Genomic DNA, 144,179 nt, shown 5'->3' on the forward strand with positions numbered 1-144,179 from the left:
CTGAACAAGCATGCAGATCAGGAGTTTGACTGGTATTACTGCATGCTTGTTTCAAGTGGGCGATTCACTCACTAAAAGCATGAAAGAGCAGGACTGGCAGGCAACTGGTATTTAAAAGGAAATAAATATGGCAGCCTTTATATCCCTTTCACTTCAGGTGTCCTTTAAGACAGCAACCATGTTACAATTCAACCAAATCATATTTTCCAGCTCCAATAAAAATGATTGATTGTATAGAAACAAATTGAATGGATTTTGTTATTGATTCATGTGCTGGATTGGTTGATTTTCAGGCCTTTTCACAGTAGGACGTTGCATTTTGATGCGATGTTAAAGTTGCAACGCAAATTACAACGCAATGCCCCAAGAAAGTCACAACGCAACTTAATGCCCCGTTACGGTCGCATACAGGCAATGAAAAGTATGTTTCCAAGTTATTACTGAGCATGTTCGAACAGTCCAACGCAGCTAATAACGTGTATAACGCACTGCATGCAGTACTTTCACTTAACGTGTAGCGTTAGTCACAACGCAACATGTGCACTGTGAATGGGGCATTGATTTTTCATTGCAGTGAGTTATTCTGCGTTAAATGTTGATTTAACGTGTGACTTTAACGTCCCACTGTGAAAGAGGCCTCAAACAATGCAATCAAGAAAATGTATTGAATGTAAAAGATTGCAGAATACCAGCCTGCTTTCCACAACAGAAAGCATGAAGTAAACAGACATGTTGATGAATCCTATGATAGAGAATATTATATATATATATATATATATATATATATATATATATATATATATATATATATATATATATATATATATATATATATATATATATATATATGAGAGAGATATGCTGTTCATACATATCCACTTGTAATGGATCCGATGTGTTTGGTACAGTGAGCGGAACGCATTTTTGTGCTGATAATTTCAAGACACACTATAATAGTAATGATATGTATGACATTTTCAATGCAACGGACTCACCGGAGACTCTAGAAGCAAGTGTTTCATGCTGTGTAGGGTCCAGCGCATCCACGGTCAAGGTGTGTGGTTCAAATCCAGTGTAGTAGAACCCGAGCCTAACCGTCACTGCTATAGTGAAGATGAATTGCAAAGTTTGTATGCAGACAACTGAATTGGATTGGTTTACTTACGGGTTTCATACAAAATTTGTACAAAATTCACCTGTTCAAAAAATGCGTGTTTTATTTTAACCTATGTTTTCTGGTCTGATCCTACGTTGAATTACCATGTCACATACTCAGAACTTCCTATCTGGTCTAAAAGATAAGCAACAGCTTAACCACCTTTAAACAAAAACATTTTTGTTACAGCTGATACAAATCCTGCAAGTAAGTCTACTTCCTGCTTGCTGACTGTTTTATTTGCATAGATAAAAGCACTGATTTATTAACCTTTGACATTAAGGGGGGAAAAAAAAAGAAAAAAGGCCTCCAGGAAGTTCTTAAAGCATAACTGTCAGGCATAAAGTCAAAAAACAATTCTTTATTTTTATTTGGTAAACAAGTAATAGGGATGCTAACCAGGCAATTTAAAAATCACTCTTACTTTTCTTCTCCTTAAAGATCATTCCCCAGTTTCCCTGGCTCTAATTTGGTACATCTGCCGCACAAAGGAAGTTGCAGGGCATGCTGGGTTTTCTTATTTTCTTCTTTACTTTCCCCTCAGACCTAACTAATGCAGCCTGATTTGCTGAAGCCTCTTTCCCTCCTGATTTCCCCTCCCACACCTCTGTTCCTCTCTGATTGGCCAATATTTCTCATGCAGAGAAGCTGAAACCAGCTCTGCAGTCACTATTGCAGAGCTGGGTGGGACTGTCTGAAGACTGGGAGGAGGGTGGGCAAAGCACAGACAGAGAAAGGGAGGAAATATCAGGATTGGCTTCAAGAAGGATTTTCTTTTTTGTACTATAGAAAAATCACTACAATCAAAATGTGGACAATGCAATACATATGTTATGCAAGTAGACAAATACTTTCTCTACTTACATGTGGTTTTTTTCTGAGATATTATGGCTGACAGCTCCTCTTTAATATGACTAGTACTACCATACATGTACCCATGCTTCTCTCACTTAATGTCATAGTACAGGTACCCTTTAAGGCCCACACATTTACCCAGTCTACCCTAGCTGCAGGTAGAACGCATTTCAACTTCCCCATGATCCTCCAGATGAAACAGAACCATGTAAAGTAAAAAGTTTATTAACATACAAACAACAGTAGGGCAACCAGATTATCTTGTATAGGGAAAATTAACACAATTTATAAATATGCTGTAAAATCTTCAGTGAGGTGTAAAAGGTACACAGGTGGTAAAAGACAAGGAAGAAGTAGAAATACAATAATATCAGGTGAATGGCTGGTAAACTTGGAATGTACTGTTGAAATGGCTGTCTATTATTTGTAGTCCTATAATGTGAAGAAAACAAATGTATAATACTTTACTGCTGAAAGGCAAGGTTAGGTAAAATAGGAGTTTTACAAAACCAAAAAAAAGAAAGCCTTGTTAGTACGTGAGCTTCAGGAGCCTTGCATACATATTTATCAGCTACCTAAAACTCAGTTCATCTTTACAATCTATTACAATCTATTGGTATCAGCAGGAATTAAATGAAATCAGAGAAAACAGCAATGCAAAATTGTGAGTGCAAATACTAGGCCATTGCTTTTCAAAGTGTGAACAGGGCCTGTCCGTGTTTGACATGTTTTGTGCTTGTTTTCTTAAAGAGACACTGAAGCGAGAAAAAAAAATTCTGATATAATGATTTGTATGTGTATTACCGCTAAGAAACAAAACATTTGGAGCAGAGACATAAAAGTCTAATATGGTTTCCAGTACAGGAAGTGTTGAGACGCCTGGTTTAGAGGGACACAGCGTGACCAAGTGTCCAGCCGGACGCGAAACGGCCGTCGCCGACCCCTATCTTACCTTGGCACCCACTCAACCACCGCCATCACGGAATGTATGTATATACATATGCTTAATCTTTATGCACTAAGTGACATCACCCCTGTATCTATATAGCATGTATCTGAAGCAATAAATCAAGTCATTTCAGACATATGGTGCACGCTGCTGCTTCTTTGATACAGAATTGTTGCAAGATCCTTTCTTTCTTTGATTTCATGCGGAGCACACGTTTGTGACAATTTGTTTACATGCTGAGGGAAATGTGAGAACGGTGAATGTACATTGGCCCAACCATTTCTACCCATACCAATCCTCCATGCTTGGAATTGCAAGGGAGTGCCACACCATACTGCTTCTTTGAAACCAAGAGTTAACACTAGACTCCAGTTATCTATGCAAAAGAGCCACTGCGCTCCACCACTTTCAAAGTCACAGAGAGCTCTGTCTTCTGAAGCTTGTTATCTTAACTGTCAGTCACTGTGTGTTTTTTTTTTCCTGCAGAGGACAGTTTAAAAGTTCACTAGCCTGCTCTTTAAAATCATTTAGAATGCTGAGGAGTGTGTAAACTGCAAATATTAGAGAATGATGCAATGTTGTAAAAAACAAAAAAAAGGATCTTTGCTACTAATGTTCTAGTAATTATCCGTACTACACAAACAATTCATTATATTATAATTTTTTTTCTGCTTCAGTGTCTCTTTAACGCTTCTTCCCGTGCTGAATGCGCTTTGCTGAATGATCGCTGTATCAAATCTAATGCGTTTCTGTTAAACACTATTCTATCCAAATCAATTGCTACGAAAACAAATATTAAAACATTCACATGTGCAAGCCATAACTGATTTGACCTAACCCATTTCTTCTTTTCCAGGTAATACTTGTAAATTCAAAGTCATGCAACAATTGTTCACAATGAAGCATCTTTTGCCTCATAATCTTGAGTTTTCTGCCACTGGTCCAACATTACGTGAATGGCTAAGAGTTGTAGTGCCACTGCCTGCCAGCCACACCAATAGGACAGCCTGCAGGTGGCTGTTGTATGGGGCTTGAGCAGCGCTATCCCCAGTTCATCATTATCTGAGCATGCAGCCAGTGCCTGCCAGACATGTCCTGCATGGAGAAATCTGCATGGGCAGTTGCTTTCATCAGATGCCAAGCAATTGCAAACTAGGCAAGTTGGGGTGGGGAGAGGTGGGGATGTTATGGGGAAACTCAGTAGTGCAGCATAATTTGCGTTTTCTCATTGTCAACTACTGTGTAAAAATGTGCACATTTAAATGAAGACCAACTTGCATAGTGTCCGAAAATGACATGCCAAAGAAACGTTTGTGGTTCCCACACAGATAAGTGTGAACCTTCTCTAAGTGGTGTAAAGTGGTAAAATGGTTGCGGTTTCTTGATAGACTTCTGATTGGGCAGTCATGATCATGTGCTGGATCGTGCACAGATGCATAGTGGATGGTCCCCTTTAGCCTAACAAACGTCTTCCAAGTCATAACAAACCCAACTTTGTTCAAAATGTGCTCAGCTCTGGAAACTCTAAATATAAACATTACGCAACACCTGTCATTCATCACAGTAAGAGGAACAGGATCTGCAGGAAGTAGCTATTCCAGTAAGCGGCTCCTGGGAATTCCACCTGAAGGTGTTGGTAAAGTAGGTTTGTGTTCAAACCATTACCATAGTTTTAAAGTGTGGCATCCCCCAGATGTATGCTTTTTCCTTGGTCAGAGTCTTATTACACATAAAAGCCATTGAATAAATGTTAGGTCTAGTTTACATGGACAGCTGAGTGACAACTGAAGTGAGAGGGATAAGGAGGCTGCCATATTTCTTTCCTTTTAAACAATACCAGTTGCCTGGCAGCCCTGCTGATCTGTGTGGCTGCATTAGTGTCTGAATTACACCAGAAACAAGCATGCAGCTCATCGTGGCAGATCTGACAATGTCCATAACACCTGATCTGCATATGCTTGTTCGGGGTCTATGGCTAAAAGTATTAGAGGCAGAGGGTTGGCAGGATAGTCAGGCAACTGGTATTGCTTACAAGGAAATAAATATGGCAGCTTTTGTATCCCTCTTGTGTCTGTTGTCCTTTAAGAAGGCTTTAACCATGAGTAGTTTAAAGGGAACCTTAACTGAGAGGAATATGGATGTTTCCTTTTAAACAATACCAGTTGCCTGGCTATCCTGCTGACCTCTTTGGCTGCTGTATTGGCTGAATAATACACCTGAAACAAGCATGCACCTTATCCAGTCTGACTTCAGTCAGAGCACCTGATCTGCATGCTTGTTGAGGGGCTGTGGCTAAAAGTATTAGAGACACAGGATCAGCAGGAGAGTCGGGCAACTGGTATTTTAAAAAGGAAAACTCCATATCCTTCTCAGTTTAGGTTCCCTTTAACACCCTCTAGGATGTTCACTATATCAGCCTATGGAAGGTGCTTGACTCTTGTTCACATATGCATTTGCAGGGGCACATTATGTTACTTGTGCTATCTGATGACCAGAGTGTGGTCTTCCCAGGGCAGGGAAGTTTCCGGAAGCCAGGCCTGATTAAAAATTATAGCTACTGTAAGGCCCAACAATTGAGTTTCCTATAACTGAAGTCAATAGAGAGATAGCACCCAAAAATGTCCTGCTGGCTCCTGCATTGGACAGACTAGAGCCTCAACTCTATATTAATATGAGCAGATATAGTTCCCGTCAACCACTAACAGCAGGGAGACACTGCATTTTAGAGGCAAGTTCAATCGCTAAAATATGTTTGTGTAAACAAAACCTTAAGAAGCTAAAAATGTGACGATAGCATGTGCAGCTCCCATGGTTGACTTTTGACACTTTCAAAGAGATATGTAAATTGCATTTGCTGGTGTTGAACAAATTATGCTCAGTACTCATTACAATAACTATCATAGTAGAACAGTGATGGAGACTTGGTAAACCGACAAAGAGCCAACAGAGCTGCAACCTGTCAGTCAAAACCAGCTAAGATGGAGGTAATCAGTTTTTACACAATGCCTAAAGCACCAGCAAGAGCAACGAGCCACCAGCTTCATCTTACAAGAACAATGACATCAGCCAGTTCTTCACACTCATTCTGTGTTGCTGTATAGAACAGGAAGCATGATCATTAGGTCAGGTGAGGGCTGGTGGCGATGTAACAAATCTAGTTCAGGCTTCGGGCCTGTGATCTGAAAATGGTGGGATCTTCACGTAAGCGCCTGCTGTGAATGAACCTAAGCAACACACAGGTGTGGTCCATTAGCAAGGGTATTCCTCAAGCCCAGTCATCGGGAGTTACATGCCATAAAATGATAATTGCACACACGGAAACTAACGTCTTTTTTTCATGTAGTTCTAGTCTTGTGCTCTTGCCCGCTGACCCCAGTGCATGCTGTGCTTTTAATTGGTCACGCGTGTTCCTGAATATGTTCCTCAGTGGTAACTTCCAGTCCATTCTTCTTCAGAAGCGTCTGTTTCTGTAATCCTTTTAATTTGAACAGAAGATCTTGAATGAATTCCTGTAAATTAAAGGGGGATAAAAAAAAAAAAAAAAATCTTTGAGTGGCTTGTTGACAAGAATCCCCATACAGGGGTTTTACTGGATCATTCCACAAGTTAAATTTAAACACTTGACTTGACAAGAGCAGTAAACTACCCAAGTTCTCTGATGCTCTCTAGTACTCTGAAGTTGAGCTCTCTGGGCTTGGGCTCCAAGGCCTGCACATATACCATGGGGGGAGCCACACATCTTCCCTGTGTTCTCTTGCTCTCCTCATTCCAGCATCGTCACCCTCATTGGCAGCACTGTACTGCACATGCATGAGCACGCTTGCGCACGTGCAATACGGAGCTGCCTGTCTTCAGAAGCACTCCGGTACACGAGTCCTGCCGAAGCAGCAAATTAAATAGGGGGTGACTGTGCTGGAACAAGGGGCACAAGTGGGGACAGAGAAGGCTCTATAGCAGGGGTAGGGAACCTATGGCTCAGGAGCCAGATGTGGCTCTTGATGGCTACATCTGGCTCACAGACAAATCAGTAGGGGTTGATTCACTAAACTACACTGCTCAAGCAGCGCAAGTAACATTTTCAAAGTGGGCACGCTACTGCTGTAGCATGCACTATTAGCTTACTTACGCTCCCCCCCAAAACGAATGACCCCTCCAATTGTCCCACCCTGGATTCTGTCAAGTCCAGTGACTTTGTAGGACAAGATCCTTGCACTTCCATTGGCCCAATAGACTGTCTGTCACTTGACAGGCAGCCAGTTGGGCCAAAGTGTGGGGATCTCGTCCTACAAAGTAAATCAACCCCCAAGTCAGCTAGCTAATGGTACAAGCTGTTAGTAGGTATTTCTCCTGTCTGGTTCTCGGGGAAATTGCTGATGATGCTGAAACCCGAGAGAAGCTGAAGACGTGTCTGACACTTCCACTGCCCAGAGGATCAACTGTATAAACATCGCCATGGCAACAGGGCCGTGAGCCCTCTGCTGCGCATGCGCACTATGCCAGTTTGAAACATATTGTATGGCTCTCACAAAATTACATTTTCAACTATGTGGCGTTTATGGCTCTCAGCCAAAAAGTTCCTGACCCCCTGGTCTATAGGATCCAGAGCCTTCCCTGTCCATAGGTAAGTATCTAACTTTTTTGCCTTTACTTTCACTTTGTTTCTCCACTTTTTCTGGCATCTCTAATAGTGTAATGGTCAGTGTACCTAGACTACCTCTTCTGGGCCTAGTGCTATAGTGACTAATATATAGAATGCACCAGAAGAAACAGCAACAGGCACTACAGTCGCTAGTGCACAAAAAGACAATGTATTTACATTTCTGGAGGACCAGGTTTGGTGATTTTTCACATATGTACTGCAGGCTCAGAACATTGAGATAACATTCATATGGATAGTAGCAAAGAAAAGACAGTTTGGCACTTGCAGCTAACGTGTCATTAAAAAAAGCTTTAATTAGTCCGGCTTAAAAATTACAAAACATTCAGCATGTCTCTATTAAGTTTAGATCCTACCCGATCCTGAAAGCAGCTGTGGGGTGAGGAGGGAGCGGTTGTATGCCTGACGATCGTTTCGCTCGATTGAGCGTCCCTCAGAGACTCAATGACTTTAGGTCACTGACCCAGAACATGTATACAGATGAGGTTTCCAGACTCAAACGGCTGCATAAGCAAGTAAAAATGGCTCCATATTCATTCAAGTTCAGGTACTCTTTAATGCCAAACCGCTAAAAGACTTTAAAATGAGTCTGAAGCCAATCTGTAAAAAACAAAACAAAAACCAACCCCAGACAGATCCTTACCTAATGAGAGGAAAGGGCCCTATAGAGTCCTCCCATTCCTCTCATGGTCCACTGTTTTATTTTTTGTTTTTAAAGAGACACTGAAGCGAAAAAATATATATGATATAATGAATTGGTTGTGTACTATGAATAATTGCTAGAAGATTAGCAGCAAAGAAAATATTCTCATATTTTTATTTTCAGGTATACAGTGTTTTTTCTAACATTGCATCATTCTATAATATGTGCAGATTACGCAACACTTAGCATTCAAAATGATTCTTTCAGAGCAGTCTGAACTAATGACCTCTCCTCTGGCAGAGAAAAAGTAAATAGTTCACTTACAGTTGAGATAATAAAAGTCAGAAAACAGCCCTCTCCAAGACTTTGAAAGTGGTGAGTTTAATGGCTTTTTTGTATAGAGACAACAACTGGAGTTTCTTAACTCTTCCTGTACTGGAAACAATTACCGTAGACTGATGTATCTGATCTTAATGTTTTATTTCTTAGCTGTACTACACATACAAATCATAATATCATAATTATTTTTTTTTTCGCTTCAGTGTCTCTTTAACAGATTTGCTTCACACTCCCTTTAAGCAAGTTTATAAAAAAAATAAGCACACACTGGCCCATTCACAACTCACTTTTTCTCCTATGTGATATTTTCACAACTTATCAATAAAATGCATTCAGGGCCGGCCTTAGGTTTCACAGCGCCCTGAGCGAAACCTGATTTTTGTGCCCCCCTTCATCCTATTCACGCATGCGCGCACAGGCCCATATGCAATTCACCTTTTCTCTGGAGATATCTCCTAGGAAGCCAGCGCCCTGAGTGAACGCTCTGGTCGCTCAGGTCAAAGGCCGGCTTATGCATTGAAGCCAATAGCAGGCAAGAAAATACTTAATTTTGAGAGTACTTTTCCAGCTACTGTTTTCGGTACTTTTTCAGTTGCAGTGTGCTGTAAAGTTATTTTAAATAGAAGATGGAACATCTCCAAGGAGAAAAGTTAGTTGAACAACGCCTCTGTTTGAAACAAGCAACAAAAAAAAAAAAACAAAAAAAAAAAAAAAGAAGAATGAGAGCCTCAGTGTCAACCCACCTCATGCTCATTGATAGACACATGAGTATTCAGAAAATGTTGTCGGTGGGGAAAACACGTTACATAAAGTAATTTAATTTCTATTGACTTCCTGCATAGTCATGTACTGCTGCACACATGACATTGCACAAGTATTGCAGAAATGTGTAACGGAGTGCATATTACACATTATTTATCATACAGGATAACAGAGTGACAAAAAGATTTTAAAAAAATTAGGTCAAAAAACAAAACAAAAAAACCCCAAAAACCGATTAAGAACTGTGGAATCAGCACTGGAACTCCCCGAAAGTCAGCTTGTTGCCACCACTGCGTGCAGGTGCAGTAGTGGCTTTCAGCTCAGTCGCTGGCAGAAATAGCTAAGCCCATTTGGGTCTACACTACTCCACACACTGCTCGTGCCTGCGCAGTAGAGCGGACCGGTTCAGACTGGGCTATTTCCACTGGGACCAGAGCAGGAAGCCTCTAGTGCAGTGTTCCCCAACCCTGTCCTCAAGGCCCACCTTTGTGGATATCCACAGGGGTAGTTAATCAGCCCTGCACTACCTCTGTGGATTTCCTGCAAAACATGTACTGTTGGTGGGCCATGAGGACAGGGTTGGGGAACACTGCGTGTAGTGTGCAGCAGCAACAAGTTGACTTTCTGGGGCTGCCAGCACTGGATCGTCTCTGCTGAGGACGACGGAGGAAGTCTCGTTAGGATCCAGAGTCTTCCCACTCCCAAGGGAAGCATCTGTTTTTTTCTTCAGGTTCACTTTAATACAAAAGATCTGCTAGGGGGGGTCTATAATCTGCAAGAATATCTAAGTCCTTCTCCATCAATGATTCAGTTAGGCATCTTTCTCATACGCGAGGCGGACTGCAGGCCATGAGCAACATTCGGGGACAATTAAAATGCTGTAACACTATACGCCATTGTTTCACATGCAGTTGTTACCCTACTACAACAGGTCACGTCAGTACATCCATGCTCACATGTGACTCCATGGGGGGCACCTCTTCACTCCCTGTACCAAGCACTAGCAAGCATCCTGCTGAGGCACAGGAGCAGCTGACAGGCAGTGAACTCACCACCTTCAGCCTCCTGCATGAAATAGGCCTCAAGCTGCCCAACATCAAGGGTACAGCTTTACTCCCAAACTCCAACACTGCATAAAACACATTCTGGCACTCAAGCAAATACAGAAATCAATGATAAAAGCTCGATAGTTAAGGCGTTTGAAAGAGGGAAGGGGTGATGTGAGAAATCTATATAGAGGAAGTCATAAAAGCGACAGATTATTTTAGGTGACCTTCTGGTGAAAGTGATGGGGAGGATGCTATATTTATTTCCTTTTATAACAATGCCAATTTTCTGGCGGTCCTGCAGATTCTATGCCTTTACAGCTTGAAGCGCATGATTCATCATGGGTCAGTGGCTCAGACAGCAGTTCATAGCACACACCTAAACCAAGCATGAAGTTAGTTTAGTCAGACAACGGAAGCCAATATGCAGGATAGCCAGACAATTGCCAACCTCCTTGGCTTTCCCTACAAGGTCATTTTATAAAAAACAAAACAAAACAAAACAAAGAAAACAGGAGTCCATTAGGTCTTCTAGTATCTAGTGAACAGGATCAACATCCCGAGTCCTAATGTGGCCACTAATGATACAGCTTGCCGAACGATGATTTACGAACTATTCCTCATATGAACAGTGGGATATGATCGTTTGGGCCACTAACTGACAAAAATTTCCAAACCAATCTGATCAGATTAATGAAACTGATCCAGCCAATCTGATTGGTTAGGAGATTTTTGTCCATTAGTTGTCCCAATCGATCATTTCCGATCATTCATACGAAGAATCGTTCGTAAACTAACATTCAGCAAATTGCATGGTTAGTGGCCACCCTAAAGGTGGCCACTAATGATCCAATTTCTAGCGAAAAATCGTTGAGCGAAATTCTGATCGGAAGTGAAATCGTTCACTATACAATCAATGAACCAATCTTTGCTTCCTAGCCATCACAACCAACAAGAAAATCCAAATTTTGGTTAGACGAAAATTCAATCGGACGTTTTTATAATCGTTCGTAATTGATTGTGCACATCAACAGAGATTATTTACAACCAATCTGATCAGAATTTCTGATCGTTCAAACGATTTTTCGCTAGAAATTGGACCATTAGTGACCACCTTAAGGGTTCTAACAATTTTTGAAATACCTCTTTAGACTTATGGCATTAGAATCTTTAGTGCAGTTTCCGGTTTGGTAAAAATGATGAAGCACAGCACTGCAGAAGCCACGTTCCTCATAGTCAGCCTTTTAGTGGCTGTACTGGTTAATTGTTCTTCGGGAATCTGATATTTTTCCAGCGCAACATCTTTGTCACGCTTAGGCCTCTCATATGCATGGTTGAACTGTGCGCATGTTGGGCAGTTCAGCCCTCTGTTGCCTCCACTGAGCGTCTTCAGACTGCAATTTAACACAGCCGATTAGCAATGTTTGAAACCCCACACGTGTCCGAATCTGATGGAAAGTGTGATTACCTGTCCCAAAAGACCATATCACGTCTGAGCGTGGCTGCCCTCAAATGTGACAGACGCCTTTCCACCACCCCATGCGAAGGACGTGCTGACAGGCGCCAAATTCACCACCTTCAGCCTCATGTTAAAAAAGCCTTACCATATTATACTTGAAAGCAATCTAGATTTTATCATTATTATACAACATAAACCACATTCTTGGAGGAACAGCAGTATGTAGAACACGCTATGACTAGATAATGTAAAAGCACAGTTAAAGAGACACTGCAGTAACATAGTAGAATGCACTAAATTATTCAGGAGACCCACTTTTACTTTAACCTCCTTAGCGGTATGGACGAGCTCAGCTCGTCCATTACCACCGGAGGGCGCCGCTCAGGCCCCGCTGGGCCGATTTTCGTAATTTTTTTTTCAAACACGCAGCAAGCACTTTGCTTGCTGAGTGTCTACTCTGATCGCCGCCGCCCACCACCGATGCGCCGCGAAAGAGGGCCCCCCCCGCCAGTGCGCAGCCTGGCCAATCAGTGCCAGGCAGCACTGTGGGGTGGATCGGAACTCCGGATGACGTCATCGCGATCGTCGCCATGGTGACGGGGGAAGCCCTCAATGGGCGAGTGCGCCGGCAGTGATCGGAGGGGTGGGAGGGATAGCACAGGGAGGGGGGCATCATGTAGCTAGCGCTAGGCTAGCTACATGATGGGGATAAAAAAAAATAAAATACTTCTGCGCATCCACCCTGGCGATATTAATAGAACGGCAGGGTGGTTAATAATCCTGGTTTCAGCATCAGACACTTCCTATATCTTAATATTGCTGTATACTGGTATGCAACCCCTCCCTCCCAGGGATGCTTAGCTTAGGCTGTTTAGCTATGCAGAATTCTCCTCCCATAGCACTCTGGGAGATCAGGTATATTTTCTACTGGCTTCAGGACTCTCAGTAAACAAACATTACATAGGAATGCACCAGTCAGGACTAAAGATATTGCCACCGGTAATAAATGTCAGAATGTACATCGGGCGAGGCAAGATTTTACAATGTGCAAACACTGACTAAATCATTTATAAATGAATAAATGAAAAAAAAAAAAAAAAGCAATTTTATTCAGAATGTTATTTTTCACTACAGTTCCCACTACAGGGGAACTGAAGTAAGAGGTATACGGAGGCTGCCATATTTATTTCCTTTTAAGCAATACCAGTTGCCTGGCAGCCCTGCTGGTCTATTTCTCTGCAGTAGTATCTGAATAACACCAGAAACAAGCATGCAGCTAGTCTTGTCAGATCTGACTTTAAAGTCTGAAACACCTTATCTGCTGCATGCTTGTTCAGGGGCTATGGCTAACAGTATTAGAGGCAGAGGATCAGCAGGGCTGCCAGGCAACTGGTATTGATTTAGGCTAGTTACACACCAGGACGTTGCGTTTAGAGGACGTTATAGGGCACATAACGTGCCCCTAACGCAACGCCTGGTGCTCTCTGGTGTGGACGTCGGAGTGAGCCGCGTTGTGCAGCTCACTCTGGAGTCCGTGATGCGTACTCTTGGACACATGCGGCATCACGTGGTCCCGCCCGGGAAATCGCCGCACAGAGCGGCCGCCCCAGGAAGTAAACACTGCATGTCACTGAGTGCAGTGAATATTAATTAGCCATGTGCCCGGCCGCTCTCCCCTCCTCCCCAACATGACTGAGCATGTGCAAGCAGTCTAACGCGGCTTAGAACGCACAGCATGCAGCACTTTGCTGCATTACAATGTAACGCAACGTGGGCAGTGTGAACAGCCCACTTGTGTTACATTGCTGTGCGATGGGGGAGCGTTACAGGCTGCACTAACGTGCGCCTGTAACGTCCCTGTGTGCAAGAAGCCTAAAAGGAAATAAATATGGCAGCCTTTGTTTACCTCTTACTTCAGTTCCCCTTTAATAGCATTACCTTTGAATGTTTTAGCTCCATTGTTAACGTCCTCATCTGTACCCACCTCTTGAAACAAACTTAAAAATTCTATCTGGAAATAATGTATTTAATGTTCTAAAACTGCAAAGCTAATCAATTTTTTTTTAAGGGCAAAAGGTTAAAATAAATCTTAAACCAAATTTTTATCACATACGGTAGCTCTAAATTCTGCTGACTGTGTGCGATTTTCTGCCTACACAGATTGTGAACAGGAAACATTTGTAATGAGGCAGCAAGGAGGGGTGTTCTGGCCTTAAACAGACCCTTTATCAGTGCCAGGTGGCGGAAACGACTAACCGTTAACACAGTACAGACATACTTCACAGGCAATTATGGAATCTGACACAAGCTGGTCATCCATCAGTATCCGTTCCCCCATACCTAAAGAGAATTGCAAATACCTTTTGTTTAAGAATTCCCATTTATACGCACAGATTCTAAGCAGAGACTGTCCTTAGGGCTCTTTCACATCAGAGCTTGCGTTGGAGAACGCTCAAAGCATACGTTTTGTTGTATGCCTTTTACTGCGTTTTGATATGCGTTGCACTGCAGTGAGTGTGCGTTTTTAATCCGTTTTCAATCCGTTACTGCACATAGAAAAACGCAGGTAATTTTTTTTTCTTTTAGTTGTCAACTTTCTACATTGTTCCTCTGTTGCATTCTGGGACTGATTGCCTGCGTTAACGGATTAAAAACGCGCATAGTGTGCGTTTTACATTGACTAACATTGTAACGCATAAAGCTAGCGTTGGCCAAAAAACTGCGCCTGGGTGCAGTGGAACGCAACGCACAAAAAGGCTGCGTTATATGTGAAAGCTAAAATGAAAGTCTATGGACTTTCATTTCACCTTGGGTAACGCAAACTTTATCCTTTGCGTTAAAACGCAGAAAATCTGCCCTAATGTGAAAGAGCCCTTAACCTTTTAGCAGCTACATAAATAAAACTTTAAAATGTATGCTTCCTATGCTTGTCTCAACGCAATGTAATGTATCACATGTACATATGCCAATGCCATGTGAATGGCAAATCATTCTGGGTATGACAATCATTGTACTTGGCAATTAAAGAGGGTTCGGATTTTGCTTAAATTGGACCTGAACTCTTGCACAGGACAGAAGGAAAACAGAGAAATGCACCCTGTATGTATTTAGAGAGTTTAGCCTGTTTAATTCCCCCTCATTTGTGTTTAATCACAAGATGTAATTTGATCTCTCCCCTTTGTCAAATGACTGCCATGGCAGAGATGGCAGATAAGCCCATTTGAAAGCGCAGGATGTTAATATGTCTGCTTCCATGAAAGCAGGAAGTAGATACACTGCAGATCTATTGCAGGATTTGTATCAGCTGTAACAAAGAAATGTTTTTTGATTAAAGGTTATTATGCTGTTGCGTATCTTTTAGAGCAAAGAGGAAGTTCTGAGTTCAGGTCTGATTTAAAGGAATACCATCGATAAAAGTATTTTTTTGTTTAATGCTGTATGTTAGGGCACACATTTCCACAAGTACTAGGAGCAATTTCCTTCCTCACACAGCTCTGCCTCTCTGCTGTAAAATCCTCCATACAAAAGTGTTGGGCTCTTATGCTGGACATACACGGCTTGATTTTGCTGCTCGCTCGATTCCGCAGGCGATTCTCTTATCTTCCACTCGTTTTTCTTATCTTTTTGCATTTTCCTCAATGCGGAATCGAACGGCGAAACAATCGGGCGGGAGATCGGACATGTCGGAAATTATCTATTGAGCCATCTAAATGGCTCGGAACCAAGCCGTGTATTCCCAGCATAAAAAGGGTTAGACAATGTTCCTGCACAGGGGGGTTGCTATCAACTCTGCAGTGTATCCTATATAATAATACCTAAGTGTCTCTGCGTTCCATGTCCCTGTGTGTGTCCTTTTGTTGCAGTGCGCATGTGCAGGGAAGGACGCAGAGAAATAGAGTGGCTTGCAGGGGAAGACGGGGCCAGGAGAGGTGGACGTACACTCGGCGGCGGGGGTGCGCACACGTGCGGCAGGTGTGCGTGCACATGCACGGTGACAGACCTAGCACGTTTTTAAACGGGCTAAGGTCACTAGTAGTTTAACCACTTAAGGACTGCAGTCATAAAACCCCTTAAGGACCAGACACTTTTTTTTCCTTTCAGACCACTGCAGCTTTAACTGTTTTTTGCTCGGTCATACAACCTACTATCTAAATGAATTTTACCTCCTTTTCTTGTCTCTAATACAGCTTTCTTTTGGTACGATTTGATTGCTGCTGTGATTTAGTTTTTATTATATTCATTTAAAAAAGACATGAATTTTGTCAAAAAAAATGATATTTTTTAACTTTCTGTGCTGACATTTTTCAAATAAAGTAAAATTTCTATATACATTTTTGTCCAAATTTATTGTGCTACATGTCTTTAATTAACCTATTGGGGACCGCCGCAGGTTGAATCAACGTCCGTCAGGTGGTGGTACCGTTCTGACCAGACGTTGATTCAATGTCCGCACTAAAGAACAGCTCCCAACGCGATCGAGCGCACCCGGAGGGGGAGATTAAGCGGTCATATGACAGCTGGCATCTCCCCCTAGTGATCAGCAGCCATCGCGTATGGCTGCTGATCACTATGATCGCCGTCGGATCGTAGTGATCACTTTGGCGGCGGCGGCAGGGGGGAAAAGAAGAGGATTCACTCACCTCCTTGCCGTTCCAGCGACGATTGGCGCCCCCCTCTGCTCTGGCCGGCATCTCTGCTCCGTCGGACGTCAGTGCCGGATCCCGGCTTGATGACGTCATCAAGCCGCGACCCGACCTGAGCGTCATTTGGAGCGGAGATGCCGGCTCATCGCTGGAGCCTGGAAGGTAAGTGATGGCTGCCAGCTACAGGGGGGACACTTGCCACCATGAGGGGGGGGGGAGGGGTGGGGACAGGACGGGACACTGCCCAGCCAGCCACAGAGCCCCCTCCACATCCCGCTGGTCCCGCCGGCCAATCAGCGGCCACCAGTGCAGTGCATATTAAGTAGCCATGTGCGCGGCTACTGTAGTGGCATCTCCCCGCCTCCTCTCCGCCCCCCACTGAGCATGTGCAAACAGTCTAACGCAGAACGCATAGCATGCTGCACTTTCACTACAACGTGCAGCGTTACATGTAACGCAACGTGGGCACTGTGAACAGCCAACTTGTGTTACATTGCTGTGCGTTGGTGGAGCGTTACAGCCTGTAACGTCCCACTGTGAAAGCAGCCTTAAGGTAGCAACTGAGCATGAAAGAGAGGGATGCTGAAAATAGAAGAGGAGGCTGCAAATGGAATAGGGAGGATGTAGCACCTGGAAGTGGGGAGCCATACTTTGAGGCCACCTATACAAATAGGGGTTGCACGATGGAATGGAGGAAAGAAACTGCCAAACATACAAAGGGGTGTGCCATTTATGGAAGGGGGCTGCTGCACATGGAAGGCAAGCCACAAGAAATCTGGCCTAGGGGAGGGAAAAGTATAAATACAGAAATGCGTTCAGCATGGGAACACTTACAACTAACAGACTGGATGTCTGCAGTGATTAAGCTCAAATTATTTGGGGAAAAAAAAAAAGCTCTCTGAAATTAGAGGGAATTTGTAAGACAAATTCCAAGGAAATGGAAGGGCTCAGCGACACTGAATGCCAGGGTGTTAGCACAACATTCCTCTTCAGCACTGCATGAATAACAGACATGGAAGAGGTGGGGGTCACTTAACCCCTTATAATAGCAGACAAACTTGGACACAGCATAGCCACCCAGGGATGTCCAGCTGGTCCCCTGAGCACTCAGAGTATCTGGGTTGTTCTGGCTTTGTCCATATCAGGAAAAAGCTAAAACTCCAGCATCATCTGTTATGCTGACCCATTCTAAGCAGCCCAGGACAATCTCTGCGGCATGTCGCATAGCAAACACAGCGAGAAATACAAAAACATAACACAAGGCTGTGACTGCTGTGTATGAACGCGCATATCTAAAAACTTGATAGATTTTTTGTCACGTAGTGTTATAAGAGAACTCATGACAAAGTTTTGTGCATCAGCATCCGTGAAAGGCAACAATGAAACAGAGGCGGTGGTAGAATTATTGATTTCTACAGCACAAATATCTTCCATGGCACGGACAACAGTCAATACAAAGAATATATACAGATATAATATACTGGGACCAAGAGCCTCATTTACCCAGTTCCAGGAAAGACACGTGATGCTTGCCATCACTAAGGCAAGGGACACGTTTTCAAAGCATGAGATTACCTATAACTGACAGACAGCTGCTCTCAGCTAGCTGTCGGCCAACACTGCAGATACACCCGCCGAAAAATGCTTCGGTTTTCCACAAACGTAAGTGTGACCCCTGCCTAAGTGATCACAACCACCCTTTATGCTCACTGCACATAAGTGAAAAACGTATGGGGAAACTCATCAGCTTTATAGGATCTATATGTTCCGTGTATCCCCATGCATGAGCCGCCCTGCACATAAGCCCAATGCCCCCAAATAGGCCAAAAACCATGACCCACTGACTAGCTGACCCCGAAAGCAGAACACGTGTTGAAGCGTGCCGATGAAAGCTTATCTATCGATCATCACGTCTCCCTGGCAGCCCTGGACTGGCCTCTAGAGTTTCAAACTATGTCATGTGACCTCAGTGAGCCTGGAGTTCTAGTGGCCAGTTTAGAAGTTGTCGGCTAGAAGTGTGGATGCAAGCTGGAGTGAGGACAGGAAGATATGCATTCACTACGCTCCATCATGCGCTGGGGGCTGCTCTTAGGAGTGCCAGCTCCTTATACTAGCTAGCCTAGTGCTAGCTAAAAGTTTTGCAGACATGCAATCTTTACATTAACCCTGGGGGACACAAAACCTCCTGAGCGACATAACGCTCAGGAGGTTAAGGACCAGAGACTGGTGGTATCTCAAAATGGCGCCTCCCGACGAATTGCCGAACATACCCGCCGCTCTCCCAATACTGCAGGCACCTCTGACAGAGCTGTGAGCTGGTCAGGAGCCGCTTTCATTGGCTCCTGACCCCGTCCATCAATGTAAGCCAATGGGATTGGCTCACAGTGATCATTTGGTCAGGAACCAATGAAACTGGCTCCTGACCGGCTCACAGAACTCTGCTATCATAGAAACGGCAGGGAGAGGGGCCTGTGGTGGGTGCAGAGTGGTTCGATCGTCTGTAGCTGTCAGAGCTGCGCAGCCACGTAGATTTCAACCAACGCGGTCCGCAAGTAGTTAAAGGAAGGAAAAAAAGGCGGGCACTGGCACTGAATTTGCATATGTTTTGTGGGGGAAAAAAAACGAACAGAAATGCACATAAATGTAGTAAAAACCATAGAAACGCACAAAGACTCATGGTTTTCCACACAGACAAGTGTTCTAACCTCTGCGAATGTATGTTTGCATTTTGGCTTGCAGAATAGTGTTTATGATTAGATCATGGCTTTAACCACTTCCCGACCGCCGTATTGACAATTGGCGGCCAGGAAGTGCACCCCGCAAGGACCGCCGTATTGACAATTGGCGGCGGTCCTTGTAGGGGCATGGGCGGAGCGATCGCGTCATCAGTGACGCGATCCTCCGCCTCCGCCTGGCGCCGCTCACCCGCCGCAACATCCCGCCGGCTATACGGAAGCGCCGGCGGGATGTTAACCCCGCGATCGCCGCATACAAAGTGTATAATACACTTTGTAATGTTTACAAAGTGTATTATACAGGCTGTCTCCTGCCCTGGTGGTCCCAGTGTCCGAGGGACCACCAGGGCAGGCTGCAGCCACCCTAGTCTGCACCAAGCACACTGATTTTCCCCCCCCCCCTGCCCCAGATCGCCCACAGCACCCATCAGACCCCCCCCTGCCCACCCCCCAGACCCCTGTTTGCACCCAACAACCCCCCTAATCACCCATCAATCACTCCCTGTCACTATCTGTCAACGCTATTTTTTTTTTATCCCCCACCCTGCTCCCTGCCCCCTCCTGATCACCCCCCACCCCTCAGATTCTCCCCAGACCCCCCCCCCCAGACCACCCCCCCTGTTTACTGTATGCATCTATCCCCCTGATCACCTGTCAATCACCCGTCAATCACCCCCTGTCACTGCCACCCATCAGCCAGCCCCTAACCTGCCCCTTGCGGGCAATCTGATCACCCCCCCACACCAATAGATCGCCCGCAGATCCGACATCAGATCACCTCCCAAATCCATTGTTTACATCTATTCTCTCCTCTAAACACCCACTAATTACCCATCAATCACCCATCAATCACCCCCTATCACCACCTGTCACTTTTACCTATCAGATCAGACCCTAATCTTCCCCTTGCGGGCACCCAATCACCCGCCCACACGCTCAGATTGCCCTCTGACCCCCCCTTATCAATTCACCAGTGCATTAATTACATCTGTTCTTCCCTGTAATAACCCACTGATCACCTGTCAATCACCTGCCAATCACCTATCACCCATCAATCACCCCCTGTCACTGCCACCCATCAATCAGCCCCTAACCTGCCCCTTGCGGGCAATCTGATCACCCACCCACACCATTAGATCGCCCGCAAACCCGCCGTCAGATTACCTCCCAAATGTATTGTTTACATCTGTTATCTTCTCTAAACACCCACTAATTACCCATCAATCACCCATCAATCACCCCCTATCACCACCTGTCACTGTTACAGATCAGACCCTAATCTGCCCCTTGCGGGCACCCAATCACCCGCCCACACGCTCAGATTGCCCTCAGACCCCCCACCCCCCTTATCAATTCGCCAGTGCAATATTTACATCTGTTCTCCCCTGTAATAACCCACTGATTACCTGTCAATCACCTATCAATCACCCCCTGTCACTGCCACCCATCAATCACCCCCTGTCACTGCCACCCATCAATCAGCCCCTAACCTGCCCCTTGCGGGCAAACTGATCACCCACCCACACCAATAGATCGCCCGCAGATCCGACATCAGATCACCACCCAAGCGCAGTGTTTCCATCTATTCTCTACCCTAAACACCCACTAATTACCCATCAATCACCCCCTGTCACTGCTACCTATCAGATTAGACCCCTATCTGCCCCTAGGGCACTCAATCACCCGCCCACACCCTCAGAATGCCCTCAGACCCCAGCCCTGATCACCTCGCCAGTGCATTGCTTGCATCTATTCCCCCCTCTAATCACACCTTGAGACACCCATCAATCACCTCCTGTCACCCCCTAGCACACCTACCCATCAGATCAGGCCCCAATTTGCCCCGTGTGGGCTCCTGATCACTCGGCCAATCCCTCAGATCCCCCTCAGACCCCCTTCCGATCACCTCCCCAGTGCATTGATTGCATCTATTTTCCCCTCTAACCACCCCCTGAGACACCCATCAATCACCTCCTGTCACCCCCCTAGCACTCCTATCCATCAGATCAGGCCCAATACAACCTGTCATCTAAAAGGCCACCCTGCTTATGACCTGCTTATGACCGGTTCCACAAAATTCGCCCCCTCATAGACTACCTGTCATCAAAATTTGCAGATGCTTATACCCCTGAACAGTCATTTTGAGACATTTGGTTTCCAGACTACTCACGGTTTTGGGCCTGTAAAATGCCAGGGCGGTATAGGAACCCCACAAGTGACCCCATTTTAGAAAAAAAAGACACCCCAAGGTATTCTGTTAGGTGTATGACGAGTTCATAGAAGATTTTATTTTTTGTCAAAAGTTAGCGGAAATTAATTTTTATTGGTTTTTTTTCACAAAGTGTCATTTTTCACTAACTTGTGACAAAAAATAAAATCTTCTATGAACTCGCCATACACCTAACGGAATACCTTGGGGTGTCTTCTTTCTAAAATGGGGTCACTTGTGGGGTTCCTATACTGCCCTGGCATTTTAGGGGCCCTAAACCGCGAGGAGTAGTCTAGAAAACAAATGCTTCAAAATGACCTGTGAATAGGACGTTGGGCCCCTTAGCGCACCTAGGCTGCAAAAAATTGTCACACATGTGGTACCGCCGTACTCAGGAAAAGTAGTATAATGTGTTTTGGGGTGTATTTTTACACATACCCATGCTGGATGGGAGAAATTTCTATGTAAATGGACAATTGTGTGTAAAAAAATCAAACAATTGTCATTTACAGAGATATTTCTCCCACTTAGCATGGGTATGTGTAAAAATACACCCCAAAACGCATTATACTACTTCTCCTGAGTACGGCGGTACCACATGTGTGGCACTTTTTTACACCCTAAGTACGCTAAGGGGCCCAAAGTCCAATGAGTACCTTTAGGATTTCACAGGTCATTTTGCGACATTTGGTTTCAAGACTACTCCTCACGGTTTAGGGCCCCTAAAATGCCAGGGCAGTATAGGAACCCCACAAATGACCCCATTCTAGAAAGAAGACACCCAAAGGTATTCCGTACGGAGTATGGTGAGTTCATAGAAGATTTTATTTTTTGTCACAAGTTAGCGGAAAATGACACTTTGTGAAAAAAAACGATTAAAATCAATTTCCGCTAACTTGTGACAAAAAAATAAAAACTTCTATGAACTCACCATACTCCTAACGGAATACCTTGGGGTGTCTTCTTTCTAAAATGGGGTCATTAGTGGGGTTCCTATACTGCCCTGGCATTTTAGGGGCCCTAAACCGTGAGGAGTAGTCTTGAAACAAAAATGACCTGTGAAATCCTAAAGGTACTCATTGGACTTTGGGCCCCTTAGTGCAGTTAGGGTGCAAAAAAGTGCCACACACGTGGTATCGCCGTACTCGGGAGAAGTAGTATAATGTGTTTTGGGGTGTATTTTTACACATACCCATGCTGGGTGGGAGAAATACCTCTGTAAATGACAATCTTTTGATTTTTTTACACACAATTGTCCATTTACAGAGGTATTTCTCCCACCCAGCATGGGTATGTGTAAAAATACACCCCAAAACACATTGTACTACTTCTCCCGAGTATGGCGATACCACATGTGTGGCACTTTTTTGCACCCTAACTGCGCTAAAGGGCCCAAAGTCCAATGAGTACCTTTAGAATTTCACAGGTCATTTTGAGAAATTTCGTTTCAAGACTACTCCTCACGGTTTAGGGCCCCTAAAATGCCAGGGCAGTATAGGAACCCCACAAATGACCCCATTTTAGAAAGAAGACACCCAAAGGTATTCCGTTAGGAGTATGGTGAGTTCATAGAAGATTTTATTTTTTTGTCAAAAGTTAGCGGAAATTGATTTTAATTGTGTTTTTTCACAAAGTGTCATTTTCCGCTAACTTTTGACAAAAAATAAAATCTTCTATGAACTCACCATACTCCTAACGGAATACCTTGGGGTGTCTTCTTTCTAAAATGGGGTCATTTGTGGGGTTCCTATACTGCCCTGGCATTTTAGGGGCCCTAAACCGTGAGGAGCAGTCTTGAAACGAAATTTCTCAAAATGACCTGTGAAATTCTAAAGGTACTCATTGGACTTTGGGCCCTTTAGCGCAGTTAGGGTGCAAAAAAGTGCCACACATGTGGTATCGCCGTACTCAGGAGAAGTAGTATAATGTGTTTTGTGGTGTATTTTTACAACACATACCCATGCTGAGTGGGAGAAAGATCTCTGTAAATGGACAATTGTGTGTAAAAAAAATTAACAAATTGTCATTTACAGAGATATTTCTCCCACCCAGCATGGGTATGTGTAAAAATACACCCCAAAACACATTATACTACTTCTCCTGAGTACGGCAATACCACATGTGTGGCACTTTTTTGCAGCCTAACTGCACTAAGGGGTCCAAAGTCCAATGAGCACCTTTAGGCTTTACAGGGGTGCTTACAATTTAGCACCCCCAAAATGTCAGGACAGTAAACACACCCCACAAATGACCCCATTTTGGAAAGTAGACACTTCAAGGTATTCAGAGAGGGGCATGGTGAGTCCGTGGCAGATTTCATTTTTTTTTTTGTTGCAAGTTAGAAGAAATGGAAACTTTTTTTTTTTTTTTTTTTCACAAAGTGTCATTTTCCGCTTACTTGTGACAAAAAATAATATCTTCTATGAACTCACTATGCCTCTCAGTGAATACTTTGGATGTCTTCTTTCCAAAATGGGGTCATTTGGGGGGTATTTATACTATCCTGGAATTCTAGCCCCTCATGAAACATGACAGAGGGTCAGAAAAGTCAGAGATGCTTGAAAATGGGAAAATTCACTTTTTGCACCATAGTTTGTAAACGCTATAACTTTTACCCAAACCAATAAATATACACTGAATGGGTTTTTTTTTTTATCAAAAACATGTTTGTCCACATTTTTCGCGCTGCATGTATACAGAAATTTTACTTTATTTGAAAACTGTCAGCACAGAAAGTTAAAAAAATCATTTTTTGCCAAAATTCATGTCTTTTTTGCTGAATATAATAAAAAGTAAAAATCGCAGGAGCAATCAAATAGCACTAAAAGAAAGCTTTATTAGTGACAAGAAAAGGAGCCAAAATTCATTTAGGTGGTAGGTTGTATGAGCGAGCAATAAACCGTGAAAGCTGCAGTGGTCTGAATGGAAAAAAAGTGGCCGGTCCTTAAGGGGTAGAAAGCCCTAGGTCCTCAAGTGGTTAAAAAGAAAAAAAAAAAAAAAAATTGGGGCTGTGATACAATGCAGCTAAACAGATGCAGAAAGTGAATTACATACCTCTGTGTTGCTTGTACAAGACCTCAGGATAATCTGAAAATCAGAAGACATTACAGAGTGAGAATATGAATTTCATTTTTAGAGACATTACTTTCATTTCAGACAACTTATCAACCCTCAGGGTAATGGTAAATTTATTTTGAGCAGAAGTGGCGGGGGAAGAGGGTAGCTGCAGAAGGCAGCAGGAAAATTGGGCAACGCAGAGGATAGGCACCTAGTAATATCGGTTATGGTGGGAAATGTGGACTGCTGTGTGGTTTTGTTGCATCAGTGGGTATTTTCTTTTTAAGGTTAGGAGAGGGGGGGGGGGGGTACCCCCCTTTCCTGGTTTCAGCATCCAAAGCACTTCCTATAGGCTTTGCTGCATATTGGTATGTAGCCCTGCTCTTCCAGTAATGTTTAGCCTAGGCTGTTTAGGTATGCAGAATTTTCCCAGAGTATTCCGGTTCACCAGGTACATTTCTACTGGCTTCAGAACTCTCAGTAAACAAACATTCAACAGAGATGCACCTGCCAGGACTAAAGAGGTCACCACCTGTGATAAATTTCAGAATGTAAAAATCAAGGTAAGGAAAGATTTTACAATGGGCAAACACTGACCAATGAAAGTAAATTTGGGTGCTTCTCCACGGGCCAATCACCTGACAAAACCCTCTTTCTTACAGGTTCTCTATACTGTAGCTTTTAAGCATTGCTTATTAAGAATCCTATTAGAAGGAAACCTGAACAGGCTTATTTCATGTGCTGAATTTGCATTGATTTAGGAGAGAATCAATAGGATGGGTGTTACATGATTCCCTCCTCTCAGCCTGTAATTAGGCACCATGTGGGCAAATGCAGAACAAAGAACATCCCCAGGGGAAACAAGCCTGTTAGGAGCACAACTTATGGGGGCAGGAGGGGCTGTTCTGCAGCAGAGGAAAATAGCTGCCAGGCTATTCTTTGGAAATTTTTCTGGCTAGCGCCTTTATTTTGCACTTTCCTCCTCCGCTTTATCAGTGCTGAGCTTGTGGGAAAGGATTCTACTGCTGACCACATCAAAGCTGACACTGATTCAGTAGTTTGTATGAAAAGCCCAATAAAGGCAAACACAGGCTGCAGCTATCAGTGCAATGTTTATGCATTGGTTATACAGATGTTTGAAGTGGTCTCTCTCTAGCTGGAAGCCACCCCCTCCATCACGGCTAGAGAGCAGCCCACATCCACTAATAAGATTCCTAATAACTGCACAACATGAAACCGTTCCTGTGCAGAAAATAGACTCAAGCCAGAGCAGTCATTTTCCCACGTCTGCACGCAATTAAGTAAGAATTAGTCACAAAAAAAAAGAAGTTGGATTTTTCAACCATTCAGTTGTACATATGGCTGCTATACTTTTCCTACTTTCCCTGCTAGTTAGTTAGTCCAGTGGTTTGCAGGCCAGAAAAGGCTGCAAGTTCTCCAGCTCCTGTCCTACCGTATGTTGGTTGGATGAGGAGGGCCACAATGCAAATGTATGATGCAAGCACCTGTGGAGGCTGTCGTGGGCCTAGATTGGCAAGGCACAGAGTGCAGTAGGGGTAAAGAGGTACTCAGACAGAATAAAATTAGGTTAAAAACCAATAATATGTAAGTAAAAGAGATGGCTTAACCTAATAATGACAGTTATTTCATCAGGCCAATAAAAAGTGCCTAAGTAGTAGTAGTAGTCAATAGTATTGAGTGCCTCTCCCAATCCTCAATACTATTGGCTACTACTATTTAGGCACTTTTTATTGGCCCGAGGAAGTGGTCTTGAACCCGCGAAACGAGTTGCCGGTGCATAATAAACCTTGTTTGTCACATACAACTGTCGCTATTGAGGTAAGCCACCTAATTTTCATTTTATTACCCAATTTTATTCTATCTGGGCGCCTCTTTACCCATGCTGTGTGTTTGATACCCTCCCACCCCTGTCAAGAGTGGAGGGGCTACAGCTGATTATGCCGGCCTTTGACATGAGTGACCGGAGTGGTCGCTCTGGGCACCGGCTTCCAAGGGGGCGCCTATAGCTGGTTGCCTATACTGAGGGCACCTACACCTGATTTCCTATACTGGGGGCACCAACACCTGGCTACCTATATTGAAAGGCACCTACGCCTGGCTACCTATGGGGGGGATGGAGACCTTCAACTGACTTCCTATACTGGAGGCACCTATGCTTGGCAACCTATACTGAGTGCACCTACACATGAGATCCTATACTGGGGGCACCTATACCTGGCTGGCTACCTACCTATACTGAGTCTGAGGGCATATTTTTTGGGGGGGGTGCACTGCGGCTATAATGCGTGGTGCAAATGATCAGTGCTGTGCCACAATTCTAAATGGGGGGGGGGGGGGGGGGCGGCTAACTGTCCCACTGATTGTTTTTATTAAGATTCCTGAAAGGTTCTAGCCTTCATTTTTAAGTGTATTCAGAATAATGCACTCTTTCTACCCATTCGTGGTTATTACTAGTATTTTTTCTATTATACAATAGGTTATGTATCACGGAGATCTGAGCATTTGGCGTGATGTGTCAACGTCAAAAAGGTTGGGAACCACTGTCCTAGGAGATAGCTCAGGAGAAAAGGTGAATTGCATATGGGCCTGTGTGTGTGTGCGCACGCGGGAAGAGGATGAGGGGGGGGGGGGGGGCATAAAAATCAGGCTTCGCTCAGGGCGCTGTGAAACCTAAGGCCAACCCTGGTTGACACCATTGCGATACTCCGTTGGTTTTTTGATCAAGAAAGTGACTACATCCAGTCCAGCTGGGACACCCCGAGTGGAGTCGGGTTTATTGTCTCCACCTGTGGTTGTTTTATTATCAATACCATATTTGACCTACAATCGTGCTACATTATCAGGGCTCCTGTTATGTGTGCCATTTTTTTCTCTCTAGGATGTCCGGACACCCCACCCCCCTCAAGGTACAGTGTGGCTCAGAGCAGTCACAGCATAGATACCATATTGGGCTTCAACTATTTCCGCCTGAGCCCGAAGGAAAACCGCTACTGCGCCCGCGCGAGGCTCACATGGGATTGTTCTTATCCTGGAGCCCCGGCAGATCTCAGCTCACAGGAGAATGGGAAGCCTCATTAAGATCCAGAGGCTTCCCCCTCTTGTGGCAAGTACCCCATAGGAGCACTTTTTTAGGGTCCAGGAGGACATTAAAATAAAAGGTCTCAATGCCAGTTACACGTCCAACATATAAGGGAAAGAAACGAGGGAATATTTCTAATATATACTGACTACAGTATAGCCTGGCATATTCTAACCCTTTCACTATACTGTCTTCATAGTATTGTCCATGAAAACACCACGCACATGCATTGCTTTATGTTCTTTTTGTGCAATGCAGGAGAGCTCCTTGAGGCGTCATTGGATTAAGGATTGAATAGCAAAACATTTTCATTTTACGGCTTTTAAAAAGGATTCCATGTTTTCCTACAGTCATCAGGAAAAAATAAAAGCGGTCTATAGACAGCTGGCTGACTCGCCTATCTGGAGGAGTCTGGAGAGAACGAGATTAACAGGTTACTTATGTTACAGCTGTAAGGACAAAAGAGTTCATCAGCCAATACAGTACAGGAGAAAAACAAAGTCCACTTGTAGAGAGCATTGCTGTAAGGTTAGTGAATCATAACTCATGCAATTTCAGTCACTTGCGCTTACCTACTCTACAGCAAGAACTAGTTTTCAATAAATCCAAGACAACCTGGATTTATTTCCAACAAGTAGGCCTCTTTTCCACGGACTGCTGATAGGCAGTGAAATTCCTCTCAAACTTTTACAACTGCTCACTGTTGCCTGGTAACTGCTTGCTGAGCACACAGCTCAACAGTCCATGGAAAAGAGGCCTTATTCTCCCCGCAGGTTCTAATTTATTAAACAAACAACCCCTCTACACTTTTGATATAACCCAGGTGAGAGTTGGGACCTTTTTATCCCCTAATTAGGGATAGTCAATCAGAAGCAAACAATTCTGAGTTGATACAGATTTTGCTAATAATTTACTAATTACTAATAGATCTAATAGAATCCTGCCAAGGTGGAATTCGATTTGTCCATTTTTAGGCTGCATAATCCTGTATCTACTCGCCATTTACATCTCACTGATCATCCCTACACTTAGACATCAAGTTATTAAAAATAATGATAATAAATGTATATATGTTTGTCAGGTCTCTGGTGTTCTCCAGTTTAGCAAATCATCCTTTATGTGCCACGCTTAAAGGGGAACTGAAGTAAGAGGTATACGGAGGCTGCCATATTTATTTCCTTTTAATCAATACCAGTTGCCTGGCAGCCCTGCTGGTCTATTTCTCTGCAGTAGTATCTGAATAACACCAGAAACAAGCATGCAGCTAGTCTTGTCAGATCTGACTTTAAAGTCTGAAACACCTGATCTGCTGCATGCTTTTTCAGGGGCTATGGCTAATAGTATTAGAGGCAGAGGATCAGCAGGGCTGCCAGGCAACTGGTATTGCTTAATAGGAAATAAACATGGCAGCCTCCATGTACCTCTCTCTTCAGTTGTCCTTTTACCCCTTCAGTACCAGCGGTCTCTGCGCCTTTAAAGGACAGATGCAAGGAGATTTAAATTAAAAAACAAAAAAAAAATCTACTTACCTGGGGCTTCCTCCAGCCCCTGGCAGCCAATATGTCGCTCGCTGCAGCTCCGGATCCCCTCTGTTGCAGATGCCTGCACATAACACTCCAGACCACGTGAGCACAACCCTGAGAGGTGCTCGTGCAGGCGATGCCGACCTGACGAGGTGGGCATCTGCAATGGAGGGGACCCCGGGCCACCAGCTGGAAGTGGAGCTGCGGAGAAGGACATTTTGGCTGACAGGGGCTGGAGGAAGCCCTGGGTAAGTAGATTTTTTTTTCTCTTTTCCTCGGACCCTCCCTGTAAAGGACCAGAGACCACTGGTACCGGAAACCGGCCCCTTCCAACGAATCGCCACTACCGCCATCCACCCATCGCTTCCGGCCCCCCTCTCTGCCGTCTCTATGATGGCAGCGCTCTGTGAGCCTGTCAGGAGCCGCTTTAATTGGCTCCGGACCATGTGGTCAGTGTAAGCCAATGAGAGTTGCTCACATTGATGACAGGGTCAGGAGCCAATAAAATGGGGCTGTGAGTGGCATCACCGCTGCTTTGCCTGGCCCCCCGACCACTCCTCTACATTGGACCTGGTGCTATTGAAGCACAGCACAGCCATCACCTTCCTTCTCTGCATGTCTGCCTTGAGAGGGAATCACTTGGACAACAGGGCGGTCTGCCTGAGGACACATACAACGGATTTGGTGAGCAGCTTATACTACTACATACCAGCAAACACTGGAACTGTTTACAATCAGCTCATGTCATGGAGCCTATTTGTGTATCTGTGCTCTAACTCATGGACGGAGCTTTGAGGCATTCATCTGCTGTGTGCACCAATTATATGTATGACAGGACTGCTTGTCTATCCATGCTGCCGCTGCTTACTTACTATCCATGCTGCTTTGGACTACTTTGCTTCTGCATGTTCTATGGCTGTGCCTTCTGCTGAGCTAAAAGGACTGTTTTCTGCTCCCTGCTATATGGAGTCTTTATGTACCCAATAACGCGGTGCAATACTGCTTTGGGTGTTCTCTGCCTAACAAACTACCATCATGCTGTAATGGAGGCTTGAAAAAAATGTTCTTATTGCCAAATTGAACAGGCATGTAAATGTACTTTTGCCATTGGAGCTGTGCTAATATTGCACAACATACTTTTGTGCTCAGAGCTTTCCGCAATATCTGGTCTGAGTGTATGTGATTGAGTGCTGGGGCTGCTGTACGAACGGTTGGGGTCAATTGGGGTGGTGGTTGGGATATGAGGACAGGCTTATTTTAGATGTTTTTGTGATACAATAAAGAATTATATACTTTTACAAACATACTTTTGTAGATTTTTTGTCCATTTGTATGTACCTTTCACCGCTTTTGTTCCTTCCTACTTTGTGGTTCCAATAAAATGAGTACATTTGAAATCGGCGCCGGTAGACTTGGGCGCAGGATACAGCGGTATATGGCTGATCCTGCTTCTGCACAAGTCCGGGCCGATTTAATTACTATTCCCCCTGCAGGCCGCCATGGATAGTGGGGGAATGAAATAATTCGGCTTCCAGCGATTGCTGGAGGCCGAATTATTATCTTTTTAAGCAACCTCGGCTCTGTCTTCTGACGGAGCCAACGTTACTTACTGAGCGCTGCAATAGGAGTGATTCCTATTGAAGTCAATGGAGGCGCCGGCTGCGCCCAAATCTAGCAGCGCTGAAAAGCATTGCTCCGAATAAAATCCGCTCCTGACCGGATCACAGAGCTCTGCTGTCATACCAAACAGCAGGGCAAATTAGCTGTGGTGGGGAGAGAGAGTGACATGATCGGCGGGAGCAACGAGAATACATGGCGGCGGTGAGGTGAAATCTACACCCTGGCAGGAATGGCAGCATCAAAACAGGGCGCAAGTTTCAATCAGCATCGTCCGCAAGCGGTCAAAGAGGAACTGTAGTGAAAATAATGAATACAATTGCTTATTTTTTTACAATATTCATTTATAGATTAGTCAGTGTTCGTCCATTGAAAATCTTTTCACTCGGATTCACATTCTGAAACTTATCACTGGTGGTGACAGCTTTAGTCCTGCCAGGAATACGGAATGTTCGTGTACTGAGAGTTCTATGCACAAAGGGAGATATGGCTTACTTGACAGTTGGAAAAAGCAATTATTTCCCACAATACAACTAGGTTCACAGACACCAAACTGTCAGGACCATGGTCATGACATCACTCACACTGTGGGAGGGGTTTCACCACAATATCAGCCACACAGACACCCCCTTCCCCCAATGATCTATTTGAGAAAAGGTAGAGATTTCTAATGGGAAAGGGGGTATCAGCTACTACTGATTGAGAGGAAGTTCAATCCTTACCTCCACCTGAGGAAGGGCTCCATCAAACATGTCTAGTGTGTGTGCCTCTGCAGGCTATCAAATACAGTTTTCAACTAAAGCCATTTGTGTGACCAAGAGACAGAGAGAGATCTGTCAGATGCCTATAGACCACAGGCCTAAAGCTCAACACACACCATACAATCTTGGTTGTACAGATTTACCAAATCTATGTAGTATAAGGGCCAACAGATTGAAAATACCTCGAATGATTGATAAGCTCTTATACTACATGAAAGTGGTAAGATTGAACAATCAAGATTGTATGGTGTGTGTTGAGCCTAACTCTGATCGATTTCAGCATGAAATCTCTTGGGAATTGGCCGAGTCGGATGCCGACCCCCCATGTGTGCATTTATACATTACCGGTCCTATGACCCCCACTGTGCGGTGCCCATCTGTCTTCAGAAACCTGCTGCTCTATTAGCGCTATACATGCAGCCGGCATTTAGTGCGTGTGACGTCACACACACACACACACCAGTGCTATACGCCGGCGTTGTGTATAGCGCTAATGGAGAGGCGGGATTCCAAAGAGATGGGCACTGCACAGTGGGGGACATAGGGCCGGTAATGTATAAGTACACACACAGGGGGCACATTTATACACTAGGGGGAACACGGGGGTTTTGTTGCATTTGCTCGTCTCTATATTGCTCGCTGTTACCGCCGCACACCCAATTGACCACGATGGCCCATCATCTTGCAGCATGTCCGATCAATAAAGGCAACCAATTTCGGCCCTGTTGGCGGCACAGATTTACCTCCGATAGTTATTGAAATCGGATGGTCGATCAGCCGCCAGGTCGAGAGATGTATGGCCGCCTTAAAGGGACACCGAGGAGTGCCCGAATTTAAAAAAGACGGCACTTACCTGGGGCTTCCTCTAGCCCACCGCAGGCTGCGAGGTCCCCCGGCGTCCTCCTGGCTCCTTTCTGTGTGCCTCCGCCGGCCCCCCCCCGTTTCCAGTGACACCCGTGACGGGTGTCGGGCCGGCTCTTCCTGGATCCTTACGCCGCTCGCCATCACATCGGCCGGCATGACAGATCTGCGCATGCATGGTTAAACCGCGCATGCGTAGTACTGTCACGCCGGCCCCCGTGATGACTCTGAGCGGCGTAAGGATCCAGGAAGAGCCGGCCCGACACCCGGCCTGGGTGTCGCTGGTAACGGGGGGGGGGCCGGCGGAGGCAAATGGAAAGGAGCCAGGAAGGCGCAGAGGGACCTCGCGGCCTGCGGTGGGCTGGAGGAAGTTCCAGATAAGTGCCGTGTTTTAAATTTGGGCAATCCTCAGTGTCCCTTTAAAGATACAATTGTTTATCAGTTATTTTTTAATTTTGGTTTGCTTTAACTTACCAGCTTCTATTGTAGAACTAGAAAATGAAAAGAAGCGATACATGCTTTATTTCTCCTCACCTGTAAGCTGCTTCTCCTCTCCTCGTCCGTTTCCATGTCCAGAAGATCGTCGATGTTCACCTCGTCTGGCATGTCCATCTCCTGCATCATGCAATAAAGGAAGCTTCATCAGCAAGGAAAGATTATAGGCCACACTTGGCTTATATCCAGCTATGGGATGTGATTACATTAGTGTGGAGGAAGCTATAGAGGAAATGGAAGGTGTGTGTCCCATGCGTCTACAGGATGCCTGCTGGCTCTCACAGGGGCCCCAAGCCCGCTAATAGGGTTATAAATCAGCAATTACCAGAGCTAGCCAGTTCTTGGAAGAAGTCATATCTCTCCAGTGGGGACCAGCTTGCCGGAGATAAAGTCACCCATAGGATGTGATGCTGCTATATGACCTCACTGCATGTTTAATAAATGAGATTTGCACCTCACTGCTAGATACACACGAGCCAGACAGGGAACTTACACTTATTGTAAGACTTACAGCCTGGTTCTACATACACAGCAAAGATTCATGGCAAATTTTAGCTTGATTACCTTGTTTTAATGTGCGCATAACAGTACTGCTGGCAAGGCTGCAAATTAGAAAATTATACCGACAGTTTTGGGAATTTGCAGCTTGCTGCAGATGGGAATGATGTGATTTTCAACAACATTAGGCTTGGAAGTTTTATGAAGAAAGTGGAGTTTCCCATTTAAAAGTGGGCCCGTCGGTGACACACAGTATAGGTTAGGAAATTTAGAAGTAGAAAACACAAGAACAAACAACTGTAAACGGATAGCAACGAAGCTGCCTCCCAGTCTGGCAATTCATGAAACACTATCAGACTTGTATCATAGTACAAGAACAATGGTGATGCAGCAGCCAATGAGAATGCAGGCAGGGCTGGATTTGTACATTTTACTGCCCAAGGCCAACTGTCCCCAGCCTGGTGAGATGCATCTCAAGCCACCCTAAAATCTCTTCCCTTCTCCACTGCTGCAGCAGCCTGCCACTCACCTCTCCGCCTGTTTCAGTGAGGAAACATCCTCCTTCCCTCCAGACGCTGTGTGTGTGTCTCTCTCTCTCTCTAACCGGCATAGTCATATGAGGAGTCAGTAAGTTACCGGCGAGTCACATGATGATGCCGAGGAGAGAAATGTCCAGCAGCTGGCGGAGCAGTTGAAGTTTCAGCGGAGTAGCCCGACAGAGGAGAGCGACAGGCTGCTGCTCACTAGCTCCGTTTGGTACTCTCACTCTGCAATGCCGGCACAGAGTCCGTACCTTGCGATGTTCACAGGGCAGCTGCGGATCAGCTGGGCTTGTGTATGCTGGCTGCCGGCATGTTAAGTACTTGAGTGCAGGCCGCCCCGTCTCTTGGCACCTTAGGCACTGGCCTATGTGGCCTTGCTACAAATCCGGGCCTGAATGCAGGTTCCCAAAGTAAGATCTCTGAAAAAGTGAATTCTGATGCTCTAGTTCGCTCCATTCTGGTCTATGCCTAAGTCATTATGGTTATGTTTATGACGCGGCATGACTGTATTGTACTGCAAAACGTCGCTCTGCAGTGCAACACCTATGCGGTGTACATTGTGGCTGGTGCAGTGCGTTACTGCAAAACACTCAGGTTAAAGAGGAACTCCAGTGAACATTTTGCTGTTGGCAGGTGATGTAGCTGCTGCATGGGTTTTGGCAGTTGGAAACAGCTGTAAACAGTTATTTCCCACATAGCAACAAGGTTCACAGACAGGAAACTGCCAAAAGTTCGAACTTTTCTTGTGGGAGGGGTTTATTGTGGGAGGGGTTTCACCACAATATCAGTCATACAGCACCCCCTGATGGTCTGTTTGTGAAAAGCAATAGATTTCTCATGTAAAAGGGGGTATCAGCTACTGATTAAGATAAAGTTCAATTTTTGGTCGGAGTTTCTCTTTAAGTGACAGTGAAGCATACCTTTCATTGACTGATGCTACGCGCGGATCACATGCAGCACAACTTTACCGTTCCGGCCCTCCTTTTACAGGGAACTCATGCCCACTGAACCTAGCCAAAATCTTTTGTGGTTTTGGACAGAGCTAAGAAAAATGTAGCAGATTTTTATTTTTTGCTGCCATGCAAGTCTCCTTTGGTTTCTTAATTTTTGTTCTGGCTACAAGCTTTACCAGGGCAGGTGGGGTAAACCTCTCTGGATTCAGGATTGAGTGTAGTACAAACACGTTACGGGGGGGGGGGGGGGGGGGGGAGGGAATGGGGGGAGGTCAGATGACATGTAGCACAGAGCATGACGAAGCAGCTTCCAGTGGGAGGGGTAAGGTGAAGAACAAAGCACTAAGTCAAGACGATGAACCATCTAGCAAGTGAATGAGGCTTTGTTTCCGTTGCTCTCCATCCCTCTGCTGAGTTGTTTTCTCATCTCCCATCACAGTGACACCCAGGAGTCACAGTAGAGCCTTAGGTGTCATCACTACAGGAAAGTCCAGGCATCTTGTCTACAGGGAATCACAGACCATACTAACAGCATGATAGCTATTCTAACCAGTAGCTTCAATGTAAAAAGGCCAAAACCTATCCACAAGCAAGTTTCCCCCTGGGCTGCGCTTTCCTTATGCACAGGATTCAAAACACAGGAGAAATTTCCTGTGCCCATGTTTTCCCTCCTCCCTAAAGCCTTGTATACACACTAAAGTCAGACAAATGACAGATTTCGCTAAGTTAGACGACAATCTTGTGCAACAATATAGCCAGACGACGAGTGACCAACATCGGACATTTGCCCGATCCATCCAACTCAGATGACTGTTGGGCAGATATTGTGCAGTAGGCCACTTGTGTACAATGTCATTTGAATAACACTGTTCTACTGAATGCGGTCATGTTGTGCATAATGTCGTTTTTCACTTGAGCACGCAGTACTTACCCTCCCTGATTTTAGGGTGTAAAAGCGGTACAATTTTTCCATTATCTTTCAGACCCTTAAAGCAAGAAAAAAAAAAATCATACCCCCAGAGAGCCTGCAGCAGCCCCTGCACTTACCTCGCTGGGGTCCAGCGCTGCAGTTCTCTCTCCATCCTCTGGGTGGCAATGTAACTAATTATCCGCGCTGCTGTCTGCATAGGCAGACAGCTGTTTGACCATTTTTTAGGTCTGAGTGCTGCAGGTCTCTGGAAAAGAGACCTGTCTTCACTCTGCAAGTTGCAGAGTTGCTCTGCTGGTGAGGAATTTGCATCCACTTGGCATGCAAATTGCTTAGCTGCTTCCTTTGATGGCTTGCAGTATTAATACCATTTCCTCCCAGAATCCCTTGCTGGTCATGATGGTTTGTTCCTGCTGACTTACCTGGAGTCTCAGCCTTTGCTAATTGTTTGCTAAGATTATCTTAGAGTAATTCCTTAAGAGTGCACTAGCATAGTCAGGTCATCTGTTTTGCCTTGTACTGTCTATCTGTCGCGATTGTCTTGTCGTCAGCGGCAGTCGACAGGAAATAGTTCTGTCTGTTGGGATCGCATTCGCCCTAGCGGTAGAGACGGTGGTTCCTTCTGTATTCTGCCTTAGGGGTGCAAGCCAGAGCGGCGGTTGCTACTGGTAGCCCCATCTGTCTGTCTGGATCGCATTCGCCCTAGCGGTAGTGGCGGTGGTTCCTTCTGTACTCTGTCTGGGAGTGTAGGCCAGAGCTGCGGTTGCTACTGGTTACTCCTGTCTGTTTTGTCTGGAACGAACGCTTGCTGTAGGCTCGGTGAGGTAACTGTTTAGCAAGCGTTCGCGTTCTCTATTCATTTTCGTGTTACATTGGTTAGTTAGGGTCGGCGTGTTTTGTCTCTGTTGCGCTTTTCGTGCGGAGACCGCGCCATTAGCGTGCTTTGTCGCTGTTGCGCTTTGCGCGCGGCGACTGCGCTTAGCGAGTGCGTTTGTTATTTTCCTTGGCGTTCTGATCATTGTAATTTGTTGTGTCCTTCTTGCTACACTTGTGCTCTGTCTTTATTCGGTCTTGTGTCACTGTTGGCAATCGACACTCTTGCGATTACGTTCCCACTTGGTTTCCGCTGTTGTGTGTTCACCGTCGCCGTGTGGCGATTAGATTGGTGGACACACATACATTCTGTCGCTGTGCTCACTCTCTCTCTCTGAGGGCTATCTTGCCATGCATTGTTGCAATTCATACAATTCCCATCTGGCATCTGTGGCAGTGCAGAGGGGTTGTTCCTCTGCACTCCACAGTTCCATCTGCCGGTGGGAATTTCCCTCTACAAGTGCATTGCACCAAAGCTGGGTTCTGCCGTTTTATACGCTTGTGGAGGACTTCCGCAGTGTCAGTGCACATCTTGTGTGCTGACCACGGAGATAATTCCACAATAGTTACAGTAACCCTATAGTGAGATTGCCAGCTGTCATGACAATAGACGGTGATCTAGCCATAGGGATCCAGAGTCTCCAAAGACCGGAAGGAAAATGGCCGCTGGCATCTGAATCCCGGGGGAGAAGAGTTGAAAGGCCCACTGTGTGCTATGCATTGATCTCCTGGCGGTTACCATGAGTCAGGCCCGGGGTTGCCGCTTTGAGCTGCGGTTTTCCGCCCAAGCCTGACTCGGGGTCATCACTAAGGAGGTTAAATGAGTTGGGCATTTTGCAATATCGATGTGCAGAAACTTTTGAAAAACGTCACCAGTAAAGTTGTTTCTGTGGCGTTGGTCATCTCTCCTGGTTCCTCGTTGTGCAGCTGCTGGGCCACAACATGAGCAGCCGCTTCTGCATGTCTGTACCTTAACACGGAAACAAGCCCAATTTCTTAGCCTCGTTTCCCAGATCCTCAAGCAGCACAAAAGTAATTGGATGATTCCATGTACTCCAAGTTCTGAGTGGAGTGAACTAAACTTATTGCTGTGTAGTTCTGCTTGCTCAACAGTCATTACATACCTCCCAACTTTCTCAGATGAAGATCGACATCTAAGTCATGCCTGTCACATTTCTAGTCACACCTCTAGTCACACATACCACAAAAAAAAAATTATTATTATTGCTTGGACGTATATTCAGAATTCAAATCACGCTGGTCGTTACTATCTTCACCACTTTTTCTTGATTTTACTTTTTAAAAATAAGTAATGTATACATTCAGAGAATGGGATAACAAAATGCATATATTTATACTGATCTGCTAAATAGGGGGTATTTTTCCCTTCAAAAAGGGATCATTGGGAGCCATGCTGTGTGAGATTATCTTCTGCTACCATCTCTCCTCATTAATTATACATGGTCCTGTAAACAGGAAACTACTTTATCTTATTGGTTTTCTTTAAAATGATTCTAGTGAGACCCATTAACACTGTCTAGTCTAGTGCCGCCAACACAATGTATAGTCAATTTGTTTGCGCTTCTGTCCGCCCCCTTTGGATCAACTAGCACAAAAGGCCATCTGTGTAAAACCGGTGACTGCAGACAAGAAAGCTTGGTTGTATTTTATACTGCAGATATGTTTGTACTTTACAAGCGCTACCCAAGAAATACGACTGGAGAGAGGTCTTTCATCAATCAATGCAACAATCACTAAACCCGCCGGTCCCATACTTGATCAATCATACGCGGTTTACGAGGATCTAGGATATTACAGCTAGTTCACACAGCAACCTTCTCCCGACATTTAGATTAAAAAAACAATAATGTTCTCAATGAGGCCAGTTCATGCTACAAAATGTGACACTGGCTGGCTTCTTCATTAATTGGCTGCCAATTAACCAAAGGATCCAGATCAAACTCTTAACCCCAATTTCTCTCCCCTGGCATACGTATGTACGCGCCGCCGGTGAGAAGGGTGCAGGGCGAGCCAAATGGCAGCTGAACCTATTGCCGCAAAACTCCCGGGCAGCGTGTTAAACACTATTCCTCCTCAGAGTTGTTGCAATGGCAAATCGAATTGAATCCCGATCGTACATGTCGTATTTAATCAGATCGTAAATAGAATCGTAAGCGAATCGCACAAAGAATCTTATCGCATAGATTGGGCTGTAGATGGAGAATCCCCAGAAGATTGTATGACGGTATTCAAAGGCTGAAGAGTTTTGAGTAGAGAAGATCCTTACTGTAGCAGGTGCAGGTTTTACTTGGACACCACTATCCTTTAGTGTATTCTACATGATCGTGTGCTCCTTTGCTATGACTGCCTTGTTTTCAAAATATTTTATTGCGGTATAAACGCAGATGAATGTGAAGTTAATCACCGTTGGCATATTTCTCAAGACCACATTTTTCAAACAATAACTTTTAGCACTAGGTTTGGACATACGGTATCTATATAGATTCCTGTATGATAGATAAATAGAATCATGTATTTTAGAGATAGTGTAGCTGTAGCATAGGCCAAGAATAAACAAAACAAAATCAAAATTGAAAATAAAGTAAAAATGTAAGATTAACAGGTTAACAGATTAACATATACACCAGTTTAATTTAGTTATAAGAGGTCATGGGAAGATGAAATATCCTCCACATATTCAACAACCCAATGGTCTTAAGCCCAATCTAACGATTCTATTTACGATCCGATTAAATCCGACATGTCCGATCAGGATTCGATTCAATTCGATTTGCCATTGTTTTGCAATGGCAAATCGAATTGAATCGAATCCTAATCGGACATGTCGGATTTAATTGGATCGTAAATAGAATCGTAATTGAATCGTATAAAGAATCGTATCGTGTAGATTGGGCTTTATGCCTAGTACACACCATACAATTTTCTGTAAGATTTTCTGTTAGATTTACCTGCCAGATTGATAATTTCCTAGCAATAAGGCATTGTTCTACTCAGCAGGAGATGACCAGAAGACCATGCACCAGAGATAATGACCATTCTCTACCAGTACTTTACAGAAAATAATCTGGATTACAGAAAATCTTACGGAAAATCTAACAGATATAATCTAACAGAAAATTGTATGGTGTGTACTAGGCATAAAGCCATAGCATTCTCAATCATTCTCACCCAATGTGTCAACCACAAAATTATACTACAAGCTTCTGTTGAAGGTGGTATTACACTGCCAGTAATATGGCTTTATTCTCCAATAGTCGCTCAAATAGGTGTTGGAGAAACTGCTGAAAAAAAGGGACCAATCTTTCACATATGGTGGAGCTGTCCATACATTAAAAAACTGTGGCACCAAACCTTTTCAATTATATCCCATATAACAGGCTATGACTGCCTTGTACTTGTATAACTGAGACTACCTAACCAGCCCAATATCTCATGATTATGTGTTTTGTACCCTGTTTGCTTTGTATAGCTTTGCCCTATGTTGAATAACCTTGTTACGTCTCTCATCCTTTTTATCGTATGTATTTTTTGTCCAGTGCTGCGTAATATGTTGGCGCTTTATAAATCTAATAATAAAAATAGCTGCAGAAAAAAAAAAATCATGAGTTGTACTGTAGCATTAAATGTAGCAGTTTTGCAGCTCCTTGCTGTATGACAATATCATTCACGCAGAATGTTTCATTGACAATTCTTTAGTGAACAGCAGACAGATGGCTACTTTATTGAACAACCCCACTTCCAGTCTTATAGAACATATAGTGTGTGCATAACCCAGCACTGGCCTCCTTGCAGCCGATAGGATGGACACAGCTGCTCAATTATAAGATAATGAGCCGATACCCCCATAGGGAAGAGGTGACACTCAGAGAATGGGATGTGCTGTCCCCCAAGACACTGATTAATGTCACCGGCATGCATAGTGGCTATCCGTCCTTGCTGGGAAATGAAGGATAGCTCTCCCAGATCTGTTCACTGCATGAATAATTCATACAAGCTGCTTGTATGAGCTGTATTTATGTATGCATATAATACAGGAACAGCAATGTGACCCTTTCTAGAGGCTTACAATGTCTGCTGTAAATAAAGGTCTTCTGTAAATAAAGACACAAGTCAATTGCCATACATCGGCACACTATAAATGGGCAGTCTTCCTGACAAGGGGAATTATAGGTCTTTATACACTGGCTTTAGCCAGTCTAAAAGGTTGTGAGTACTGTGAAATATATGTTCATTATTTCCACAGTTTGTTCCAAACTTTTATGCAAAACTTTTATGCAAAAAATAAAATAAGAACAACAAGAGTTGTCCTTCAGTTGTAAAAAAAAAAAACAGAGGCCCAGCATCATCAGTCTAAGGGCGCGTTTCCACTACAAGTATGCAAATTCATATGCTATTTTCTGCACACGAATTTGCATGCATATGCGAATTTGCGTGCGTTTGCAACCATTTTTTTCATGCAAATTTGCATGCATAAGCGGGTTTTTTCAACTGATGAATTGCCATCAATTTTTTCCAAATTATTTTAACTTCGAAAAATCTGACCAATGTATCAAATAACTCCAATTCTGAAAATTTCTCAAAAAAAAAATAAAAAAAAAAATTAAAAAATAAAGTGAAACATTAACTTGCTCTACACAACAGATTGCATCTCTGCCAGAGGCCTGGAACCCACTACAAATCGCTAGCGCAATTGCTAGTGTTTTTAGAGTTTTGTAATCGATTTCAAGAGCACTTTCTGTCAATTTTCGTAGCGATTTTAAAAAGTGTAAGCTTTTTGCCAGCGATTGTGATAGCGATTTGCAGTTTTAATTCTGATTGTTCCTTTCAATTTTTTTTTTTTTTTTTTATAGTTTACAGGAATTTAAAATTGCACACAAATCGCCATCTGTAGAGATTAGTAGTGTTGCAGCAATTTAGATACCACCGACTTTTCAGTTTAAATGGCACATTTAACCAAAACTGACATGGAGGGTGAAACCATCAGGCTAAAAGTAGACCACTGGCCGGTGTTATGGTTGGCCATACAACTCATTTTTATACTTTCAGGAATTAAGATCAATATTTCTATTGGGTTAAACCTATTGGGAGAAGAAAAAAAAAAGAAAAAAAAAAAGGGGGGGGGGGGTGGAAGGAGTAGAAATATAATTACCAAATAAGAAAAAAAAAACCCTGATTTTTGTTTTACCAGTGAAGCTAGTATCAGTTGGGATGGGAGATAGAAATGGGGTTTTGTTAAGAGGGGGTAGTTGTCCGGGTGGGGTATTGGGATACAATTATGAGAAGGACAGGGGGATGAATGTGACAGGAACGTTACTTTTCAAACTGTTATAAATTTCCTTGTGTAGTTATGACATGCTATATACGTTTTTGTACCAAATTTGAGAAAGCCCTTAAAGAAACTGAAAATGCAAGAAACATGGCAGAAGCCACTGTCAACTCCCGATTTTAAAGTGTTCTGCTAGGTACACAGATTTTCTGGCAGATTTACTGTTAAATCGATTCTTTCCAACATGTCCAATCTGATTTCCAATCGATTTCTGAGCATTTTCCAATTTATTTCTGACCATTTTCCGTTTACTTTAATAGGAAATAGATCGGAAAATGCTCGGAAATCGATCGGACATGTTGGAAATAATCGATCTCACAGTAAATCTGCCAGAAAATCTCAGCGTGTACCTAGCATAAGATTACCTTCACATTAACGCATTGCTTTGGACCATAAAACCACACAGCAAAATGTAAGGTAACTATACTGTAATGTAACGCTCACATGACATAGACAGTGGGGTGGCATCAATCCAATGCATACAGATCTTGAATACAGGATAGATTAAGTTTGGATGACACACTCAAAAGAGACCCCCCCTCTAGAATTTAGTGGGTGTATACAGAGGCCCCAGATCAACCTTGGTGTGTAAGCAAGCGATCTGCCTGGTGGATCAACTCAGCTAAGGGCACGGTTCTCTCCACTCGCGTCGACCACTTTGTTACGCTCCTCATGTCCGGTCTGTTTTCTTTCCACCCACATAGCAACAGAATGCTTTACTAGTCTCCTAGTCATCTATACTGCCTCGGCTCTGCAAGGTCGCCTTAGGGTTCGAGTCTAAATCTCTGCTGGGACGACATGCCTTGTGTGGGAGTGTGAGACTCATCTGTAGTATTGAGGTGCTGCAGAAATGCATTAGTGGGGCATAGGTACCATTCCACTGCCGGTGAGCTGAGCACAGGGTGAGCCGAATGACCCTGCTGCCACTCAAATCCCTAGCAGCCTTAAATACTATTTCCCCTCAAAGTTGTAGCAACTCCGAGTCTGGTGATCACCAGATCCCCGAATTACAATAATCCAAACGTTTGTAAAGTACTTTTCTCCTGTTGGACTCAAAGCACTCAAGAGCAGCAGCCACTAAGGGCGTGCTCAAAGGGCCACCCTGCCCACTAAGGAAGCGCTCAAGGGGCCACCCTGCAGTGTAAGGCAGTCTTGCCCAAGGACTTCTAACTAAATAGGTACTGACCCTAGACAGGATTCAAACCCTGGTCGCCCATGTCAAAGGCAGAGCCCTTAACCAGTACACTATCCAGCCACTGAACTACTCTTGTGCGGGGCGCGTAGCATATGGCGGCGTCCACCTTCCGCGCAGAGTACCAGTTGCCGAAATGACTTGCTTTGTTAGTGGGCTCCGACGCTTACTGTGGTGGATCTTTGCTGCTGTGCAAATTCACGATGTGGGAACTGCAGACATGTATAGTTACAAACACTGCCAGCTGGATCTGCAACTGGAAGGCGGATTGCAGATCGGAGGCTGAACTGTGCCACAAGCGAGTAATTCAGATTTCATGGTTCAACCCTTCAAGTCAAAGTTTAGCATGGCAGCCAGGTTACTGGCATTTTTTTTTTCAAACAAGTTTCCTCAATATTTCTCTGATTCAGGTTTTGTTTAAATACTCCATCTTCATTCTTTTCTTAATCCCTCAGGTATACTGGGAACAGCTGTACACCAAAATATCCATTCCCAGCATGCACTGCTGGAACCTGCATAATCCCAAAATAGTCATAAAATATAATACATTCAGTAAACAAGCCATAAAGTAGTATGTAACGCAGTAAGGTCCTACCTAGAACATTGCAGACTTTCCTGGAAATTTTCTGCATGTTATTTATGTTTGTACTAAACATGAATAAGCAGCTTGAGCAGCCGATTCTCAGGAATCATCCTTGCCAAAGTCTACAGACTAATGAGCTGTCGGCTCCTCAGACGTTATATTTCACATAAATATTTCTCATAATACTGTAGGAGTAAATTCGTTTTTTTTTAGGTGACGACTACATTTTCCAAGAATTATGTAGAAAAGTCAACACCTTCAAAATTTATAACAGAACTTCCCCAGAAAAATGCAATAGGACAGCAAGACTTTACATATAGAGGTGTTGTAGCAAACAGCAGACATGTATTTGTATAGGACGAAGGTTACCAAAAATTTTGGTGGTGGGGGGGGGGGGGGGGGGGATTGGGGTTTGATAAAAGCTATGCAGTGCCAATACCTGGGGATGGGGGCAAAGGCTATACAATGCAAATACCTGGGAATGGGTGGGCGCAAAGGCTATTCAATGCAGATACCTGGGAATGGGGGGAGGGGGGGGGGGGCAAAGGCTATCCAATATGGATATCTGGGAATGGGGGCAAAATGTTTTTTTTAATCAACATCTGGTGATGTGGGAAGGGGCATAGATTTCCCAATATCCATACCAGTATCATATTTATTCAATTCACTTTATTGTCATTGTGTAACACAACGAAATTACTTTTCATGACAACCCCACGGTGCACATAGGGAACATAGTGATAGTAACAAGGAAGAGAAGAAATTATACAAGTATGCCAGGTATTACAGATGTTTAACCACTTGAGGACCCACCCTTTACCCCCCCCCCCCCCTTAAGGACCAGCGCTGTTTTAGCTGATCTGTGCTGGGTGGGCTCTGCAGCCCCCAGCACAGATCAGGGTGCAGGCAGAGCGATCAGATCGCCCCCCTTTTTTCCCCACTAGGGGGATGATGTGCTGGGGGGGTCTGATCGCTCCTGCCTGCCGGGTGTTGCGGGGGGGGGGGCACCTCAAAGCCCCCCTCCGCGGCGAAATCCCCCCCTCCCTCTCCTACCTGGCCCCCCCTGGTGAACCGGGCTGCACAGGACGCTATCCATCCTGTGCAGCCAGTGACAGGCTGTCCCCTGTCACATGGCGGCGATCCCCGGCCTCTGATTGGCCGGGGATCGCCGATCTGCCTTACGGCGCTGCTGCGCAGCAGCGCCGTACAATGTAAACAAAGCGGATTATTTCCGCTTGTGTTTACATTTAGCCTGCGAGCCGCTGCTTCCTGATTAATCAGCCTGCAGCTGGCGACGCAATACTGCGTCGCTGGTCCTGCAGCTGCCACTTTGCCGACGCACGGTATAAGCGTGCAGTCGGCAAGTGGTTAAACAATTTGTACACAGTGTTAATTATTTCAGAGAGGATTCAGAGTTCATCAAGTTTATGGCGCATGGGAAAAAGCTGTCTTTCAGTCTGTTTGTGTGTGTACGGATTGATCTAAAACGTTTACCTGATGGAAAGAGCTCAAACACGGCATTTCCAGGGTGTGTGTTGTCCTTGATAATGTTTTTGGCCCTTCTCACGCTGCGAGTATTATACAAAAGTTCCAGTGATGGTAGTTCAGTGCCAATAATGGCTTCTGCTGTTTTAACAACTCGCTGCAGGGCTTCTCTAGTAGCCTTTGTGCAGCTGTTGTACCAGGCCGTCATGCAATTGCTCAGAACGCTTTCTATAGTGCATCTGTAGAAATTAACCAGCAGCTTCTGTGGGAGGTTAGCGCTCCTTAGTTTTCTCAGAAAGTAGAGGCGTTGTTGTGCTTTGCCAGTTAGCGCTAAAGCATTGTCAGCCCAGGTCAGGTTCTCTGCGATGGTGACTCTCAAAAATTTGAAGCTGGAAAATCTCTCCACAGCCTCTGCATTGATCATTAGCGGTAGGTGAGTGGTCTTTTTGGTGGTCCTAAAGTCCAGAATAATTTCTTTGGTCTTCTTTGTATTTAATAACAGGTTGTTAATGTTGCATCATGCAGTCAGGTTCCTAACTTCTTCTTTGTATGCAGCTTCCTCATTGTCTGATATAAGCCCAATGACAGTCGTATCATCTGCAAACTTAACAATTATGTTTGAGGTATGGATAGGCTGGCAGTCATGGGTGAAAAGTGCATAGAGGAGAGGGCTTAACACACAGCCCTGTGGCACGCCAGTGCTCAGGGTAAGGGTGGCGGATGTCTGTTTTCCTAGTCTGACAGTTTGAGGGCGATTAGTAAGTAAGTCCAATAACCAAGTACATATGGAGGGAGCAAGACCTAGTGCATGGAGTTTTTTGGTCAGCTGGCTAGGTACAATGGTGTTAAATGCTGAGCTGTAGTCAACAAAGAGCATCCTAACATAGGAGTTGGGCAGCATGGAGAGCTACACAGATGGCATCCTCAGTCGATCTATTTGTTCGGTAAGCAAACTGGTGTTGATCTAAATTTGCTGGGATGGAGGCTTTGATCCGTGTGGCTACCAGTCGTTTAAAGCACTTGGCGATGACAGGGGTTAGAGCAACTGGTCGATAATCATTAAGACAGGTTATCCTCCCTCACAGCTGGAGACACAATTGCTGAACCAGGACAAAACCAAACAGATAACCACTATGTACACCTTCCTAATGACACAGGATAATGGCCCAAAAGTACAAAAAATCAGACAAAAATGGCAGCAGATTGACATATCTCTGACTAAAGAAAATTGGGACGAATTAGCAGAAACTTTCCCTAAGACTGTAATAGCAGCCAATGACAGGCTTATTAATATCAAATGGTTACACCAAGCTTACCTGTCGCCAGCTAGATTAGCTAAAATGGGCTCCACACAAGACGGAAGATGCTTTAAATGTAAGGCCTTAAACGCAGACTTTATACACTGTGTGTGGATGTGCTCAATGGTGCAGAGATTCTGGAAATCAGTGACTCATTTTATTAGAGATAAGCTGTCTATACCAATTGTACTGGATTTTAAATTGTGCATGCTGGGGATGGTGGACCACTTGGCATGTTCCAAAAGTCAAACAATTTTGGTTAGAATCTTGCTTTTTTACGCCAGAAAGGTGATTGTACTGAGTTGGAAGCGTCCCTCTCCCCCATCAATCACAGAATGGAAGAAAACAATTAATCAAGCTCTACCATTATTTAAACTAACGTATCAAATACGTAACCAATTCAAAAAAATTTGATAAAATTTGGAACAAATGGATCGATGCCTTGGATACCACGGTCCCCAACCTGGACATAACTGCCTCTGTTCAAGACTATCATTAAATAAGAAAGAGGGTTATCTCTTGAATAACCAATAGAAGTATTTTATAGGGTAATACCCTGAACGCTCACTATTATTATATACGCATTTGTCAAATGTTGTGCAACACTCAATGGTTCCCTAGATTTACCTATTATCAAGATATACTGGCCTATGGCCACTACTTGGATGGCTGCTGATGGTTTTTTGTTCTTGTGTTCTTTTTAATTTGTAAGTGTCAAGTTCTGTATACCTTTATGTGCAAAACTTAATAAAAAAAATTCTCTTTTAAAAAAAAAAAAGACAGGTTATCCTAGGATTTTTTGGGACTGGCACAATGGTTGTAGATTTAAGGCATGATGTGACTACACCTAAAAACAGAGAGAGGTTGAATATTTGTGTAAAAAAACTTTTGCTAGTTGCCCAGCACAGGCCTGGAGCACACGTCCTTGCACACCATCAGGACCTGCAGCTTTCCTGGTGTTGATATTTGTGAGTGCTTGCTGCACTTCATGTATGTGAAGGATTAAAGGCTGTGAGTCTGTAGTGGGCCCAAAGTTGACTGGAGGCCGATTGTTGTCTTTTTCAAATCTAGCAAAGAAGTTGTTAAGTTTCTCTGCTAGGCTGGGGATGTTATTGTCCAGTGTATATTGAGTGATATTCTTCTTTTTATAATCTTTTTATAATCATACTCTCACAGAATACAGCTTTATCTGGTTTGAAGTTTGTAAAGTGAAGAATAGGTTTCCTAATGGATACTTTGTAGATGCATCACAAGTCTTTTCCATGATGTGTGTGTCTTTTTTTGCATAACTGTTACTATTTTGCCCAGGAACAGAGAATATTCCCTTCATCTGCGGCTGACAAATGTGGGAAGCAGAGTCACAGCTCATTACAGAGTCCACAGAAGTCTCTCCATAGAATCCTGTGTTCTCTGTCAGGACCTCGCTGAACCATCTTCCATCTATCAAGCTGTATGTTGTGAATCTGTTCTCAGGCCCTATAAGAATAGAATATGCTCTATACATATTTAAAGTGATACTTAAAGCGGACCCAAACCAATTTTTTTTTTTAATTCAAAATATTTAGTTGCACCACTCTGACACATAAAAAGACAAATAAACACTCCTTCATGCCTATGAGCATTTCAGTGCATGCTTTTCATCCTTCTCTTCTTATAACTAGGGTTATACAGGTGGCAGCCATTAGCAATTCCTCCTTTCGCCGGACACCACCTACTCCACCAGTCTGCGGGATTCTGTCCCGGCAATATGAAAGGAAGGGAGGGGTTCCTCCAATAAATGTAAAATATTTTATATTTGTCATCATGCAGCTGAAAAAAGGCTGCTATTTATTACTATAATTTAGAAAATGGATTTTATTTCTGAAATCTTGTATTTTTAATTTGGGTCCACTTTAAGTGAAAAAGTGAAGAGAAAAATTTGATGTATTCTCACACTCCTAAAAAGGACTTCGATATCCCACAGTTTTATGTTAAAGAGAACCCGAGGTGGGTTCACAAAATACAAGAAAAACTAGGCTACCTGATCCGTGGGGCTACGCGAATCAGGTAGCCACAAAAACGCCGCTTCTGTGGGCTGCAGTAGCCCACTTTCACTTTGGTGACCCCTGAGTCACGTAGCTGCCTCTAAGACTGTGTTGTCTCTCAACGCATGCAGGGAGACGGGGGAGTGACAGGAGGCGTGGCCAGGGGAGGGAGCTGCCCAATGGCAGCTCAGGAAGCCCTATAGGAACGCCCCTGGCGGGCGTTTTAAACAGGAAATTCCTCTCCCCTCTATTTACCTCAGAGTAAGCGACAAATCTTGTCGCTAAACTCTGAGGGCTATAGCGCAGCGGTGAGGGGGCAGAGAGCAGTGATTGTGGGACTCAGAGCTATGTCATTAGGCAGAGGACATGGCTCTGTGTCCCATCTGCCCCCGATATCCCCACCTTGGGTTCTCCAAGTTAAAAAAAAAAAAAAAGCGATTGAAATTCAGATTGGACATGTTGGAAAGAATCGATCTGGCAGGTAAATCTGCCAGAAAATTGTATGATGTGTACCTAACATAAGAGTGCTCAAATATAGGACTTTTTTTTTTATCTATCCTCTCCTGGCAGAGAACTGGGCTTCCAAAAGCAAAGTAATTTATGGCTGTAAGTAGTCTGACTGGGTCCCAACTGGAGAAAAACTCAGTTGCATAGCAGAATATTAACTCTTTCAGGCAGAGAAAGTAAAAAAGCATCACAGCATTTGTGTGCTCATATATATATATATATATATATATATATATATATATATATATATATATATATATATATATATATATATATATATATATATATATATATATATATATATATATATATATATATATATATATATATATATATATCTATATATATCTATATATATATCTATATATATATCTATATATATCTATCTATCTATATCTATCTATCACATTAAAGGGAGTTTTACTTACCTGGGGCATCTACCAGCACCCTGCAGCCATCCTGTGCCCTCGCAGTCACTCATGGCTCCTCTGGTCCCCCTCTGCACGCTAGTTTCGTTTTTGCCGACTGGGAGTTGGCCGGCCGCCATGCGTACGTTTTTACGCATTCCTGCTGGTGCAGGAAGCTATTGCAGACATCAACAAGTACATTTTTACGCGTTACGGGTTTAATGCGGGGGAGAATCAGACCCCACCAGCAGAGAGCTCTGTTGGTGGGGAGAAAAGGAGGGGGGGGGGGAAATCACTTGTGTGCTGTGTTGTGCGGCCCTGCAGCTTGGCCTTAAAGCTGCAGTGGCCATTTTCACAAAAATTAGCCTGGTCTTTAGGGGGGGTGGGGGTACCACTATGGTCCTCAAGTGGTTAAAAGCTGTTAATAACTGGAAAAGGATGTTGTACTAAGTACTAAGAATGAATGTCACTTCGGGGTTGATTAAAACTGATAATGTGAGCACAGAAAATACATTTGTGGTCATTTCATTATAAATGTTATGTTATATTTGTCTGACTAACAAGTGCCTCTTTTATTTAATTGTAAACAAGATGACTGAAAAGATCAAAATCAATGTCAAACTGGCCAAAACACTCTTTCAGTGGGGGTTGAATAATTTTGAACACAACTGTATTTGCAGTTTACAAAATACACTCTGCATTTTAAACTATCAAACGGAGCAGATCTACTTACCCTTTTAACTTCCCTGCAGTAAAATCTTATCTGAAGTTGTCTTTCACAGTTATTTGATGTATAAGTGCTTCAGAAAATAGCACTGTAGCTGACCGAGTTAGTCGGGGAGCTCAGAGCAGCTCTGTTGCATAGATTACAAGTGAAGTTTCTTAACTCTTCCTGTACTGGAAACAAAAGGAGACTCATATCCATGGCGTCCTAAGAAGGTGGCACCAGGAGCGCCCCCCTACTGCAGTAACCCCCGGCTCGGGGGGGGGGGGGGGGGTGACGGTCGGCCCCCTGCAGCCGGGGGTTACTGCTGTCCAGAACCCCTCCTGGTCACCTGCACTGCTTTGCCGCACTCCACTGCCTGCCAGTCACCTCCAGTATGCGGCTGGCGTTACTAAGCACTGCCTCATGCCTGCTCGCTTGTCACCGCTGATATGTGGTGAAAGTATCTGCCGCTGAAGGGGGATCAGGGGGCAGAGATGGCAACAGGATGCAGCAGGAAAGGTGAGGCGGGGGAGAGGGGCTTTCTACACTGGCTATCTCTGCAGGCTGTACCTATGCCTGGCTACCTATTCCTGACAATCTATACTGGCTGCACCTACTCCTGGTTATAGGTATACTGGGGGCTACTATACCAGGCTACCTATTCTGGGGGAAACTATTCCAGGGTACCTATACCTGGCATTACGTGCCGTGGCGCTGCTGCACACGTTACTTTACTTTTTCGGGGGTTAGGGGTGTCATTTAATACCCAGCACCAGGTGTTAGATGCCCTAGGTATGCCTCTGCTTCATAGCTTTACTACTAATGTTGTATTTCTTAACTGTACTGCACATACAATTCATTATATCATAAGTTTATTTTCACATCAGATTCCTTTTATTGTGCAGGAAAAAAAAATTGTGATTTTGCATTGCGTATGAACACTTGTGAATTGTGCAAGTGTGACCCCTGCCTCAGACATGTCACAGATATTATTTGGGCGTTCTGATATGAACACTAAATGAATCATTTTTTAAAGCAAACTACACACAGATAGTGGCATTTACGGTATATGGGGGAAGTAGGAGACATTACAGGGACTGTACAATTGATGCTCTAATAGTTCTTAAAAAGGCACAACATCGTGTTTGAACGAAAAATAAGAGTTTTTCAGGAAACAACATGAGCAACAATGTCATCTTAATGCTATAGAAAGCAACGTGCATAAATACACAATGGCTCTGGAATAACGGAAGCATACACCTTATTCCCATCCTTCAATGTCACCAAAGCTATTGTTGGCAGCTTTTACAAGACAATCCTGATGAACCAGGAAAGCTAGTATGGGCTTAATACTCCGCTTATAAAAGGAATAAAGACGGAAAGGAAAGGTGGAGGGGGGGGGGGGGCGGAAGAGAACAGAGAACTGAAAAGTTGCTTCCATATTTCTTCAACAAAAAAAAATAAAAATAATAATAATTAATGGCAATACTACAGTGTGCCATTAAAAAAAAAAAGTAAAAAAATAAGGGGGTGTCTGGAGGAAACCCACACAGACTCAGGGAGAACATGAGAAATCAGAGGAGAAAATCGATATAATTATATATAAACTAGGCATAAGCCCATCTGTTTAAAACGGGCGCTAGGGCTTAGCCACGACCCCCCCCCCTCACCACCACCTTGCCCATGCCGCGCTGTGAGTGTGCAAGGCCACGCTCCTTGCCGCGCACATACGGTGCGCTCCTGCTGCACCCTTCCTTCCTGCTTTTCAACGTCCGCCTGCGTGCCACACATGCGCAGTAACGCAAACGCACGAACAGGGACAGGAGAGGACGCAGGGACACAGGGATATTGTAGAGGATAAGACTGAATAAATAATTGTTCATAATAAAGAACTAATCTCACTAATATTATAAATGCGAAAGTTTGGGTGTTTGTTACTCAATCACACAACAATGGCTGAACGATTTTGAATAAAAGTTGACACACACGTAGTACATTACCTGGAACATAATATAGGATACTTTTTATCCCCAGAACCAAAAAGTAGGCAGAGACAAATTAAAATTTTCACTGGGAAAATGTAAACTGCAGCCATTCTTACATGGTTAATGGCAGGGTTCTCAAACTTTGCAGTTGGTCACAGGATGACTGGGATAAATATTCAGAATAGTGGGTGGAGCCTACAAAATCCAATCAAAATTCACCTATTGATTTTCAAGGGAAATATTTAATTGCTGCGATTCTTGCACTGTTAATGGCACAAGCCTCAAACCTGCTACAGTTGGTCATTAGGTGACTGGGTTCAAATTCAGAAAAGGGGGTGGAGCCACAGCCAATCAGATTTGTTTTGTTTCAATGAAAATTATTGATGCCAAAGACCACAAAGCTCACAAACTTGGTCACTGAGTAATTGTGCATTAGGGTTAAAAAAAAGTAGGCACAGCCAACACCAGACAAATACATACCCGGCAACGCTGGGCCATCAGCTAGTAAATAATAACAGTAATCACATCTCCATGGCACAAAGGATGCAGATGCTTACATTGCACCCACAATCTTGCTTCTGGCTGTACTCACAGCCTGAACATTAGCCTCAAAGACAAAACAACATGCAAATGTAGGTTTTCAGTAAGCTATATAAAGCAGCAATTGAGGATGAGATTTGTAAATGTACCCGGTACAAAGGAAAACATCTGAAAAGTAACAAATCCTTTAAAGAGAACCCGAGGTGGGTTTGAAGAATATTATCTGCATACAGAGGCTGGATCTGCCTATACAGCCCAGCCTCTGTTGCTATCCCAAACCCCCCTAAGGTCCCCCTGCACTCTGCAATCCCTCATGAATCACAGCCACGCTGCTGACAAACAGCTTGTCAGAGCTGGCTGTGTTTATCTCTATAGTGTCAGTCTGCTGCTCTCCCCGCCTCCTGCAGAACTCCAGTCCCCGCCTGCATCCCTTCCCTCCCTGCTGATTGGAGGGAAGGGACGGGGGCAGGGACCGGAGCTATGCAGGAGGCGGGGGAGCAGCTTAGACTGACAATACAGATGTAGACACAGCCTCACAGCATGGCTGTGATTTATGAGGGATTGCAGAGTGCAAGGGGACCTTAGTGGGGTTTGGAATAGCAACAGAGGCTGGGCTGGATAGGCAGATCCAGCCTCTGTATGCAGATAACATTCTTTAAACACACCTCGGGTTCTCTTTAAAGCAGTGTTCCCCAACCCTGTCCTCAAGGCCCACCAACAGTGCATGTTTTGTGGAAATCCACAGAGGTGGTTGATCAGCTCTGCTGAGAAACTAATTACCCCCACCTGTGAATGTTTGTGGTTTTCTGCAAAACATGCACTGTTGGTGGGCCTTGAGGACAGGGTTGGGGAACTCTGCTTTAAAGTATGCTTAAACAACTAAATGGCAATACACCTTGCAGGGTTGCTGCTCTGTAGGCATTAATAAAACTGTAGCACATGGGTGGTGGCTTGGGGTCCCTCCCAGTTCAGTTACACAGCCAGAGCCACGTGTAGAAGAACCAGTTTACCCTCAGTGGTCAGAAGCACCACAAAGGCCTCTCTTTGCCTTCTGAGGGGAGATGTGCACAGCACACTCACAGCTGCTCTTCTAGACAGGCAAGCCAGAGAGTTGAAAGACACAGAATACTTGCCAAGGAGGCTTCATGAGTCACAAGGAACGAAGGCAGGTTGTAGCTCTGATCTCCGTACCAGAGTAACTGCAGCAATGACATGGACAAAAGCTGCAGCCCATGTCCAATGCTATGTCACAGAGCCTCGGATGCATAAACCATGGCACAGGGAGGGGGACAAATGCAGTTAGACAATGACAAATAACCACCCTGATAAAATCTTCAATACAGAAGTTCTATCTATCTACATAAACACACAGCTCTGAACTTCAGACAGGTTTTTGGACTAGTTTATGTCCGCATGGGGGGAGTCCTCAAGCATGCATCAAATAAAGGTGCCTGGAAGTTTGGGTGCCCAGAAATGCAGTTAATATCGGAATGAAAATCTGATAATTTACTACAGCTAGACCTAACCCTACTCCATAGGGAACCCTCCCCTCCAGTGCCTAACCCTTAAAATCCCCCCCCCCCTTTCACAAACTACCTCCCTGAAGACTAACCCCCCCCCCCCCCCCCCCCCCAAACTACCTGCCTCACACCTAATATGAAGCAAATTCTTGGGTTCCACCATAGGCGCTGCTGTTTACCGGGCGCCCAAACTTCCGTTCCGGTGCATCAAATGCTGATAAAATGCATTGATGCCTATGGAAGCGCCCACTTAGTCCACTTGCCGCATGCGCCCAATTTTACTGCTCGAGACCTCAATGCTGCCTTTATTCATTTCAAAGCTCTCCAGAATAGCATAGACACAGCTCAACAGAATAGCATGCAAGTAGGCAAGCCATATGGCATTGTTGTATTTGCTTTGCTAGGGGGTAGTAGTCACTCAATTATAGCAGGTGTGGAAAATGGCCAACAAGCCCTCTTTTTTGGGCAGCTGGTTTCTCATGCAAGAAAGAGGAGAATCCGGGGCTGTCTGTACTTAAACACAAAGTACAGGTTCCAAGCTAGAAAAGTGGCAACATGTTTACTCACATACAATTGTTAAAGTGGACCTGAACTCTTGCACAGGACTGAAGAAATATATAGAGAAATGCACAGTTTGTTGAAAGGTTTATTATGCTGTTGTGTATCTTTTAGAGCAGAGAGGATGTTCTGAGTTCAGGTCCTCTTATTGTTTATCAGATTTAGGTAGATATTTAAAATCAAAAAGACTGTCCTAAAAACTTTTACAATGCTTTATTTTCACGAATGAACTACAGTTTTGATCTAGTAGTACAAGACTGCTCAGACCGGATGGGGGAATCAATCTTTAGGTAGTTTATATAGTTTTAACAGTTTTGCGTCATCGGCAAGAGCTAAATAGACACAGACAAGCTAGCAAAACATTTATATTGCGCTTTTCTCCTGGCGGACTCAAAGCACCACTGACTCCCAAACATCTATTCCAAGTGTAGACCCCCTGGAGTGACTCGCATTTCCAATATGAACACTGCAGCATATTAATGGATAATTATAGACCATACATTTTATACACAGGACATACATTTTACTCCATCATACATATCCAATGGTTACCAACCTAAATCATATGTAAGCTACTACTGATGGGTCCTGTGTGCTGCTGGGACTCGAAGCAGTTGCATGGCTAGCTCAGCAGTCAATAATTGCCCTCTGGCATAAAAGGTGGTCACAAGAAGGCAAAACTAATAAATCTGAATGTGGAAATTAAAGTAAAATGTGACAAGGACAAATTTTTCATTTACCCTTGAGGACCGCAGTGTTCAACCCCCCTAAAGACCAGGGCATTTTTTGCTAAATTGGCCTCTGCAGCTTTAAGGTCTCACTGCAGAGCCGCATAACTCAGCACACGAGTGATTTCCCCCCCCCCCTACACACACACACACAAACTTTTCTCCCCAACAACAGAGCTCTTTGTTGGTGAGTCTGATCACTCCCCCGGTATTTTTTTTAAATATAAATTTCCCCATTTATTTTTTTCCCTCTAACTCCCTCCCCCCAGCCAGCCATCGGCTGTCATAGGCTTCAGCCTATGAGAGCCGATTGCTCTCCTGTATCCCAGGGGGACAGCCGTGTCACACGGCTGTCCCCAGTACAGCGCTGCCTTAGATCACAGCACTGTACTATGGTAATAACAGTCTAACAATCTCCGAGCGGCTGGGAGACTGAAGGTGGAGCGGAGCTCCGCCTTCTAAGTAGAGATGCGTGCGCACGATCTCCTGCAAACCACTGCTCCAAGATCTTACGCCAATCAGCGTTAGGAGGTCCTGCGGCTGCCGCCACATGCACTCCCATCGGCGTGACGTGGTCGGCAAGTGGTTAAAGAGGAGCTGTCAGCTATACTATCTCAGGGAAAAAAAAACATATGTAGAAAAATACTTGCTCCACTTGCATATGTATTGCACTGTCCACGTTTTGATTTCAGTGATTTTTCTACAGAAAAAAAAAATCCTTAGCATTTCCCATTTTGACTGTGGCTATTTTGAAGCCAATCCTGATGTAATTTCCTCCCTTACTCTACTCTGCCTGATTTGCCCACCCTTCACTATAGAAAGTGCAATGTCTCAGCATGAGAAATATTGGCAAGAGAGGAACAGAGGGTGGGAGGGGAAAAGAGGAGGCTTCAGCCAATCAGGCTGAGGAGAAGTAGAGAAGCAAAAAAGGACAATCCAGCATGCCCTGCAACTTCCTTTTTGTGTACCAAATAAGTCAGGTAAACTGGGGAACGATCATTTATCAACAAGAAAGGTAATAGCGAGTCTTACATTTGGATTGCCTGTTAGCATCCTTATTACTTGTCTACCAGATAAAAATAAATAATTGATTTTATGCCCGACAGTTACACTTTACCTGCGCTATGCATATGACCCTTCCACTGCAGGGTGATATGTAGGCCAATTTATACAACTGGCCTGAAGGTCATTTATACACATCTGTGTAAATATATCCCGTCACCTACTAAAATGTGTTTAGGGGACTTCATTGCCAGCTGAATGCTAATGGGGGGAGTCGAAGGGAAGGAAGTAGTGGAACGCTATGCTGGTGGGCTCTGCATGTCCTGGGAAATACCAGCTGGCATAGGGGAAAACTGATTTACTTAGGAGGAGGAAACTCATGTCCTTTCTCTTAATTGTTCATAAACTTTCGCCAATGAACCCCCCTCCAATGATGAAGCTAATAGACCCAAAACCATCAAAATTTTAAAATAGATTGTCAAAAACAAGGTCTCTTAAGGTGCCCACTAAAGAAGCAATCTTGATTGTACAATCTTACCCCTCCTCTTTAATATGAAGGCCACAGCATATTCACTCAATCTACTCAATGGCTGTCGAAGGGCGGATCTGTTCTTCCAGACAGCTGAAGAGGTGGTCTGCCAGAGAGGCCAGGGTAATATACACCAGGATTGTTTTGGCCAAGCAAAGTGTAAAGTGTGTACCATAACTTGAGCGTTTCTGAGATACTACATGTTTACACTGAAGGGAGAGGGGCAGGAGGACAGCCAACTAAAACACCTTTTCTAGTCAGCTGTCTAAGGCCTCGTTCACATCATTTAGCGCAGATGGCTGTGCGATCGGAACCTAACACATTCGATCGCACGCCATCAGTGCTACTATGCGCTGCAGATCCCATTCATTACAGTGAATGGGATCTGCACTGCAATTCCTGAAAATGTACGCAGCAGCGCGATAGCACATCGCATTTGATGGGAACTGTAGGAGGGCTTTCTATGCCCTTCTACCGTTCTTGCGTGTCGCACACTATGCACGCTGCCAAAATGCGCATGGCAGGGCTGGTGAACACTGCAAGGGCTTCTCTAAGCTCTCGCTAATGTTATCCTATTTGTGTGTTCTCACTGGAGTGATTTTATTTTGTAAATATCCCCCATAGCAATGCATTAGCAAAAGCTTTTAAAATCTCTAGCGTTTAAAAAGCGCTTGTTGTGTGCACCAGCCCTTATTCCCCCCAATTTTTGCCTAATCACAACTGTCATTTCATTTCTCAGCTCAAGAATCTCTTCTGCCAAGGCAGAGCAGCTAACACAGGAGGTTACCAATATATCTGCTTCCATGAAAGGAGGAAGTAGATACTGCAGATGTATTGTTGGATTTGAAACAAATGTAACAAAAATGTTTTCTTTAAAGGTTATTATGCTTTTGCGCATCTTTTAGAGCGGAGAGGAAATTACGAGTTAAGGTCCGCTTCAAAGGATACCAGAGTTGAAAATAGTGTTCTTTTTCATACCTGGGGCTTCTTCCAGCCCTCGTAGCCTAGCAAGTCGCTCACTGTCCTCCCAGTCCTCATACTTGATCTGCTGTGAAGCCCGGTAAGTGCGTCACTAAGAGCTAAACCGAGCATGTGCTGTCCCGGCGGCCTTCTTGATCGCACTCCCATAGCCAAGAGTGTTTTGTGCTTGCGCAGTACGTGAAGACTCAAAACAGAGCACATGTAGATCGATCCTGGCCACGGGAGCGCAATCAAGGAGACGCAGGCCAGCATATGTGCAGTAGTGTGCAACTTAGCCAAGTCTCACACCTTTACCAGACCACATAGATCAAGCATGAGGACTGGGAGGACAGCGAGAAACCTACAAGACTACTGGGGATGGAAAAAGCCCCAGGTAAGTAAAAAACACTAATTTTCAACTCTGGTATCTTTTAAGGGCTACACATGCACAATGTCTTTCACCCATAGGGATTGTGAATAGGGATGGCCCTGACTAGGAGTACTCTTGAAACTGATCACATGCTTCTCCATCAGCTGTTAGATTTGCTGTGCCTTCCTGACTTAAAGAGGAACTGTAACATGAAAAGATCCCCTGGGGGGTACTCACCTCGGGTGGGGGAAGCCTCCGGATCCTAATGAGGCTTCCCACGCCGTCCTCCATCCGTCAGGGGTCTCGCTGCAGCCCTCCGTGGAGTCCGGGCAGCGGTGACGTCAATATTTACCTTCCTGGCTCCTGCGCAGGCGCTCTGACGGCTGTCGGCTCCGAACTATACGGAAATACCCGATCGCCGTCGGGTCTGCTCTACTGCGCAGGCGCAAGTTTCCTGCGCCTGCGCAGTAGAGCAGACCCGAATGAGATCGGGTATTTCCGTGTAGTTCGGAATGGAAAGCCGCCACAGCGCCCCCGCTGGAGCCAGCAAAGGTAAATATTGAAATGACAGTCGGCACAGTCGCCGGCTGTTCGGAGGGCTGCGGCGAGACCCCCGTGGGACAGAGGACGGCGTGGGAAGCCTCATTAGGATCCGGAGGCTTCCCCCACGCGAGGTGAGTACCCCCCAGGGGATCTTTTGAATGTTAAAGAGTCTCTTTAACACGATTCTGACCAGCAAAATATAGCCTTACAAATCTGTCAGCTGATTACAGCTTTCTAAGCGAGTTCTTCTAGGCAGGGCCATTCCTACTTGGAGAGCTATGCCTCGGGCGGCAGTTTGGTGCCAAGTGCTGCTTTCTGTTGACGTGGAGTGGAGAAGAGAGACAGTGGGGCACACAATGGAGGGGCTTCCACAAGGAGAGGTAGAGAGGGAAACAAGGTGCTTATGCAAGATGATCCAGCATTCCAGCAATGCATCAGGGTGGCTATATATATACACACACACAACTTTTGGCAGAGAGATAGCCCTAACCAGCCCCCTTGGCTGAATTTAGTACATTGCTTTAGCAGAGAAACCATTTGCACTGCAGCTTAAAGGACAATAGACAAGACACAGAACATTTATAACATGCTTTTCTCCTGATGGACTCAAAGCACCAGAGCTGCAGCCACTAGGGTGTGCTCTATAGGTGGTAGCAGTGTTAGGGAGTCTTGCCCAAGGTCTCCTGAATAGGTGCTGGCTTACTGAACAGGAAGAGCCAAGATTCAAACACTAGTCTCTTCTGTCAACTCAAGCAAGCGGGATATGGAGGTTGCCATGTTTATTTCTTTTTAAAGAAAATGTTCAGCCTTTCTTCTTCTATCCTAGAAGTTCCTATACCAGTTGTAATGTGGTCTGGCTTACTGCAGCCTTTCCTAGTTGCACAGTGGCTGTATTATCTCTGTTATATAATCTAATCTCCTTTCCTTTGTCAGCTGAGGCAGGAATGTGCTGCTCTGCTGTGATAGGCAGAAGTTATACACACCCTCTCCGGCGTGAAGGCTCTGTGTAAGTCACAGACTGAGCTTATCTGAGCCTATCACAAGCTGGTTAGCAGCCACGTCTTTTGTTTGTGAACACTGCCTAAACCTGGCAATTACAAGCCAGGATTGTAGCAGGGAGTGGCAGAAACAGCACAGAGGGGCCCAGGAGAACATAATGAGTAGAATGGTGTGCTTTTTAGAGTTTTAGAATTTTTGAGTACAGATTCTCTTTAAGCAATACCAGTTGCCTGGCTATCATGCTGATCCTCTGCCTCTAATACTTTTAGCCATAGACCCTGAACAAGCAAGCAGCAGGTCAGATCTTTCTGACTTTGTCACATCATTAGCTGCATGCTTGTTTCTGGTGTGATTCAGACACTACTACAGCCAAACAGATTAGCAGGGCTGCCAGGGGGTAGAGGTTATTTTTAATTGAGCAGAAGATGGTAAAACAAGCTACACTGTGTTTTCAGTAGCAGAAATGTAATTTTGAGCAATACTGCAAAGCATATTCTAAGCAAAGGTATTCAATGTTACATAGTTACATAGTTATTTGGGTTTGAAAAAAAAAGACATACGTCCATTGAGTTCAACCAGAGACCAAAGTACACCACCAGCCTGCTCCCTCACATATCTCTGTTGATCCAGAGGAAGTTGAAAAACCCTTACAAGGCATGGTCCAATTAGCCCCAAAAGGGAAAAATTCCTTCCCGACTCCAGATGGCAATCAGATAAAATCCCTGGATCAACATCATTAGGCATTACCTAGTAATTGTAGCCATGGATGACTTTCAACGCAAGGAAAGCATCTAAGCCCCCCTTTAAATGCAGGTATAGAATTTGCCATAACTACTTCCTGTGGCAATGCATTTCACATCTTAAATTACTCTTACTGTAAAGAACCCTGTCCAAAATAAATGGCTAAAACGTTTTTCCTCCATACACAGATCATGTCCTCTAGTCCTTTGTGAAGGCCTAGGGATAGAAAGCTCATCTGCCAAGCTTTTATATTGCCCTCTGATGTATTTATACATGTCAATTAGATCCCCTCTAAAGATCCGTAAACACGCCGGACTGCTGGCAACGATGGGTTCGTCGTCACCTCCCGCTGGGTGGGCGTTCCAGCGACAGTCCGACGTGTACTGTCTGTCTGCAGACTGATACAGCTGTTTCTGAGCGATCTGCCTGACGGATCGCTCAGAAACAGCCGTATCAGTCCGCCGACAGACTGTACACACGCCGGACTGTCGCTGGAACGCCCACCCAGCGGGAGGCGACGACGGACCCACCGTTGCCAGCAGTCCGGCGTGTACGGATCTTAAGGCGTCGTTTCTCTAAACTAAATAAACCCAGTTTATCTAACCTTTCTTGGTAAGTGAGACCTTCCATCCCTCCCTCGTATCAATTTTGTTGCTCGTCTCTGCACCTGCTCTAACACTGCAATATCTTTCCTGTAATGTGGTGCCCAGAACGGAATTCCATATTCCAGACGTGGCCTTACTAGAGAGTTAAACAGGGGCAATATTTTGCTGGCATCTCGAGTTTTTGTTTCTCTTTTAATGCATCCCAAAATGTTATTAGCTTTAGCTGCAGCAACTTGCAATAATATACAGTAACTAAGGAGGATACTTTTATTGAGCGCATCTCGGAGTTCCCCTTTAATTAAGAAGAAAGTTGATCTAACTCAGGCTTGCAGCAGCTTTTCCTTATTTTACATTAATGGTAAAATCTCTCTGTAAACGTTTGCCTCTCTCAGCCACACACTGTGGGAGATGTGCTAAACAGATGACAAGATTTTCCATACCACACATTTACATTCAATGTTGACAGGCCGCCATAAAAGCGGATTACAGAATGTGCAGACTAATCTGCTGCCTGTGATGTCAGACACAACATAATGTGTATAATGGATCACAGCTGTCTATCATCACAGATAGACTAGAAACATGCTACACAGATCAGGGATTGATTGTCCTCCTGTGACTGCAGAAATGTCCAGCCAACACAGCAGCATAGTGACAGGGAGCCTTGTAAAGTGTAGTGAGCAGTTAAAGGACAACTGAACTGGATACTGCTGAACATATTTAGAATTGTGTTTTATCTGTGGTTCTGTGACATGTCACAGCACAATTCTCATCCTCCAGCGCCCCCTGTGACCTTTGCTCTGCCATAATATTTGACCGAGCAGAACGTCAATTATGGGCGGGAGGGAAGTGGCAGTTCCCACTCTCTGCCAGTCCTTAGAAACGCCCCCTTCACTCACCACTTATGGTTCCCGATATGTCATATGCATACAAGCCCACACACGTCGCAGCTCCCCTGCATGTAGTACAGCAATACCAGGAACCATGAGTGGAGCGTGCATTCCTAAGAATGGGCAGAGAGAAGTGGGAAATGCCACTTCCTCCCTGACAATAACTGACATTCTGCTCAGTCTAATATTATGGCTGAGCAGAGTGCGGGCCACAGGGGGCGCTGGAGGGCGAGGATGCTGCTGTGACAAATGTCACAGCACCACAGATAAAACACAATTATAAGTATGCTCAGCACTACCCAGTTCAGGGGTACTTTAAAACATACCTGTAGGGAAGAAATGGCCCCCAAATAGACATACGTAACACAAAGGCACCTGAAAGTATTCTACTATTAAAAAGTGTAAAGGATCATAAAATATCAGTATTAAAGGACATCAGAGGTGACATTTGGCATGAAAGACATGTAAATGTACAGTGCCAAGCTCACAAATAACTAGGCTGTGTTTCTTTCTTTCTCTGCCTGAAAGAGTTAAAAATCAGATATGCAAGTGACAGTTTCTGACTATAGAGTAACCCTCACTGATAATGAATTACAACCATAAACACTTTCCTGGCAGTAAATGTCTTAGTAGAGCAGGAAGGAGATAGAAAGGGTCAATAGTTCATAGATTTTAGCTCTGGCATACTGCAATGAATGTGTCATTGAGCAGAGACAATGAAGCAGTAAAAACTTAAAAAGTAGATTCAAATATAAAATAAAAAACTGTGGGATATTAAAAAAATGTAGTTTTTAGGAGTAGGAGGATAGATACAATTGTTTCTCAGTTTATTTTCACCTCAGATTTCCTTTAGATAATGATCTTTTACTATCTAAAACCTAACCCCTACACTCAGAGAATCCTGACCCCTAACCGCCCCACTTGCACAGACTTTCTACCTGATGCCCAAGCCTAACCATCCCACCCGCACAAACACCCTACCTGATGCCTAACCCTAACCACCCCCATTGAAAGGAATCGAAACTCAGTGCAATCCACAAAATGGTGCTGTATATATCAATAATGATATTTATACTGCTGGCATGTGCTATTGACACCCCCCCCCCCCCCCCCGCTATTGAGAAGAAAGCACGATAAGTATATAGCCAGCCACAATTAGAGGAGTGCTTCTAAGTGACTTGACTATACAAGTGCTGCTGCAGCAAAGTGTTGGTGCATTTCTCCAGACTAACTCAAAGTGCCAGAGCTGCAGCCACGAGGGTGCGTTCTATAGGCAATAGCAGGGCCGGTCTGCCCATGAGGCGGGGTGAAACAAATGCCTCAGGCGGCACTTCTGGGGGGGGCGGAACCCGCCCGTCCGTGGGTGTGGGGGGCCGCCTGAGCTGGAGGTGTGGCGGGCAGGTAGGAGGTATTGGGCACATCGGCGGTGAGAGGGGTGGGGAGGGCGGACCCTTCCCTCCTTCGACTGGGTCCCCCGACCTGCGCTCCCCCTCCAGCTTTTAAAGTTAAGTAGCAGCGTATGAGTAAGAGCGAGCTGGCGGGGATGACTCACCTCTTCCACGTTCCAGCGTGCGTTCCACTGTCGTCACTTCCTGCAATGCCGCCCACTGTATTGTAAGTGGACGGCATTGCAGGAAGTGACGACAGTGGAACGCACGCTGGAACGCGGAAGAGGTGAGTCATCCCCGCCCGCTCGCTCTTATTCATACGCTGCTACTTAACTTTAAAAGCTGGAGGGGGGAGCGCAGGTCGGGGGACCCAGGTGAGGGAGGGGGGGGGGGTCCGACCCCCCTCCCCGCCGCTCTGCCCAGTACCCCCTCCTGCCCGTTACCCCCTCCAGCTCGGCGCCCCCCCACCCACGGCTTGGGGGGGGGGGGGGGATAGGGCGGCGATTTCCCCAAAGTTTGCCTCAGGCGGCAAAAAAAGTCTAGGGCCGGCCCTGGGCAATAGCAGTGTTAGGGAATCTTGGCCAAGGTCTCCTCACTGAATAGGTCCAGGTTTAACCAGCACACTATCCAAGTACATATTTAAATTTAAGGCAAAAAGGTCTAGTATCTGTACAGTGAAGTTTTTGTGATTTTATGGAACATTTTGGGGTAACAATACAGAATTTAGATCTTTTTAACTCAAAAATCTGCTTGCCCTATGCACTAGTGAAGAGAAGCAGAGGCAGAAAGGTCGGGGAAACTGTCCATTAATGTTAAACATGAGTAAATGATTAAACTGGAAAAATAACATTTTTATATATACAAAAATAAACACACCTGACACACCTAGCACTGAAAACAGATCTATAAATACTGAGCCACGTTTGCCAAGAAAACAAGAGCTGTGAGAAGACCATTTTCAAAAAGAAGAAGTTTTTTAGTTGGTTTAGTATTAAGGAAAGGCAGAGACAGTTAATCTGCTTTTGGGTTGTTTTTTTATATTTTTTAATTCCCACTGTACTTACAAGTGGTTGGATGTGTGAATAGTGCTCAGCTCTCTATTTGTCCATTAGTCATAGATGGGCATTGCCTCACAATGAGGGGTGTATCAGAATGACACCCTCTCTGTACTTTGTAGCACTACCTGCGATGGTCACACGTCACCACTGATCAAATAGTCTCCAGCACACGATTCTGCCATGGACCAGGAACTGATAATGGGTGTCACTTATTAACCTCCCTGGCATTACTTCCAGATCTAGGGTCTATAAGCTGTGTAATTTTTTCACTAGCTTTTAGACCCTAAAAACAAGAAAAAAAAAAAAAAAACACACCACAGAGAGATCTGCAGCAGCTCCTGCATATAACTCACTCAGGCACAGAATTACCGCTCTGAGCTGCAGATTTCTGTCCCGAGCCTGACTCAGGATTACCGCTAAGGAGGTTAAATGAACAGCAGCACATCCACTCTCCAGAGAAATGTGTAGAGCTGCTTTCGAATATAGCAAACAGATCCGCAACAGAGGCGTGACATGGTCAGCGAATTAGCAGAGATCTGCTCAAACTGTTCATTGTACTGCAGCAGATGCAGCAAGTTCCAGCTCAAAGGGCCCCTTTTCCACTAAGAAACGCTATTGTAAACTAGCTGCTTTTTTTTGTATTTTCTACTATTGCGATTTTACTGTAATTAATTCACCAAGTGTGCGGAGTTGTGCTGGAAGGGGGGGGGGGGGGGGAGCGGGAAAATATTTAGGATTGACCAGTCGTGATTTTCCTATGCTCCTGTACAAAGCATGGTAGCTCAAACGCATGAAAAATGCGGCAGGGTAGCCATTGCAACCGAGTAAATTGCGTTGCACTAAACTAACGTCCACCGCGGATTCCATTGGTTTAGTGTTTTGGGTTCTGCAAGCGATTAGAATTGGATCACAAAGTGCTGATAGTGGAAAATGGCCCAAACATACACATCTGTAAGTAGGGATGGTCAGTGAGATGCAAATAACTCCGTGCTTGAATGCAAATGTTAAGGTTTCATTGGATTGGTCCATTTTCAAGCCGCATACATTTGCATACAGAATTTGAATATTCCTGCATTAACTCTGAATTATTTGCATCTCATTGACCATCCCTACTAGTGAGGCATCAGTGAGTCAGCCATCCAACCAAGAATAGCTAACAGGTGGAGTCTGACATTTTCCTCTAGTTTTGCATTTGGCCATAGTCACTAGTGGTAGCATTAGGAGATACCTGGACTCTACAGAGGTTGCACAGACTGTCCCAACTCCTCCAGCATGGCACACTGGCCTGTTTGAAAGGGGTGGGCAGGGTGCATAGTTGCATGCAGAGTGGTGACGTTAATTCACTTCTATGGGATCCACACGCACCCTACCTTCTTCCTCATAGACATCCTAAGTCTTTTATAACAGCCCTGTCTGATCACAGGCAGGGTTGTTACCAAAGAAATTTGACTCCTAGGACTATGAATATGGGCCACGTGTGTCTCCCAGAGAGAATTACTTCTGACATCTCTCACCACATGTACTTGAGGGGGGGGGGGGGGGGGGGCTGTCTGGCTACCTATGCCAGGGGGAGAGGTGGCTCTCTGGCTACCTATACTGAGGGAGATGTGGCTCTCTGGCTGCCGCATAACAGTGCGCGCAAGTCAGGTGGGGCAACATCCTTTACCATCTTGAACCATCGATCTCAGTTGGAATTTGTTACAGAATACCAGAATTGGCATGTCCACCACTGGTACCCTGTACTTTTCACAGATGAAAATCGGTTCACTCTGTGGTCCAGTGACTTGAAAGGGTCACAAGGATCTGCAGTCACAAACAATATTGCATGTAACACCATACAGCAGGACTGGTTTGGTGGCGGTCAGTGATGTTCTGGGGAGGCATATCCATGGAGGGACGCACAGACCTCTGCAGGCTAAACAATGGCTCCTTCAATGCCATTAGGCGGAAAGGATAATTGGCTGTAGCTTACCTTTCCTGCAGGATCTTTACGCTAGCAGGTGCAGAAAGAGAGCGACCAAAATTGCCTCTGACCCCTCTCACCCAGCTCACTCTATCTTCCAGCGCATGCCTTCAGGAGTAAGATTCCGGTCAATCGCTACCAAAACCTCTAGACACAGGAACAGCTTTTTTTCCTCGAGCGGTAGCCATACTTAATGCAGAACCACGCTAGAGCTGCTAGGACTTGAAAGTAATCAGCATAACTGTAAATGAACAATTCTCACATTGCTTACTGCCACCATACTTGCATAATGTCCTTGACTTGTAATATACACAATGATTGTCTGTCCTTGTATTGTTTGTGTTTGTTAAGCAACTGCCAAGAGAAATTCCTTTTAGGTGCAAACTTGGCGAAATAAAATTGATTCTGATTGATTCTATTGCTTGGACTCATGGTCAAACCCTAAACTGGTGCAGTGTGGATTCCTGGGATCCTCTTGGTGCACAACGCCTGGCCTTATATTATTAGCGTATGAAGGCAGTCACTGGAATTAGTGTTGATTTTACCAAGTAGGTACATACTCTGTAGCTACTTAATACCCCCCCCCCCCTCCTTCCTCTCACACGGTCACAGCAGTCTCATTTAAATTTCGACTCTGAGTAGTTACGAGTCCATAGCTACTCTGCAAAAACACTAACTGGAATATGAAGGAATTTATACCACTGTCTGGACCCCACTTTCCCCTACCCTAAGGGCACTTTCACACCAAGACGTTGCGTTGTAGGGCACGTTAAGGTCGCATAACGTGCCACTAATGCAACGCATGGTGGTGAAGTTGGACGTCAGATTGAGCCGCGTTATGTGGCTCTTGGTGTGCAGTTTTCGTTCTATACTGATAGAACTAAAGCGGCGCATGCGTCAAAAGACTGTGGAGACCACGTGATCGGAACACTCCGCGTCACGTGGTCCTACCAGCCAAATCGCTGCACAAAGCGGCAGCTCCAGGAAGTAAACATGTTACGTCAGCACAGTGCAGTGAATATTAATTAGCCGTGTGGCTAGTCACAATAGCGGACTCTCCCCTCCTGCACTGAATGTCTCAGCATAGGGCCGGCGGAGGACACAGAGCCATGTCAGCTATATATAATCACAATCTCAATAGCAAATACGACAAACAAATGCGTCTAAAAAACAAACAAAACAACAACAACAAAAAACAGACATTACTGAGCATGTGCAAGCAGTGTAACGCAGCAAACTACGAGTATAACGCACAGCATGCTGCACTTTCATTAAACGTGCAGCGTTATACTCCAACGCAACATGGGCACTGTGAACAGCCCATTGATTTATTAGTGCTGTGAGTTGGGCTGCGTTACAGGCTGCTCTAACGTGCTCCTGTAACGTCCCACTGTGAAAGCAGCCTAAATTCACAAAGGTATGGACCATGGTTACACAGTCAGGACATCAGGCTGTGTAGCCAGAGGCGTAGCTAGCGCCCGGGGACATAGACAGTTTATGTGCCCCCTCCCCACGGTGGCAAAGCGTGAAAAGGGGGCATGGCCCCAGTTTAGAATGTGAGTGTGGTCATCGGTGCTGCTATACAAATACATAATAATATGATAGGACATTAGACTATGACTATGGCAGGATTAGATTCTGAGCTCCTCTGAGGACAGTCAGTGACAGGACTATGTGCTCTGTATAATGTACTGCAGAAGATGTCAGTGCTATATAAATACATAATAATAATATAGTAGGACATTAGACTATGACTATGGTAGGATTAGAGTGTTAGCTCCTCTGAGGACAGTCTGTGACATGACTATGTACTCTGTAAAGTGCTGCAGAAGATGACAGTGCTATATAAATACATAATAATTATATGGTAGTACATTAGACTATGACTATGGTAGGATTAGATTGTGAGCTCCTCTGAGGACAGACAGTGACATGACTATGTGCTCTGTGTAATGTGCTGCAGAAGATGTCAGTGTTATATAAATACATAATAATAATAGGGCAGGACATTACACTATGACTATGGTAGGGATTACGTTGTGAGCTCCTCTGAGGACAGTCAATGACATGACTATGTACTCTGTAAAGTGCTGCAGAAGATGTCAGTGCTATATAAATACGTAATAATATGTTAAGAGATTACACCATGACAATGGTAGGATTAGACTGTGAGCTCCTCTAAGGACAGTCAGTGATATGACTATGTACTCTGTAATGTGCTGCAGAAGATGTCAGTGCTCTATAAATACATAATAATAATATAGTAGGACATTAGGCTATGACTATGGTAGGGATTAGATTGTGAGCTCCTCCAAGGACAGTCAGCGACATGACTATAGTCTGGTGGGTCGGGTCTGGCGGCTGGAGGCCTCTGGCACAGGCATGGTGGTTTTGTGTACTGGGCTCCGGCCTAGTGGGGTCTATGGCTAGAGGCTTCAGGCTCAGGCCTGCCTGGTGGTGTGGTGGGCACCACCAGGCAGGCCTGTAGTGGGCTGGATCCTAGTGGGTTGGAGACCATGGTCAGCAGTGAATGGGGGTGGGTGCCTGGGGAGGCTGGTATGTCTGGGAGTGAGGGGTTGCAGCAGCCATTAGGCAGGCAGAAAACATACAGAAAACAGCCAGCCAGGTTGCAGCCTACTGCTACATGTGTGCTGCCTGAAACTGGATAGTACTGCCTGGATCTGGGTGGGCTGGCAGGAGCTTGGCTTCTATCCTTTCTTCCCCCCAGATACTGTGATAATGGCTGGTTGAATGTGTGATAAAATGCTAAAAGCTTTAAGCCTGAAGGGTCAGGGACATAGTCAGTCAGTGAAAGGGAATGTATGTACAGTATGTATGTATGACATACATAGATTCTGTGATTCCATCCTTGACTGTCTGACCCCTGTCCCTGTCCCCTGCAGGCTTCTTCAAGCATTTAGCATTTTATCACACAAGTACCCTATTTTTTGGACCATGACACCCTCCCAATTACAGTAATTCCACCCCCACTAATCTCCTCCACACCCTCAGTGACAGCAACCCCCCCCCCCCCCCAGTCACAGGAATTCCACCCCCTCAGTAACAGCAACCCTGCCAGTAACAGTAATTCCACCCCCAGTAATCTCCTACACACCCTCAGTAACAATAACCCTTCCAGTAACAGTAATTCTCCTCTCCCACCCCCCCCCCCCCCCCCCCCCAGCAGGGCCAGGCCGAGGCATAGGCTGGAGAGGCTCCAGCCTCAGTGCGCAGTGTAGGAAGGGGTGCACAATTCATTCAGCTATCATTCCTAATTGTGTATGAAGCAAAAAGAAATAAGAAAAGGGGATACATAGCAGTGACTGCAAGCCAGATAACTAGAGATTAAGGTTTTGGGAAGGTTGTGGGCCCTGTGGCCCTCTTAGTCTAATAGCAATCAGTGTGTGAAAGCTGGGGTGGGAGGGATGGAGGGGCGCACTTTGGTGTCTCAGCCTTGGCTGCTGGAGGACCTTGTTCCTGCTCTGCCCCCCAGTAACATTAATCTGCCCTTCCATAACTGCTCTACTCATCCGTCTCCGTCGCCCTCTCCACAGTTGCGCTCCACTTCTCTGCCTGCCTCCGGCGCTCCTCCTCACTCAACATCCGGCTTGTGAGGTCACACAGGAAGAGCCCCGAGCAAGGCAGCAGCAGCGGCAGACTCTGGCACAGAGAGGAGATTTACAAAAAAAATGCAGCTGGGCGCCCTTAGGGAGTCGGCGCCCGGGGGCACATGTCCTACCCCGCCCACCCCTAGCTACGCCCCTGTGTGTAGCCACAAGTCAATACCTTTATGAATGACAATGTACAGTTACGTAACTACAATTCATGCCCCCCCCCCAGCAAAACTTTGATGGGCTCCACAATGTTCACACCCCTTCCTCCCCTTGGTGCCCTGCATGGCCCTGGGGCCCATCTCACAGAGGTCATAAAACAAGTGTGGCCATCATAATCTTCACACCCATAACAAGTGCAGCACAAGCACCTGATCTGAAGTGTAGGGATCTGTATTGGAGGAAGGGAAGGTTAGAAGTTGCAGCTCCTCCTGTGACTGCAGGTGCTGCTCACCTCTAGTTACACCCCTAATAATGTATATTTAAAGGGGCACTACAGCAAAAAAATAATAAAAATTTAAAATATGTGCAAACACATACAAATAAAAAAGTACACTTTTTCCAGAGTAAAATGAGCCATACATTACTTTTCTGCTATGTTGCTGTCACTTACAGCAGGTAGTAGAAATCTGACAGAAGTGACAGGTTTTGGACTAGTCCATCTCTTCATAGGGGATTCTCATGGATTTATTTATTTTCAAAAGCACTTAGGCCTGGAACCCACTGCAAACCGCAAACGCTAAACGCAACCGCTAGCAATTTGTAACAGCGGTTTGCAAGCGGATTCATGCGCGTTTGCGGTCGCGTTTTGCAACATTGTATTTTTTTGCCCAGCGGGTGCGTAGCGTTTTGCGGTTTGCGGTTTTATCCTGATTGGTCGTGTGAATAATTTTTCATTTTGTTACATTGCGCTGCACCGCAAAACGCTAGCAGAACCGCTCAGTTTAGGTTTTGCTGAGCGTTTCCACTAGCGTTTCAATACTTTACATTGAAGCGCTAACGCTCCCAAAATGCTGCAGGTCCTGCGTTTGCGTTTCTGAGAAACGCAAACGCTCCTGTGGAAGTTGCCCCATCCATTAACATTAGCACAGCGTTTTGGCAAACTGCTAGCGTATCGCAGTGCTGCCAAAACGCTGCTAAAAGCGCTCCTGTGGGTTCCAGCCCTTAGTGAATGGCAGTTGCTTTGTCCAACTGCCAAAAAAACTGTGTAGGGAGCAGGGAAGCTGGCCAGCATCATTGTTTAATGCCTTTTTAGGGAATATCTTTATAAAGAATAAAAGCCTTGCTGAGAATCCCCTATTAAGAGATGGACTAGTCCAAAACCTGTCACTTCTGTCAGATTTCTACTACCTACTGTAAGTGACAGCATTATAGGAGAAAAGCAATTTATGGCTCATTTTACTCGGGAAAAGTGAACTTCTTATTTGTATATGTTTGCACATATTTTAAATTTTATAATTTTTCGCTGTAGTGCCCCTTTAATGTCACTGCTCTCTTCACACCCCTGAAGAAGCCCTTAGTATCAGGGCTGTGGAGCGGGTACAAAAATCCTCCGACTCCGAATTTGCTTATTACAATCTTGTTGAAAGTATATAACATAAAATGCATCTCATAACTGCAAACTCTTAGGAAGAATTTTAAAAGGAGAACTGAAGTGAGAGGTATATGGAGGCTGCCATATTTATTCCCTTTTAAACAAAACCACTTGCCTGGCAGCCCAGCTGATCTTCTGCCTCTAATACTTTAAGTCATAGACTTAGGCCTAGTTCACATCATACGCACTTCCGTGTGCATTTGGAAGCGCATATGATGTGGTAACATGCAAGAACGGCAGAAGGGTATAGACAGCCTCTCTGCCGTTCACATCAAGTGCGCTGCACAGCGGTACAATGCGCTAGCGTACTGCTGCATGCATTCTGCCCGCAAGCGCAGAGCTGACCCATTCACTGTCAATGGATGGGATCAGCAGTGCAGCGGGTAGCAGCGCAGATGGCATGCGATCGTATAGATGTGAACGAGGCCTAAAACTAGTCCTTGGTAAGAGTACTTGTAGAAGGTACAGACAGGAACAAAGAACATCTATCAGGCCCTAGGCAATGTAAATGTGGGTACATGTAAGAGTGTACTCTGCAGGAGAATGAGGAGATTCTTCCTCTATTACACATTCTTCATGCACAATCTGAACCAGGTTTATGGGTGATTGAACACAGAGGTGTTGTCTATGTGCACAACATTCTCAGTGGATTCCCTGCAGCTCTGTGGGGGAGTGCATATGTAAAGTATAGTACTACTGTGTAACAAAGTACACCTGAGACAGATGAAATTAAAGTTTTATACATATCTGGAGCTTCCACCATCCCCCTTCAGGCTAATCAGTCCCTCGCAGTCCTCCTCCGCCACCTGGATCTTCTGCTATGAGTCCAAACACTTGAGCCATTCGGGCATAATGCGCATGCACACACTCCGCCGCCGAGAGTGTATTACACCTGCGCAGCACTATTGTGCAGATGCAGAATGCTCCTGGCTGTAGGAGCGGCACTTGGCCGGACTGCGCTGACTGGCTGAATTACCGGGACTCATAGCAGAAGTTCCAGGTGGTGGAGGATGACAGTGAGGGACTAATTAGCCTGAAGGGGGCTGGAGGAAGCTCCAGGTATTTATAAAACTTTTCTCAGGTACTCTTTAGGGCTCGTTTCCACTAGTGCGGCGTGCGTCTCGTAGACGCACGCCGGCACTGAGCGGGTGGGCGGGATCGCAGGCGATTCCCATCAGCCGTGCCATGCACGGCTATGGGAATCGCAGCCTCCGCCGCGAATTCTGTGGGGGTTTCCGGCCGAATCGCTACTGCAAGCGATTCGGCCGGCGGCGCCGTTATCCTCTATGGCAGAGTTTCCCCGCGCGATTTGCCTGCGGGGAAACTGCGGATTCGCGGCCGTTTCCGCGAGAGTGGAAACGGGCCCTTAGGCCTCTTTTCCACGAACTGTTTCTAGGCAGTGAAATGCCTTTCAAACTCTCACAACTGCTCACTGCTGCCTGGTAACTGCTTGCCGATGCCTGGTAACTGCTCAGTGCTGCCTGGCAACTGCTTGCTGAACACATAGCTCAACAGTTCGTGGAAAAGAGGCCTTAGTCAAACCAAATTCTAACAACATATCAAATAAGCAAAAGGAGTGCACCAATTTGCATAAACCAGCATCAACGCAGAATTATTTGCATCTCATTGCCCATCTCTATTATGCTACGTACACACTTGAGATAAAAGTATTTGGAAAAGCAAGACCACAGACCAATTTTACCCCATTCCATGTAGTATGAGTGCCGTACTCTACACAGTCTATGCTATGGAGCTGCACTCCCCATCAGATAAAAATCTTTGCAAGATCCTGCACAGATTCAAAAGATCAGTATCTGCAAAATATCTGCTCCTGCAAAATGCATTCATAGTCTATGATATCTGCAGATCTCATACTCACCTTGTTTAACAGACATTCATCTGCATATCTGACAATCATCTAGATCTGAAGATCTATCCTGGTGGATCTGTTCTGCAGAAGAATGTCTGTTAAACAAGGTGTGTATATGAGGATCTGCAGATATCATAGACTATGAATGCATTTTGCAGGAACAGATCTTTCAGGGCTCGTTTCCACTGTTGCGACGCGATTTCGCCGGCATTCCGACGCTTGTAAAAACGCATGCGGATGCGTTTCCGCATGCGTTTTTACCCGCGATTTCGCGTGCGATTTCGCATGGCAGGGTGCCATGCGAAATTAACCATGACACTGCCAGGACAAAATAAAATTGAAAAAGGTGCGAAATCGCACGCGAAATCGCGGGTAAAAACGCATGTAACAAACGCATGCGTTTTTACTATTTAATACATTAGCGGCGATTCGCATGCATTCCACTCGCAGGCGAATTCGTTGGCTCTTTTGTGCGTTTTTTTACCGCTGAAAAAAACGCACCTCAACAACGCTACAGTGGAAACAGTCCCATTCACTTGCATTACATGTGCGAATCTGCATGCGTTGGACGCATGCAGATTCGCGATAGTGGAAACGAGCCCTCACAGATACTGATCTTTTGAATGTGTACAGCATCTTTGTGTGCAGCATCTTGCAAAGATTTTTATCTGATGGGGAGTGCAGCTCCATAGAATATGGCTCTTATACTACAGGAAGGGTGGTAAGATTGGTCTGTGATCTTTCATTTTCCAAAGACTTATCTCAAGTGCGTATGTAGCATAAGTGAAACCGCTACACACCAGGCTTTATTCTTACAGCATACTGTAGATGTTATTTAGTATATATAAAAGATTCCTGTGTACACATCATATATACAGTCACAGATATGTATATCTGACTTTAAAAATACGGGGACTGCTTTATTGAAGCAGCACAACTATTTTTTATTTCATTTTTGTGGGCTAAGCACAGCTATTACTATATCTACCTATCTATATCTATCTCTATATATCTTTATATCTATATAATTTGATGACTTACCATATTTTCTATTTTAATTACAGATTAAATTAATTGGGAGTCTGAGCATTTTTCCCCCGACTCCAGGTATCCAAAAATTGCTCCAACTCATCGACTCCGACTCTACAGCCCTGACTAGTTGGGGCAAAACAGGCAGGCACTTTCGTGTATAGCAACAGTTTCTATTGGACAATTTGTCTTCACAGCCTAGTGTTGTATGTAGCAACTAAAGGAAACGCAATGACATGTGACCCTTGCCTTTTAGCGTGCAATAGCTTTTGTCATTCCAGTAATTATAGCATAGACTGCCTATATATGTACATCAGCTGTTCTATACCACATTTTATCAGAGATCTTAGTGTTTTATTCAGGTAGGATTGAAAATAGTCCGCTCTCATAGGGTTTTCATTCTGCGAATTACCAGCACCATTCTGTAAACTAGAACATCTGTTATTCACACAGAACAGACCTTTCTGCATTCGCCTCACTGCCACCCCTTCAAGCCTCTACAATTACACAAAGATAACCAGTTATTTGCCATTTAAGCCATAGTTCAGCCTCCCGTAATTAGTGTATTATAATAGTAAATTTGTATTAATTAGCAAGGTGCCAGGTTTTGTGCACTGCCAATCTGTACATTCACTTAACAACCCCCCCCCCCCCCCCCCAAAAAAAAAAAAAGGTTTAACTTACCTGGGGCTTCCACCGGTCCCCAGCAGATCTCCTTTGTCCGTGGCAAAACGATCCTTTAAGAGAGAACTGCCCAGACACCCCATCACCTTATCATAATCTGCAAGCAAAGTGATCATAGGTGATCTGGAAGGGGAAAAAGGTAGTCTCTGCTTGTAAGTACAGATAGCTTGACCTCTCCCACCTCCACCCTCTGTACAGAATGTTTTTGGGTGGCCAGTACTGTACCAGTCTCAAACTGTCAAGCTGCAGTTCTGGCCACAAAGTGCTCATCTTTAAGCAGCAGGGGGAGAAGCTGCAGAGAACATTCACTCTAGTGTCAGCTCCATACCTGTAGCAGGGATCTGTGGGGCACAAGAGGAGATTTCTCTGAAATGACTGCATAAAATGCGGAAAACTGTGACTAATGGCATAGTTTCTTTTTCAACTTCATTAAATGAAAAATTAGAGCCAGTATGGTCACGGTGAGCCAGCATAAAAGTTCATGTGGAACAGTTCTCCAATCACAGCAACATCTACTAACTGGCCAAATAGTGTGGGCGTATTATTGCTTCAACCCATCTAAAACCTAGCAGTTTGAGAGTCAGCCAGTCATGTTAGCGGAATCTCCCTATGGACTTCCTCGCTAACTCACTTAGACCCTATTAGGGCTGGTGCACACCAAAACCCGCTAGCAGATCCGCAAAATGCTAGCAGATTTTTAAACGCTTTTTTTTATTTTTATGAGGTGTTTTGCTAGCGTTTTGCGGATTGCTGCTGCGGTTTTCAGTATAGTAGATTTCATATATTGTTACAGTAAAGCTGTTACTGAACAGCTTCTGTAACAAAAACGCCTGCAAAAACGCTCTGAAGTGCCGTTTTTCAGAGCGGTTTGCGTTTTTCCTATACTTAACATTGAGGCAGAAACGCATCCGAAATCCAAAAAATGCCTCACCCAGGCATTTTTCGTTTCTGCAAAACGCCTGCCGCTCTGGTGTGCACCACCCCATTGAGATACATTGACCAAGCAGATCCGCAGCCGCAAGCGGATCTGAAAACGCCCAAAAAGCCGCTCGGTGTGCACCAGCCTTCAGAGTCAGAAATTCTGGCACAGTAAACCAGGGATAGTTGCATAAAATGACCATAGAATTTGCAACAGCTCTAAATAATCTGCATCTCATTAACCATCCTTAAACCAGACCTTTAGGGCTGGAACCCACAGGAGCGCTTTTGGCAGCGTTTTGGCAGCACTGCGATACGCTAGCAGTTTGCCAAAACGCTGGGCTAATGTTAATGGATGGGGCAACTTCCACAGGAGCGTTTGCGTTTCCCAGAAACGCAAACGCAGGACCTGCAGCATTTTGGGAGCGTTAGCGCTTCAATGTAAAGTATTGAAACGCTAGCAGAAACGCTCAGCAAAACCTAAACTGAGCGGTTTTGCTAGCGTTTTGCGGTTCAGCACACTGTAACAAAATTAAAAATAATTCACAGGACCAATCAGGATAAAAACGCAAAACGCAAAACGCTAGGCACCCGCTGGGGAAAAAAATACAATGTTGCAAAACACAACCCAAAACGCGCATGAATCCGCTTGCAAACCGCTCAGACAAAACGCTAGCGGTTGCGTTTTGCGTTTGCGGTTTTCAGTGGGTTCCAGGCCTAAAGGATAACCAAGGCAACAGTGTTGAATAAAAGCTTAGTTACCGCAAAAAGTATCCTCCCTTCACCCCCCACTGCTTCCAACTGCAGCCAAAAATGGCCAAATCAAGCCCCGACCCTCCCTGGGGTTACCATCCTTGACCTGAAAGCAGTAGTCTGCAATAGCCGCTTCGCCTGCGCAGTTTGCAGGGCTGCATGCGCATCTGCGCAGTTTGGGAGCCCTCTGCCACCACATCTGCGCTCCTGGCGGTCTTCAGGACAGCCATGCAAACTGCGCATTTGCAGTGGCTATTGCGGACTGCTGCTTCTAGGGTAAGGATGGTGACCCAGGGAAGTGTCAGGCTGGTCAGGACCTTTCCCGCTGTTGTCAGAAGCAAAATGGGAGGGGGGGGGGGGGATGGGGAGGAGAATGCCATCAGTGTCCTATATATTTTTCACAGTAAACAAGGTAAAAACTTTTATTTAACACAGTCACCTCTGTTATCCTTTAACCTGCCCTACACCCCAACCAATCTTAAGTCTAGGGGCTCACTTTGCAGGAGATAGCAAAGTGCCTGCAATTCCCGAATCATGGACGTTCTGTAATTTCGAAAGCGATTCTCAAAGTTAGACCTCGTTCACATCATACGCGCTTCCATGCGCATTTGGAAGCGCATATGATGTGCTGAAACGCAAGAATGGCAGGAGGGCATAGACAGCCCTTCTACCGTTCACATCTACTGCGCAGCACAGCACTACGATGCGCCACGAAGCGCTTGCGTACTGCTGCTTGCATTTTGCCGAGCTGAGCTGATCCCATCACTGTCAATGGATGGGATCAGCAGTGCAGCGGCGCAGATGGCATGCGATCGTACATGTTGCGTTCCAATCGCACGGCCATCTGCGCTGAAGAGCTCTTAATGCATTAATGCCATTAATTCAATCAATTCGAGATTGCTCCCAAAATGTTGCATGCAGCACTTGTGATCGCAGCGCTGCAAGTGGAACTACCCCCAGTGCCCAACTGTTGCAGCGCTTCGGCGATCGCCAGTGATCGGTGAGCACTACAAAAACATCATCAGTGAGTCCCAGGTCTTCAAAAACCAGTCCTCATAACGCAACACTTACCCTGCCCTCATAGAGTTTCTCAATGCTATCATCTATCCACTTCTCCACATCCAGCCTCTTCTGCAGTTCCTTGCGATCATACTTGACTGTCACACGGGCTTGCCTCCTCTGAATAGCTTGTCCGGAGTCCCTGTTCCTTGATGGGGAGTGGGTCTTATTGACCAGTCTTTTTCCAACCTTATTAGCAGCCATTCTTGCAAGTCCTGCAGTGGCTAATACTGTGGTCTGGAGTCAGAGGTCCTTCAGCTCAGATCTAACAAATCATCTAATCCAGTTTCTCAATCACAACCAGGACCACCAGCACAGAAGCAATTTTATCCGAATGTCAAGTATTCGCTTGATCTAAAAGTCCACAGCCTGATTAATACTAATGGCACTAAAGTGGTGTCTCATTAGTGGTGCACAGCCAACAAGCAGAGCTAACAACCATTGATGGGATCCTCAATACGTTCTCCAAGTGCAGTCAGACCACCCAGTCTCCACGTGTGCAGAGCATCCAGAGTATCGCATACAATGAATGGTCCTATTGTGCAGGGAAGGAGGATGGTCCCTTGCTGCAGTCTCAGGGTTGGGGTTGTTCTGTTCTTGAGGAGCTCATAAATCTAAGGTTATGGATGTAGCAGCTGTCTCGGCAGACCTAACACCCCAGCCTAGCAGCAGCTCATAGACTGACACTGCACAGATCTGCACAACGTCTGTGAGTCTGAGGGGAGGGGCCCTTGTAAAAAAAAATCTCTGTATTGTGCAGCAAATGCTGCTTATTCGTCCCCAGATAGCAGGACACACAAACCTCCCATCTCTTTGTGCACAGAGGGGACAGACCTCTGACCTACTCCATGTGCGAGCTAGCTATACAGTAACATTAATAAACCTGCCTTCATTCATACTTTGTAGGTAGCCTCACATGCACAGGTGGAGAAATTACAGTGTTAGTAATAGAAAGCAAATCATTTTCTCAATTTAAAAGGTGGCCACACACCATACAATTTTTTTAAAATATCTGTTCAATTTAAGAATTGCAATACATTTTTCTGACTGATTGTAACATTTCAAAAATATGACCAATGTTCCCACCTATGTTCAATTTTTTTCTCAATTATGAAAAAATGATTGGAAACTCAGAGAAAATTGCTAGGGTGTGTAAATTAATAAATTATCAATCCAACACACACCATACAATCTTTAGTAGAGATTGAAGATAAATATCTGGCGTTCTGGGTCGATTTAAATAGAAAAAAAGGGAAATCCGAATGAAAAAAAAGCTTTCGATTTTTTCGAGAGGTATGATTGTTTTTATCGAATTACTGTAAAATTGGATCATTTTATTGTATCGTGTGTGGCCACCTTTAACCTGGGTTTAAATTGATTGGTCTGTTTTCAAACTGCATATATTTGCAAAAAAATGTGTATAATTTTGGAAAAATGTGCATCTCATTGATCAATCCCTAATCAGCAATATAGATAATCAATACAATTGTATTTTTCCTGATTTATTGCAAATGTTGCAATTTGAATGCAGCTTTAACCACTTCGCATCCAGACCTTCTTTTCCCCTTATGGACCAGAGCAGTTTTGACGATTAAGCCATGTCCCTATTTAAACAGCCATAACTTTATCCCTACTCACAACACCTAAATGATCTAGGTATCGTTCTTTTCAGGACATACTAGACTTTCATAGGGGGGTATTTTGACCCAAGAAAAAAAAATTCCATTAATCCTCAGGTTTCACCAATTCTAGTAAAAAATAAAAAGTGCTACAGTAGATAACAAACATGCCACCAGTATTACGTCCCCAAAGGATAGATAGCCAGGCGTGTCTCCAGTATCAGCCCCCCCAACCAGTATAGCCAAATCTGTCCCCCGTATTTGCTAGCCCCCCATATAGATAGACAGATGCGCCCCCCAGAATAGGGCCCATCATTATAGCAAGATCAATGTTCGCCATTGTAGCCAGATGTGCCCCCAGGATTAGCGCCCCCTCCCCATTTTAGCCAATTGTGCCCCCAGTGTTAGGTTATGGCCCCCAGGACCATCAGATGTGCCCCCATTATTAATTCCCCGGCGGATCGCTGAAAACCAGTCTTATCACCTGAACGATAGTCTGTACACACGCCGGATTTGACATGCGAAGGACGGAACGACGGAACGTTCAAACGACGGGTCGTTCGCAAAAATCCGACGTGTGTATGGGCCTTTACTGTAGCAGAGGAAAAAGTTGTTAAATTGGACTAATCAAATGCAGTTGCTGGGTAAGTGGATTCGCCCAATTCCAAGCTGCCTAGAAATTGTAACACAATTCGCAGTTCGGTAAAGTAATTTTGGACAGTAAAATACCTCCTGTGGTATTTTACACTTTTTTTTTCCAAATTCACAAAAGTTTTCCCCCATGAGGCAGAAGTTCGGTAATTTACTGAACAAACATGCCCCAATTCACTAAGCCCTGGTTGGTAAGTGTCACTTACCAGCCTTCTAGCAGGGCGGCAGGCAGGCAGGGAGCTGTGTGTGTGGGGTATGTGAAGTTGGCCCCCCTACAATCAGCACAAATAAAAGTTCTAGCATGTTTGGTTAGTGCTACGTTTGTGCCTGTTTGTGCCGCAAAAATAAACATTTGTGCTGCTATTGTTTAAAAGATAATAGCAATTATCTTTTTCCAAACGATTGCATCACCCAGCCCCCCTACAAAGGCGCACGGACACAAAAGTGGTGTTGTTGGTTAGTGCTGGTTTTGTGCTCATTTGTGCTGCAAAAATCACCGTTCTATCTGTTATCGTTTTTGAGATATTAAAGTTTTTTTTTATAAAGGTCAAAAGTTCATCTAGCTTCGTTCACTTCACTATTGAGATGTTTCTGGTTTATTTAATGTACAGATAGTCCCCGGTTAACGAACAAGATAGGGACTGTAGGTTCATTCTTCTATGTCCCCACCTCTGTTTGGCATACAGTGAAAAATTGCGCCGGCTAAATAATGGCACCATTTTACCGTGCGATATTTAGCATACGATATTATAAAAGGTTATTTATCATTCTAGCTCTTAAACGTTATTTATTGGTTTAGCTCTTAAACGTTGTTTTATAAAACATTATTTGACGTTTTCGTTGTTAAACTTTATTTACCTGCATACATCCATACATACAAGCATACGTACATACATACATACATACATATACGTACAAGCATACATACATGCATACATACATGCATACATACATGTATGTATGTATGTATGTATTTATGTATGTATGCACGTATGCATTCATGTATGTATGTATGTATGTATGTATGTATTTATGTATTTATGTATGTATGCACGTATGCATTCATGTATGTATGCATGTATGTATGTATGTATGCATATATGTATGCATGTATGTAGTAATGGAAAAATAAAGTTTAACAACTAAAACGTTAATTAACGTTTTATAAAATAACATTTAAGAGCTAAAACGATAAATAACCGAAATAAATCCATTCAAATGTTTTATGGGCATCTTAAATCGATAATTAACGTTTTGGAAATCGGCGCCATTTTTTTTTACAGTTCTTATCGTTAAAATGATAAATTTTGTTTTATAATGGAATTCCAGCGGCGCCATTTTTATATAAACGGATCCGGGCGCCATTTTTCACTGCTCCCTCTGTTTGTACCTCCTCTGTGTGCCTCTGCTTGTACCCCCCCCCCCCCCCCCCCGTGCTCTGTAACCCCTCTCTGTCTCTGCTTGTACCCCTGTGCCTCTGTACCTACTCTGTGCCTTTGGTTTTACACCATGTGCCTCTGTCTGTACCCCCAATGCCTCTGCCTGTGTCCCTCTGTGCCTCAGTTTGTACCCCTGTGCTTCTGTTTGTACCCCTCCCTGTGCCTCTTTTTGTACTCCCTGTGCCTCTATTTGTACCCCCTGTGCCTCCGTTTGTACACCCCTGTGCCTCTTTTTGTAACCCTCACCCAAGTTTGTACCCCCTGTACCTCAGTGTGTACCCCTTGTGCCTCTGTACCTCAGTGTGTACCCGCTATGCCTCTTTTTGTACCCCCTGTGTCTGTTTGTACCTCCTGTGCCCCCTTGTGCCTCTGTACTTCTGTTTGTACCCACTATGCCTCTTTTTGTACTCCCTGTGCCTTTGTTTGTACCTCCTGTGTCTCTGTACCCCCTCTGTGCCTCTGTTTGTACCCCCTGTGCCTCCAGGTGCCTCTGTCCCTGCCCTCTGCCTCTATTTGTACCCTCCCCCCCCCTCACCCTGTAGTGGACTCAGTTCCTCAAGTGGACTCAAACTTCCTCCATGCAGAAATGACGTCATAGCAATGGGATTGGGTCATTCATAATTCGTGGACTATCTGTCCATTTTCTATAGCTCTCAAATTAAATAGAGCGCTGCAATAACTTTAAAGTTCCCCTTGCTTCAAATGAATGAAAGTTTGTTGCATGGATGCCCCCCACAATCTATAAAGCTCAAAATCAAACACAAGTCCATAGGCAGAAAACCAACATTAGCCCTACTGCTCAATAATTACTCATCTCAAATCAGGACTGCTTGGGCTGTGGCACACAGGGTCAACTTCTCTTTATCACTCCATCTCAGAATTGTGTTCCATGCTGTGCTCCATATTTCTCACTTTTGGCTATGAACCCAGAAGTCTCTGATGTATTGAGCGCGGTGTGTAACATTTAGGTGAGAAGCAGAGACACAGCAAAGTAAAAAGGCCTATACACATGGGCTACAATTGTAGCTGTCGCCAGCGCACAGGGGACGTGCTGACGACAGCTCCGCAGCAGCGACAGCTGTCTACACGTCTCTGCTACAGGGCATAGACGTGGCGGAAGCTATCGCCGAAGGGAGCATCCCCCGGCCGGATGCTCCCTTCACTTCACAGTGTTGCCTGTCGCTAGTCCACATACACAAGCTGAGACACGTGCCGGACTAGCGACAGTTGCCAAGAGACAAGCTGCAGTAAAGGTTGGAAATTTTATTTCGCTAAATTATACAGACTGTAACAAAATAATTCCATTTAACCAGATTTAAGGCACAAACAAGCCACTGTTGACTGTGAACAGGTAAAACAACATTAGCTACTTCTGGTCAATGTAGTGCATGAAGAATAGCAAGTATGGACAAGATATAAATGTGGATACATGGTATCTTCTAGTTGTGGCTATCCACTCCCTAGTATTATTCTAACGTAAATGGAAGCTAAAGCTAGAGGTATGTGGAGGCTGCCATATTTACTTCATTTTAAGCAACACCAGTTGCCTGGCTGTCCTGCTGATCCTCTGCCTCTAATACTTTAAGCCATAGGCCCTGGGGGTACAAATAGAGAGTGTCTGTAGAAGAAATGGAGCGCACAGAGCATTGACCCCAACACTTTCTTTGCCCTACTACGTGGAGCAGCACAGAGCATTGACCCCAACAGTTAAGAAGATCACTACTGTGTCTGTTGGACTGCAGTTTCCAGTGAGGCGCGCAAGAACATTCTTTTTGGGTACAAATAGAGACTCAGTGCTGGGCCGAAATTACGCATTAGCGTAATTACGCATCGTAATTTACTACAAATGCACCGTAAGCGTTACGTGTAAGGTTACGGTATTACGCGTAATTAATTACTCGTAGACCGTGGGTTAAGTTGTTATGCGTAACAAATTACGCGTAAGACAGTAAACTCCCATTGAAATTACACAGTCTGCCGTAATTGCGTAATATTACGCTCCCGTATAATATAAAAAAGCCGCCGACTTTAAGGGTTAATAGCAAAGCCCCCTTAAGTGCTAAGAGCCTCAAATTTGGAGAATATATTAAGGAGATCAGAAGGAATAAGAGGAAAATTTTTTTTTCAAAAAGACCTTATAGTTTTTGATAAAATCGATGTTAAAGTTTCAAAGGAAAAATATATACATTTAAAAACCCGCCGACTTTAACGGTTAATAGCAAAGCCTGCTTAAAATTTAGGAACACCAAATTCACAGGGTATATTAAGGGGATCAGTGGGAATAAGAGGAAAAAATGTTTTTCAAAAAGACCTTATAGTTTTTGAGAAAATCGATTTTTAAGTTTCAAGGGCAAAAATGTCTTTTAAATGCGGAAAATGTCAGTTTTTTTTGCACAGGTAACAATAGTGTTTTATTTTCATAGATTCCCCCAAGTGGGAAGAGTTTTACTTACTTCGTTCTGAGTGTGGGAAATATTAAAAAAAAACGACGTGGGGTCCCCCCTCCCAGACCTCTTTAACCCCTTGTCCCCCATGCAGACTGGGATAGCCAGAATGCGGAGCACCGGCCGCGTGGGGCTCCGCACCCTGACTATACCAGCCCGCATGGTCCATGGATTGGGGGGTCTCGGAAGGGGAGGGGCAGCCAAGCTTTCCCCTCCCCCTCCGAGCCCTTGTCCAATCCAAGGACAAAGGGCTCTTCTCCACCTCCGATGGGCGGTGGAAGTGGAGGCCGCGATTTCCTGGGGGGGGGGGGGGTTCATGGTGGCATCTGGGAGTCCCCTTTAAAAAGGGGTCCCCCAGATGCCCACCCCCCCTCCCAGGAGAAATGAGTATAGAGGTACTTGTACCCCTTACCCATTTCCTTTAAGAGTTAAAAGTAAATAAACACACAAACACATAGAAAAAGTATTTTAATTGAACAAAAAACATAACCACGAAAAAAGTCCTTTAATATTCTTAATTAACCATTAATACTTACCTGTCCCTTTAAAAGCCAGTTCCCACGCAATATCCTCGGAAATATACTAATCAGTTACAATGTAACAAAGTTGTTACAATGTAACAACTTTGTTACTTTGTAACACCACCGCACCCGACGTCACTCGCCGCTCACCCGCCGGCCGCCGCATACACGCTAAGTCCCCGCCGGCTCCCGCCGTCCACTCCGTCCACACCTGTCACCCATATACATGCTGGCACCCATGGGTGACATGTGGGTGACATGTGGGAGAGGCGGGGAGGGCAGCGGAGCCGGCGGGGACTTAGCGTCCTAAACCCGACAGAGCTCTGAGCTATATAGCTCAGAGCTCTCTAAAGCATCTTTGTATTTGGGCTCCAAGGAGCCCCATTGGTCCTTAGCAGACCAATGGGGTTCCTTCTGATTTGAAGGAACCCCATTGGTCTGCTAAGGACCAATGGGGCTCCTTGGAGCCCAAATACAAAGATGCTTTAGAGAGCTCTGAGCTATATAGCTCAGAGCTCTGTCGGGTGAAGGACGCTAAGTCCCGCCGGCTCTCGCTGCCCTCCCCGCCTCTCCCACATGTCACCTATATACATGCTGGCACCCATGGGTGCCAGCATGTATATGGGTGACAGGTGTGGGCGGAGTGGACGGCGGGAGCCGGCGGGGACTTAGCGTGTATGCGGCGGCCGGCGGGTGAGCGGCGAGTGACGTCGGGTGCGGTGGTGTTACAAAGTAACAAAGTTGTTACATTGTAACAACTTTGTTACATTGTAACTGATTAGTATATTTCCGAGGATATTGCGTGGGAACTGGCTTTTAAAGGGACAGGTAAGTATTAATGGTTAATTAAGAATATTAAAGGACTTTTTTCGTGGTTATGTTTTTTGTTCAATTAAAATACTTTTTCTATGTGTTTGTGTGTTTATTTACTTTTAACTCTTAAAGGAAATGGGTAAGGGGTACAAGTACCTCTATACTAATTTCTCCTGGGAGGGGGGGTGGGCATCTGGGGGACCCCTTTTTAAAGGGGACTCCCAGATGCCACCATGAACCCCCCCCCCCAGGAAATCGCGGCCTCCACCTCCACTGCCCATCGGAGGTGGAGAAGAGCCCCTTGTCCTTGGATTGGCCGTTCAGCTACGATCAGTCTGGGTCTTCTGCGCATGCCTAAATAAACTAAGCCATTCCAATGCAAAAATGGAGTCCATAGTCCATAGAAGCTCAAAAACATACCAAGCAAGCAATCAACCTTCAGCTGTTATCTCATGTCAGTCAAATTAATATATATGTGGATGTTATTTGCTGCAGTCTTTGTTTTTCCTCTCTGCTGCTGTTTGTGTATTGGAGGCCAGTGGTCCAGTTTTCAGGATGGTAGACAAGACAAGACAAATAATAATTATATTGCGATTTTCTCCTGGCGGACTCAAAGCGCCAGAGCTGCAGTCACAAGGGTGTGTTCCATAGGCAGTAGCAGTGTGTGGCCTGGGACCCACTACAAAGCGCAATCACAATCGCTAGCGATTTGTGGTAATGCTTTGCAAGCGATTTTGGAGTGGAATCTTTCCCATACATGTACATTGGCAGAGCGTTTAGGGTAATCGCTAGCAATTTAAAGTGATCGCTAAGCCCTCAAAAAAATGCTCTAATGGGTTCCAGCCCTGAGTGGGCCTTGCCCAATGTCTCCTTACTGAATAGGTGCTGGCTTACTGAACAGGAAGAGACGAGATTGGTACTAGTGACTGCACTTGTTTTCTTTTCTTTCTTACAAATGAGTAAATGCAGGCTATTAAACCGTTTATTGTTTCCTGACACTGTAATATTTGCTGAAGTCCTATTTACAGTGTGAGCACGCATTGTATAGTCTAATGATGTAAACATGTCACGGTGGGGTATACAGTGATTTGTGTTTCACCCGCTCAGCTGCCAAGTCTTCCTGGAAGATATTTAAAAGGTTGGTAAATGTTTATAAATTGCAGGACTCTATGTGTATAATGGGACAGCTTATGGTTGCTAATCTCTAGATATCTGTCTAGTAACAGCCTGAGAAAAGGATGGTTATCACAGGCATAGGGTTATTCCATTCTGGGCAGGAGCGGAGCCATTTTGTACTGCCAAGGAGCTGTGATTTTTCTTTTAAATGAAAAAAAAAAAAAATTGAAAGCTGCTCATAGACAAATCAGAGACTCACCACTGACCAGGATAAGATCATCTATCTATCTATCTATCTATCTATCTATCTATCTATCTATCTATCTATCTATCTATGCTAAGGCACAAATATTATTGTACCTTCCAAATGTGGCTGTCATATATAATATCAATTGTACTACCTGACATTCATTAAGGCGGGATTGTCACCATAAAAATCACATTTCAACAGCAACTGGTCTGAGTGTATTAAGTGATAAAGATGCTGCATTCAAAACTTTTAAAGAGAATCTGTATTGTTAAAATCGCACAAAAGTAAACATACCAGTGCATTAGGGGACATCTCCTATTACCCTCTGACACAATTTCGCCGCTCCTCGCCGCATTAAAAGTGGTTAAAAACAGTTTTAAAAAGTTTGTTTATAAACAAACAAAATGGCCACCAAAACAGGAAGTAGGTTGATGTACAGTATGTCCACACACAGAAAATACATCCATACACAAGCAGGCTGTATACAGCCTTCCTTTTGAATCTCAAGAGATCATTTGTGTGTTTCTTTCCCCCTCGAGTTCTCATGCACTGAAGTTTTCAGGCTGCTCTTTTCTTCCTGTAAACAGCTCTGCCTGTATGTAATTCCGCAGTATGTGAAAGCCCAGCCAGCTCAGAGGACGATTTATCCAGCTTGTAAAAGATAAGAGAGAAGCTGCCCTGATCTAAATAATACACAGGCAGTGTGCATAGAGGGGCCTGGAAGGGGGAGTTCATAGCAGAACCACAACACTGAAGAACTTGGCAGCCTTCCAGACACAGGCCGACAAGTCTGACAGGGGAAAGATACATTGATTTATTACAGAGACTGTGACAGTAGAAAGTGCTGCAGTAAGCCAGAACACATTAGAATAGCTTTTGGAACTTGTAGGATGATAAAAAACAGGATGCAATTTTTGTTACGGAGTCTCTTTAAAACTCTTTCTGCTGTTATGGTTTGGAGTTAACACATACTTTAGGAGCACTGGCCCTTTAATTGTCAGTGCCAAACAGTTGCATGCTGGGGGTTCTTTTTATCTATAATATATTCCTCCTCTTCCATTTATTTCCCTGCCTAGCTGCCTATCTGAAAGACAAACCTCTGTTCACTTGTGTTTACAAGCAAGGCTGAGGCGACTCAGCGATTGGAGGAGAAAAGAAAAAAGTTAACCTCTTGCCGACCGCGTACTGTTGATGGGCGTGGCCGCGGCGGCAGCCCCAGGACCGCCTAACACCGATTGGCGTAAAGTCCTGGGGCTCTGTTTTTGCAGGAGATCGCGCGCACCTCCTGCTTGGGGGGCGGAGCTCCATCCTGCGTTCAGTCTCCGAGCGGCTGTTGCCGCTCGGGAGACTGTTAGACGGCGTGATCGCTATCTATTTACATGGTGCAGCGTTGCGATCAGCAGCAGTGCTGCACTGGGGACAGCTGTGTGACACAGCTGTCCCCCTGGGGGACAAGAGAGCGATTGGCTCCCATGGGGTGAAGCCTATGAGAGCTGATCGCTATGATTGGCTGGCTGAGGGGAGAGAGGGAAGGGAATTAAAGAAATAGGCTTTTTTTAAAAAAAAAACAACAAACAAAAATATTTGTAAAAAAAAACATGGGGGGAGCGATCAGACCCCACCAACAGAGAGCTCTGTTGGTAGGGAGAAAAGGGGGGGGGGGGTCACTTGTGTGCTATGTTGTGTGGCCCTGCAGCTTGGCCTTAAAGCTGCAGTGGCCAATTTGACTAAAAGTGGCCTGGTCACTAGGGGGGTTAAGCCCTGCAGTCCTCAAGAGTTTAAGGGCAGAAATGACATCGGGATTTAGCCTCAAACTGTGGGCAAAAGACATGGTTCCCACCAGGAACAGAATTCTCGTCATTTACTATATAAAATTCACTGAAATCAAAACGTGAGCAGTACAATACATGTGTTATGTAAGTAGATCAAGTATTTATCTACTTATATATGTTTTTTCCCTGGCATAGTATGGCTAATCCTACTGCTTTAACGCTGTATTTTAATAGCCTTTTGTCAAGAATATTTCTGGCAGTCATGAGACTGCTATTTTTTGTGGGTCTGTTGAGTGCCTGATGTCTGGTCATGGACACACCGTATGCTGCTTGCTGTAGTATCATGGGGAACTCAGCAGTATGTGATGATGTTACCACCAACCCTTCCCTGGATCTGCTGAATGAATATTTTATTGGAGAAAAGGAAAGATGGGCTGCCGCTACAACCATCACACATGCGACCATCCAGTCGGAAGCAGAAAATTAATGCGCCACATAAATGTTTATCAGAAAGAGATATCCTGTTACACCGATGATTGTCCTATGGACAAGCAGCAAAACAGCTCACGCATATCGGAGCAGGCATGGCTCATTAGTCATAGCTAAGGAGCTATGCCTGCTCTGATATGTGTGCAAATAAGTTCTCAGGATCCGCACCGTCTAAAATCTTCTTTTATTTCAGCTTTTTAAAATTCCATAGCAGGCATAAATATGTGTATCACACAGCCATGACGCACAGCGTTTCAGAATAGCTCTTTCTTCAGATGGCGTCAGACACACACTCAATCAACAGACAAAAAAGCCTTGCTTAAATAGTTCCAAAGTGGACCTGATAGAAGACTTCTCATTAGCATAAATGCAAATATATGCAAATACATATCCCTTTCCAAGCCAATAGGAATACTGCCTACACATCTCCATAGAGGTTAATATGTTTTCAAGCCAGAGACAGAAACAGCCAAAGCTTCACAGGAATCTTTGATGGAAAACTTCTCATTAACATAAATGCAAATATATGTAAATACATATCCTTTTCAAAGCCAATAGGACTACTGCCTACACACCTCCATAGAGGCTAATATGTTTTCAAGCCAGAGACAAAACAGCCAAAGCTTCACAGGAATCTTGTAAAAGTTACTCTGACACAGCATACCACACACAAAGGTGCAGAGCCAGTGTCACTCATTGTAACAAATCCTCAGCAATGGGGTCAGCTAAACTTGTACTAGCTGATCACATCCATTTCAGCATAAAGATTGTCTCTAGCCAATCATCTGCAAGGTTATAGTATAAACTTCAAGACTGACATCACAGTCTTTTTTTTTTTTTTTTTTTTTATTGCGTAAGACCAATGCGAAAAATACATTAAATCGCAGCCAACACGCCTTTGACGCGACCAGTACGCATAAGCGACCAATCAGCCTCAAAGGCGAGCGTCCGCCCAAAGGCCTCAATGCGTACATCCAATGCGGCCGTTACGCATCAATGCTCAATACTGTATATGGCGTTTCGTCCGCTTCAAAACTTCACTGCGTGCAGATGATTGGCTAGAGACAATCTTTATGCTGAAATGGATGTGATCAGCTAGTACAAGTTTAGCTGACCCCATTGCTGAGGATTTGTTACAATGAGTGACACTGGCTCTGCACCTTTGTGTGTGGTATGCTGTGTCAGAGTAACTTTTACAAGATTCCTGTGAAGCTTTGGCTGTTTTGTCTCTGGCTTGAAAACATATTAGCCTCTATGGAGGTGTGTAGGCAGTAGTCCTATTGGCTTTGAAAAGGATATGTATTTACATATATTTGCATTTATGTTAATGAGAAGTTTTCCATCAAAGATTCCTGTGAAGCTTTGGCTGTTTCTGTCTCTGGCTTGAAAACATATTAACCTCTATGGAGATGTGTAGGCAGTATTCCTATTGGCTTGGAAAGGGATATGTATTTGCATATATTTGCATTTATGCTAATGAGAAGTCTTCCATCAGGTCCACTTTGGAACTATTTAAGCAAGGCTTTTTTGTCTGTTGATTGAGTGTGTGTCTGACGCCCAGGCCCGCCATCAGGGGGGGACATCCGTGACTCCCGTCACGGGCCCGGGGCCTGCAGGGGGGCCCCATCCCCGCCGCTGCGGGTGCCGCCCGGCCGCCGCTCAACCCTTCTGGCCGCTGCTCCCTCCCTCCATCCCTCTAGCCGCCGCCGCCGCCTCCGCCGCGTCAGACCTCGATCAGGCGGCGACAATAGTGCGGGCGCTAGGACCCAGCGCCCGCACTGATATGCGGAAGTGACATCACTTCCGCATATAGAGCGGGTGCGTCCGGTGCCCGCTCTTGCTGGTCGGGTCGCCGCTGATCTTGAGGTCTGACGCTGGGCTGCTGGCTGCAAGGTAGGGGAAGCGGCGGCGGCGGCGGCGGCGGCGGGCGGCGCGGGGGGGGTTGCTCCCTGTCACTCACTCACTGCCTAATGGGGCTCCCTGTCACTCACTCACTTGCTGAAGGGCCTCCCTGTCACTCACTCACTTGCTAAAGGGCCTCCCTGTCACTCACTCACTTGCTGAAGGGCCTCCCTGTCACTCACTCACTTGCTAAAGGGCCTCCCTGTCACTCACTTGCTAAAGGGGCTCCCTGGCACTCACTCACTTGCTAAAGGGCCTCCCTGGCACTCACTCACTAGCTAAAGGGCCTCCCTGGCACTCACTCACTAGCTAAAGGGCCTCCCTGGCACTCACTCACTTGCTAAAGGGCCTCCCTGGCACTCACTCACTTGCTAAAGGGGCTCCCTGTCACTCACTCACTAGCTAAAGGGCCTCCCTGGCACTCACTCACTAGCTAAAGGGCCTCCCTGGCACTCACTCACTTGCTAAAGGGGCTCCCTGTCACTCACTCACTTGCTAAAGGGGCTCCCTGTCACTCACTCACTTGCTAAAGGGCCTCCCTGTCACTCACTCGCTAAAGGGCCTCCCTGTCACTCACTCACTTGCTAAAGGGGCTCCCTGTCACTCACTCACTAGCTAAAGGGCCTCCCTGGCACTCACTCACTTGCTAAAGGGGCTCCCTGTCACTCACTCACTTGCTAAAGGGCCTCCCTGTCACTCACTCACTAGCTAAAGGGGCTCCCTGTCACTCACTTGCTAAAGGGGCTCCCTGTCACTCACTCACTAGCTAAAGGGGCTCCCTGTCACTCACTCACTTGCTAAAGGGCCTCCCTGTCACTCACTCACTTGCTAAAGGGCCTCCCTGTCACTCACTCACTTGCTAAAGGGCCTCCCTGTCACTCACTCACTTGCTAAAGGGGCTCCCTGTCACTCACTCACTTGCTAAAGGGGCTCCCTGTCACTCACTCACTTGCTAAAGGGGCTCCCTGTCACTCACTCACTTGCTAAAGGGGCTCCCTGTCACTCACTCACTTGCTAAAGGGGCTCCCTGTCACTCACTCACTTGCTAAAGGGGCTCCCTGTCACTCACTCACTTGCTAAAGGGGCTCCCTGTCACTCACTCACTTGCTAAAGGGGCTCCCTGTCACTCACTCACTTGCTAAAGGGGCTCCCTGTCACTCACTCACTTCCTAAAGCCCTCCCTGGCACTCACTCACTACCTAAAGGGGCTCCCTGGCACTCACTCACTACCTAAAGGGGCTCCCTGGCACTCACTCACTACCTAAAGGGGCTCCCTGGCACTCACTCACTACCTAAAGGGGCTCCCTGGCACTCACTCACTACCTAAAGGGGCTCCCTGGCACTCACTCACTACCTAAAGGGGCTCCCTGGCACTCACTCACTACCTAAAGGGGCTCCCTGGCACTCACTCACTACCTAAAGGGGCTCCCTGGCACTCACTCACTACCTAAAGGGGCTCCCTGGCACTCACTCACTACCTAAAGGGGCTCCCTGGCACTCACTCACTACCTAAAGGGGCTCCCTGGCACTCACTCACTACCTAAAAGGGCTCCCTGTCACTCACTGCCTAAAGGGCTCTATGTCACTCACTACCTAACCTGGGGGTCCCTGTCAGAATCCAGGTGAGAGGTGTCTACCATAAGGGGTCATTCTGCCTATTTATGTGAAATGCTGTCTATTTATGTGCCTCATGACTGCTGAATTTGTCTTGTTGGGGGCCTAATGATTGAATTTTTACTTGTTGGGGGCCTCATGATTTGTTGGGAGCCTCAAGATTACTGAATTTGTCTTGTTGGAGGCCTCATGATTTGTTGGGGGCCTCATGATTGCTGAATTTGTCTTGTTGGGGGCCTCATGATTGCTGAATTTGTCTTGTTGGGGGCCTCATGATTGCTGAATTTGTCTTGTTGGGGGCCTCATGGTTTGTTGGGGGCCTCATGATTGCTGAATTTGTCTTGTTGGGGGTCACATGATTGCTAACTGCGAGACTATGGGAAAAGCTGAATCATTACCATATGAGACAATAGCATTAAACCTACTTTTTTTTAGCTTTTTTAAACAGAAAAGAAAACTGGGAGGTTCTAAAAAAATGATGGAGCACTTCCTCCTTCTGGCTTGAAGGAGGAAGTGCTCGATATCGAGGCTTGCAACGCGTCCATTCGGACACTTGCACCTCGTTGAAACGCTGGGCGGAGAGGGCGTTCTGGGTAATTAACCCCGCCGCATCTAGCCGCTCAGCTGTGGCAATTGGAGCTAACTTGAATCACGAGTATCCACCGTGGTTATTCGTGATTAATTTGTGGACAGCAAGCCTCCAACTAGCTCTGCCAACATGTAATGGCTACGCACATTTCTCAGTTTGGGGGGGGGGGGCCCGGACTGATGATTTGTGAGGGGCCCCAAAATTTCTAATGGCGGCCCTGCTGACGCCATCTGAAGAAAGAGCTATTCTGAAACGCTGTGCGTCATGGCTGTGTGATACACATATTTATGCCTGCTATGGAATTTTAAAAAGCTGAAATAAAAGAAGATTTTAGACGGTGCGGATCCTGAGAACTTATTTGCTTGGATATCCCTGTGCACTCCAGGGGCGATCACTGCACGTCATTTATCCATTGGTGCTGATCCACTTTATACACTAACTTGCTCTGATATGTGTGAGCTGTTTTGCTGTGTGTCCATAGATATCGCAATAAATATTGCACTTTTATTGGATCATTATTGTAGGTTGTTATCTCTTTCTGATGAAAATGATTATTTTAGGTTCACCTGGACTGGAACAAACCATCAGAAACATGAGGATCAGGGGCATTGGAATAGAGCACCAGAAACATGAGGATCAGGGGCATTGGAACAGAGCACCAGAAACATGAGGATCAGGATCAGATGACAGAGGATCAGGACTGGAACGGCAAGAAGTTTTGAATCAGACTGGACTGGAACAGAAAATCCAAAGCATCAGTATCATGGACACTGGAACAAAGCATCAGGAACAGAAGCCAGAGGATTAGGAACCAGAATCAGGATTGAAATAAGCCATCAAAAACAGCAGGATCGGGGACATCGGAACAGAACATAAGGAACATCAGGAAGGAGAAGGAACAGATGCCAGAGGTTTAGGAACATGGATCAGGACTGGAACAGACCATCAGGGATAACAGGATCAGATGACAGAGGATCGGGAGAATTGGAACAAACCATCAGAAACATGAGGATCAGGGACATTGTAACAGAGCACCAGGAACATCAGGATTAGGGAACAGAAGGCAGAGGATTAGGAATCTGGATCAGGATTGGAACAGACCGTCAGGATTAGGGGCAGAAGCTGATTTGTCAGTGAAATCAGAAACAGAAGCCAGGGGATCGGAAACCCAGATCTTGTTTGGAAGAGAGCATGAGGAACAGAAACAGAGGTTCAGGAACATAGATAATGACTGGAAGCCAGAAGATCAGGAACAGAAGCTGGAGGACTGGGTACCTGGATCAGTATCAGAAGTAAGAGGATCAATAACATCAGGAACACAAGACAGAATGAAGAACACCGGGATCTGGAAAAGTGCCAGATAGGTAAACAAAGCTTAGAAATCCATTAGTGGGAGGTTTGGAGGGCAGAGGGAGAGCAAGGTGAGTTGGTAGCAGCCACAGCACTCAAACATACCATGTACTGACTGCTGATAACAGGGAGTCTTTGTATACAATAGGCAGCCAGGAGGTCCTCAGATCTATTCAGAGGGACAAAATCAATAATAGATTACAGCTGCAGTGTTGATTTGGGGCATTTTGGAATTGATTAATGCTAGGTACGCACCATACAATTTTCTGACAGATTTACAGATTTGACAGATCAATTATTTCCAAAAGGTCTGATTTGATTTCCAATCGATTTTGCGATCAATTTCCATAGAAGTGAATGGAAAATCATTTGGAAAATCAGAATCGTTCGGAATTCAGATGATCGGACTTGTTGGAAATAATCGATCTGTCAGAAAATTTGTATCGTTTGCACCTAGCATTAGAATATTTATTAGTACACTATTTATCAGCCGGCTCCGAGAAGCTACTACAGAAAAGGGGCATGGGAAATTAAGGAAAGCCGTGCTGCTGCTTCAGAACTTCTCAAGCTGTCACAACTCCCATCTATTCTGCTAAATATTATCTAGTGAAGAGAAGCATCCACCCTGCTTAATTGATGTTGCTCTCAATGACTTATGCTTGTTCCCAAGAATTAAAGACTTGCCAATAATTAAAGTGAATCCGAGATAAACTTTTACTTATTACATAATTGTGTTCCGTACATATAGTTTATAGGGCATTCCTTAAGCCAAATACTTTTTTTTATGGTTCTAATACCCTAATTCCCTATAAACTAAACAAGCCTCGCCCACAGCTCCTCTATCGCCTAGGCACTCTGAGACCCATGTAGCAAGGGCTTATGGGAGCTCAGTCTGGGCAGGAGGAGGAGGTGTTACTAGCCAGAGATTTCAAAGGCAGAGGGGAGGAGGGAGGAGGAGAGGGGAGTGACGATTTCACAGGCTGGGGGCTGGAGATGCAGAGCAGCTTGCCTGTGTGTAATGATCACAAGCAGAACATGGCTGCCTTCATTGTATCACAGGAATAAATAATCATAAACTGTTGAAGCTGTTTGCAGCTAGATTTGCTGTGTAAACTATCTTAACTTTAGATAAGATACAGTATATAGACAAGTTACTTATTAAAGTCAGTTTTTCATCTCTGATCGGCTTTAACCTCCCTAGCATGCTGGACGAGCTAGGCTCGTCCAGAGACGCCGGAAGTGACCGCTCAGGCCACGCTGGGCCGTTTTGAATAATTTAAAAAAAAAAAACCACGCAGCAAGCACTTTGCCTTACCCGATCGCCACCGCCCACCGCCGATCCGCCACTACCCGCCGCGATGCAGGGCCCCCCCAGGCGAGACCCCGTGCGCTGCCTGGCCAATCAGTGCCAGGCAGCGCTGAGGGGTGGATCGGGTCTCTCTGTGACGTCACGACGTCGATGACGTCACGATGTGCGTCGCCATGGTGATGGGGGAAGCCCTCCAGGAAATCCCGTTCAGAACTGGATTTCCGGACGGGCCATTGCCCCGGCGGTGATCGGAGGGGTGGGAGGGACGCCGCAGGGAGGGGGGAATCATGTAGCTAGCGCTAGGCTAGCTACATGAAAAAGAAAAAAAATATGTGCAAAAAACGCTGCGGCCGCGGGAATCAGAACGCCAGGCAGGTTAAAGAAAACCTGCATGTAAAAAGTGCACTCAGTGAGTTCAAAGGGGGTAAGAGGTGCCCCGAAGTGTATAAAACTGTGTTAAAAACAAAAGAGAAAAGGTCAGAGGCGCTCTGCACCTGGCTTTTGAAACCCTTTAGCACTTTATTTGGCCTGAGAAAGTGAGCAGAGACCAACGAAACGCATTGCCTGAGCTTGTTAAAAATTTACTATATTTACAGGGCCGGATGTACCATAAGGCATTTTAGGCAAGTGCCTACAGGTGCCTGATGATGGAAGGGCAGCTCGGTTCCCCCCCCCCCCCCAAGTTCCTTCCTCCCTCCTTCCCTATGTAGAGTCCTGATGAGAGTGTAAATGAGAGGTGACTCACCCTGCTCTCGGCATTCCACTGATGAGATCTCCGTTCACTCAGGGGCACCTCTAGCTACTTAATAGTGAGGTTCCTCTAGCTACCTAATATGAAGGGACACCTGTAGCTACCCATGACGGGCAAGGGAAGTAAGGGAGAAATGTCAGCTGGGCCAGTCAGCACAATTGCGATGAGGAGGTGCCAGGACATCTGTGCCTATAGGCTCCTGTGAGGTAAATCCGGGCGTGTATATTTATATATGAATGTGTCATTATTGAGGAAAGCCATCTTTCCCGTTTTCTCTCTTATTTGTTTTTAACTCCGTTGTATACACTCCTGGGCGCCTCTTACACCCTTTGTGCTTGTTTTCCTCCTTGAGAGAGCTAAGTCTGGTCACCACCACATGGCTGATGCCACATGTCGCCTCACTGTTGTTTTTGAGTGCAACCATCACTACCTTCTCCGAGTGGAGTTGGGTTTGTGCATCTCCACCTGCTTCCAGTGGTTGGTTCCTGCCTATACAACCTCCCTTTATGAGTGTTCATTTCACCTAATTTTCACTTTTATATACTTTGTGACGTACTGCACCATTTGGGTTCCCGTTGTCCTTTGTCTTTTCTTCTTAGGGTGCATTGCTCACCCTTCCACGCAGTTGTTAGCGAGTTGATTGTGGACCAAGAGTTTTTATGTTTATTATTCCAAATATATGAAAGGCCTGGGGCACCCCTGGGAAAGGCCTGTTGGAGTAGGAGAGCACTGTATTGAAAAATGAAAGCGTAACCAATGGTGTGATTATAGAGTAGACTGATGGCGTCCCATAACAAAACGTTAATGGGGAGGTTGGATAAGCACCCTGGGTAGATCTAGAAGGGTCTCTTTGCTGATCACCCCTGACTCCCACAGCAGTCACCACGGGCTGCTCCCCCAAACAGTTACACTGCGGAGTCTTTGTCAAATATATCACAATCACCATAGCAGCCACCAGGGGCGTATCTGGGTGCCATAGCGCCTATGGCAAACACTGAAATTGTGCCCCCCCCCCCCTCCCCCATCAGACCACCTTGTCCCATAATAACAGCTTATTTTCTTGCAATGATACAAGTCACCCCAGTATAGGTTGCTAGAGTTAACCCCCAAGTAAAAGTAACCAGAGGTAGCACCCTAGTATAGGTAGCCAGAGGTAGTTCACCCAGTATAAGTAGACCCATGTTTACATTGCCCTCCCAGTATATGTAGTTAGAGATGTCTCCCCAGTATAAATAGCCTTCTTTAGCATAAGTAGTAAGAGGTATCCCCCCAGTATAAGTAGTCCCTCAGTATAGGTAATTACGTTCCCCTCAGTATAAGAAACCCCCTCAGTATAGATTTGGCAGGTGCCCCCCCAGTATAAGTAGACCCTCCCAGTATAGGTTGTGAGAGATGTCCTCCAGTATAAGAGCAGGTACAAATGACGAAGAGGCATCCTTCAGTATGGTGGTGAAGCATGAGGGAGGAGGAGGCAGCCATGGCGCCCATGGTGCTGTGGTGCCCATGGCACAAGCCATGCCTGCACCCCTCTAGATACGCCTCTGGCAGCCACAGAGACTGCTATGGGGCCCATAGCCAAGGGGGGCCTGGCCCTGTGTTTTTTTTTATGTAAATGTATTCTCCATTGTCTGCTCCTTCCATGCTGTTGCTCTGGCTTTTTGCCCAGAGAGGAAGGGCTCCTAGGCCAGCAGGGAAAGCTTTATGTTGGAGAGGACCAATAGTCTACCAAGGAAATGAATATAGGAGGGGAAACCACCAGTGAAAGCTATATGGGGGTAGACCACTAGACTATGAGCAGTTGGGCTGGGCGGCCCTGCAAACATTTTGCTATGGGGCCCAGTCAGTTCTAGTTATGCCCCTGTCACAACACAAACTTTTTAAACACCCCCATAGCTAATCCTTTGCCTCCGCACCCCTCACACTTACTTTGTTATGATGAATTTGAAGAACACATTCATACTCTATTGTGTAGAGAAAAAGTTACAAGTAGCCTTTAACCAAATTGATTCACTGAAGTTGCCTGGTGGATTCATAAATCATCAGAAGTATTTCAGAGTGGAGGATGTTTTAGCTATTAAGGTGTCGACTTGGACACACAACCCAAGCCCTGCCGAGCTGTAGTTGTCAGATCAGGCCATATATGGTGTCACTGTGCTTTATATGCACTGTATGAGGTTCAAGTGCAGGCTGTGCAGCAAAGCAGGTTCATATAAAAGAGGCAAAACAGCTCACTGCTCAGAGTGAGAGAATATCCTTGAGGCTCTTTCTGCTCAGGCAGATCTTCTTTTAAAGTGAACCTGAGGTCCCCCACCCACAAAAAAAATATGTTAGATGCTTACCTAGGTACACGGAGGCCTCTGGGTAGTCCAGATGTTTCCCATCTCCTCCTCAACCCCACCATTGCCACGCACAGTCCATCTGAACATATCCAACAAGAGCAGAGTCAAAGTAGAGCACAGAAGAGTCTGTAAAGTGTTCCCTTTAGTGTAATCCTTTGCCTGGGGCTCCTCATGGCTCCAAGCTGTAAAACCCAAAACCAGCATTATCACTCCCAAAGGCGCCTCTAGGCACCAGCTGATAAGCCAACTGCCTGGAGCAGCAGATTTATTTGGGGGCGCTTCCAGGGGGAAAAATGTTTATTTTTCCTGTCCGTAGAGACTGAAAACTGAGGGTGCGAAGATAAAAAGTTCTAATGAAAGCATCTGCTGCTCAGCCTCTCATAATGAGTCTACAAAACTTTGTCTACAACACTTTGCATGAGGTTCCCTAATTAGTTGTTATCTCGGGATCTAGAGCGTGTCTGTTCACTCCTGTCCCGCCCCTCCTTATGACTGTGAAAACACATCAGCAGAGGAGGATGGTGTCTTTCTGGGAAGCAGGTACAAGGCATTTCAGAACGGACTGGCCAGGGGCAAAGGGGGGAGCTTTTTCTCTAGGCTGCTGGTACAGTGCCTGGTGCTTTGAGGTTTTTCTTGTATAAGTCAATGTGAAGCATTAGGCTGGCTGAGAAAGCTTGCCTTATGCAGAGTCCAAAGAAAAATGCAATATAAATGTTCCTTGTCATTCTCTACTTTGCCCCCCACCCCTTACCCTCACAATTTTATTTACCCCGATCTTATTAGTAACCCTAGCCTATAGCTGTCAATACATGCATTCGTTTTTACTGACAGATTCTTTCACTAGGATTGAATCTGGTGATTACCAACCACCCACATCGATTATACTTTCGATCAATTAATCCATTGAAAAAATGTATCAAAACTACGATCAAACAGTACATTTTTCAATTGGACACAGTGGTACTGGTATAGAGGCGGTAGATCGGCGGCAAGTAGTGTTGCACTGAACCACTACTGTAATACGATTATTTTCTGGTGAAATGCTGCAGCATTGCGATTATTTTAATGGGGGGGAGGGCACAGATTTCCTCGCCTGGAGTGACAAAATGGCCAGAGGCGCCCCTGATCACACCACCAAGCTAGTGAGACCAGTGAGTGATGCATACACTCTCCAGTCCAGTGCTTTGCTTGGGGCTCCTCATTGCTTCCAGCTGTGCCATGCCATGTCACTGTTCCTAACATTATGACATGACCAAGCCAGTGGGACCAGTGAGTGATGTGGCCATAGGGCTGGGACAAGGTTCTCCAGCACTAAAGGCTGAGATTGCAAAATGCGCCTGCCCCCCTTTTCATCTGCACCCTTCCTGCAGGCTGAGCAGTGCGCTCACTACCCCGTTTCACCCGACCCCCTGGCAGCGTTCTGGACTGCAGCGCACAAGCGGGGAGGATTATAAGCAGCCTACACACACCCACCTCTCCCAGGGTTCCAGGGTTCGGAGGTTCAGTCTGTCTGCCCTGCAACACCGTCGCTCTGCATCAAGTTCAGTGCGACGGTGTGGTAGAGCAGATAGATGGAAACTCTTGCGCCTGGAACCTAGGAGAGGTGAGTGTGTATGGGCTGCTTATAATCCTCCCCGCTTAGGCGCTGCGGTCCAGAACGCTGTCAGGGGGTCGAGTGAATCGGTGGAGGTAAGCGTCAGCCTGAAGGACGGGGGCTGACGATCAGAAGGAGAAGTTAGATATATAGTAGATGTCGGCCCCCCTCTCTGCGCCCTTGCAGCCATGCATTCAAAGGCTGGAGCCCATCCAGTCTCTGCCTCGGCCCAGCTCTGCGTGGCGAACAAGAGGTGACCTGGGCAATGGACTGGGCTGGATATGTATGCAAGAACAAGAGAGTGCTCTCTGCTCCTGGAGGCAGACAGAGTGAGGAATAAGATGGATCTTACATATTTCTGCTTTCTGTGTACCCCAAAAAGGACATTTCACCTTAAGCATATACATGGATTTTGCTATGACAGTCTTATACCAGGTTCATGCTTGGTTTGGAATTCCTAGGACATAGAGGAGGAATTATATTTTATGTTGAAAAATGCATACAAATCCACAGCGCTTGGTACTCAAATCGGCATCTGCAGTAACCCCCCAGTGCTCAAAAGCAAATTTCCACAGTGACCATCACCAGAAATAAATTGAGAAAGGTCACTTCTCCATCCAAGAATCACATAAACATTTATTAGAAGCTGAATCTACATCATATATACAATGACTTACTTCCAGGGTCCTTTTGACAGGGACCCTTAGTAGTTAAAAGCTTATAGTGTAACCCAGTACACATTTAAAATCCAAAAAACGATCTCATAACTGGAACTGGAGACTGGACAACTTATATGAGATCGTTTTTTGGATTTTAAATGTGTACTGGGTTACACTATAAGCTTTTAACTACTAAGGGTCCCTGTCAAAAGGACCCTGGAAGTAAGTCATTGTATATGTGATGTAGATTCAGCTTCTAATAAATGTTTATGTGATTCTTGGATGGAGAAGTGACCTTTCTCAATTTATTTCTGGTGATGGTCACTGTGGAAATATGCTTTTGAGCACTGTGGGGTTACTGCAGATGCCGATTTGAGTACCAAGCGCTGTGGATTTGTATGCATTTTTCTTGGAACCGATTGTGGATGTGGTTTATCCTGAGCAGCTGGTGGAACATACACATGAGATAAAGTTTGGATCAGCGCCTGTATTTACTACAAAATACGTGACTATATTTTATGTTGAGGCAGTAATGCCGGGGAGGGAAGTGCTAATAAAGTACATTGATATGGAATAGTTTTAGTTCAGGGGTTATGTTGCGGGAGGTACTGCTAGGAGATGAATATAGCATAGCATATTGGGGTTGATTCACTAAGCAAAATAGCTATTAAATCAGCGGGACTTAATTTTCTTGCCATCTACGCTACGTGCGCTAGTGGCAGCATAGCGTGCGTAACGAAGCAGCGGGTGCTGCTTACCTAAGCCGTATGGTAGTGATATACGTCTACAGCGATAGTTCACTAAAGTGGCTAGTAGCAGCCGCTTTAGTGAAGTATCAGCTTCTTCTACCTCCACCATGGTGGCGATGTACCCCCGGCAGGTCTTCTCGGTTCAGGTCCCATGATATGACATGTGATCGGGTTCCAGGAGAGACTGTGTCAGCATTATAGTGCCACCTGGTGGTAAAAGAGAGGTGATGGAAGAGTTTCTTCCATCAGTGTTTCTCAACATTCTATTGGTATGTACCCCTTTTAAAACCCTGTACTCGCCAAGTACCCCCTAGCATAGTAAACATTATCACAAGAACCCCTTGACAAATATATATTTAATCATAGTACATGATAATTGGTTCGAAACCATTTCCAAGCATTTAATATTGCTTTTAAATAAAGCTAAAATACTAATTTGGTGGTGTTGAAATAAAATTTAAAGAGAAACTCCGACCAAATATTGAACTTTATCCCAATCAGTAGCTGATACCCCCTTTTACATGAGAAATCTATTCCTTTTCACAAACAGACCATCAGGGGCGCTGTATGACTGATATTGTGGTGAAACCCCTCCCACAAGAAAAGTTTGAACTTTTTTGGCAGTTTCCTGTCTGTGAACCTTTTTGCATTGTGGGAAATAGCTGTTTACAGCTGTTTCCAACTGCCAAAAACCATGCAGCAGCTACATCACCTGCCCACAGTAAAATGTTCACTGGAGTTCCTCTTTAACATTTTCTAAAACTCTAAATTTGTTATTCTTGGTTAAGAATATAAAGCCAGAGTACCCCCTGGAACCATCAGAAGTACCCCCTGGGGTACACGTACCACACGCTGAGAACCTGGGTCTTACATCACTCCTCTTTCACCACCGGGTAGTGCTGTAACGCTGACACGGTCTCCTGGATCCCGATCACATGTCATATCATGTTATCGGATGAGATCGGGACCGATCGAGATCGGGATGAGATCGTATATATATATATATATATATATATATATATATATATATATATATATATATATATATATATATATATATATATATATATATATATATATACGCTATAGCAGCATAGAGGGTGATATAGCAGCTGGGAATGCGGAGAATCACCCGCGTTCCCAGCCTGTCGGCGGCTGTCACCGAACCCGGAAGTAGCCGCCGGCGGTGACGGGACGATCGGAGCGGGGCTGTGAGGGCACCATACAGCTTCAGGGGGCTGAGGGATGCCCCGGGTGAGTAAAGATCATTTTTTTTTCACTTAAGTATTCCTTTAAACAACACAGCAAAATTATTAATAAAAGACCAGATTCCTGTGAAATCTTCAGTTACAAGGACCATGTAGAGTCTTGTAGCAACTATTATTATTATTATTGATTTATAAAGAGCCAACATATTCTGTGGTGCTGTACAAAGTAAGAAATGAACATGGGGTACATAATAATCCAGACAAATGGAATACACCAATATACAAAATACAGAATTAGTGACTAAATACAGAATCTATACAAAACACAGAATTGGTAATGACAGTGACAAAAGTAACATGACGAATAAAATGTATAATGAATTCCAAGACACAAAAGGGGGAGAGACCCCTACCCTTGCGAGCTTACAATCTAGAAGAATGGGGGAAACAGGAGGTGGGGTAGTATTGTCAGAATTCTAGCGGTTTTATTTATGCAGGAAAAGCTGTCATATGTGTATGTTTTAAGTTTTAATGTTCTATGCAAAATTTCATTGTAAACTGTAAAGTTAGAGTATTTTTTTTTTAAATAATGCTCTGTGAACATCTCAGCATATTCCAAGCAGTGAAACTCATAATTGGATTATTCTAGTTACAAAAAGCCAGAACATTCTTGTTTATGTTAGTGCGTTTTGTCTGTGGCCTTGACATTTGAAAGATGCTTCTGTGTAAAAACTGGGAACAAGTAAAAACTCACATTACTGCAGTAATTATATATGTACATTTTCTTAATTATTACACATAGATATTATTAATCTAAATATTAATAATCAGAACAGTCCTTCTAAAGAAAGAAATAGTTATTGTTAAACCCTATATAATATAATGTAATACTTTGAAATACATTTAAAAGCTGGTGATGCTTTGAGACAGTAAAATATTCTCGTGAGATTGTTTAGGTTTCTGGAGGGTTGTTGACATGTTCTAGTCTCAGCTAGCTGATAACACATGATGTTTTGGGAACAGGCTTTATAAAATATTAAACAATAAGGGGTTTTCCCAATTAGTTAAAGATGATTCAATGATGCCACCTGGCGGTTTCATAGTCTTATAAAATTAATATTATTAATACAGATTGTTATGAGATAGTGACATCTGTCGGTTGAAGTTATTATATTTATTCACAAGAAAGGCAAATATATAGAACATGATTTTATATTATTGAGATTTAATATGCAATTATTTCTTATATGATTGTTTTAAGAAGAATTATATAATAAGCTTTATGTGAGAGAACGCGGAAAAGCCGCCGCGTGTACAGACAGCAAGGCGGCTGATTCCGCATCCAACGCGGCGGTCTGTACACGGAAGCGTGCCTCTAGTAACATGGCAGAACGCGGAAGAGCCGCCGCATGTACTATCAGCAAGGCGGCTGGTTCCACGTCCAGCGCGGCGTTGTGCACGCAGCAGCGTGCATCTGGTGTGGCTAAGTCTGTTAGTTCACACAGGTTTAGGAATACGCGCGCGTTGAAAGGCAGAACTTTTATGAGGGCCAAGGGGGATCAGCTGACCAGGCCGGTCAGCTGACCTCAGAGCTGGTAACCATTGGTTGATCACTTAAGGGTGGCGCCAGAGAGCACCGCTCTATATATGGTTGCTGCTGGCCACTCTCAAATTGTCTGCCGTTGCGAACACTACGTGGAAGCACTCAGACCTTAGTCAGATCCAACAGTGTGTTTGAACCAGGAGGACCTGGGAATTCACACTGAACCAGATTACTTGTGTTATTATTCTGTTATACTTCAGACTAGTTCCAGGGTGTAGAGACCACGGACCTCACACCCAAGACTAGGGAACTTGTGTTATCATTCTGTTATACTTCAGACTAGTTCCAGGGTGTAGAGACCACGGACCTCACACCCAAGACTAGGGAACTTGTGTTATCATTCTGTTATACTTCAGACTAGTTCCAGGGTGTAGAGACCACGGACCTCACACCCAAGTAGTGATGCTCGGATACCCCTTTTCAAAATCCGGATCCGATTCGGATCCGGATACCCCGATATCCGATCCGGGTCGGATATCCGAGTTCAAAATTTTCCGATCCGAATGCAAATCTGATATCCGACCACAGTATCCGGGCAAATTCGGATATCTGGATAGAAAAACCGGAAGTGGCCTTTAAATTGCTTTAAAAAAACGTTTTTAGGGTATATGAGGCATGTAGCATCATTATTTTGTAAAAGGGAACACTAACTGATGATGAGGGGACTTAAAATTCCGTTGCCAAACCCTGCCTGCCTTGGATACCGAATCAGCCTTCTGTCTTTGTACTTTGTCTGTCCGTGTGTTGCCGACCTGGCTTGCCCGACCTCGAGAGCTATCTCTCTCCACTAAAGAGATAGTCTCCAGATCAGTCAGTGACATCCACCTTCAGGTGTCACTCACTCTCTAGTCCTTCCTACCTTCAGCCTGACTCCACCCCTTGGAGAGTCTCATGCTGCCGGAAGGTTTCTGTACTCTCTATAGCAGTGTCTTCTGTACTGCTTAGGGCCACCTGCTCATCAGGTGGGTTACTCAAAGTCATATTGTTACACCAAACACTCACCATATATATCTAGAGGTGTCCGGAGGTTAGTACTATATCTGTATTATTGGTGATTCTGCAGATCATCCATAATCAGGTATAGATCTGTATTCTTGGTGATACTGCAGATCACCAATAATCAGATTCTCTCTGTGTGCTGACACCGATCGTTACACTTTATATTTAAATAAGTATATTAGAAGCCCTGTATGTTTCAATAAGCCCTAAATTGCTGAAGACTCTCACAGGTCTGTGTTAGTGTCAACCTGACCAATCTTATGTCTGGGAAAGTACCGAGACATTCCAACTTAATTAGCAGAGAACACTTTATCAGAAATGAGTCATAAATGACATTGTTTAGTCTCAATGTCTGGGGCAAAAAAAGTCAACCAGCAGACAAGATGGCTGGTGACATCCATTTTTAATTAACTGCATCAGAAATGACCCTATATCAAATGTCAAGCACTCCAAATGACGTTAATTCCCACAAGATAAGGTAATTAAGGAATTTATAAACAATAATATTATGATTTAGGTATTCAAACATGATAAAGCATTGACGCATGGAAGCTTTAGCCAATCAGAACCTGGGATTCAGGGAAATTCCAGATTAGGCAGCCATATTGCATCCAATCCCTATAAAAGTAAGAGCTGAAAGCTCATAGTTTGCAGAAGCCCAACAATCTCCTGAGAATAAACATGAGGCAGAAGATACCTTCCCACACGTGGTTCTAGATGCTGAAGAGAGGACAGAGAATGGGGTATGCTTAATATTCTGGTGATTTACTTTATTAATTTTTCAGCATTAAGTTCTGTTAAGATGTTAGGAAGAAGTTTTTTTAGAAGATATTTTTTATGCTATTTCTTCAAGAAGATTACTACACATTTTACACAGCTATTATATACACAGCTATTGATACAGATGAGACGATTTTTGATCTTATTCTACATAACACAACTGTTATATTCTTTTTTGAATGTACTTGGAAGATTGATAAACGCTTGGCTATAAAGGCCTTGATAAGATGGAAACACTACTTGGAACTGTTCATATTTTGTATATATGCTGTATGATAAGCAAATACAATTTTTTTATATAAAATCATATACTGAGTGCTCTGATTCATTTCAAGGTACAATGTCAATCTATAATTACTGTTATAGAGGGTTCAGACCCCGCTATGCCGGATTTATATGAAAGCAACACTTTAAAGGCTGGTCCTTTACTGAGTTAGCAATCATGAAAAAGGCAAGAACCGCTCAGGTTTTTGACAGTATACACTAAACATACCTAGAGTCAGTGTGTTTTAGGATATCTAGTAGGAGTGCAACTTAGCTTCAGGAAAAAGGAAAAGTGACCTAAGGTAGAGCGTATGCTTGTTGGAACAAGTAAGTTTTGAGAGACAGTTTAACCACTTGAGGACTGCAGTGCTAAACCCCCCTAGTGACCAGGCCATTTTTAGCAAAATACGCCACTGCAGCGTTAAGGCCAAGCTGCAGGGCCGCACAACACAGCACACAAGTGATTCCCCCCCCCCCCTTTTCTCCCCACCAACAGAGCTCTCTGTTAGTGGGGTCTGATCACTCCCCCCATGTTTATTTTTTTTATAATACATGTTATTGTTTGTTTTGTTTTTTTTAAAAACCCCTGTTTCTTTAAATTTCTACCCTCCCTCCCTCCCCACAGCCAGCCAATTATGGCGATCGGCTGTAATAGGCTTCTGCCCATGAGAGCCAATCGCTCTCTTGTCCCCCAGGGACTGGTGCTGATCGCAGCGCTGCACCTTGTAAATAGACGGCGATCACGCCGTCTAACAGTCTCCCGAGCGGCAATAGCCGCTCGGAGACTGAAGGCGGGGCGGTGCTCCGCCCCCCAAGCAGGAGATGCGCGCGCGCAGCCTGCGCGTGATCTCCTGCAAAACAGAGCCCCAGGACTTTACGCCAATTGGCGTTAGGTGGTCCTGGGGCTGCCGCCGCGGCCGCACCCATTGGCGTGACGCAGTTGGCAGAAGGTTAAAGGTAACAAAGGTTGGAGAGTGACGAATGTGTTGTGGGAAGGAATTCCAGAGGAGGGGTGAAGCACCCTCCATCTGTGTCTGCGCAGTGCGGGCAAGAGCCATGTAACTTCAGTGGTCGCAGCAAAAGAACGGAAGGACGGAGGTGGGTTGGGGAAAGCTTCTGTAGGATCCAGAGGCTTCCTCTCCCGAAGAATATACATTTTGTCTTTAAAAATCTTCCAGATTTCTTGTAAGAAGGTCTTGGGCTTGGACTAGCACCCCCCCCCCCCCCCCCCCCACTAGCATCAGTCAAAGACAATCCTGAAGCAAAATGCCTTGACAGCAGTGGCGTAGCAATAGGGGTTACAGAGGTAGCGACTGCATCGAGGCCCTTGGGTCAGGGGGGTCCCGAGGCGGCCCTCTCTCATGCACAATATTAGCTCTCTATTGGCCCTGTGTTGGTAATAATCACTTCTATAGATGCTTTAAATAGTAGTAATTATTAACAAACTGTTTCCCATCCCCTACTTGCACCACTGACACTATTGTTGTCCTTTGCAGGTTTAGGTGCGCCGTATCAATTGTTATGTATAGAGTGCTTGGGGGGTCCATGTAAAACTTGCACCAGGGCCCATAGCTCCTTAGCTGCGCCACGGCTTGGCAGCCTTGCAAGGGCTATGCACTGATAAATTGTGCCATAGGGTAAACAGCCATGGATGATGCGCCCATGTTAATATTAGCTATTAACAGCAATTTTATATCAGCTATTAACCACTTCCTTCAATGTTTTTTTTTTACCTTATGCATCTGAGCAGTTTTCACATTTCAGCACCCCTCCCATTTATTGGCCAATAACTTTACCACTACTTATCACACCTAGCTGATCTATATCTTATTGTTCTCGCCACAAATTAGGCTTTTTAGAAGTGATTTTTTTGTATTTATTATTTTATTCCCTATGCATTTTAAAGTGAAAAAAATAGAAAAAAAAAGAAAAAATACACTACTTCTCCATTTCTATCCACTATAGTTTTAAAATAAACAGTTCTAACGCAGATAAAATGCACACATTAATTTGCCCATTGGTCCTGGTTATCTTAACATTTAAATTATGTCCCTAGTGCAATGTATGGGGATAGTATATTATTTAAAATTAAAGGTGTATTTTTTCTATATTGTGTTTTTCGTTTTTGTATTGTGCCTTAGCAATAACTGCAAGTAGGGGTGTAAAAATAGACCCTGCAAGGGATGCAGCCGCAGGGGGGCCCAGAAGCCACAGGGGGCCCCATCCTGAGAGACTGACAGCTAAAGGCAAGGAAAGAAAAAACTTTATGCTCTCTGCACAATTGTTCTAATGACTGCATCTGCTCAGCCACTGATAATGAATCATACAAAGTTTTGTAGACAAAGATTTGTAGACAGTCTTTATTCAGTGTGCAGGGTGAGGGGGCACCATCCAAAGTTTTGCAGGGGGGGGGGGCCCGTGATTTCTAGTTACGCCCCTGACTGCAAGGCCTTCTTTGCAAAAATAACAGTAATATACCCACATGGCATACAAAGCTAAGTTCCTCAGATAACAATTTATGTATTCTATTTTAAATTCTGTCACCTTGTTTTCTTTTAACAAGCTTTTAATTTTGGTACATAATATATGGCAAACATTTTTTTTATTGCTTTTGATTCAGTTTATCACCAAAAAGAATTCACAAGACATAGGCCTCAACTGTAAAACACCCTAAAATCTATTCAACAACTTATTACGGTTAAAATAATATAATATATCACTCCGCTGATGGCCAGTTGGACCATTAACCATTAATTCCGATGCATGCATATGTCTTTGTCCCAGCCAATTTTTTCCACTAAGTATTATAACACCATACTTTGTTTGCATAGCCCTAGAAGAGTCTGGAAGAGTTTGGACAGCAAAAAAAAAAAAAAGGGCCACAAATGTCACTATTATGGAAAAAAAAACAACCAGGGCTATTGAAAAGTTGGTGTTTTGTATTCTAACGACTCCTGTAGCTTTGCTGAAACTTTGTAATTATATTTTTAAATGATGGATTAAGTTTGTCCCTACCTAATTTTTATTTGACATGGGATAAGCTATGAGACACATCAAAATGTATTCTACAACTCATTATTATTAAAATAAGGTCACAGATACGTCATTTGATATCAAACTGCTTTTTTGCAGTTCATGCAGATAGGGGCTGGTTAGTGTAGTGAGTAGGTGATGGGTGGTTAGGGTTAGGAGTAGTTAAAGGGGCACTATGGCAAAACATTTTAAAATTTAAAATATGTGCAAACATATACAAATAAAAAGAAATTTTTTTCCAGAGTAAAATGAGCCATAAATTACTTTTCTCCTATGTTGTTGTCACTTACAGTAGGTAGTAGAAATCTTACAGAAGCGACAGGTTTTGGACTAGTCCATCTCTTCATAGGGGATTCTCAGGGATTTATTTATTTTCAAAAGCACTTAGTGAATGGCGGTTGCTCTGTCCAACTGCCAAAAAACTGTGTAGCAAGCAGGGAAGCTACATCATTGTTTGAATTCTTTTTAGGAAATAGCTTTATCAAGAATAAAAGCCTTGCTGAGAATCCCCTATGAAGAGATGGACTAGTCCAAACCTGTCACTTCTGTCAGATTTCTACTACCTACTGAAAGTGACAGCAACATATGAGAAAAGTAATTTTTGGTAGGGATGCTCACCATGTTCCGCGATTCCGGCCGGAATTTGATGATTCCGTTCCGTCACATCGGAACGGAATTGCCGTAGCGGAAATTCCGCAGAACGATGCGTAATTCCATCGAAATGCGGAATTTTTTCGCCAATCACGAGAAAGCCCCTAGAAGCAGTTTAAACAACAGGATTAAGGATGATCCGGCAGAAAAAACATCCTCCTCCTCCTCTGTTTTGTCTTCCAGGGATTTGTAGGATGTCAAAAGCCAGCTCACATACATTGGCCAGGAATCGAACCCAGATCAACTGCTTGGAAGGTAGCTATGCTCACCACTATACCACCAACGCTACATGCTGAAGCCAGGGCCGGTTCAAGTAACAATTGGGCCCTAGGGAAAAATTAGCCTGGGGGCCCCCCCAAACCAAAAAGTGTCATTGGAGGCCCTTTGTTGCAGCCAAATTTCCCTCCTGGGCCCCTGAGCTGGCTGCTGACCCTCCCCAATCACCTCCCAACTTAACAGACTCTGCAGAGTCCTTAAGGAGCAACAGTTAAGATAGGGCGGGGCAACTTGGGGGCCCCTACAGGCTCTGGGGCCCTGGGGCAACTGCCCATTTTTTCCTATGGTAGCTTCGGCCCTGGCTGAAGCCAGCCTAGCATGTACCATTATGATACACCCAAGAGAAAAATGAGCTTGCTTATTTGCCTAATTTGCTAGATGAAAGCAGTGGACACATGGTGATACTGCTTACAGGCTTCATTTCAAGATCATGTGCCCCCCTGGATGATGCTGGTGTAACACACGCAGCAAAGGACAGCAATTTGAAGTCTGGAAGATTCCAGGGCAAGGGTGGGAAGGATGAAAAGCTAGGTGGCCATGCAATAATTCCTGCTAACCTAAAGCTTACTTGTGTCTTACAACACATTGGCTTAAGACTTTACCAAGTCCAATGCTCCAATATGGGGAAGCTTCACTGTTTGCTGTGGTGTCACAGTTCACTCATCTCTTCAACTACAAGAAAGGCCCAGGAGTAGTCTTAGCTACCCTAATATCTATGTTACGGCAGGGCCCTTACTACACTTTCTCTTACAGGGCTATGGAAACCGTTTTGCCCATGCGACAAAGCGAGGTGCAAAAATGAAATCATGCCTAGCAGAGGATGGTTTCAATCCATAAACCTCTGGGTTATGGGCCCAGCACACGTTCACTGCACCACTCTGCTTACATTTGTATGCAATCTTCAAGTTTAAGAAGGGTACATTAGTTGAGATAGTTACACTACAATCTATGTTACAGCAAGGCCCTAATGACACTTTTTCTTACGGGGCTATGGCCACCGATTGGCCCATGTGGTAAAGCAAGGTGTAAAAACCAAAGAACACCTAGCAGACACTGGCGTAGAAATAGGTATAGCAGGCATAGCAGCTGCTATGGGGCCCGGACACCACTAGGGGGCCCCATCCCGACAGCAGGAAACTTTTTTTTTTTTTAATTATAAAAACTTCATGAAGAAAAGCATCAACTACCTTCCCCAAACCACCCTTCCCCGATGTCCCTCGCTAAAATCTCCAAGCAGCAGCAGGCAGGTGAGAGGGGACTATTTCCTCACCAGTCTGCTGCATATCAATACCTACCTGGCCAGCCCGACAATTAATCTATAGTTCCGGCCAGGGAGGAGGAACTGGTGGCGCTGTGGGGTTTCCTGCCGGCAAGTTTTCAAAACTTCCTCCTGGTGTTGACTCTCCATCTCCAATGCCTGCTGCTACAGTAAGTTCAGCTGATTGTTTTCCCCCAAAGCTTGCAGTGAAGTAACCCTCTATTCTTTATGGTGGTCACCTGGTCAGTCACTGTTCTTATCAGTAGATCTCCCCACAGCAGCGCTAAAAGGCAAAGGAGCGTGAATTTTCTAACCCACAGCTGTTCACTGTGAGCTGAGCCTGCTCAGAGCTGAGCATATCGGTAGTGTTGTCTGTGAACTTCACACTGCTGATACAGGCTGCTCTGAGCGGGCTGAGCTCACAGAGTGTACAGCTGTGGTCAGAAGATTCACACTCCTTTGCTCTATTGCTGTGGGGAGATCGTTGTACTGATAAGAACACTGACTGCCCTCCAATGAGTTGGTAATTAGCTCACAGATTCTGGGGAAGGAAGGGGGAGGGTATTGAACATTCTTCTGTCAGCTCGCCATCATCCTTTGGCCTTTAATACCCAGTCACCCTTCAGTTGAATGTGTCCTCAGTCAGCACATCTGCTATTCACACTGGTGGCCTGCTCTGATAGGTAGACCAAATGAAGAAGTAGTTACTGGGTGTGGGGTGATGGCTGTTTACATTTTGACAGACATGCATGCGTATTTTGTGGAAAGGGAGACAGCAGGGTGTTGTATGTATGTGTTTTGTGTCTTTCCCTCTTAGGTTATTCATTCACCGTGTTTAATATAAGTTAAAAGGTTAAAGGATGCCTTAGCACATTTAAAAATGTAATAATGGGGATCAGGCATGTGCAGTGAGCTCTCCCCATGCTCACCTTATCGCCATCCCCACCATTAGTGTGTACCCACCCCCTGAACTTACTTCCTGGTCAGGATGTTTGCTGTGGACTGCGCAGGTGCTGCCCGGCGATGGGCGTCCTTGATTGTGCGCCCACGGCTGGGATCGCTCTGTCCAATCACGCTATCTGGTTGGGATGTGGGAGCCCACGCCGGGCATCACCTGGGGGGGGGGGGCCTGGCCAATAAATTTGCTATGGGGCCCAGTGAGTTGTAGCTACGCCCCTGCTAGCAGAGGATGGTTTCGATCCATCGACCTTTGGGTTATGGGCTCAGCACACTTCCGCTGCACCACTCTGCTGCTGTACAGCAGACGCTTCGTTGTAGGAAAAAGCCGTACGGAAAAATGGGCACTCCTTTGCCTACTTCTTTCTGGCCTTTGTCATCATGAAATGATCTAGTGATGCTCATCTGAGCTAGGATATCCGAGGTACTCGGATATCCTAGCTCTTTTTTCACTATTCGAGCTCGAATAGCGAGCTCGAATAGTATTAGCTATCCGGGCTGTGCTATCCGAGCGCACTCGGATAGCAAGCAGCTATCCGGAGATATCCTAGCTATCCGAGCTCGGATAGCGTCACGACAGACGTCATCTCGAGTCCTCACAAGCGAATCAGAGGGCTCCAAGCCCTCTGACTGTAGCCAATCACAGAGGGGGAGCCTGGCCAAGCCCCCCTCTATAAATAGCGGACGCCATCTTGCCTCACTCGTCCTGCTTGCGACTTACTGACTGATTGTACTGAGAGAACTGCTCCAGTGCTTTTTGTCTGTGTGCAAGTGCATTGCTATTGTTCTAAACCTAGCGTTTTTACACTCCAACACTTGATCTTCAACTGTATTGCTTTGTATTGTAAATGGATTGTATTTTAGGCAGTTTAGGTTGTGTGATTAGGGACTAGGGAGGGAGAGTCTGTCACTGGTGCTGCTGCTGCAGGCCTGCAGCCAGCAGCTAGGCCCTGTGCCTGCCCTGCTCTGTGCTCTTGCTCTAGTCTCTAGTTACCTAACCTCACCTCACCTGTGCTCTCACCTGTCATTACTGTACTACTTCTGTGTTAGATAGATATTGTACTATTTTATAGTTAGCAAGGCCCAGCTTTACTGCTATACCTGTCCTGCTGTATCTGCTCTCTGTAATCTAGTCACACCTGTTGTATTGTTTAGCTAGATTCTTCTATTGTTTAGTTAGTACTGTAGTGTACTCTAGTCTGTGTATAGGTACCGTCCGTCACCGCGTTACCTAGGGTCTTTGTGTGCGCAGTCAGTGCACGTCTGCGCTGTCCGCACCCTCTCGTTAGTTCTACACCCGTCCTATTGTTTATTACTTCTATTGTGTATTTGCTGACTTGTACTGTAGTCTGTGTATAGGGACACCGTCAGTCAGCGTCAGCTAGGGTCTTTGTGTGCGCAGTGCGCACTCTCTCGTTAGCGCTACACCGATCTCTGCTGTAGAGTACACCTGTCCGTCACCTCACACACCCACCACCACCAGTCCCACCCCATTAAAGTACCCCACTTGTCCCACCCGCCTTTACATACATAAGTTTTTTTTTCCATTTGTATAATATTAAAAATATACAATGTCTGGCACTCGCAGCCGTGGTCTGGGCAGGGGCAGCAAGGGCAGCAAGGGCATCGCCAAGAGAGGAGGTCGTGGGCGTGGCAGCCGCGCCACCACCACCATGTGCAGTTCTGCGTCTGCACCAGTGGCTATTCCGCCATTAGCCACTGGCCGTGGACGCCTTGGCCGTCCAACAGCTGGGAGTCACGCTGCAGAGACACAGCAGCAGCAGCAGCGTGTGGCCCAGATGTTCCTCCCACCGCCAGGTCGTAGCCGTCCTATTGAGGAGAAGGACGCAGACGCTGTGGTGGAACTGATGGTGGATGAGCAGGCCACCATTAGCTCTGGAACCGAGTCCTCCACCCCCGCCACCACTCCTGTTCGCAAGAGCAGCAGCAGCCGCCCAGCACTGCCTGGGAAGCAGGAGGAGGAGTGCAGTTCTCCAGCCCCAGCGGGCGACACCAGCACCCTGTCACTCAGCACCTTCTTATGGACCCCAAGCACAGAGAAGGTATGAAGTGCTGTTGCGGAAGAATTGGCAGAGGAAGGAATGCTCATGGGCACTTTGGGGGATGATGCTTTGGACAGTCAGACAGTGGTGACTGTCCATCCGCCCATGCATGCAGAAGGGGAGTTTGGGGGATCCCAGCAGGACATGTTTGTGGAGGGGAGGATGATGATGACAGGGAGCAGGACAAAGACTGGTTGCCAGGTCCTGGGAGTGGGGATGTTATCAGCTCTGAGGAGGAGGATGATGCGTCTGCGGGCCTTGCTAGAAGGATCAGCATCGCAGGCATGGGCAGGATCACAAGTGGGCGTAGTATGCAGGCCACACAGCGTGCTGATCAGGAGACGAGTTCTGCCAGTGCCACCACCAGCCGCACCAAGAACCCCCTCCCCCCCCCCCCAACCACCACAGGGAGACCAGCGGCAGCAGCACCTTCCAGCCGAAGGGGCAACTTCTCCTCCCCAATATGGAATTTTTTCACCCTTCCATATTTGGAGTGCAAGTATGCCACCTGCAACCAGTGCCGCAAGCAGCTCAGCAGAGGGAAGGAGCCCTCTGCGCTTGGCACCACCTCTCTGGTCAACCACCTTGCAGGGAAACACTTTCACGAGCATGAGGAGTTCGTGAAGTTGAAGGAAGCTGGCAGTGGCAGACCCGCCACCACTGCGAAGCCGTCGGCAGCAGGAGTGCGTCAGCAATGCACTGCTCCTCCTCCCTCTGCAACTCCTGCCACCGACACTGAGGCCTGTTCTGGCAGCCAGTCCTCAGTGGCCTCCTCTGCTCCCTCCACTGCTTCCCGTGCCAGCAAAAGACCTCGCCAGACCCTGCTCAGCGACACCTTCCAGGGGGTGGTCAGGGTTCTGCCTCCCAGCAGCCGTCGCGTGCGTCAGCTGAATGGCTTGCTGGCACGGGCCATGTGCTCCCAACTCCTGCCTTATTCCCTTGTGCAGGAGGGGAGTGACATGCGTGCACTCCTGATGTGTGCAGCCCCCGATTGGCCAATCCCCAGCCGACATTATTTTGCACGCACGGCCATCCCTGCACTTCACCGCTCTGTGATGGCCAATGTCGAGAGAGGGCTGGAGCACGCGGTGAGTCAACGGGTCCACGTCACCATGGACTCGTGGAGCAGCCGGTTTGGGGCAGGCCGCTATCTGTCCTTCACCGCGCATTGGGTCAGCTTGGTGGAAAGGGGGTGAGGAGGGGGGAGCAGCATCGGCCGGCACTGCCAGAGCAGCAGCAGCACCAACAACGCAGTGGGTGGTGCCACCATGCAGGGTCAGCGGAACAGCAGCAGGTTCCTCTGAACCGTTTCCATCCTCCGCCACACCAGCCCAAACCCCCCGCCTCAGCAGCAGCGTGAAGCCCCGCCACTGCCAAGCGCTGCTGGAATTGGTCAGCCTGGGGAAGACCAAACTGATGGCGAACCACGTCCTGGCCAAACTCCGAGAGCAGGAGAGAAATTGGCTGACCCCCAGAGGCCTCAGAGTTGGAGAGGTGGTGTCCGACAATGGGGCAAACCTGGTCGCTGCCATCAGCAGGGGAGACCTGACCCACATCCCCTGCCTGGCGCACGTCCTGAACCTGGTAGTCCAAAAGTTCCTGCGGACCTACCAGGGGATGAACCGACTCCTTGAGGCGGCAAGGAAGGTTGTGCGTCACTTCAAGGCACTCGCCTGCAGCCGTGGCGAGCCTGGAAGAGGTGCAGAAGGAGCTTCACCTGCCACAGCACCGGCTCATGCTCGATGTTCCAACTTGCTGGAACTCCACCCTGGCGATGTTGGAGCGTCTGGTTGAACAGAGGCAGGCTGTCAGCCAGTACGTTGCACGAGCAACAGTTGCCTCCCTCACTGCAACTGGGCGTGCCGCCAGCAGGTGTGCTCAGTCCTGGCACCCTTCCTGCAGGCCACCAACATGGTGAGCAGGGACCATGCAATGGTGTGCGAGTGGGTCCCCTTGGTGTGTGTGCTGGACAGGGCCCTGTATGCACTGGTGGAAGAGGGAGCGGCAGCCTTGGACCAGCAGGAGCTGCAGGCAGCTTCACAGGCCACCTCTGAGGAGGAGGGCTTGGAGTTGGTGGAGGTCCCTGACCTTGCTGCTGATGAGGGGGAGCAGCAGAGCGCAGCTGGACTGGTGCGGGGGTGGAGAGAGGATGAGGTGGAGGAGGCAGAGGAGGACAGCAATGTCGGCTCTGGGGCTGCTGATGATGTGCCAACAGACGTGGCCAGACTGTTCCCAATGGCAGCGCACATGCTGAGGTGCCTGCGCAAGGACCCAAGGGTGATCCAGATGAAGCAGAGGGAGGACATCTGGATCTGCATGATGCTGGACCCACGTCTGAAGGGGAAGCTCAGCCAGTTCCTGCCTGCAGGAGGAGACCGTGCACAACAAATGAGGGATTTGCAGCTGTCCCTTGTTGAGCGCTTGCAGGAAGCCTTCCCTGAGCCATCCACCCCCACTGTCCAGCCAGCACAGAGGCAGCAGCAGGTGCCTGCATCCACCAGCAGCAAGCGCTCGCGCACCACAGACCTGCTGTCTCTGACCCAAGAGCTCTACATGAGTGTAGAGCTGCCAAGGACTAGAGAGGAGGTGCCTGCAGCAGCATCCTTCTCCAGTCACAGGCAGCGCTTGACCCGCATGGTGGCTGACTACATGGGGTCCTTCAGCGGGCTTGACAGCGTGGCCCCTGTTGATCCCATGGAGTATTGGGTCAAGCACCTGCCGATCTGGAGCGAGCTTGCGCAGTAAGCCCTGGAAGTGCTCTCCTGCCCCCCTTCCAGCGTACTGTCAAAGCGTTGCTTCAGTGCAGCCGGTGGAGTCGTCACTGAGAAGCGATCTCGTCTGTCTCACAAGTCTGTGGACAGACTGGCGTTTCTCAAAATGAACCAGGCTTGGGTGGAAGGTGAATTCATGGCCCCTGTTGTCGGCAAGAGGGGTACATGAAGTGACGACTGCCACACACACATACACTTGCTTCTGCTGCTGTTATATTTCATCCTGCTGTCTGTGTCTCCACTGCCAGGGAACACATTACAAGGTGCTGCTGCCCAAGCGCCACCAGCTATTACGCTCAAAAATAGCTGCATTAATTTGAAAAAAAAAATTGTAATTATTTTAGAGGTGTCCGGGTTGAAAACTGTGCTGTCCCGATTGTGTATTGGACACAATGTGGGCTTCACGACCGCTGTCTGGAACCTCATGCTGTTCATTTACAGCCCTGGGACCACCGCTAGGACCCAGGGCCTACTATGTCTCGCTGCCTGCCCTCCTGCCTGCTGCCAAATGCCAGTCTGCCACATACACTTATCCTCCTCACGCTGCCTGCTGTTATATTTCCTCCTGCTGTCTGTGTGTTTCCACTGCCAGGGAACACATTACAAGGTGCTGCTGCCCAAGCGCCACCAGCTATTACGCTCAAAAATAGCTGCATTAATTTGAAAAAAAATTTTTTTTAATTATTTTCGTGGTGTCCGGGTTGAAAACTGTGCTGTCCCAATTGTGTATTGGACACAATGTGGGCTTCACGACCGCTGTCTGGAACCTCATGCTGTGTATTTACGGCCCTGGGACCACCGCTAGGACCCAGGGCCTACTATGTCTCGCTGCCTGCCCTCCTGCCTGCTGCCAAATGCCAGTCTGCCACACACACTTATCCTCCTCACGCTGCCTGCTGGTATATTTCCTCCTGCTGTCTGTGTCTCCTCTCCGCTGCCAGGGAACACATTACAAGGTGCTGCTGCCCAAGCGCCACCAGCTATTACGCTCAACAATACCTGCAATAATTTAAAAAAAAATTGTAATTATTTTAGAGGTGTCCGGGTTGAAAACTGTGCTGTCCCAATTGTGTATTGGACACAATGTGGGCTTCACGACCGCTGTCTGGAACCTCATGCTGTGTATTTACGGCCCTGGAACCACCGCTAGGACCCAGGGCCTACTATGTCTCGCTGCCTGCCCTCCTGCCTGCTGCCAAATGCCAGTCTGCCACACACACTCATCCTCCTCACGCTGCCTGCTGTTATATTTCCTCCTGCTGTCTGTGTCTCCTCTCCGCTGCCAGGAAACACATTACAAGGTGCTGCTGCCCAAGCGCCACCAGCTATTACGCTCAACAATAGCTGCAATAATTAAAAAAAAATTGTAATTATTTTAGAGGTGTCCGGGTTGAAAACTGTGCTGTCCCAATTGTGTATTGGACACAATGTGGGCTTCACGAGCGCTGTCTGGAACCTCATGCTGTGTATTTGCGGCCCTGGGACCACCGCTAGGACCCAGGGCCTACTATGTCTCGCTGCCTGCCCTCCTGCCTGCTGCAAAATGCCAGTCTGCCACACACACTTATCCTCCTCACGCTGCCTGCTGTTATATTTCCTCCTGCTGTCTGTGTCTCCTCTCCGCTGCCAGGGAACACTTTACAAGGTGCTGCTGCCCAAGCGCCACCAGCTATTACGCTCAACAATAGCTGCAATAATTAAAAAAAAAATTGTAATTATTTTAGAGGTGTCCGGGTTGAAAACTGTGCTGTCCCAATTGTGTATTGGACACAATGTGGGCTTCACAATGTGGGCTTCACGACCGCTGTCTGGAACCTCATGCTGTGTATTTACGGCCCTGGAACCACCGCTAGGACCCAGGGCCTACTATGTCTCGCTGCCTGCCCTCCTGCCTGTGGGCTTCACAATGTGGGCTTCACGACCGCTGTCTGGAACCTCATGCTGTGTATTTACGGCCCTGGGACCACCGCTAGGACCCAGGGCCTACTATGTCTCGCTGCCTGCCCTCCTGCCTGCTGCCAAATGCCAGTCTGCCACACACACTTATCTCCTCCTCACGCTGCCTGCTGTTATATTTCCTCCTGCTGTCTGTGTCTCCTCTCCGCTGCCAGGGAACACATTACAAGGTGCTGCTGCCCAAGCGCCACCAGCTATTACGCTCAACAATAGCTGCAATAATTAAAAAAAATTGTAATTATTTTAGAGGTGTCCGGGTTGAAAACTGTGCTGTCCCAATTGTGTATTGGACACAATGTGGGCTTCACGACCGCTGTCTGGAACCTCATGCTGTGTATTTGCGGCCATGGGACCACCGCTAGGACCCAGGGCCTACTATGTCTCGCTGCCTGCCCTCCTGCCTGCTGCCAAATGCCAGTCTGCCACACACACTTATCCTCCTCACGCTGACTGCTGTTATATTTCCTCCTGCTTTCTGTGTCTCCTCTCCGCTGCCAGGGAACACATTACAAGGTGCTGCTGCCCAAGCGCCACCAGCTATTACGCTCAACAATAGCTGCAATAATTTAAAAAAAAAATTGTAATTATTTTAGAGGTGTCCGGGTTGAAAACTGTGCTGTCCCAATTGTGTATTGGACACAATGTGGGCTTCACGACCGCTGTCTGGAACCTCATGCTGTGTATTTACGGCCCTGGAACCACCGCTAGGACCCAGGGCCTACTATGTCTCGCTGCCTGCCCTCCTGCCTGCTGCCAAATGCCAGTCTGCCACACACACTTATCTCCTCCTCACGCTGCCTGCTGTTATATTTCCTCCTGCTGTCTGTGTCTCCTCTCCACTGCCAGGGAACACATTACAAGGTGCTGCTGCCCAAGCGCCACCAGCTATTACGCTCAACAATAGCTGCAATAATTAAAAAAAATTGTAATTATTTTAGAGGTGTCCGGGTTGAAAACTGTGCTGTCCCAATTGTGTATTGGACACAATGTGGGCTTCACGACCGCTGTCTGGAACCTCATGATGTTCATTTATGGCCCTGGTACCACCGCTAGGTACCAGGGCCTATTATGTCAGTCACATCACACTGCCTGACACACATTACTCCTCCTCCTGTAGCTGCATTGAGCTTCTGCTGTCTGTGTGCTGCTACCACTGCCAGGGAGAACAGAAGAAGAACTATTTTCTACTGCCACCTGACCACCCACTCTCCAACCGAGGGAAACAGTAAATTCGGGCGCCTGAGGCTAGTGGACAAATCGGGCGCCGCCATTCACTCCTATAATAAATATCGTTTAATGGGCACCCGATAGGAAAAAAGGGCGCCGGAGAAAACTAACGTTTTAAAAGCGGCGCCCGGAGACTTAATGTTTTATTACTGTTTCTCATGATTACACATTATTTAATGATTTATACATTTTTAAATATTATTTTTAAACGAAAAACAGTACAATATTGTTTCCCAAACATTATTTTTAAACGAAAAACAGTACTTTTTTTTTTTTTACATTATTTTTAAACGAAAAAACCAACAGGGGGGTCTTAGGTTTAGGCACCAACAGGGGGGTCTTAGGTTTAGGCACCAACAGGGGGTTTTAGGTTTAGGCACCAACAGGGGGGTCTTAGGTTTAGGCACCAACAGGGGGGTCTTAGGTTTAGGCACTAACAGGGGGGTCTTAGGTTTAGGCACCAACAGGGGGGTCTTAGGTTTAGGCACTAACAGGGGGGTCTAGGGGTTAGGGGTAGGTACAGGGAGGGTTACTTAGTAATTTTTTTTTAAACGTTATTATACGTTTCACTATTTAAACGAAAGATTAACGTTTTTACAATTGCCGATTTAATGCACATTATTTAATGAATTATAACTTTAAAAAACATTAATTTTAAACGAAATACAGTACAATACAATTTTAAACGTTATCCATGCTTATCGTTAAAAACCTGGCGCCCTTTTTTCCCAGCGCCCCTTTTTAACGTACGCCCAACCGAGTACCGACCGACTATTACCACACACTACAAATAGCTGCAAGCCTGCAACTACTACTTCCTCCTCCTGCTGATGTCTGTGTTTTACCACCGCCAGGGTACACAGAAAAAGGCACTGTGGCTTGCAATGTGCCACTACCTACCTATTATGCCATCAACACAAATATAACTATGGTGTTATTACAATAAAATATTTCCACAAATGAAGTAAAAAAAAAATATTACAAAAGAAAGGAAAACCAAGACACATAATATAATGATAGAGAAGAAGAGGAAGAAGAAGATGAAGAAGAAGAAGATATAGAAGAAGAAGATATAGAAGAAGATGAAGAAGATGACGAAGATATAGAAGATGAAGAAGATGACGAAGATATAGAAGATGAAGAAGATATAGAAGAAGAATATATAGAAGAAGATGATGAAGAAGAAGAAGAAGAAGAAGAAGAAGAAGAAGAAGAAGAAGATATAGAAGAAGATGAAGAAGATATAGAAGAAGATGAAGAAGATATAGAAGAAGAAGAAGAAGAAGATATAGAAGAAGATGAAGAAGATATAGAAGAAGATGAAGAAGAAGAAGATGAAGAAGAAGAAGAAGATATAGAAGAAGAAGAAGAAGATATAGAAGAAGAAGAAGATATAGAAGAAGAAGAAGAAGATATAGAAGAAGAAGAAGAAGAAGAAGAAGATATAGAAGAAGAAGAAGAAGATATAGAAGAAGAAGAAGATATAGAAGAAGAAGATATAGAAGAAGAAGATATAGAAGAAGAAGATATAGAAGAAGATGAAGAAGAAGAAGATATAGAAGAAGAAGAAGATATAGAAGAAGAAGAAGAAGAAGATATAGAAGAAGAAGATGAAGACGACGTAAATGAAGACTTCCAACAACCATTTTGGACACACCTTCTCATGCAAACACTTTTCATGAAGTTAATTTACTTTTTTTGAGACCTTTTTTTATAACTACTACATCACCACATAATCACTTGATGTTTTTCTTCATAAAAAAGGTGGTTTCATGCATTATTGACCTCCTATACAAGTTTTACAAGCTATTTAAGGCCAGCTCGAATATTTTACTCGAATACAGACTCGGATAGTGACGTCGGATATCCGAGGTCGAATCGGATATTCGATTACATCGGATATCCGACTTCGAGTGAATTCGGATAGTTTACTATCCGAATTCGACCAAACTCGAATAGGATAATGAGGTATCCGAGCAACACTGAAAGGATCATAGAAATATATGTAGAAATTTGATTTATACAGGTTTTGTTTAAAGTGGCATTAAACTTCTTGGAGCAGACTTTTTTCCTCCCTCCACAAGACACACATGCATCCACATAAAATCGTTTAGCAACAACTGTGTGAACAGTCTCTGTGGTGCAATCAGTTAGCGTGTTCGGCTGTTAACCGAAAGGTTGGTGGTTCAAGCCCAGAGAGAGATGAATATACATGGCTATCTGGGGTTCTCTTTGGACAACTGTTGAACACAAAAGGCAAGGCTGTCCCCGGGTGGGATTCAACCACCAACCTTTCGGTTAACAGCCAAATGTGCTAACTGATTGTGCCACAGAGACTGTGCACGCAGTTGCTGTTGAATGATTTTATGGGGATGTATGTGTCTGGCATATACGACGTGGGGTGCGTGTGTGATGTCATTTGGGCTGGGGCTGCCATGATAATAGGCCTCTAGTTTGTTTTTCCCCCCAGGCCATAAGTAGTGCTGCTCATCAGGATTCCGAATATCCGGGTAGACCCGGATATCCAAACTTTTTAGGCCTATCCGACCGGATCCGGATTCCGGATAGCTGGGCCCAAATCCAGATAGCTATCTGCGGATAGTTGGGCACACCCGCGGATATCCGCAGATATTGCGGGTATCGGGATACAAAATTACTGTAACTAAGGTGATGACGTTCTGGAGCCAATCAGAGGGCTCCCAGCAGAAGCCCTAGCAACCAATCACAGAGGGGAACCCTGGCCGGCACCACCTGACCTCATTGAGCCAATCAGAGGCCTCCCAGCCTAAGCCCTGGAACCCAATCACAGAAAGGAACACTGGCCAGCCCCCCTGTATAATGAGGAGAGCTGCCATGATGAGACAGATCGTCCTGGCTTGCTGAATGCACACTGAGAGACATGCTCCAGTGCTGGTGCCCTACAAAGGGCTGTACACAGTTATAAACCTAAAGCTGGTTATTGATTAAGCCCTTCACTACTATCACTACAGGGGCAAACCCAGCATTTTCAAGTGGCGTATTCCTGAAAGGTCTCCTTCAGCCACGCACAGTACAGTATAATAATGATATGGTAGGACATCATGCTGGGTACATTAAATGCAATTTCCTGTCCGACTGACTGGACATTTAGGAAATAACTGTCAGATCCTATCTGCTCCTGATCGACAACGGGAGAGATCAGGAACAGCTTGGATACAGATAATGATGAGGACAGCCAACATTGCTAATAAAGGGGAACGTGAAGCATTCACAGCAGGGCTGTGCTCATACCTGCCTCTGTGCTCTCTCCCCAGAGCTGCTCCATGCTCTGTACACACGCTGCTGCTCCATGCTCTGTACATACACTGCTGCTACATCCAAAGTCAACTGTAGCAGGGAAAGAAAGGGGGCAGTTCTGTGAGATGCAGGATGCCTGCAGATATTCTGGTGTCTCAACTTGTGCCTGCCTGTCTCCAAACACTGCACCGGCCCTGGTCTGAGGGGGGATTCTGGGCAGCTGTAATCCCCCCTTGCGTTTGCCTATGCACTACTCTATAGTTAAATCGTTAATTAGCTTGATTGATGTCTCATAGTGTGACAGTTAAGGTCCGTACACACGCCGGACTGGAGGCAACGACGGGTCCGTCGTCACCTCCCGCTGGGTGGGCGTTCCAGCGACAGTCCGGTGTGTGTACAGTCGGTCTGCAGACTGATACGGCTGTTTCTGAGTGATCCGCCGGGCAGATCGCTCAGAAGCAGCCGTACCAGTCCGCTGACAGTGCGTACACACGCCGGACTGTCGTTGGAACGCCCACCCAGCAGGAGGTGACGACGGACCCGTTGTTGCCTCCAGTCCGGCGTGTGTACGGACCTTAAGAGTGTGTGCTGCAGTGCTGCTGGGCCAAGGGCTGTACACAGTGATAAGCTGTTCAGTGATTAACCCCTTCACTATCACGACACTATAGTTAAATTGTTCATTAGCTTGATTAATGTCATAGTGTGACATTTAGAGTGTGTGTTGCAGTGCTGCTGCAGCTGCTATGTGTCTGTGTGTGTGTGTGCTGTGCACACACCAGGCCAGCTGCTGCCTGCCACGTGCAAACACAAAGTGCAAAGTGGCACTTTGCACATGGCACTTTGCACGTGGCACTTGGCACGTGTTTGCACTTGCATGTGTTTACACTTGCACGTGATTGAACGTGACACTTTGCACGTGGCACTTTGCACTTGGCCCTTTGCAGTTGTTTGCACGTGGCACTTCGCACGTGGCACTTTGGATGTGTTTGCACGTGGCACTTCGCACGTGGCACTTTGCACTTGTTTGCACGCGGCACTTTGCACGTGGCACTTTGCACGTGTTTGCACATGGCACTTTGCACTTGCACGTGTTTGAACGTGGCACTTTTCACTTGGCCCTTTGCACGTGTTTGCAAGTGGCACTTCGCACGTGGCACTTCACACTTTGGACGTGTTTGCACGTGGCACTTCGCACTTTGCACTTTGGACGTGTTTGCACGTGGCACTTCGCACGTGGCACTTTGCACGTGTTTGCACGTGGCACTTCGCACGTGGCACTTTGCATGTGGCACTTTGCACTTTGCACGTGGCACTTTGCATTTTGGACTTTGGACACAATGTGGGCTGCACGACCGCTGTCTAAAACCTAGGCCGGATGTTAATTGACAGCCATTTTTTTTGGGGGGGGGGGGGAGGATTTTAAGTCCCCAGATCATCAATTTGTGTTCCCCTTTGCAAAATAATGATGATACATGCCTCATTGACCCTAAAAACACTTTTTAAAACAATTTAAAGGGCACTTCCGGTTTTTCTATCCAGATATCCGAATCCGGCCGGATACCCCGGATACTGGGGTCGGATATCCGACCCGGATTCGGTTTGGAAAATGTTTGATTCAGATATCCGACCCGGATCGGATATCTGAATATCCGGATCCGAATTAGTTCCAGATAGTGAAAAATGATATCCGAGCAGCACTGGCCATAAGGTCCCAGTCCTCCCCTGCCATGAGGAGATGGATTAGACCCACCAGGGACACTACACACGTGTGAGCTTCCACTATGTACTTCAGTAACAATTATGCTGTCAGATTTAGGGCTCGTTTCCACTAGTCGCCAGGATTCCACCGCTGATGAAATCGCATGCGGATGCGATTCCGCGTGCGTTTTTTGCAGCGATTTCGCATATAGTGTACTGGTTAAGGGCTCTGCCTTTGACATGGGAGACCAGGGTTCAAATCCTGGCTAGGTCAAGTGTCTATTCAGTAAGCAGTTCAAGGCAAGACTCCCTAACACAGCAGGGTGGCCTCCTGAGCGCGTCCCAGTGGCTGCAGCTCTTGAGCGCTTTGAGTCCGACAGGAGAAAAGCGCTATACAAATGTTCCGATTATTATTATTATTATTATTATTATTATATGCAAATTTAACCATGTCACTGCCTGGTTCAAGTTACATTAGTTTTCATGGGAATTCGCACACGAAATCGCAGCAAAAAACACATGTGCGTTTTCCCTATCAAATACATAGCGTGCAAATCGCCTGCATTCCACACACAGGCGAATTCTGCAGGCTCTACCGTGCAGAAAAATCCTGCACAGAAAAACGTAGGAAAAAACTGACAAGTGGAAACAGGGCCATCCACTTGTATTGGTTATGTGAATCCGCATGCAGACAATGCATGCGGATTCGCTCTAGTGGAAACGGGCCCTAACTGGCTTTCCCACATGACTGGTCTAGTAGCGTGGTACGAATCTTGATTGTAATACTAGGTACACACGATGCAGATTTACTGTCAGATCCACTATATCCAACATGTCAGATCTGATTTCCGACTGATTTTCTAATCGATTTTACATAGAAGTGAATGGAAAATCGATTGGAAGATCGATCAGCAATCAGATTGGGCATGTTGAAAATAGACGCTCTGACAGTAAATCTGTCAGAAAATTGCATAGTGTGTACCTAGCATAAAACTCCTAGCATAAAGTGATGTGATTTGTACAGTGTTCTTTGTACAGATGCTGAATGGAAAGTGCTACAAAGCAGAATAAATAAATATTTAGTGAAAGGATATATAAACTGCTCTCTTTTGCCATCTTGTGGTCATGTAGCAGTACAATACATGCAACAATTTTTGTAAGTCTGTGGGCCCCATCCTTATTTTGAAAATGCATACCTAGACAGATTTTTAAGTACCTTCTAATGTGAAATTAACCTGCACATAAAACCCTCCCGAAAATCCTCTCTACAGATGCCTTGCCTCACAGGCCTCCAAAACTTATGAAGGACAAATGGGACCACAACACGTAGTGTAACTTCTACTTGTAAACAGGGCCGGATTTAGGCCATGGCCTGGGACACCACAGGAGCAAGGGCACCAAAACAGCAGGCTAAACTGGTGAAGCATTTGCAAGCTTGCAAATGCTGTAATGTAGGGAGATCAGGCAAGCGTCTGAACGCGGTACTCTGCTGTCAGCCCCCTGTGTAGCAGCCGTCTTGCTCTCTGTGCACGTTTGCATTGTGGCCGGCGGCTATGAACTTGGGCAGCTTTGTAGATGGAAGGGAAGAGGAAGCTTCTGCACTGGAGACGAGTGGAGAAATGAGTGACACTGATGGCTGCTAGTGGATGAAGGCAAGCTGGCTACCTATACTGAAAGGGGGGTGGGAAAAGGAGGGATTAAGGGAGTCATCTGGCTACCTATACTGGAGGGAAAGGGGCTACCTTTACTAGAGAGAAAGGGGGAGGGGTTATCTGGCTACCTACACTGGAGGGCAAGGTTAACTCGCTACCTTTACTGAAGGGGGGGCGGCTGGTGACAGTGGCCTTGGGCGGTAAAGAGTACAAATCCAGCCCTGCTTGTAAAGCGTTTGCAGCCAGTGATGTGCTACTCTATTATTTCCTGTACAATCTGTATATGAACATATATAACAATATCACAGGTGGCAACATCTGTAGTCTTGCCAGATAATCTCTGCAGAATGTTCGTTACTGAGAGTTCTATGCACAGAGGGAGATATTGCTTGCTTGGCAGTTGGAGAAAGCAATTATTTCCCACAATGCAACAAGGTTCACAGACAGCAAACTGTCAAGACCATGGTTATGACATCACACTGTGGAAGGGGTTTCACCACAATATCAGCCAAACAGACCCCCCCCCCCTCCCGATGAGCTATTCGAGAACAGGTAAATAATCTTTACTAAAGATATCTCGTGGGAAAGGGGGTATCAGCTACTGATTGGAATCAAGTGCAAATCCTGAGTTAAAGTTCCTCTTTATATCACCAAAGTCCAGGACCGACTATCTTCTCCAGAGAGACCCGCCGCTGTAAGTTTGATGTACCCGTGGAGGTGTTATGTGCCCCCCGGAAGCTGCAGTGCATGCCAGGAGATGTTAAGCAGAAATCACACCTGGTAGATGCACCCCCATTGAAGGGCTACATCTCCTGACATGCATTGTGACAGTCGGGGACAAGCAGCACTGCCAGGAGTTTCAGCCTGTGGCACTTTTAGACCTCTTTTCCATGGACTGTTGAGCTGTGTGCTCAGCAAGCAGTTGCCAGGCGGCAGCAAGCAATTACCAGGCAGCAACAAGCAGTTACTAGGCAGCAGTCAGCAGTTGTGAGAATTTAAAAGGCATTTCACTGCCTGTAAACAGTTTGTGGAAAAGAGGCCTTAAATCAGAGGCGTAGCTAGGGTTTTCAGCGCCCGGGGACAAAGACTATTAATGCGCCCCCCAAAGTCCGCCAAAAAGGGGCGTGGTCACATAATAAATGTGGGCGTGGTTATGGGTGGAGCCAAATGTATATGGAGGTTAGCAGGCTCACGCTCACCCACCCTCCCTCAGTATGTACCTTCCAGCATGTTCCAAGACAAATTCAGCAATCATGAGCCCCCCCCATCAAGACAAATTCAGCAATCATGAGACCCCCAACATAACCAACTCAGCAATCATGAGGCCCCCAACAAGACAAATTTAGCAATCATGAGGCCCCCAACAAGACAAATTCAGCAATCATGAGGCCCCCAACAAGACAAATTCAGCGATCTTGAGGCCCCCAACAAATCATGAGGCCCCCAACAAGACAAATTCAGTAACCATGAGGCCCCCAACAAGACTAATTCAGCAGTCATGAGTCACATAAATAGACAGCATTTCACATAAATAGGTAGAATGCCCCCTTAATATGGTAGACACCTCTCACCTGGCAGCAGTTCTCCAAAATACACTCAATCTGACGTGGTTCCCCAAAAATAGGTAGCCCCAGGTCTATAGTTGTCCCCAGAATAGGTGGCCAGCAGTATAGATGTCCCCAGAATAGGTGGCCAGCGGTATAGATGTCCCCAGAATAGGTGGCCAGCGGTATAGATGTCCCCAGAACAGGTAGCCAGGGGTAGAGATGTCCACAGAACAGGTAGCCAGGGGTATATGTGCCCAGTATATGTAGGCAGGGATATGTGTGCCCAGTATATGTAGCCAGAGGTATATGTGCCCAGTATATGTAGCCAGGGGTATATATGCCCAGTATATGTAGCCAGGAGAATAATATGTGCCCAGTATATATAGTCAGGCGTATATGTGCCCAGTATATGTAGCCAGGGGTATATATGCCCAGTCCATGTAGCCAGGGGGTATATATGCCCAGTATATGTAGCCAGGGGGTATATATGCCCAGTATATGTAGCCAGGGGGTATATATGCCCAGTATATGTAGCCAGGGGGTATATATGCCCAGTATATGTAGCCAGGGGTATATATGCCCAGAGTAGGTAGCCAGGGGTATATATGCCCAGTATATGTAGCCAGGGGGTATATATGCCCAGTCCATGTAGCCAGGGGGTATATATGCCCAGTATATGTAGCCAGGGGTATATATGCCCAGTATATGTAGCCAGGGGGTATATATGCCCAGTATATGTAGCCAGGGGGTATATATGCCCAGTATATGTAGCCAGGGGTATATATGCCCAGTATATGTAGCCAGGGGGTATATATGCCCAGTCCATGTAGCCAGGGGGTATATATGCCCAGTATATGTAGCCAGGGGTATATATGCCCAGTATATGTAGCCAGGGGGTATATATGCCCAGTCCATGTAGCCAGGGGGTATATATGCCCAGTATATGTAGCCAGGGGTATATATGCCCAGTATATGTAGCCAGGGGTATATATGCCCAGAGTAGGTAGCCAGGGGTATATATGCCCAGTATATGTAGCCAGGGGGTATATATGCCCAGTCCATGTAGCCAGGGGGTATATATGCCCAGTCCATGTAGCCAGGGGGTATATATGCCCAGTATATGTAGCCAGGGGTATATATGCCCAGTATATGTAGCCAGGGGGTATATATGCCCAGTCCATGTAGCCAGGGGGTATATATGCCCAGTCCATGTAGCCAGGGGGTATATATGCCCAGTATATGTAGCCAGGGGGTATATATGCCCAGTATATGTAGCCAGGGGGTATATATGCCCAGTATTTGTAGCCAGGGGGTATATATGCCCAGTAGATGTAGCCAGGGGGTATATATGCCCAGTAGATGTAGCCAGGGGTATATATGCCCAGTAGATGTAGCCAGGGGTATATATGCCCAGTAGATGTAGCCAGGGGGTATATATGCCCAGTATATGTAGCCAGGGGGTATATATGCCCAGTATATGTAGCCAGGGGGTATATATGCCCAGTAGATGTAGCCAGGGGGTATATATGCCCAGTAGATGTAGCCAGGGGGTATATATGCCCAGTAGATGTAGCCAGGGGTATATATGCCCAGTAGATGTAGCCAGGGGTATATATGCCCAGTAGATGTAGCCAGGGGTATATATGCCCAGTAGATGTAGCCAGGGGGTATATATGCCCAGTAGATGTAGCCAGGGGGTATATATGCCCAGTAGATGTAGCCAGGGGTATATATGCCCAGTAGATGTAGCCAGGGGTATATATGCCCAGTAGATGTAGCCAGGGGTATATATGCCCAGTAGATGTAGCCAGGGGTATATATGCCCAGTAGATGTAGTCAGGGGTATATATGCCCAGTAGATGTAGCCAGGGGGTATATATGCCCAGTATATGTAGCCAGGGGTATATGTGCCCAGTAGATGTAGCCAGGGGTATATATGCCCAGTAGATGTAGCCAGGGGTATATGTGCCCAGTAGATGTAGCCAGGGGTATATGTGCCCAGTAGATGTAGCCAGGGGTATATGTGCCCAGTAGATGTAGCCAGGGGTATATATGCCCAGTAGATGTAGCCAGGGGTATATATGCCCAGTAGATGTAGCCAGGGGGTATATATGCCCAGTATATGTAGCCAGGGGGTATATATGCCCAGTATATGTAGCCAGGGGGTATATATGCCCAGTATATGTAGCCAGGGGTATATATGCCCAGAGTAGGTAGCCAGGGGTATATATGCCCAGTATATGTAGCCAGGGGGTATATATGCCCAGTCCATGTAGCCAGGGGGTATATATGCCCAGTATATGTAGCCAGGGGTATATATGCCCAGTATATGTAGCCAGGGGGTATATATGCCCAGTATATGTAGCCAGGGGGTATATATGCCCAGTATATGTAGCCAGGGGTATATATGCCCAGTATATGTAGCCAGGGGGTATATATGCCCAGTCCATGTAGCCAGGGGGTATATATGCCCAGTATATGTAGCCAGGGGTATATATGCCCAGTATATGTAGCCAGGGGGTATATATGCCCAGTCCATGTAGCCAGGGGGTATATATGCCCAGTATATGTAGCCAGGGGTATATATGCCCAGTATATGTAGCCAGGGGTATATATGCCCAGAGTAGGTAGCCAGGGGTATATATGCCCAGTATATGTAGCCAGGGGGTATATATGCCCAGTCCATGTAGCCAGGGGGTATATATGCCCAGTCCATGTAGCCAGGGGGTATATATGCCCAGTATATGTAGCCAGGGGTATATATGCCCAGTATATGTAGCCAGGGGGTATATATGCCCAGTCCATGTAGCCAGGGGGTATATATGCCCAGTCCATGTAGCCAGGGGGTATATATGCCCAGTATATGTAGCCAGGGGGTATATATGCCCAGTATATGTAGCCAGGGGGTATATATGCCCAGTATTTGTAGCCAGGGGGTATATATGCCCAGTAGATGTAGCCAGGGGGTATATATGCCCAGTAGATGTAGCCAGGGGTATATATGCCCAGTAGATGTAGCCAGGGGTATATATGCCCAGTAGATGTAGCCAGGGGGTATATATGCCCAGTATATGTAGCCAGGGGGTATATATGCCCAGTATATGTAGCCAGGGGGTATATATGCCCAGTAGATGTAGCCAGGGGGTATATATGCCCAGTAGATGTAGCCAGGGGGTATATATGCCCAGTAGATGTAGCCAGGGGTATATATGCCCAGTAGATGTAGCCAGGGGTATATATGCCCAGTAGATGTAGCCAGGGGTATATATGCCCAGTAGATGTAGCCAGGGGGTATATATGCCCAGTAGATGTAGCCAGGGGGTATATATGCCCAGTAGATGTAGCCAGGGGTATATATGCCCAGTAGATGTAGCCAGGGGTATATATGCCCAGTAGATGTAGCCAGGGGTATATATGCCCAGTAGATGTAGCCAGGGGTATATATGCCCAGTAGATGTAGTCAGGGGTATATATGCCCAGTAGATGTAGCCAGGGGGTATATATGCCCAGTATATGTAGCCAGGGGTATATGTGCCCAGTAGAAGTAGCCAGGGGTATATATGCCCAGTAGATGTAGCCAGGGGTATATGTGCCCAGTAGATGTAGCCAGGGGTATATGTGCCCAGTAGATGTAGCCAGGGGTATATGTGCCCAGTAGATGTAGCCAGGGGTATATATGCCCAGTAGATGTAGCCAGGGGTATATATGCCCAGTAGATGTAGCCAGGGGGTATATATGCCCAGTAGATGTAGCCAGGGGGTATATATGCCCAGTAGATGTAGCCAGGGGTATATATGCCCAGAGTAGGTAGCCAGGTGTCCCCCTCCCTGCCTCCCCAGCAGGAGGGGAGCAGCGCAGAGAAGAGGGAGAGCTGCTCTCTCTCCCTCGCTGTCCCCTCCATTAATGTCCGGGTGCTGGCAGCGGCGGGCGGAACTTACCTCCGTCTCGTCGCAGCGCGGATGGATCTGCCGCTACTCTGGTCTAGTCCAGACCAGAGCAGCGGCTGCGGGATCCGAACTTCCGGCCGGCGCTGGAGCGAGACGGAGGTGAGTCCCGCCCGCTGCGCCAGCACCCGGACAATAACGGAGGGGACAGCGATGGAGGGAGGGAGAGCCCTAAGGTGAGAGAAGGGGGGGAGATGGCCCCCTTCTCCACCGTCCGCATAGCTCTCCCTCTTCTCTTCTCTGCGCTGCTCCCCTCCGCAGAAAAAAAAAAAAATCAGCTCAGCTGGGCGCCCTTAGGGACCCGGCGCCCGGGGGCACTTGACCTACCCCGACCCCCCCTAGCTCCGCGCCTGCCTTAAATTGACAGTTTTTTTTGGACACTGATCACCAAAAGGGATGGTCAATGAGATGCAAATGATTCCAAATTAATGCAGGATTATGCACATTTTCTATGCAAATTATGTTTGTTTGTTTATGACCCTCTCTCTTTGAAGGAAGCCTGAAGTGAGAGGGATATGGAGGCTGCCATATTTATTTCCTGTTAAGCAATAACAGTTGCCTCTCTCTCATGCTTTTCGTCTGCCTCTAATACATTTAGCCATAGAGCCCGAACAAGCATGCAGCAGATCAGGTGTTGGCCTTAAAAAGATTAGCTGCATGCTTGTTTCTGGTGCGATTCAGACAATATTGCAGCCAAAAAGACCAGCATGGCTGCCAAGCAACTGGTATTGTTCACAAGGAAATACATATGGCAGCCTCCATATACGTCTCGCTTCAGGTTCCCTTTAAAAAGAATCAGTTAACTACACCACCTGGAAAGTAATATAAAGAGCAGGGAGAGAAGGGAAGAACTGTGTATTGATGTCCTGAGGCTACCCATGTAACAGCTGTTGACACAGGCAGCCTTGAGCTCTGTTGGTAATTTCCTATACCATGCTTGAATGAAGAAACAACTGTCCTGGAATGCTGAAGTCTGTTGGTCTTCTTACCCAGTATTTGTGTTAGTCTTGTACAGGGGCAGGTCTTCCACGAAGCAATGCAAATCACGTGCTTCAGGGCGGCAACAATTAGAGGGCGGTAAGAGGCTGCTCCGCTCCCTAAATGCTCCCCAAGTGGCGCCTGTCTACCCATCACTAGATGTGCGATGCCGTTTCACTCATCTGCTTTCAGCGTTCCAGCGAAGAGATCTCCATCCACCCTTTCATTACGTGCTGCCAGTCACATGACACCGCTGTAGTCAGAGAGGAAGCAGGACCTCACATGTGGCTGGTGATCCCATCGCTAATCTGCTGAGAGCGGATGGGTGATGTGGCGCCGATGCAGCACATATCTGGGGATCATAGCCAGGATGCTGAAGGCCAGCAGGGAAGAGATGCTGTCTTGGAGGAAGCAGAGGGAGGAAAGCATAGTGCCAGTGCCTGCAATGCACAGCCCGAGGGGTCTACAACTGGCCCTGGTCTTGTATACAGGGCTGGATTTACCAAAAGGCACTGCAGGCATGTGTCTACAGGCTCCTGATGATGGAAAGGCAGCTCATTTACCTCCTCAAGCATCTCCTTCCTAACTACTTGATAAAAGGGGAATTCTGGCTTTCTAATGTACAGGCCACCTGTAGCTACCTACCTATGACAGGCAAGGGAAGTAAGGGAGAAGTGACAGCTGGGAAAGCCAGCACACTTGCTGTGCAGTTTGGTGGAGGTTTGTAGGATCATGGAGGGCAAAGTCTAAGGTGCCAGGGCATCTGTGCTCCTGTGAGGTAACTCTGGGCCTATTTGTATATTTTATCATGTAGAAGGTAGAGTCCTTGCTTTGGTGAACTGCCAGTGTGGCCATGACAGTAGATGGAAGACTGAGTCTTCCTCATGGAGCACTGTTGGCCACAGGGTGTAATCATCACACAGGGAGTGAACATTTTATGGATGAGTGATATCTATAGGTCTTTCTTCTTTTCTCCTTTGGCAGTTCAGTATGAGCTGAAATTCATTCTGAATAAAGAAATACTTCTTTGAAATATTACCTATCAGGAGAGATAAACAAGGGGTTCAAAAGGAACTGCACTGCCCAGAATGGCCCCTATTGTGATGTCACTCTCCAATAAGGGGGAATTCTGGCACAGCTCCTGAATAAGAAACTGAAGTGAACCAATCTCTGCAGAGTTTCTCCAACACAGTGGGAGAGCTGGGGGGAAAGTGTGACTCAGATGAAGAGGTGGATAATAGGATTTACATATGATTTTATAAATATTTGCCTTATATTGCACATACATTGAGCTCTTAGGTGCATTATCCCATACAGATAGAAAAGCTGCTGCTGTGATATTTACTTCATGAACATTCTCCCAGTATGTCAGTTATGATGAGGCAGAACTGTGACCTTTCCATAGCAGAGTGTAGCCCGAATCTAGGAAAAATACTTTTTTTTTTACCTTTGGATAGTCAGAAAGGGGTAAACATGGTTTTATTGCTTTAACCACTTGTGTACCAGAAGTCTCTAGTCCCTCAAGCACCAGAGACTTCTGGGTAAAAAACTACGGGGCTCACCGACCTCACAGACTTGTCCCTTTCTCAGGGCTGGTGCACACCAAAACCCGCTAGCAGATCCGCAAAACGCTAGCAGATTTTTAAACGCTTTTTTTTATTTTTATGAGGCGTTTTGCTAGCGTTTTGCGGATTGCTGCTGCGGTTTTCAGTATAGTAGATTTCATATATTGTTACAGTAAAGCTGTTACTGAACAGCTTCTGTAACAAAAACGCCTGCAAAACCGCTCTGAACAGGCGTTTTTCAGAGCGGTTTGCGTTTTTCCTATACTTAACATTGGGGCAGAAACGCATCCGAAATCCAAAAAATGCCTCACCCAGGCATTTTTCGTTTCTGCAAAACGCCTGCCGCTCTGGTGTGCACCACCCCATTGAGATACATTGACCAAGCAGATCCGCAGCCGCAAGCAGATCTGAAAACGCCCAAAAAGCCGCTCGGTGTGCACCAGCCCTTAGGCCCGGTGCACACCAAAAACCGCTAGCAGATCCGCAAAATGCTAGCAGATTTTGAAACGCTTTTTCTTATTTTTCTGCAGCGTTTCAGCTAGCGTTTTGCGGTTTTGTGAAGCGTTTTTGGTGTAGTAGATTTCATGTATTGTTACAGTAAAGCTGTTACTGAACAGCTACTGTAACAAAAAACGCCTGGCAAACCGCTCTGAAGTGCCGTTTTTCAGAGCGGTTTGCGTTTTTCCTATACTTAACATTGAGGCAGAAACGCATCCGCAATCCAAAATCTGCAGCAGCCCGGGAGTATGCGTTTATGAAAAACGCCTCCCGCTCTGGTGTGCACCAGCCCATTGAAATACATTACCCAAGCGTATCCGCACCCGCAAGCGGATCGCAAAACGCAGCCGAACCGCTCTGGTGTGCACTAGGCCTTAGTTTGTGCTGCTCTACCTCTCCCACTGCTGAAGCCCACTCGCATACCTCCCAACTTTTGAAGATATGAAAGAGGGACACTTAAGCCACTCCCCAGGTGTGGCCTTAAGCCACACCCCTACTTTTGCAGGAGGGTGACAATGGGAGGAAAGAGATTGCGGAGGAGGGTGCCAGTGAGTGGGAGAGGGTGACACTGGGTGGAAAGGGAAGTGCCAGTGGGTGGGGGCGGAAGGTGCCAGTGGGTAGGAGGTGGGTGTTAGTGGAAAGTGGAGGGTGTCAGTGGGCAGAGAGGAGGCTGCCAGTGGGCAGAGAGGAGGGTGACACTGGGTGGGGAGGAAGGAAGGTGCCAGTGGGGGAGGAAGGAAGGTGCCAGTGGGGGAGGAAGGAAGGTGCCAGTGGGTAGGAGGAGGGTGACACTGTGTAGGAGGAGGGTGACACTGGGTGGGGAGGAGGGTGACACTGGGTGGGAAGGAGGGTACCTGTGGGTGGAAAGGAGGGTGCCGTTGGGTGGGAGAGAAAGGTGCCAGTGGGTAGGAGGAGGGTGCCAGTGGGTAGAAGGAGGGTGCCAGTGGGTAGGAGGAGGGTTCAGTGGGTAGGAGGACGGTGACAGTGGGTAGGAGGAAGGTGACAGTCCCAGTATATGTAGCCAGAAGTATATGTGCCCAGTATATGTAGCCAGGGGTATATGTGCCCAGTATATGTAGTTAGGTATATGTCCCCAGTATATGTAGCCAGGGGTATATGTGCCCAGTATATGTAGTCAGGTGGTATATGTGCCCAGTACAGGTAGTCCTCAGTTAACGAACGAGACAGGGACTGCCCACTGCTCACTCGTTCTTAAAGTGAACCAGAGACGAAGCACCCTTGTGTATTTTACCATAGAAATCAGTGGGAACATTAGAGAAAACATTTACCATGCTCTCTGTTCCATCCTCACTGCTAAAAGTGTCTGTTATCTAGCTGAGATAAGAATCCCGAACTGAGCATTGAGTCTGGCTTTGCTATAATGACTCAGCTATAATGATTCCTGAGCAAAGCCAGCAGGGGGCAGGCTTGGACTTGAAGACAGCAAAGAACACAGTCTCAGCTATAATTATTCTGTAGCAAAGCCAGACCGACTGCTTAGTCGGGATTCTTATCTTAGAGGTGATAACAGGCAAATTAAACAGAGAACAATGTAACAAAGAGCAGATTAGGTGTTTACTGTCATGTTCCCACTGATTTATAAGGTAAAATACATGAGGTTGCTTCATCTCTGGTTCTCTTTAACCTGAATCTGTCCGTAAGTCGGGACTACCTGTTCTGGCCCGTTGAAAAGAAAGAATATGGGCAGCGGAAGGTAAATAGAGGCCTACTCACCTGATCCTTGGCGGTAGAAGGTGCCCTTGTGGTGCCCGGAAGGTCCGCAGCCCGTCCTCTCGCTTCCTCCATTGTTCCCCGGCGGCTCCTGGCTTCACATGCGGCGCATAATGACGTAATCAGGAAGAGCCCCCTAGTGGAGGCGCTTCCTAATTGCGTCATTATGCGCCGCATGTGAAGCCAGGAGCCGCCGGGGAACAATGGAGGAAGCGAGAGGACAGGCTGCGGACCTTCCAGGCACCACGAGGGCACCTTCTACCACCGAGGATCAGGTGAGTAGGCCTCTATTTACCTTCCGCTGCCCATATTCTTCTTTTCAACGGGGCAGAACAGGTAGTCCCCGGCGGGCGTGACGTTATGCGACTGGGCGGAGCTATGGACGCGGCGTTCGTATCGGCGGGTCGTTCGTAAGTCGGGTGTTCGTAACCCGGGGACTACCTGTATATGTAGTCAGGGGGTATATGTGCCCAGTATATATGTAGTCAGGGGTATATGTCCTAGAATAGGTGGTCAGGTGTCCCCTCAGCATGAGGGGAGCAGCGCAGTGGAAGGAGAGCTGTGAGCAGCGGTGGAGAAGGGGGGCCATCTCCCCCCCCCCTTCCCTAACCTTAAGGCTCTCCATCCCTCGCTCTCCCCTCCAAAAGTAACGTGCGGGTGGCTGGCAGCGGGCCGGACTTACCTCTCCTCGTTCCGGAGCGAGCATTCCACTGCCGCTAGTCTGGTCTGGTATAGACCAGAGCGGCGGCACGCAGATCCGGCGCCGGAACGAGGAGAGGTAAGTCCCACCGCTGCCAGCCGCCCGCACGTTACTTCTGGAGGGGAGAGCGAGGGATGGAGAGCCCCAAGGTGAGGGAAGTGGGGGAGATGGCCCCCCTTCTCCACCGCTGCTCACAGCTCTCCTTCCACTGCGCTGCTCCCCTCCGAACATGCCAGGGTGGAGGTCGTCCACGCTCAGGAAATAGTAAGTGGACGTCGTCCACCCGCGTCCATGCACCACTCGACCCCTGCTCTGGATCTTATTCCAGCGCTGTCGTCACCCGTTGCAGGTATTCAACCAACTGGTCAAATACGCCTGCGGGGAGCTTCGGAAGGCCTAGAAAGGACTCATGTAATGCGGTTCCGTACGGAGCATGTGCAAGGATGCATTGAGACGATTGTCTTTGGAAGCACTCGGGTTACACAAGTGCTTCCAAAGCCTTCCAGGGCTCCCAGAGGTGGCAAATTTGAACAGGGGACAGCAGAACGAGGACACTGAGGGAGGACCGAGTAGGCTCTATGAGATCCAGAGCCTTCTCTCTCCATAGGTAAGGTTTTTTTTTTGTTTGTTTGTTTGCTTCAGCAATGCTTTAAAGTCAGAATCAGAATCAGAATCAGAATCACTTTATTCGCCAAGTACGACAGTTGTCGTGCCTGGAATTGGTTGTGGTACACATGGCATAGGCATTCTTACATAACAGACAATACAAGAACAGACAGGAATATACAACGAGACAGGTATAGCCGCATAGATTGTGGAAACTGGGGAACAGTTCATTTGAGAGCACTGGCAGCTAGAGTGAAGGGCAGTACTGCCCAGAGTGGTGAGAGTTCAGGGATCCGAGCATTGGCTAGGGGCTAGGTGCTGCGGACGGTGACGGAGGGAGGGTTGGAGTTCAGGTGGAGGACAGCTTGAGGGAAGAATGTGTTCCTGCGCCTGGTAGTTCTGGAATAGATGGTCCTGTAACGTCGGCCTGTTTGCATAAATTTGAAGTAGTGGTTCCCCGGGTGAGAGGGGTCCTGTGAAATCTTGGAAGCCCTCGACCCCAGTCTCGCTGTGTAGAGGAGGTCCAGTGGTGGCAGGGGCGAGCCTATGATCTTCTCCGCCGTGTTAATTACCCTTTGGAGTTTGTACTTGTCCTTGGTGGATGCCCCTGCATACCATACAATGACGGAGGAGCAGAGTATGGATTCCGTGGTAGCGGTGTAAAAGCTGGTCAGCAGTTCGCGTGGCATACCGAATCTCTTCAGTTGACGCAAGAAGAATAGCCTCTGCTGGGCCTTCTTCTGTATCCTGGAGGTGTTTTGCTCCCACTTAAGGTCCTTAGTTATGGTTGTACCGAGGAACTGTACGTCGGACACCCTGGAGACTGTATCTCCATCAATGAGGACTGGGGAGAGTGTGGAGGGGTGCTTCCTGAAGTCTACAATGAGCTCAACAGTTTTTGTCGCATTGAGAATGAGCTTGCTTCCCTTGCACCAATTGCTGATCCTCTCAATCTCGCTTCGGTAAGCGTGCTCACCTCTGTTGTCGATGAGGCCGATGATAGTGGTGTCGTCTGCGAATTTGATGACTTTGACGGAGTCTGCAGATGAGGTGCAATTGTTGGTGTACAGAGAAAAAAGTAGCGGGGACAGCACACACCCTTGTGGAGCCCCTATGTTGGTGGTTTTTTCGTGGGAGGAGCAGTTTCCGAGCTTAACCCGCTGCGTTCTGTTGGAAAGAAAGTCGTTGACCCACGCACACAGGGTGGGATTGACTCCAAGCTGCCTAAGGTTATCGAGCAGGATGACAGGGCAGATGGTGTTGAACGCAGAGCTAAAATCCAAGAACAGGATCCTAGCATAGGAGTCTGGTTTGTCAAGGTGCTCAGTGATGTATGACAGGCTGATGTTTATGGCATCCTCCACGGACCTGTTGGCTCTGTATGCAAACTGGTGTGGGTCGAGGAGGGCGTCAGTGGAGCACTTCAGGAGGGCCAGAACAACACGTTCGAGGATCTTTGCGATGACAGGGGTAAGGGCTACAGGCCTGAAGTTATTAAGTTCTGTGTTCCCTGGCTTTTTGGGAACTGGGATAATCAGAGATCTTTTGAGGCAGGAGGGTACTTTGCCTTCCGCTAGGGACCTGTTGAAGATGGGGGTCAGGGCAGGAGCAAGTTGATCTGCACAGGTTCTCAGGCAGGTTGATGACACACCGTCTGGACCGGCGGCTTTCCTGGGGTTGATTCTGCGGAGGAGTCTCAGTACATCCACTTCCTGGACCACAACTGGCACAGGGGGGTCATGATCCGGCGGTGGGGATGGGAGGGGAGGAGCTCCCCTTGGCACGGGTGCAGGGACCCCTAGCTGCACAGATTGGTGCTCAAATCTGCAGTAGAACTCGTTGAGCTCTGCAGCCAGTTCGGTGCTTGGGGTCGCATGATGTGTGGGGGCTTTGAAGTTCGTCACCGCTCTAAAGCCTTTCCATACCTCCCGTGGGTTGTTGGACTGGAGACTAAGACCCAGCTTGTCAGAGTAGGCCCTTTTTGCAGCTCTCAGTTCTCGGTTTAGGGAGTTCCTAGCTGCCCTGAAATCCTCAGGGGAGCCGGACTTGTGTGCCTCCTCCTTGAGTTTTCGCAGCCGGCGCAGCTTGCTGTTGAACCAAGGCTTGTTGTTTGGGAAGACCTTCAAGATCTTGGTTGGGACGCATGACTCTTCGCAGAAGCTGGTATAGGAGGTGACGTTCTCTGTCCACTCCTCCAGGGAGGGTGCCTCCAGGGTCGTCCAATCAGTGCAGTCGAAACATGCCTGTAACTCAAGCTTTGCCTCCTCTGTCCATTTTCTGACAGTCCTGATGATGGGCTTCGAGGACTCAAGGAGCCTTCTATAGGTGGGGATCAGGTGGATAAGGTTATGGTCGGAGTTCCCCAGGGCAGCTCCTGGATTCATAGTGAAATAGATTCACAATCTGTTTGCAGTAATGGCAGCCATACAATCCCTCTCTGATCAGATTTGATCAGAGAGGGATCTATCTGTTGGTCGATCTGATGGCAAATCGACCAGTGTATGGCCACCTTAATTCTACCAGAAAAAGACACAGAAAGCGATACAAAGTCACGATATTCTAAATATATTAACATTATATAGAGTGTGCCATTTTCTATTTGAAAAATTAACTTTTAAACTATTCCTATTGCTTCTACAGTACACAGTTGAAAAAAAAAAACCTACTGATATCTAATTTTTATAATGTGAACAATGGCAAGCTTGTATTTTAGAACAGAACTAAAATGCAAGTACATCTCATTATTGTTCAGTGCCTCATTTATATTGTTTAAAGAGTTGTTTATACCGAAGTATAAAAAGACAGTGCCTGCCATGACACAATCTTAATGTCAGGGTTCTTGCGAAACCGCCGAGGTTCTGTTAATCCCGTCACATCCATCTGTGAGAGTGCAGGGTATGAATACCCTGCCTCTCAACTAGGAAGGGTGCAGTACCGCCTCCGGCCACTGCAACATAAGGGCAGCAGACAGGTGCACACACGCGCCTAGTAACAGAGAGGGACGCACGCTCCAAGGAGGATGTCGGGCTGGCGTCTCTCACCATCACAGGACGGAGACAAGAGGGCTGCGTGGGACCTGGCAGCTGGAGTGTAACAAGCAATCATTACACTCCGCCGCCATTGCAAGAGAGGCAGCGCAGGAGCGAGGCAAGGTAAGTAACGGGCAGTCATAATGCTGCAGGATTGGGGGTGTCTCCGGGTTAAACAATTACATTATCTGGCGTAATCGGAACTCATGTGACGCCTCGCCCCCCTCTTCGGGAATGCAGTCGCCTCCATGTTTCCAAAGTCTGCTGAAGCTCTTTGGAAACCCCTGCCTGTGTTGTTGCATCCCCAGGGCTGGATTTTCTGGAAAGGCCACCAAGGTCTGGGTTTTGGGCGCAGCTGGCCAAGGGGCAGCTCGACAAGGAAGAGGGATTGCTGCATATGGAAGCAGAGGCTGGAAATGGAATACAAAGGAGCAACACATGGAAATAGGGAGCTGCTGCCCAAGGGACTTGTATAGAACTGCAGGAGGCTGCTGTACATGAATGTTAGACATGGAAGCGGGGGCTGCACAAGGAATAGGAGCAGGTGCTGTACTTGGAAGGGAAGCTGCAAGACAGTTGGCCTAGGGGCAGACAAGTTATAAATCGGGCCTTGCGTGTCCCGCCCCCAGCTCGGTACCCACCCATTGGCCTGGCTGGGGTATTGCTGCGGCAACGCAGTTGGGGATGGCCAGGTGCTCTGCAAAGGTTTGAAAAAACTCACCACAACCGTAATTCCAAGGGGGTGAAGCAATCACTTGCCTGGATTAATTTTTTTAAATCAGTTGAGTATTAACTCTGAGACCACCCCAGTCTTGTATCATTAACACGAAGCCTGGCATGACACACTCTGTCTTTTACAATTTAGGTAAATAAAGATACCCTATTAAGTCAGTAAGTAGTAAGAAAAGACCTCCAGCATGGGAACCTGGGCATATACAGTACATAAATACCTCTTTGGTTAGCGATGCAATAAAATTCTATACAGCTGACAAAAGAATTGAGCAGACAGTTTGTGAAATGGGAGATCCTGCACTTAATCCGCTGGCATTAGAATGTGTCCTAATTACAAACTCAGAAGACAAAAGTGTATTGTTCCTGTGAATTGCAGCCAAAGGATCCGAGTCAATCATTGACACAGATTTTCAGGGCAGTTTCGGCTGTCTGATTGTGGGGGAGATTCTATGGCAGCAGGGGTGACTGCTTAGCATAATGGATTTCTCACCATTGCTGACAAGTATCTATGCACACCCACAGGGAGGAATACAAGGAAAAGACTTTAGCAGCCCCCATTGTGAATCCCTATTTATGCCCTTTGTTAGGTATGCTGCAAGATGTACCGTAACTTTTTTTCTATTTGTTAATAGAATGTCATAATGTGTCTTCATCAATTCGTTGCTTAGCAAACAACTAGGTACTCAGAACTTCACTTCCTTCTGATCTCTCGCTACCAAAAAACTCAACTGCAGCACCAGGGGTAAAATTCTAAACCAAAGGGGGCAATTGCCTCCGGGCCCCCAAAGCCCCTGAAGGTGCCCCTCCTCCCCTCCAGCTATACGGTAGGGACTCATGAGAGCGGTGATGCTTTGTGTACACGCCGTATTGAAAAAAGAGGAGGCAAATAATGGGAACCCCCCAAAAATGCTTTTTAGGCCTCTTTCACAGTGGGAAGTTAAAGTCGCACGTTATAAAAAATTATAACGCAGACTAACGCACAGCAATACAAAGTCTGTGCGATATTCACAGTGCACACGTTGTGTTGTGTGTAACGTGTAGTAATATTTAGAAGGTGCTGCATGCTGTGCGTTTAGCAATACATTTGCTGCGTTACGTGT

At 46.0% G+C, this 144,179-nt stretch overlaps 1 protein-coding gene across 2 annotated transcripts; it reads right to left on the bottom strand.

The window, feature by feature from the left end:
* Positions 1-2,259: 2,259 nt before the first annotated feature.
* LOC137528939 (protein phosphatase 1 regulatory subunit 14A-like) lies at positions 2,260-78,803 on the bottom strand. Of its 2 annotated transcripts, XM_068250735.1 has the most exons (4): positions 78,120-78,803; positions 32,907-32,987; positions 24,508-24,540; positions 2,260-6,469 (listed from the first exon to the last, which is right to left on the bottom strand). In XM_068250735.1, exons 1-4 carry the CDS (start codon positions 78,309-78,311, stop codon positions 6,359-6,361), a joined length of 417 nt encoding a protein of 138 aa, XP_068106836.1. In that variant the 5' UTR covers positions 78,312-78,803; the 3' UTR covers positions 2,260-6,358. The 2 variants fall into 2 exon arrangements, with proteins under 2 accessions (XP_068106836.1, XP_068106837.1); XM_068250736.1 differs by lacking the exon at positions 24,508-24,540.
* Between the last annotated feature and the right edge of the window lie 65,376 nt (positions 78,804-144,179).

This window comes from Hyperolius riggenbachi, chromosome 8 (assembly GCF_040937935.1).
Source record: "Hyperolius riggenbachi isolate aHypRig1 chromosome 8, aHypRig1.pri, whole genome shotgun sequence".
NCBI lineage: Eukaryota > Metazoa > Chordata > Amphibia > Anura > Hyperoliidae > Hyperolius > Hyperolius riggenbachi.

Excerpts from the sequence above, each read along its gene's own strand:
- LOC137528939 (XM_068250735.1), bottom strand. The coding sequence starts at position 78,311 with ATGGCTGCTAATAAGGTTGGAAAAAGACTGGTCAATAAGACCCACTCC. Across the intron at positions 24,541-32,906 it reads AGAGGAGAAGCAGCTTACAG|ATTATCCTGAGGTCTTGTAC; the intron begins GTGAGGAGAAAT and ends TCTGATTTTCAG. Across the intron at positions 6,470-24,507 it reads CTTGTACAAGCAACACAGAG|GAATTCATTCAAGATCTTCT; the intron begins GTATGTAATTCA and ends TTTAATTTACAG.